The sequence below is a fragment of the Meles meles genome, chromosome 5, assembly GCF_922984935.1.
Source record: "Meles meles chromosome 5, mMelMel3.1 paternal haplotype, whole genome shotgun sequence".
Classification (NCBI taxonomy): domain Eukaryota; kingdom Metazoa; phylum Chordata; class Mammalia; order Carnivora; family Mustelidae; genus Meles; species Meles meles.
The window spans coordinates 112,176,419-112,320,597 of record NC_060070.1 but is presented as its reverse complement, the minus strand read 5'-3'; positions in this window follow the sequence as shown (position 1 = coordinate 112,320,597).

Below are 144,179 nucleotides of genomic sequence, written 5' to 3'. Positions count from 1 at the left end.
CGAAGAACCAATCTTGATTCTATTTGTCCTTGACATGCTTCAACATAATAAAGGCCATATATGAAAACCCACAGCTAACACAAGACTGAGAGTATAAACTGAAAACTTTTCCACTAAAATCAGATCAAGACAAATATGTAGACTTTCACTACTTTAATTCAACATACTATTAGAATTCCTAGTCACAAAAACCAGACAACAAAAAGAATACATATTGGTAGGGAAAAAGTTAAAGTCACTATTTGCAGGTGATATGATACTATTTATAGAAAACCCTAAAGACTTCACCAAAAACTACAAAAGAATTCAGTAAAGTTGCAGGATACAAACTTATTGTCCAGAAGTTGGTAGCATTTCTAACACAATGGCAAAGATGTAGAAAGAGAAATTAATATATAATTATATCCCAAAGAATAAAATACCTAGGAATAAAAAAATGAAAGGAAATTATTCTGAAAGCTACAAAGCACAGAGGAAAGAAATTGAAGATGACATAAACAAATGGAAAAATGCTCTATGCTTATGGATTAGAAGAACAAATATTGTTAAAATGTCCATATTTCCCCAAACAATCTGGACATTCAATGAAATTCATATGGAATACCAACATTTTTCACAGAATTAGAAAAAAAAATATCAAAACTTGTATGGAACCACAAAGACCCTGAATAGCCAAAATCATCTTGGAAAAGAGAACAAAGCTGGAGTTATTACAATTCCAATTTTCAAAGCTGGAAGTAATCAAAACAGTATGTTATTGGCACAGAAATAGATACAAAACTCTATGGGACAAAATAGAAAATCCAGAGATAAACTCATGTTTATACGGCCAATTTATCTAGGAAAAAGGAAGCAAGAATATACTATTGGGAAATGGAAGTCCTTTTGCTAAATATTGGTGGGAAAACTGGACAGCTACAGGGGAAAAATGAAACTGAAGCACGTTATAACAGCATACATAAAAATAAGCTCAAGATGGACTAAAGGTCTAAATGTGAAACCTGTAACCAAAAAATCCTAGAAGAGAACACAGGCAGTAACTTGACAGCTGAAGCAATGTTTTCCTAGATATATCTCCTCATGCAAGGGGAAAAATGGAACAATAAACTATTGGGACTATACCAAAATAAAAAGCTTTTACAAAGTTAAGGAAACCATCAACAAACCCAAAAGGTAACCTACTAAATGGGAGAAGATATTTGCAAATAACATATTTGCAAATATATATACAGAAAAAAATATATAACACACATGCATACACACACACACACCACACACACACATACACACACGTATGATTAAATTATGGACAGAGGACCTGAATAGACATTTTTCAAGGGAGGCCTACAGAGGACCAAAAAACTCATGAAAAGATGCTCAGCATCACTATCACCAGTGAAATACAAATCAAAACCACAATGTTCTATCACCTTACACTTTTCAGAGTGACTAGTATCAGACAAAAAATAAGTGTAAGGAGGTAGAGAAAAGAGAAAAAGAACTCTTGGGCACTGTTGTGGGAATGTAATTGATACAGGCACTGTGAAAAATAATATGAGAGATGAGAGTTCCTTAAAAAATTAAAAATGGAATTACCATATGATCCAATAATTCCACTATTGAGTATTTACCCAAAGAAAATTTAAAAAAACACACATTCATTTGAAAGACATATGCATCCCTATGTTTATTGCAGCATTATTTATAGTAGCCAAGATATGAAATAACCTAAGTACCCATCAATAGATGAATAAAGAGAATGTTTATCTCTACTGCATTTTTTTATAAATTGAAATTTATGGCAACCCTGTGTCAGGAAAGTCTATCCATCATTTTTCCAACAGCAGGTGCTCACTTCATTCATGTCTGTCATATTTTGGTAATTTTCACATTTCAAACTTTTTCATTATGGTTATATTCCTATGGTGATTTGTGATCAGTGATTTTTAATACTACTGTAATTGTTTTTGGGTGTCAAAAACTACACGCTTATAAGACAGCAAAACATAATCAATATATGTTCCACCGTCTCCTTCTCCTCAAGGCCCTTTTACCCTGAGACTACAATATTAAAATTAGGCCAATTAATAACACTACAGTGGTCTTTAAGTGCTTAAGTGAAAGGAAGAGTCACACATCTCTTATTTTAAATCTAGAAGTGACAAGGTTTAGTGAGGAACGTATGTCAAAAGGCAAGCTAGGCTGAAAGTTAGTCTTGTGTCCCCAAATTAGCCAAGTTGTTAATGTAAAGGAAAAGTTGTTAAAGGAAATTTCAAGTGCTACTCTAATGTTCACACACAAATGATAAAGTGAACAGCCCTATTGCTGATGTGGAGAAAGTTTTAGAGATCAGCACTGAAAAATCAAAGCAGTCACAACATTCCTTTAAGCAAAAGCCTAATTCAGAGCAAAGCTCTAACTCTCTTCAATTCCATGAAGGCCAAGAGAGGTGATGAAGAACTTGCAGAAGAACTTGCAGAAGTTCAAGCCTAGCAGGTGTTAGTTAATAAGGTTTAAGGAAAACCATCTACAGAACATCAAAGTACAAGATGAAAAAGCAAGTGCTGATGTAGAAGCTGCGATCTTTATCCGTCACCTAGCTAAGATCATTCATGAAGGAAACTACGCTAAACAACAATTTTTTAATGTCTTCTATTGGAAGAAGATACCATTGAGGATTTTCATAGTTAGGGAGGAGAAGTCAATGCTTGGCTTGAAAGATTCAAAGGACAGGCTAACTCTCTTGTTGGGGGCTAATGTAGCTGGTGACTTTAAATTGCAGTCAATGCTCATTTGACATTCTAAAAATCATAAGGTCCCTAAGAATCGGGCTAAATCTACTCTGCCTGTACCCTATAAATGGAACAACAAAGCCTGGATAACAGTATATCTATTTACAACATGAACATTTACTGAAATATTTACTGAATATATGCATATTTTTAAGATTTTATTTATTTGACAGACAGATCGCAAGTAGGCAGAGAGGCAGGCAAAGAGAGAGGAAGAGATGCAGGCTCCCCGCTGAGCAGAGAGTCCATGCGGGGCTCGATCCCAGAACCCTGGGATCATGACCTGAACCGAAGGCAGAGGCTTTAACCCACTGAGCCACGCAGGCACCAATTTACTGAATATTTTAAGCCTACTATTGACATCTCCTGCTCAGAAAAAAAAAAAAAAAGAAAGAAAAGAAAAGAAAAAAGATTTAAAAAAAATTTTTTTTAGAATAGGACTAGTCAGTGATAATACACCTGGCCTCCAAGATCTCTGATGGAGATATACAATGAGATTTCATACGTGTTAATACAGCATCCATTCTGCAGCCCATAAATCAAGGAGTAATTTCAATTTTCAAGTCTTGTAATTTAACGTATACATTTTATAAGGTTATGGTTGCCATAAGTAGTGATTTTTCTGATGGATCTGGATCAAATACATTTGGAAGCCTTCTGGAAAGTAGTCACCATTCCAGAAGCCATTTAGAATATTTGTGATTCATTAGAAGTCCAAGTGTCAACACTAATAGAAATTTGGGGAAAGCTGATTGAGTCATACGTAATGAATGAGTTTGAGGTGTTCAAGACTTCAGTGGAGGAAATAACATCAGATGTGGAAATAGAGAATTAGAAGTAAAAGCCTGAAGATAGGACTGAATTGCCACAATCTCATGATAAAACTTTAATTAATAAGGAGTTGCTTCTTATGGAAGAGCAAAGAAGGTGGTTGTTTGAGAGGAACCTATTCCTGGTGAAGATGCTTTCAAGATTATTGAATTGACAACAAAGGATTTAGAATATTTCATTAACTTAGTTGATAGTGGCAGAATTTGAGAAGACTGACTCTGGTATTGAAAGAAGTTCTATGGTGGATAAAATACTATTAAACAGCATCACATGTTACAGAGAAATTATTTGTGAAAGGAAGAATCTATCAGTGTAGCAAACTTCATTGTCTTTTTTTAAGAGATTGTCAGTCAGGGGCGCCTGGGTGGCTCAGTGGGTTAAAGCCTCTGCCTTTGGCTCAGGTCATGATCCCAGGGTTCTGGGATTGAGCCCTGTATCAGGCTCTCTGCTCAGCAGGGAGCCTGCCTCCCTGTCTCTCCCTGCCTGCCTCTCTGCCTACTTGTGATTTCTGTCTGTCAAATAAATAAATAAAATCTTTTTTAAAAAAAGAAAAACTCCCCCCAGCAACCCCCAGGGGGAGGTGGGATTGGGAGAGGGGGAGGGGGCTATGGACATTGGGGAGGGGAGGCGAACCATAGGAGACTATGGACTCTGAAAAACAACCTGAGGGTTTTGAAGGGTCAGGGGTGGGAGGTTGGGGGAACAGGTGGTGGGTGATGGGGAGGGCACGTTTTGCATGGAGCACTGGGTGTTGTGCAAAAAGAATGAATACTGTTACGCTGAAAAAAAATAAAAAAAAAAAAAGAAAAAAAAAAAAAAAGAAAAACTGTCAGTCACCCTAAACTTCAGCAACCACCCTGATCAGTCAAGCAGCCAGCAATATAGAGGTAAAACTTACCACCTGCAAAAAGATTATGACTCAACTCACTGAAAGCTCAGATGATTAATATTGTTTAGCACTAAAGAGTTTTTTAATTAAGTTATGTACATGTTTTTAAGACATGTCATATTTATTTATTTTTTAGATTATTTATTTATTTGACTGAGACACAGCAACAGATGGCATAAAAGCAGGGGGAGTGGGAGAGGGAGAAGCAGGCTTCCCTCTGAGCAGTGAGCCCAGTGTGGGGCTCAATCCTAGGACTGTGGGATCATGACCTGAGCTGTAGGCAGATGCTTAACGACTGAGCCACCCAGGCACCCCAAGACATGATATTTTTATAAAAGACTTAATGCTATTGTACACTTAAGAGACTGCAGTAATATAAACATAATTTTGATATGCACTAGGAAACAAAAAAAATTTATTTGGCTTGCTTTATTGCAATATTTGCCTTATTATGATGGTCTGGAAGCAAACCCAAATCTCTCTGTGGTACACTTGTAATCACTAGTATTATTGGCAATGTGATGCTAATCATACATTTTTTTCCTTATAAAGCACTGAGAAACAGTCTAAAGCACTAATCTTTAATGGTAACACTGATACTTTGAATTGATAGGGTGAGGAAACGGAAAATGGGATTGGACAGCTTGCAAAATTTGACATGTGAGAAAATAGCTAGACAGAAAATGTTCCAGATAAACTGAGTGCATATGTCCCATACAAGTTTTCTTCTATTTCCACTTGACTTCTTTGTTTACCTATATTTCAAAACCATGTGGGTTTTGCATGAATTCTGTATCTTCCATTAGTTTATCCCTTACTGATCACTTGCAAGGTAATATAATAAACACACTCTTCAATACATATACAACTTTTTCATGGCTTGAAATATGCCATGTTATACTTGGCTTAGAGATTATAGTGGGAGAATGAAAAGTAGGACTGTCCTTCCATGAACAGACAGTGCAGCCTGCATAGGAATCTGGATGAACAAGGGTAGGTTCACAGAAATGGATGGAGTTTCCAATAGGGGATATGGGACTAGTATCAAAAATAATGCTTTGCCGCCAAAACAAAAACTATGGAAACCCAAAATAAAGGTATGGTATCTAATTGGATTTTCTACCTTTCTTTCCATGTGTATTTAAGTATGAATTGTTCCTTTCAGGTAAGAAAGACAATAGAATTACTGGATAACTATGTGCATCCATGATTGTGTGTATCTGTCTGATATTTAAGGCAAAGGAGCAGTAAGTCGTCCCTTTGGATAATTCCTTCTGGTCTAGCATATGGGCACAGGCCAGGTTGAATTTGAAATGTGAGAAGCGTAATTGTGTATCACAGGCCAGCTGGCCAAACTAGTTACAATGAAAGGTCATCTTTACCACCATATTCTTTCATTATGAACAGATGACATGAATTTTAAAACAGGTTCTCTCTAATATCTTTTAGTGAAAAGAAATATCTATATTATCAAATACAAATATAAATAAATATAATTATATCTACTCTAATAATCATGTCACTTGGGGCAATATAATTCAAGGTCAATTTATCCTCAATATATGCAAGAAATATTTTAATTCATCCTCAATATATGCAAGAAATATTTTTTCTTATGTATTAGAACATTTAATAATTCTTTCATAGCTATTTACTTTTCCTAAAATGTTATTAGGTTTGTTTTGAAGAAAGGAAAAGCCACGTTTTAATATAAAGACATATGTAGAATATTGTTGAAAATAAGGGATATGAAAATATACATTTTATGTCAATACACAATATTCGGCAAATAAAAATGGTACTACCCTCTGTATAGCTTAATTTAATAGAAATAATATTTAAACATTACCGTGAAAGCAAAGCACTATTTAATGTGCCCCTTTTCTCCCTTCTTGCTACATCCTTGTGTCCATTCTCTGCCACAGTTGTAGCAGTACTCTCACATCTCAGCTCAAAAAGTCTTCATTAAAGTATCCCTGACATCTCAAAATAGAAGGGTCTCTTTCACGTATGCTCTCAGTGCAACTTTTTCTTTGCCTTCAGAAATTTTGAAACAGTTTTTACGCCAGAGCCCAGGCGAATCCTTTATCTGGGAAAAGTATTAACATCCTCCTGAGTCAATAGGCACCGGGGAACAAACCGTCAAGAATCAAAAAACAAACAAAAACCCATCAAGAATCATATATTCTGCATTGATGGTAGAGTGGTTTCTCAGCCAGGTTGGTGAAAATACACCAAATGAGCAGAGCAAGAGGCACTGTGGAAAGGAGAACAGTGATGAATGGAGAGATGCAACAAGATGTGGAGGCAGAGAAGATTCATACAGGATATCCTCCCAGAACTAACATACGGAACTTACCCTATTCTTCCTTTGACATAAATGTGTGACTTAGATGGTGTCCTCTGATTCCTTATTTTTGATTCCTCTGGAAGGAATCTTGGTTAAAAAATGAAAAAATGCAGAAACCTCCAGCAGTGCTTTTGGTGCTTATCTTTTTTGGAGGCAAGTAGGTATAATGGTACTTAGGAAAGTGGTTGTACTCGTGTCTTGGTCCGATGGAGATGCACAGTCGTAGTAGAGCTGTGTAGGGGCAACAGATCTACCTCAGGGAATTGTCCTTATTAGGAGAAAAAAAAATCAGATCTCACTTTTGTAGGATTTGCAGGGATATGAAAAGAGATGTATTTTATGGGCATCAAAAAACCCTCTGCACTGTATATTTTAATACACATTTACAGACCTGTTAGTGAAACCAATGAGCTCTGTAAATTTTTTTTTTTTTAATGTGTCCAAAGTTTCTGGAGTCACATGGGAATTAAATTTCCTTTTTTTTTTTTTTTTTGGTCTGTGAAAGTTTAAGCAGAGGAAGAGTTAAATTCTTTTAAATGTTTAATTGTCCCAAGCCTAGCCATCCATGTACCCTGTTGCTTTTTCCTATGATCTGTCATACCATGGTACCACTAAAGGTAATTACTAGAGGCACTAATGGCTTTGGAAAAGTCAAAACCAATAGTCTAAGAGAAACAGTTTATTTTTACCTGCTATCTCTAAGTATACATGCTCCAAATTCAAAGTTTTGTTTACACTGCTTCCCTCTCAATCCCTCTTTATCACCTTCTCCTTTGTCATGTCCCTTTTCCATTATGTGATTAAAGGCATATACAAAGAAAATTTGGGAAATAATTATGTCTCTATTAATTTATTATAGAGTCCATCAGTTTTAATCATATGAAAAGGTTTATATAGGTTAATTTTCTAAACTGACTTGAATTCCTTATCTCTACTGTGGTTATTGAGAATCTAAATAATTCAAGTGATGATTTTTTTTTTTTAAGATTTTATTTATTTGACAGAGAGAGATCACAAGTAGGCAGAGAGGCAGGCAGAAAGAGAGGAGGAATCAGGCTTCCATGTGGGGCTCAATCCCAGGACCCTGGGATCATGAACTGAGCCAAAGGCAGAGGCTTTAACCCACTGAGGCACCCCATCAGGTGATGATTCATTTTACCATGAACCACTCACTACCCTCTAAATTTAATCCTCTCTAAGTGTAATCAAGCAATTGAAGGCTGTTTGACATTATTTGTGGAGTCGTTTAGTTATTCCTATTAATGATTTTGAGTATACTTTAGAAAGAGAAATGTATGAATTTGATAGCTCAACCACAAAATCCTTTCTCCCCAGGATGAATATTATTCTTTGAAAGTAATAATGGTAGTTCTTTCAAGATCTATCTATGAAACAGATGATACAGAAGTAACTTGTTCATTCATATCACTAAAAGTTTTTTCAACAAGTATTTATAAAAAATTTAATATGTGTTAGCTCCAATTGGTTCACTGCAAAAGATTATAGTAAAATTCTATGTTCTGCCTATTTAATCTTTGTGTTGCCTTTGATGAGCTCTTTCGTGGGACTTTCCATGTGGACCACCTTATATATGCTCTTATCTGTGTTGGAGAAAGAAGGATAGCTAAGTAGACCCGGCCTTCTCAATGTTTATACCAACCAGATGCAACCTGGTCCTGACCACTTCTCAGCATGCCTGATATTTCTCCCTCATTGACTCCTTGGCTCATCACTCTCAAAATGTTCCAAATCTCTCCAGCCCATAAGATTCCAATTTTTCCTCTTTGGTCTCAGAGCAGTTCTTAATTCACTGAATGTTTTGTGACAATTAAGGAGGCCTTTCATTATCTTAGCATTCTTCCCCCCCCCCCCTTCATTTTTTCATATAGTCTCTGAAATGGAATAAGATGGAATGGTCTAAAACGCAGAACTGTATTTTTGATGCCATTTTCTCTCAGCTGGTAGACTCCTAAATGCATGTTAATCCCTTTGAGTTTAAACATTTTAAATGGCATTCTCCCAATTTTTTGAATTATCCATTCAATTAGCAAACATTTACTCAGGGGCTACTACATCAGACAATGGGCCTAAAGAAGAAAAACAAAGTAATTTTTGAAAATTAAAGAGTTAACAAACTTTATTTATATCATTTTATGATCTGTTAAGTAAAAGAAGTAAATAAGAAAATCAACAGATACTATATTGAATTCTGACTATAGCCAGGCATTGTATTAAAATCATCTAATTCTAAAAAAAAAAACATGATCAAAGTCTTCCAAGGATGTTTTATGCTTATATTTTTATCAACTAAGAAACTGAGGTCTTGAGAGGCTAAATAACTTTTAAACCCTACATAACTGGAGAGTAGAAGAGTTGACATTAGAACCTCTGACTCTGATTCCAAGGTTCATGTACTAAAAGTATATTTTCTCTACAATGATAAAAAGCTGTATAAAGTAATAGGAGAGAATGGTAATGTCTGATTCCAGATTGGTATATTGCAAAAGTTTCCATGAAGCAAGTTATACCACATTGTCTTACTAAGTGATAATTGGATTTAGGTAAAAGCACAGTGGTCTTCTCCTACAGGGCACTGCACATAGAAGAGACTACCTGCACAAAGTATGGTGATTGACAGTACCATTGGCAGGGAAATGTGATCTGGTACTAGAATATCATAGGGTAGAAAGACAGAAGTAGTTGAAGATTATGCTGAGAAGGCATCTGGGACCTTGTCCTTGAGGGCTTCATCTGGCACAATGAACAGTTTAGATTTTGTATAAGAAAGATTGGAAGCCAGTATAATTTATTATAAAGAAAGAAAAAAACCCTCCCAAGGTCAGATTTGTATTACTTATTTATAACCCTACCTGGAATGGGAGAAAGTTAAAGAAGAAAGCCAGACAAGAAGCAGAGACAGAAGCTAGACAATTGTTCCAATAATCCAGGTGAGAGGTGATTAATGAGGGTTTTGCTGAGCAGTGACATTGGCAACAAGCAGATCTGCACTATCATTCTGGCTCTGCCACCTAGCCACCTACCGGCTGTGTGGCTCAGGGCTAGTTTTTAACCTTTCTAACTTCCAAGTGCCTAAAATGGTAAATGAGGGTAATAACGTCTTCATAGAATTCTTGAAATAAATGTGATAATCCATGTAAACTGTTAACCATATTGTTTGGCATATTTTAAGTATTCAATAAATTAGTGCTATTGTTATATTTACTTGCAAAATCAAAGTCTTATAGCTTTCTTGTAAAGCAGGACACAGCATTACCTCAAGTTTTGGTTTTAGAACTCAAGATTAAATGTTGCAGTTGATGGAACAGGTCTAGTACACTAGGCTACAGAGATCTCTCCACACACATATGTAATTGGTGTCAGTCTTAGTGCACAGACCTAAGATATATTTCATAATAAATCAGTATCAAAGCCTCTCCTGATATAAAAATTTGAACTTCAGGAACCACTAGGACTCCCTCTCCCCCACAAGGTCCCCTAGGTCACCAAATATCCAAGACAAAAACCAGTCTCTTAATCCAAAGTGATATCATTATTTCCTTGGAGTCTTTTGTTCTCCAGTAGGAAGATGAGAGGTGGTCTTCAAATGCTGTTCAGCGACCATATTCACAGCCAACTCAAGAATATTCCATTGGTTAGATTATTCTGTCACAGCAACAAACCCCAGAAACTCAATAATTTTTCCTCTTGCTCATGCTGCATGTTCATTTCGTATCAGCTGGAGGGGTCTGCACTGCATTGTGAACACTCTAGGACCCAGGATAACAAAATGTTTCCGAGCACAAGCCCCGTAGCAAGGCGGGGGGTGGGGGTGGGCAGAGCACCACGTGTCCCTCGTTGACTCTTAAAGTTTCTACCAGAAAGTGAAATGCTACTTTCTTTCATATTGAACACTAGCCAAAGCAAGTCATAAGGACACCCCAAAACCGTAAAGGTCAACAAAATAAAATCTCACCATGTGCATAGGAAGAGAACCAGATATATTTGGCAAATAGCACTAAGGCCTCCCATAGTTGCAAGTGACACTCCACTCCCCACAAACTTGCCCAGATGATCTTTCAATCTGTTCCTTAGTTTGCAAAGTGTAGTATACAGTCTCTACTAATTTCCACAGCAAACTCCAATAGGAGGCACTGCTTATGGGTGGGGGCTTTCTCTCCATCATGCACAGAGAAAATCCCAGAGACCACCATCCTGAGGAATCTCAATCTTCCTAGAATGGTTCATTCCTGCTGCTCTCTACTCAAGCTTTCATTGCTCAAAGTCTTAAAGATAACTTCTACAAATTCTGCTTTCAGTCTATCAGTTTTTAAAAAACATTAAATCTGTATCATCCACCATCTCCACCTAATCTAATTCCCTAGGCAAAGGGCTCTGAAATGAGAACTAAGACATTCCATGAGACAGCAGAGGGTAAAATGCTTTCAGTCATGAGAAGAAGAAAAAAAAAAGTGTATTTTATACACACACACACACACACACACACACATTATATTACTTAAGTTTCAAAACTGGTACATCTTAAGCAAAAGCCTGTGAACTACTTAGACTTTGGGAATAGTGATTATCTGAGGTCAGGATATGCCTCCAAGTCAGGAGGCAGAATGTTTAAAGAGCCACTGAGACAAAGGTAAAGAAAAAGGAAGCTTAGCAGTAAAGCCTGGGTATGGGAGTGGCAGGAAGGGAGCCAAGGGCACAAAGTCTGTTCACGAGTCAAATCTGATAGTTTTAGTAAATGGAGGAATAAAGGATGATTTTCAAGTTTGAGTCTAGTTCCTTAGGTGATAGTATCATTTATTCAATTATTTAACACTGATAAGAATTAGGTGCTGTTTTTGTTTGTTTTAATTGAAGGAGGGGGGCTGATTTGGTTATGTTCAATTTGAGGCATCTGTGGAGTAACAAGAACAAAAAGACATCTAGTAAGTATCAAGATATGTGAGCCTGGATCTTAGGAAGGATATTTGGATTAAAATTAAAGACTCGGGTCCTGTTAGCGCATAGCTGGGTGGGTGCAGCTACAGAAGAGATAAAATCTCTTGGAGAGTGAGGAGATGAGGAAGACCTGAAATCTCATGTTGCCTTTGCTTTGGAAAGAAATCGTTTTTTAAGATGACTTCTGAATTTAAACCTTAAACCATCTTTTCTCTGCCAGATTATTCATATTATCTTTAATAATTGATTTCTGGTTTATTCCTATATGCTGATAAAATAAATAAAAAAAAACAAAAATATACATTTGTATATGTATATGTACAATAACTTAAATGATGCCACTACTTAACCTATCAGCTAAATAAGAATTGCAGTTACAAAAATTATAACCAGAGATTCAACTATGTGTCAGAGACTAGATTAAGCACACATACAATTGATTTCAATTTACAGGAAGACCTCATTCAAGTATGAAGCTCTATCTTCATTTGTTTGTGGAAGAAAATTAGAAGAGTTAGAGTGAAGGGAGAAAGTAATCCTGTATTTTTTGTAAACTACTAACAGGTTAGATGCTGGGTTATTTATTGGATGAAAGTATTGTCTAACAATTTAGAATTATTAGACATCAAATAGTGATTGTGTTTAGTTATTAGAGGTGAATTACAATGGAAGTCAAAGTTTAATTCTCTTTCAATCTTTCTATCAAACGATAGATGGACAAAGAAAGTACTTTAATCACACATGAACTAATAAGTGAATTTTCCCCAGTTTACTGGAGCTAATTAATACCCTCAGAATCTTATATTTACATTGGGGAATACATACAGGATGTTTTGGATAGCTCACTGAACATTTTTCCCTTCAGTAGAAACAGTGATGTTAGACACTTATGAGAGTTTAATAATGCTTTATCACATCTGTCACCTGGCAGTGTGTAGGAGTCTTGTTATGGAGATAAACAATTAATAAATGCCTAACATTATTTCTGTACATAGCTAACCAGGAGCTGGAAAATGGAAATGAGTCATGTTTGTTGAAAAAAATAAAATGGCAATACATAAGTAAATAATTGGTAAGAATTTAGCTCACATTATGCATGCTTTCCATATTAAGATGAGTAATTAAAAAGAACTGCCCATTTTGACACTGTCTGCATTTTTTTGTTTTAAGGTAAAGTTTCCTTTAGTTATATGCTACTTGACCCCACAAACCTATGATTTTATCTGCTATAATCTGACTGAAATATGTGGTGAACAATCTTTGGCAAAAGACTATCATAATACTGGTATATTTTGTAGCAGATCTTCTCCTACACTAGAATGGATTAAGATTACTAGAGATGAAACAGCAAGCACCTGAGAGTCAATGGTTAACTAGATAATCTAGTGAAATGGAGAACTGCTCTTGGTTTTTTAGCTCTGGCCTAAATCTGATAGGTCCGATGGAATCTATTTTGTTGATCTAAAAATTTAAGCGACAGCAAACAGTCTAAATAAGCTACAATCTACTAGCCCAAACTTTGTTATTGTTTCTTTCCATGCAGTACAAATAGACACTAATCCCCTCCCTTCCAATTTTACCACCTTTTGGTATTACGTAACTATTTTTACTGATAACTAAAAACCTGTGATATACTACCGTCTTCGCTGGGATTTTAGAAGTTAAATACCTAACATTCATTATTCACACATGCGACTTTAAGTGGCTTAAATGAGTATTTAAGAAAGTTTCACCTCATCTGTGTATAGCAACTCTTAACGAATTATTTCAGAACAGATGTTAATGTTTAACACATTTATTTCTTAGATGTTCATTTGAAAAGAAATCTCTTAGGCTGTAAATTATCAGAGTGACAGACCGGAAAGAAGGAAAATATCTATACTTTTCCTATCAATTAAACACATTTGATTTTAGAGTCAATGTCTTCAGTGAAGTTTTTCAGAGCTGTTAAACATTGTTCATGTCTATTCAATTACTTTCGCTAAGCATTTAAAAACTCCACAGGGAGAAATTGTGTTCCCAATGTCAGTGGTTACATAGTTACCAATGTTAATCCTTTTATTCTTTAAAAATATCTGCACAGCAAATATCTGCTCTGAAAAGGGATGGGATATGTAGAATGAGTGTATGTGGAATAAAGTAACAGATCTCAAGCTTCAGAGTGCATGAGAAGCAAGTGCTTCTAGGCATGTTAACAATACAGACTACTGCTCTCCCCCCCACCCAGAATTTCTGATTTAGTAAGTCTGAATGGGATCCAAGAATTTGCATTTCTTTTCTCTTTTTCTTTCTTTCTCTTTCTTTCTTTTTCTTTTTTTTTTTTTTTTTTTTAAGAATTTGCATTTCTAACAAATGCCCAGGAGATGGTGATGCTGAAGTTGTTGGTCTGGAAGGCACACTTTAAGAACCACTGTTTTTAAGTTTACCCCATTGTCTTCCTGTGTTAAAAAATGTTCAATAATTGAAAAAAATTATAGGAATCCTGCAGATCAGATGAACCTATTTCTCGGAGATTTTCAACAGAAGTTCTAAGAAGCTCTAACACTAAGAATTTTTTATTCCTTAATTTTCTTCAAGTAGGTATTTCTCCAAATCATTTGACCCAAAATCATTTTAAAACACGGATAATTAACATCTACTTCGATATTTCTTGAAACAGAGTTAAGAAAATTCCTTTTAGGACTTCATTCTGAAAACCTCATAGCACTCTGTCTTAAGGAAATGTACTTGTCACACTCTTTTTCTCTCCTCCTTTTTCCCAAGAAGATGTTCAGCTGTATTACATATTTAAAGTTCAAGGGAACACTAGTCTTCCTTAAGGTAGAAATTTGAACAGATTCCTGCAATAGAATAGTAGAGATGAGTGTGAAGGCAAAGAGGCCATTTCAGTGGTTTAGAAACTAGGCTTAGAGAACGTGAAATATAAAGAAACAAGTTTGGCTGAAGTATGGTGTTATATAGGATAGATGAAGTGACAAAATCTCAGACCAAATCAGCCTCTTGCATACGGTCATGGTCAGTATTTACCAAAGGCCATATAATACTTTCAGGAATCTTGAAAGCTCTGTCTTACTATATTCCCCAAATCCTGACTCTTCCCCCATGGTCAAGTTTCCCTCAAGAACAAAGTTATTGTTTCTATCCAAGGAATATGTAAAAGAAGTTTTTTGTTTTTGTTTTTGTTTTAAACAGACTTGTAAGACATCTAATCAAGTTGGTTGAAAGAAAAAAAAAAGCTTTCATGGATTTTTTGATTGAAAGGTGTGTATTAAGAGTTTGCAAAAGAATGAGCAGGTAGGATAAATTCAGGCTTAATTTAATTCATATTTTCATAAAGATAATAATAAATTAAAAAATGTTAGTGTTATATTCTACCTGTACTGGTTTATTTTCAAAACATTTATGCACCAATGTCACAATGGGAAATGATGGAAATGAATGGGAAATGGGAAATGAATGCCAAATGGCTGACTTTAATTTCAGAATAGAGAAAGAGGGCAAGTAACATCAAAGGCACTCTTTGAAAGTATAAATATTCTTTGGGAGACTGAAATAGAGTATACATGTTCATCACAGTACAGATTTTTTTTTTTTGCCAATTAATACAATTAGTTAAAATTATTTACTAGTCACCTACTATGTTCAATACTCTAGTCCCCTCCCCCCCCATCTTTAGATCCAAATAAAATCCATAACTTGAAACAAATGGAAATGGTGCCTGGCAACCAGAAAGATGTTGGCAACTCAATTAGTTTTGCATTGCTGCATAAAAAATAATCATACCAATAGCAGTTTAAAACAACATACATTTACTGTTTCACATTTATGTGGGTCAGGAATCTGGATAGAACATACCTGGGTTCTTGGTTCAGGATTTCATGAGGTTACAATCCAAGTGCCAGTCAGATGCATTCTTGTCTAGAGAATCAGCTGAGGAAAGATCATCTTCCAAGGTCCCTCTGGTTGTGGAAAAAAAATTACCTCCCTGCAATTGTAAGGCTGAAGTTACAGTTTTCTTCTCCCCTGTCAGGCAGGAGCCACCCACATCTCCTAGAATCTGCTCCATTCCTTGCTTTATTAACCTCTTCATTGGCCTTCTCCAACAGGCAGTTGGAGAGAAGGGGGTTGGAGAGAAAAGGGGAGAGGGGGAGAGAGGGGGAGAGAGGGGAAGAGAAGGGGAGAAGAGGGGAGGGGGGGAGTGAGGGGGGAAAGAGGGGAAGGATCTCATCAGCGACAACACTTTCTCTCCCCCCCGCCCCGTCTTCTTTTAAATGTTTTCAACTAATCAAATCAGGCCCACCTGAGATGACCTCCTGGCTTGAAAACTGGGTTACATATGCAAAATCCTTTCACCTCTGCTGCATTCTATTGGTTAGAAGCATGTTCCTCTCACACTCAAGGAGAGGAGAGTATATGGGTGGGGACATAAGGTGGGAGGAGAAGACCATAGGTTCTGTCTTAGTATTTGCTTCTCACAGTAGGATTAAGTCACGTTCTTGTAATGACAAGTAAATCTTTAGGAAAGAATAAAAAGTCATTTTAAATCAGTGGTGAATGGAAGAGAGAAATACATGGAGAGCTTTTAGAATATGCTCATGACTAGGCCTTACACCTGAGTTTGTGATTTAATTGTTTTGGAGTAGAACAAGTGCATCAGTGGTTTTAAATGTTCTCTAATACTTCCTTGTTAAACTAGGTGGACACAACTATTTTCAATACTCAGAAAACAAAGCTTACCCAGTAGTGCACCTCTTTATAATTTCATTGGATCTATGCACCCTGATGTTTATAGCAGTATTATCTACAATAGCGCAATTACAGAAACAGCCAATTGTCCATCAACTGATGAAAGAAGATGTGGTATATATACACATATATATTGGCATATTACATAGCCTTAAAAAAAGAATAAAACCATGACATTTGCAACAACATGGGTGGAGCTAGAGGGTGTTTTGCTAAGAGAAATAAATCAGTCAGAGAAGTAAAACAACCATGTGATTTCACTCACATAAGGAATTTAAGAAACAAAACACACGAGCAAAGGAAAGAAACAGAGGGACAAACCAAGAAACAGGCTCTTCACTATAGAGAACAAACTGATGGTTCCCAGAGGGAAAGTGGCTGGGGGGAAGGGTGAACTAAGTGATAGAGATTAAGGAGTGCACTTGTGATGAGCACTGGGTGTCGTATGGAAGTGATGAATCACTACATTGTATATCTGAAATATGGCACTGTGTGTTAACTAACCGGAATTCAAATAAAAACTTAAATATATAAATTCTATAAATAAATGAATATATATAATGAAGACAGATCTTTTCTTACAGTAGAAAGCTATGTAATGTATGAAGAGAGAATTAAAAATTCACCATGTGGTAAATATCATAATAATTGACAGAGCCTAGATTCATCTATGGATGTTAAAAATAGTGGGTGAAATTATAATGAGAACCAGTACACTTAAAAAATCTTACACGGGGCGCCTGGGTGGCTCAGTGGGTTAAGCCTCTGCCTTCAGCTCAGGTCGTGGTCTCAGGGTCCTGGGATCGAGCCCCATATCGGGCTCTCTGCTTGGCAGGGAGCGAGCCCCATATCGGGCTCTCTGCTTGGCAGGGAGCCTGCTTCCTCTCCTCTCTGGCTGCTGCTCTGCCTACTTGTAATCTCTCTCTCTCTCTCTCTCTCTCTCTCTGTAAAACAGAAAAAATAAAATAAAAAAAAATTAAAAAAAACTCAGTTAAAAAAAAAAAATCTTACACTATCTTCCCAAACAAGTAAAAACAATAACAACAAACTTAATTAATTTTAGAAGGAAAAAAGACTTTTTAAATCAAAAAATCACAGCCAACATGACCCCAATCAAGGTATCGAATTAACATCACCAGCATTGTGACAAAGTCCAAAACATCATTCAATGAAGTAAAGCACTGAATGCATTGACTAGATCTAATCATGAGGAAATATAAGACAAACTGAATGTCTTTATATAAAATTGCTCTGCAGGGGCGCCTGGGTGGCTCAGTTGGTTAAGTGACTGCCTTCGGCTCACGTCATGAACCTGGAATCACAGAATTGAATACCACATCAGGCTCCTGCTTGGCAGGGAGTCTGCTTCTCCCTCTAACCCTCTCCTTTCTCATGCTTTCTCCTTCTCATTCTCTCTCCCTCTCAAATAAAAGAGGGTTTTATAAATAAATAAATATTAAGTCCCAAAGGTTGGGACTTCAACATATGAATTTTGGGTGGATACAATTGAGCCCTTAACATTTGTTCATATAGTATGAACAAATCAGTGTTAAATTCCTCATTTTGATGGACATATTGTGGTTATGTTAGAGGATGTCCTTTTCAGGATTCACATACTAGTGCTCGCTTCGGCAGCACATATACTAAAAATAGGATTCACATACTATGAAGTTTAGAACAGAGAGGATATCAAGTTCTCAACATACTCTCAACTGGCTTGGGGAAAAACAAGTTATTTGTCCTATTTTTTTTCAAAAAGAAGTAGAATTAATAAGAAAAAAGCTTTATATAGAAGAGGTATCAATGTCATTGTGAGAGAAAGATGTAAGACAGTGACAATATTTACTAAGTGATCACTACATGTTTTTTTAGTTTTAGTTCATGCTGCAAACCATAGGAAAAGTGAATATGGATAGATTCACTTTACTGCTCTGTGAAAGATATCTCGGCAGATAAACAGAATCCTAAAGGACGGGGGGAACAAAACAAAAAAGAGAGATAAAGCTCTAGCTCAGTATAACCAAGAAAGATGAAATATTTTTGTTGCTCCAGGCATAAACCTTACATCAACTTTTGACATCTTAAGTGGAGAGCTCTGACAGGTAGAAGGAAATGCAATTTTGGTTGGCTGTGAGTAAACTGGAAGCATCAGAGTGAGGAGTAAGTTAAAGTAATTTCTGGAAAAGACAGAAGCTAACTTTAATATTAATTAATAATTAATAGCCATTGACAGTATATAAAGAAAAAACACCCTTTTTCCTTCACACTGATCCTTTCTCCTTTGACTGTATTATAATATTTAACTGCATTCAACACAATTAATTAATCACTGACCCTGTCTGTGTAAACAACATTATGGAGAATATAAGACAAATTCTCTCAAATAAAGGAATTAGCATCTCGTGGTGAAGATTGATTTTTAAAGATTTTATTTATTTATTTATTTGACAGAGAGAGAGAGAGAGAGAGCAAGCACAAGCAGGGGGAGCAGCAGGCAGAGGGAGAGCAGACTCCCCACTGAGCAAGGAGCCCAATGCAGACTCCATTCCAGGACCCTGGGATCATGACCTGAGCCGAAGGCAGATGTTTAATGACTGAGCCAGGCACCCCTTAACAACGAGTATTTAAATGGTAGAAGGTATTTATTGGGCTCACAAACAAAACATGAAATGATATATGTGGTATGAATTATATTGCTCCTTCCCCTTTTGTCACTGGTTCTAGAAGAGGAGGGGTTTGCTCTGTCTTCCTTAGTCTCTAGAGGATTGTGCCCTCTAGTGGAAGAGGCGTTAAAGGCTCCTTCCTGGAGTTTGCCTTATCTATGGAGGTTCCTATCTTTGTAAAAGCAGGGAGAGGGGACGCCTGGGTGGTCCAATTGGTTAAGTGAGGGACTCTTGATTTTGGCTCAGGTCGTGATCTCAGGTTCTGGGATCAAGACCTGTATTGAGCCCTGTCTTGTTTCTCCCTCTGTTTTCCCCTCTGCCCATCCTTAGCACATGCTCATCCTTCTCTCTCAAATAAATAAATTTTTTAAAAAGATTTTATTTATTTATTTGACAGACAGAGATCACAAGTAGGTAGAGAGGCAGGCAGAGAGAGAGAGAGGGGGAAGCAGGCTCCCCACCAAGCATAGAGCCCAGTGCGGGGCTGGATCCCAGGACCCTGGGATCATGACCTGAGCCGAAGGCAGAGGCTTTAACCCACTGAGCCACCAGGCCCACCAATAAGCAAAATCTTAAACAAAACAAAACAAAAAAGACTGGGATTTCTGGAGGCTTGTAAATGGATCTTAGGTTCTTCTTACAGGGAGATTCTAATTTCAGTAGTCTTGGTTTGTGACTGGGGTCAGTCATTTAAAAATAACCCCCCAGTTCTGACCCATCCAAGTAGGATCAACTTCCACTATTTCTTCTCTTCAAAGGCAGTGGTATCAAAGCAGAGCTTGCACTTCATTGGTCTCTTTTTCCTGAAGCCTCTGCCAAAGAAATGTGTGTGAGGTGGGGCAAGGTTAATTAATATTGATTCACTGATTTAACTGTATCTACTTTAACTTACTAAAAGAATCGTACCTAATATATTAGATTAGAGCATTTCTCTGGCCTCTTGGTTTTGCTGACCAGCATTAAAAAAAGCTTTGATTCATAATACATTTGGGGCTAAACATATTCACAGCCTGATACTAAACTTTACTTAAATTTTCAAGGAGAAAAAAACTATCAATATTCTGACCATGAAAATGTCCCATTGCTTTCCTTTTTACCCTAGCTCCCAAGAATGCCTTTTAAAACTCAAGACTTTAAGAATTATTGTCCATTTCTTTAGACTGACAAAACTGGCTTTGTATTGGGAGCCACCAGGATCTTAAGTGTAATGACTAGAAGAAGATAATGAGCTTCTAGGGTGACCACCTTGTCTTTCCTTCCTCATTGAAATGATGATGAATGTCCCAGAAAGTGTCAAATTAGTTGCCCCTTTCCTTTTCTTTTTTTTTTTTTTAATTCTATTGTAGGTCTAGGGGTCAACAATTGCCTTAGTGTCATGAAAAATCAGTTTTAGTTACCTTGGCATATTTCCATGTAACTGATGCATTCTTAAAACTCATTTTTAAGTATTTCTTAAATACAACAGTTACAGTTGAATATTATTAATGCCAATCATTGAAAACAGGTTTATTTTAAAAATATGTATGGGGGTAAAGGGATGGGCAATCCTGGTGGTGGGTATTAAGGAGGGCATGTATTGCATGGAGCACTGGGTGCTCATGAACAGTGAATAAACAATAATATAAATAAACAATATTCATAAACAATGAATCTTGGAACACTGAAAAAAATAAAATAAAATTAAGATGTTAAAAAAATAAAACAAAATACACGAAAATCTCAAAAAAAGTATATAGAAAAATATAGTATTGCATTTTGAGCAGTTTAACAATTTTCATTTTGAACAATTTTAAAGGTAATATACTGGGGGTAAGGTTTCAATTGTGTGTGTGTGCATGTGTGTGTGTGTGTGTGTGTGTGTGTGGTTGCAACCAAAATTCTTCAAAATCAGAAAATGTGGAAGCTGCTAGTTAAAAGAACAGTGAATTGAATAGTAAGACATTATGTCATATGGTTTTTTTGAATGCTGGTCTCATCTTTATTCTAATATATTGGTGATTTTTAAAAAGGATTTGTTTTAGAATAAACAAGAAGACTTGAAAAGCAGACTCAGGTTTCAATGAAATAGTTTGGCATTAATAAATTAATTGAAGCTTAATAATAAATCACAGATTGCATTTGCTGGGTACCTGCTAAGTGCCATGGACTAATCTCAATACTTTACATATAGAAACATATTTAATCTTCACAACAATCATATGACTAAGATACTATTATTATCCTGATTTTACAGATAAGGAAACTTGAAGCATGAGGATTTAAGTATCTTGCCCAAAGTCAAACACCCAGTAAGTGTCAGAGTAAAGATTTGAATCCTAGCAACCTGGCACTAGAACCTGTGTTCTTAACTACTGTGCATTTGCTGTGCTATGTGCATTTGCTCCTCTGAGCCTAGAAACAGTGGGGACCATGTTTGCCAGTGTGAGCTGCCAGCAGCCGGTAGCCAAGTGGCAAAGAGAGTATGGGAGCATCAGCTGTTGAGGGGCTCAGAGTACTCAAGCTGCTACTACTTTATAGTGCAAGGGAATAGAAATGAGAGACAGGAGGCAGATCTAAGAGGTCTCCGCCTCACTAGAGTTATATTACCAGAAAAATAAATAAAGGTGCAGAATTTAATGAAGTTGCACAAGTAAATTCATTTCTACTGAAATCAAAATAAGTTTTCTAATCTTGAGTGATGAAAACAAATCCTTCCACCAAAGTATGTCCACTGTTTCCTATTAGAGGATATCCTCACGTTAACAGTCATCTTTAAAGAAGTTGATCACCATCTTGGTGGCTCAGAATGGCAGAATGTGGGATGGGCTATGCTATGGTCTAAATAAACAATCATTTGTTTTTCCAAAATTCATATGTTAAAATTATAATGCCCAATGTGATGGTATCAGTAAGTGGGGCCTTTAGAAGATGTTTAAGTCATGAGGGTGAAAACATCATGAATAGGATTAGTGTCTTATAAAAGACTCCAGAGAGATTCCTTGTCCTTTCCAACATGTGGGGACACAGTGAGAAATCCCCCACCTGGAAGAGGGCCCTCCCTTTACCATGCTGGCACCCTGATCTTGGATTTCCAGCAACTAGTACTGTGAGAAATAGATTCTTATTATTTGTAAGCTACTCAGTCTATGGTATTCTGTTATAGCAGCCTAAACAGACTCAGACAGCCTGTGAGTCACAAAATATTCTTAAAGGACTAATAAGCCAGAGAATTTGGTATTTTTCCCTTCCAGACCTTATTGGTTTTAAACTTCTGGTTATTCTTAAAATGATTTGACATTAATTTTTGCTTATTTCTTCTTTCATCTTCCTTCCTGAAACTCTTGACCTTTCTTTCTTTTTTTTTTTTTTTATTAATTTATTTATTTGACAGACAAATCACAAGGAGGCAGAGAGGCAGGCAAAGAGAGAGAGGGGGAAGCAGGCTCCCCGCAGAGTATAGAGAGCCCGATACAGGGCTCGATCTCAGGACACTGAGATCATGACCTGAGCTGAAGGCAGAGGCATTAACCCATTGAGCCACCCTGGTGCCCCATTCTTGACCTTTCTTGATTCTCTAAGGATGTTCTACACTCAGGGCTCACATTCAACAGGAATACACCTGCATGCTTGACATGATAGCCCATGCTATTTGTATTGTTAATTATATTGATTATCATCTCTGCTTATGCCACTACCTTTGTCCATGTCTTATTCACTGATTGTCCTCTTCTTTTCAGGAATTCTCACCATCCAGCTGTGCCTGGGTGGTTCAGTCATTTAAGGTTCTGCCTTTGGCTCAGGTCATGATCTCAGGAGACTAAACTCTACATTGGGCTCCCTGCTCAATGGGGAGTCTGTTTCTCCTTCTCTCTCTGTCCCTCCCCTCCCACTCATGCTCTCTCACTCTCTCTCTTTCTCTCAAATAAATAAATAAATAAAACATTTACTAAAAAAAGAAAAAAAAAACAGAGGTGTGGGCAACATCATTCATTTATTCAGCAGATATTTACTAAATAGCTCCTCTACACCATGATCACTTCTAGGCACTGTACTGTCAAGGACAGAATGACAAAGATTCTTTTTACTGATCTTACAGGCCAGTGAGAGAAGACACTTAAAGAAAAACAATAAAAAGATAAAACATAGGTAATTTTATGTTTTGTTAGAAAGTGTTAAGTGCTCTGTTGAAAAGAAGGAAGTGTTGTGATTTGAGAGCATTGATGAGTTGGCCATTGCAATTTACATAGAGCAGTGAGATTCGATTTCCTTGAAAAGATGACATTTGAGTAAATACTTAAAGGTAGAGATGCAGATATATGGTGTAAAAAAGGGCAAGTAAGCAAGTATAAATCTCCATAAGAAGGGTGTGCTTTCTGGTAGTTCAAAGTACAGCAAGAAGCCCACTGTCCTTGTAGTGCAAGGAAAAGAGTGGTTGGAGTTAAGATCAGAGATGTAACAAGGAGACAAATCAAGCAAAGTTTTGTTGGACTTTTATTCTAAGAGCAAAGGGGAGCCATGTAGGTCAATTTACATTTTAAAAAGTCATGCTGACTTGTGCATTGAGAAAAATGTGGGAAGTTAGTGTGGAATTTGAGACAGCAATCAGGACACACTATTGCAACAATTCCAGTGAAAGCTCATGCTGAATTCTACTAGGGTAGGAACAGTAGAGGCAGGTCAGAAGTAGTCAACTTTTTTTTTTTTTTTTAACATTAGAGACCATAAAATTTCCTGATAAGTTTGTTATGGGGTCCAAGAGAATGATGGATCCAGTGTTTGTTTTGTTTTGTATTGTTTTGTTTTGTCTGTTTTTCTTAAGCAACTGAGTGAATTGATTTATTATCAACTAAGGGAGAAAAAATTCTAGTGGTGCAAGCTGTCGGGGAAAGATTATTATTTCACTTTTTATGGATAATATTTGAGATAGATATTAGACTTCCAAGTGGAGATTTAAAGTAGATGGTCTAAATTGGAGATACAATATTGGGTCATATAGGTGATATTTTAAGCCTTAACAATACCAAGAGAATGTGTATTGATGAAGAACAGAGAAGACCAAGATTCAGCCCTGAGCACACCAATGCAAAGGGTTGAAAAGAGGAGAAATCAGCAGAAGAACCTAAGAAGGAAAAACCAGAGTTATAAGTGACGTCTGGGGTGTATGGAGTTCTGGAAAATGAGAGACTAAAGAATATTGATGAAGAGGGAGTGTACGATGTTTGGAATTCTACTGATAGATCAAGTAAAATGAAGACAGAGCACTGACTTTTGGATTTAGCAAGATGAAGGATATTGGTGACATTTACTTAGTTTCATGAAGCTATGAGTGTAAAAGTTCGATTGGAGTGATTAAACAGAATGAGAGAAGGTCTGAAGAAAACAGTTGGAGCAGCGCTGGAGGAATTTTACTACAAAGGAGAATAGTGAAATGAAGTTTGGCTTTTGGGGGGAATATGTGTGTATATGTATATATGTATGTATATGTACATGTAAGCATATATGGAACATGTTTGTTTGCTGAAAGACATTATCCACTGGGTGAAAATTGAAGAGTGAGAAACTTGAACTGAAACTTAGGCAAATGGGAAATAGTTGCATTTTATGAGTGATAGAGAAAATGCAAACCAGACAAAAGAAAAAAGAGCTCTCAGAGCAGAGATTTTATAGATGTTAAAAAAAAATAAGAATTTCTTCTTCTTTCTCTGTATTATATTTCTTGTATGGGTTTTGAAATAACTAGGTTATAGTCTGAATATAACCATTAAATGGAGGGTATTGGACAGAGCCACATTCCTCAAGGGGTGGTGTGTTTGAGGACACTGCATGTCAGTGACTGAGAGAGAAATCACTTGAAGAAGAGCAGCTGGCCAATCAAACACATCCCAACAGGGTGGCGCTATTTTGGTGAATTCATTATGGCCTAACTGTCAGAGTTGGATTCATGCTAATGAAGCTCACAGAGAATACAAATTTATTTATTTAAATAAGGCACTTTCTCTTCTGACTAATGCAAGAGACATTACCACATTTTGTCTTTTAGTTCCTTCCTTTTTTAAGTCTATCTCCCTTCTCTTCATATATTCTTCAGGCTCTTTGAACACAGCTAAATATAATTATTCAATATGTGTTACCTTAGTTACAGTCAAATGCAGTCATGCCTCCCTAAGAACATTCTTAGGTCACTTTGATCAGCCTACAGGTGCATAGAAAATGTCTCAAATTAAATGATTTAGACAAATGTGGTGATGACAAATCTTTTCTACATTTTGAAGCTCCCTAATTAATGTATCATAGGGTAACATTTACTACCATAGAGGAGGAAGTTTGTGTATGCCTCATATGCTACTCATGGGTAGAGGATGGGTTCTTCTTTAAAAGCACAGTTATCTTGAATGCTAATCATCCAGGAGGCAAAGAGGAGCTTCAGAAAAAGCAGAGATGGATAATTTCCATCCCTCTAGGCTCCCATTTCACATATCTACAGCAGATACTTAGGCACATGCCCTCAGGGTAAGCACTAAACAGTACCTGTTAAATGATAGTTAGTCAAGAAGTAGCACTGTCTACCAATTTGGTATTGTATGTGGTTACCAGCATAGAAACAAGAAAAATGAACTTAGGAAGATCAAATAAAAAAATCCAAAAGTACATATTCTAGGGTAATCATGGTGACTTCATGATGCTATAACACCACAGAGGATCCTCGACACCATTCATTCTTCACAGGTGACTTTCATCCTGGAGGATAGTGACTTCAGCTCTAGTCACCATATCTCCATAAAGGGTAAAAGGACTATACAACCCTTCCCATTGAATTCAGGTTCCCAAAATCCTCACCTAAAACTTCTACTCACATCTCATTGGCCACAAATTGATCTTGCTAAAAAATGGGGGGCACCCGGTGGCTCAGTCATTGTGCATCTGCCTTTGGCTCTGGTCATGATTCCAGGGTCATGGGATCGAGGCCCACATCAGGAACCTGCTTCTCCCTCTCTCACTCCCTCTACTTGTGTTCCCTCTCTCACTGTGTCTCTCTCTGTCAAATAAATAGATAAAAAATCTTAAAAAAAACTTGGAAATATAAAGTTCTTTAACAGGACACAATGCTACCACAATAAAATCATGATTTTGTTACTAAGGAAGAAGAAAATTATGCTTTTGGCATAAGCATTAAACTTTTTCCACAGTTGAATTGGGTTGTAAACCCTCTTGGGGCTCCCCCCACCCCGAGAGAGATGGGGGTAGAGGGAGAGGAAGAAAGAGATCTTAAGTAGGCTCTAGGCCCAGTGCATGAGCTGGACATGGGACTTGAACTCACAACCCTGAGATCATGACCTGAGCCAAAATCAAGAACTAGATGCTTATCCACTAAGTCACCAAAGCACCCATCTACAAAGCTGTTTTTAAAGAATCTGGTAATCTGTGTATTAGTGCCTTAATTTTACTTCAATTTGTTATGCCTGAGATTTTTATTCTTACTTGAATGTTTCTGATTGGTTTCTACTATTGATATATTTAACTAGATTTTTAAGAGTGCTGCTCCAAGTATTGATGGGTGGTCTTCAGACACGTTGTTTACATATAGAGTCAATTTTCTTCTTTATTGCTTTGACAATTATTTTCCAGGCCAATTCTGTTAATAGCTTTTCCCTTAAAATTATACTTTGCTTTCAGCAAAATAAATCATTTATTTCATATGTACTCTTCCATATAGTGATTTTCGTCTCATTATGCTAAAGTTGAATACCACAATAGACTTGTTGAGCTTCTGTGTAATCTATCTTTCCAAAGCTCAAGTGATTTATAATATTTCAATAATTATTAATTTGGCCCTCTCAGGTTTTTCTTTACAATCTTTGCCCAAACATAAGAAGATAAAATTTCTATTTAAATAATTCCCCAAATGATGTTTTCTTTTTCATTTTCCTTTTTTAGATAATCTTATGTTCATAATGATAACAATTCTATGAGGATGTGTTTTTTTCACCTTTCTTATGTGAAGGCTAAATAATCAACATTATTAAAATTACAAAAATGTTCATCTCTATAAGAACTTAAAATCCAATTTTAAACCAACTTTTTAAGAAGATTTTAAAAATTTATTTTACTTGAGAGAGAAAGAGAGCAGAGGGAGGGACAGAGGGAGAGGGACAGAATGTCAAGCCGACATATACTGTATGCAGAGCCCAAGGAGGGACTCGATCCCAGAACCCCAAGATCATGACCTGAGCTGAGTTGGATGCTCAACCAACTGAGCCACCCAGGTACCTCTACACTATTTTTTAAAAAAATAATTAGTAATACATACTTCCAGACCACTTACCCTGTATCAGAGTAGTAATAATGAGTAGACATATAAACATCAATAACACTAATCCTGATTTAGTGTCAAAACATGTAAGAAAATGAACACCCTAGAGATTTGGAGACTTCTCAAATGATTCCAAAGAAAAGATAGGTAGGGAAAATATTGAGTTAAAGGTAAAGATACTTGAGATTTTTGAGAGTGTGGTGAGTGTATTTCTAAAAGCGAGCTCATTAGGCAAATATGCTAGCGGTTCTAACCACCAGTGGAGGTGCTATGTTTTGTTTTGGTTTTAGTCTCAGATTTTATTTATTTATTTATATTAACATATAATTTATTATTTGCCCCAGGGGTACAGGTCTGTGAGTCATCAGGCTTACACATTTCACAGCACTCACCATAGCACATACCCTCCCCAATGTCCATCACCCAGCCACCCCATCCTCCCCACCCACCTCCACTCCAGCAACCCTCAGTTTGTTTCCTGAGATTGAGTCTCTTATGGTTTGTCTCCCTCCTGATCCCTGTGTTTTACAGTGACAGGAATCACAGGGAAGAGCAGAGTTGATACGAACAGGTGTCAGAAACAGGCAGGATTAGAAGCACTCTTATATTGCCATACATGAGTCTGAAATTATTCCATAGGCCAACATTTATCAAATCGTGTTCATAAACATTTATATGCTTTCCTTCTCTGCCTCAGATTTGATGAACAAATAGGTTCAGGAAATACTGAATGCTGTTCTATGTTCTTGTACATCTAAAATGCGTATAACATCAAAATACTCTGAGAAGCCTATGGTAATAAAAACAGTTAACAACCACAATTTCCTAAGCTTATTTGTCCAAGTAACTTTTGTTTTTATCCCCCAGCCCTATTTTGGATTTCAATTGATATTCATGGAACACAATATGAAGCACAATGTTATGGGCTTTGTAGAAAGCTTTGAATATGGCATCACATCAATGTACTTTTCATGTTTCAAAATTTCATTTTCGTAGTCATATTAAATTGGGAACTTGGAGAGACCAGAGGCCAGAAAACAGTTATCAGGCTATTGTTGTAGTCCAAAAAGGGAATCGGGAAAAGCAATGTTAGTGGAGAAAAAGAGGAAATAATAGATTTGAGAGATATTTAAAATGTGGAATGAGAAAATTTATGGATAATTCAATAGAAATGCATTATTCGTGTATAGGTAATAAGACCCAGATCACTACCAAAGAGAATAAGGGATATTACATGGGAGTGGTTACATATATAAAAGAGATCATCAAAGCCTTATGAAAGATGCTTGATTTTGAAATGAAGAAAGACAAATGCCTATTAATAGTTTTCAAAGTCTCCTGACATGAAATAGTGATAATACAAAGCAAATATTTTAGCTTGAAATAAAATTATTTCGCTCATAAGAACATTTGATTATAATATAATTCAGTAAGAAAAGTTCAATTTTTGACATAAATGTGTTTTACAAATGTCTTAGGAACATATGCATTTTGTCAGTGGGGTAGCACCAGGATGAGATTGAGAAAATCATGTAAACTGTCAGTCTGAACAAGGAAAATATGGCAGAAATGTGATCTGAGAAATGTGCTGGTAATGCACTGGGAATTAGAAGATGATCGTGAGGAACATTTTTGCAACATGTGTGACAGGGAGTGAAGAAGCAAGTCTTTATTGGTTAGTTCTATTTTTAACACTTTGATGGACTATAGTGAGTCTACGTTTGCAGTATTTGAAAGACAAAGAATTTATAAACCTTAAAATTGTATTCTTGGTCACTCTCCCATTTCTTTTATTTATTTTTCTTAACCCCAAATTCTCTCAATATAGGTGACATTACCCAAAGTTTTTCATCAATCTTGATGACAATTAGATGTTTCTACCGCACTAAAGAGCTTAGCGTTTAGGGGGAGTAGTGGTTATCTTTATAAAACAATGTTTCATAATTTTTATTAGGATTATAATAAAGTAAAACTAACCATTTATATGTGGCGAGTACACCTTCGAGCTATCTTTTTTGTTGAGCTCTTTTATGTTTATTACAATATAGACTGCAAGAGTATATGTCACAAATGTAAGAAGATTAAACTAAGATTTCCAATATCTCCAAATTCTATAAGAATATCATAAAACTTAGGCAAAGCAAAATTTAGGTTAATATCTACCCCAAATAATTTAAGTGTAAAATACCCAACTTTAATTGAATATAAAAAAATTAAGCACTCAAACATGATGGTATGAGCACACTGAATGAGTGTTCTAATATGAATATATTTGGCTATCTAATGACTACATGGCAATGTGTAGCAATGTGTGTGAAATCTTGAGTATTCCATCCCGTTTCTCCTTTCTTGTGTTTCTGCTGATCATAAGGAGAAACAGACAGTTCTTCTCTAAAGAAGTATAGGCCCATCTGCTTCTCGCTTTGACTCTCTTTATGCTTGAAAGTTTTAAACTAATTTTCAGACCATTTGTAAAGCTGATCTAAAAGAACTTCAATCTTTACATTTGGCACTGAAGAAGACAGCCAAAATCCCGAGTTCAACTAATTTATTTTTGCTGAAATATTTGATATTGCATCACCCATTTGTTTCTTTTCCAGCTGAAGTTAATATTGACTTTAAAAATATTTATATATATCTTTCACTATTTACAAATATATTAGAAAATAGGTAAGTTCAAAATTTATATATCCTGAGTTCAGTGTACTGTTAAGTATATCTACCCTCATGGATTACTTAGTAACAGCATGAACCTTATTTTTTGTTCTAAATGAACATCACCATCCCTTATAAATCGACTCCATGAGCCCCAATTATAAGTCAGCTATATATTTATTTATATCTAGATACATATATTATATATGTATATATGTATATTCTCTCACTTTTCCTTAACCAACTGATTATCCAGGAATAAAAGTAGTATCTACTTATAAAAATAGATTAATTTACTTTATGCTGAGAAATTAGACTGTCAAAAACTAAAATTGCTATTATTAATTTAATAATTATGCTTAAGAACCTTACTTAAATCTGTTCAAATGACTAGTTATTTTTTTAATTTATTTATTTTTTCAGCCTAACAGTATTCATTGTTTTTGCACAACACCCAGTGCTCCATGCAAAACGTGCCCTCCCTATTACCCACCACCTGTTCCCCCAACCTCCCACCCCTGACCCTTCAAAACCCTCAGGTTGTTTTTCAGAGTCCATAGTCTCTTATGGTTCGCCTCCCCTTCCAATTTTTTTTTTATAAACATATAATGTATTTTTATCCCAAGGGGTACAGGTCTGTGAATCTCCAGGCAAATGACTAGTTATAATTGACATTAACAAAATACAAATAGCATTTGGTTCTTTCTATCATTCTTCTTGTCTGCTTCCCAGTTTATAAGATTTAAGTGCTATTTCATTTCAAATGGGGGAAAATCTGTGGGAGAAATTTTAGAAAACTATAAAAAATATGAGACTTTAATCATTCTCTGCTCCATTCAACCAAATAATAGCAGAAAGTGTAATATCAACAGAACATCTACTTATCCATTAACTGAATTAAGGGTCATTTGGGTTACAGGTAAAAACTTGCCATAGTTTATATCATTAAGAAGTGTGAGGACTGCAGTATGTTTCAAGGCAAGCACTTGTAAGGACTGGTCACTATCATCTACATATCATCTCCAGCTCTTAGAAAGATTTTATGCCGTAGGGCACCTGAGTGGCTGTCCATTAAGCTTCTGACTTGATTTCGACTCAGATCATGATTTCAGGGCTGAGGGACTGAGCATCACGTCAGACTCTACTCAGTAGGGGTCTCCTTCATATTTCTCTCTCTCTCCCTCTGCCCTTTCCCCTGTTTGCACTCTCTCTCTCTCTTTCTCAACAACGAAATAAATCTTTAGGGGTGCCTGGGTGGTTCAGTAAGTTAAGCATCTGTCTTCGGCTTGGGTCATGATCCCAGGGTCCTGGGATTGCGCCCCACATTGGACTCCCTGTTCAGTGAAGAATCTGCTTCTCCCTCTCCTTCTGGTACTCCCCCTTCCTTGGCACTCTCTCTCTGACATATAAGTAAAATCTTCAAAGAAAGAAAGAAAGAAAGAAAGAAAGAAAGAAAGAAAGAAAGAAAGAAAGAAAGAGAAAAGAAAGGGAAAGGAAAAAGAAAAGAAAGTTTCTATGCCCAGCTCCATGACTTGCTTCTTACTGTCTATTGGGGAATAGAGTGAGAAACATGCAGTGCGCAAGATGCTTGTGTGGGGGTTGAGAAGAGGAAATAAATTTGAGTTTGATTTCGTGGTATTGTGTAAAAGTGGGAGAAACTAGAGCCTGAACCATACAATATTCCTGCAGTTTTTCCATAAATACAGAGAGGTTTTGCATTCTACTCTCATTTAGAGATTCTCAGTGTCCCTATATTCTGTGTCTCTAATATTATATGAAAGCAATATGTTTCTTGGTCATTAAACTTCTTACTATAGCTATGTAGTAATGGTATTTCTTTTGCTTTTCAGATATTTCCAGAAGTACTGGAAGGGGAAAAATATACTGGTGTGCACACTTAAATAAAATAAGTCAATATTAAATGATCGTGTGGATTATATTGTTACTTACAGAATCTGTTGATATATTCCCAGGTAGGACTGTGCTAAGTATGCATGTCACTGTTGTCTGCATGTTTGGTCTTATTGTGGATAAAGCAAGTGGAACTCTCAAGTTGGGCCTGTTTTATTTATAGTCACAAGTACAAGGCAATTAGACCATTGCTAAGTATTTATTTTAATATTTCATGTTTTAGAGAATATTTATAGATCTGAAACCACTTATACAGAAGAAAATTATAAAGCACGACTGAATTATCTGATTCCTATCTTATTCTGGTGCATTCTAAAATTGTCTGAATTGACCAGAATGGGCCGAACATTCCCCACCTACCATGGAGCCAAAGAGATGATTGACTGTTCTCCAAACAAACTGTCATGCTCAAACTTACTGAAGGGTCAAGATAGAAGCACTATTAAGGGTTACAAAAGATCTGGCCATAGTCCCCATGTCCCAGCTGCCTATCAATTGCCCCACAGAGCCCCGGGTCAGACACAATTTATGGTGTGCCTGAGGAAGCATCAGTGAATTCTGTAGTTCCTTGTGGTCTGTACTATATGTGGCTCACAGAATGAGGGCAATCTACACAGATGTCTACATCCCAATAGAAGGAACCTGGTAATATATTTGTTACAAGGCAAAATGAGATTCAGGTTGCAGTTAGAATTAAAGTTGCTAGCCATTTTACCTTGACATAGGGAAGTTCTTCTGGATCATCTGGGTGAACTTAGTATGATCCCATGTATCCTTAAAAATAGAAAGGAGAACTAGAAGAGAGAATGAGAGAAAGAGAGTAGCATGAGAACAACTTGACCTGATATTGATGCCTTTGAAGATAACAGAAAGGTGCCACAAGCCAGCTGGAGAAATCGGTGGCCTTTTGAAGCCAGAGAAGACAAGGTAACTGTTCCTAGCCAGAGGCTGCAGAGAAGACAGCCATGCCAACACTTCATTTTAGCCTGGGGGAGACTTAGAAGTCTGACCTTCAGAACTGTAAAATCGTAAACTTGTGTTAGGCCACAGGTGTACTGTTTAGTATGACAGCAGTGGAAAACTGTATATATTTTGGTGCCTGAAACTGAGGCGCTGTTGTAATAAATACCTAAAAATCTGGAAGGGACTTTGTAACTGGGCAATGGGGAAAGGGTAGCAAAAAGAGAGATCATGATAGAAAAGGCCCTGATTGCTAGGGAAAACTCAGAAGGGAATAAAGAGAATGGTAGAGAAAGGATTTATAGCCTCAGAGAATCTCTAAATTGTCACTAATAGACTGATAGTAAATTATATTAAAGGTATTGCTGGCAAAGGCTCAAAAGGAAATGGGAACCTGTTATTGGAAACTGAAGAAAGGAGATCTGCATTGTACAGTGGTAGAATCTGAGCATATTTGGTCCTGCTACTATGTAGATAGAATTTATCAATGATGGAAATGAACATAAACTGAGAAATTTCCAAGTGTTGAAGAGGCCTCTTAGTTTCTTTTTGATGCTTAGAGTAAAATGCAAGATAGGAACTAAATTGAGGGAAGAATTGTTAAACAAAAAGGAAACTTATTGAATGAATGGTTTAGAGAAAGCTCAACATATTCAGACTGCAAAAGATGCTGAAATTAAGAGATTCACTTTTGGAAAAGTGGATTCTAGAAAAAAAAATCAAGGGTAAGACTGGGCAACTTTTTGATAATACCTCAAAAGTATAAAGTGTACTTTCACACATAAGCCTACAAAAACTTCAAGTGTGTGACTCAGATTCTCTCAGCTGTACCAGGAAAACCCCAAAAAAGAGATGGGCTTATCGATGAAAGATCAGTGGAGAAGCCTCTTACCTAATGGAGTGAATGCGATGGAATGCATAGTTACATGAAGGGTCATTGTCAGTCAGCAGCGCAGCCCTGGACTTGGCACCCCATCTTTCTCAGCAAGCATCAACACAGTGATAGACAAATTGTGCTGGAACCCTCCTAAGCCATGGAGCTCATTTTGAAGCTCAGTGATGATGCTGCCTCTGATCCTGGTTTGGTCTTTGGAGTTTCACATTTGAGAAATGAGTTACAATACCTATGGTCATTCTTATGTTTGTTTTATTCAAATATTGTACAAATCAATATGGCAGTAGTTAGCAAAGTTGTGCTGGGCAATCCAGCTCCTTATCATATATTTTAAGAGCAGGATAACTATCCTTCCTAAGCATGCATCATCCCTCTGAAGTTCTGGTAGGGGATGGTTTTCATGTTTGGGAACAAATGATGACTTTTACATGGTGATAAAATCATTCTCCAATTTCTGCTGTCTTATATTTTATCAATGAAAGAAGGGTGGAATTTTACATTTTGGAAGAATTAAGACTCCCTCTCATTTTTTCTCCTTGTTTACTTCTATCTTTTTTTTTTTTAAGATTTTATGCATTTGACAGAGAGAGAGAGAGTGCACAAGTAGGGGGAGCAGCAGGCAGGGGGAGAAGAAGAAAGTCTTCCATGGAGCAAGGAGTCCAGTGTGGGGCTCGATTCCAGATCCCAGGACTGGGATCATGACCAAAGCCAAAGGTAGCCACTTAACTGATTGAGCTACCCAGGCACCCCTGTTTTTTTGTTTCTTAAATAGATTCTTAACTATAGATGTATAGATTCTTAATCTATATATATGTAGATTAATATATATGTAGATTAATGTATAGATTCTTAACTATAGAGAACAAACTGATGGCTACCAGAGGGGAGGTGAGGGGGGATGGGTAAAATAGGTGATGGGATTAAGAAATGCATTTACTGTGATGAGCACCAAGTGTTGTATGGAAGTATAGGATCACTCTATTGTACACCTAAAGCTAATATTACACTGTATGTTAACTAACTGGGATTTTAAAAAATTAAGTAAAAAACTGTATCATCCTTAAAAAAAATAACTAAACATGTTGTCATCTGAAGGTTTTGTGAAACTAAATATATTCACAGCATAATTTTAGGTTTATGAGTTTGAATTCATACTCCTGAATATAAGATCTAGTCCTCGTGTCCAGTCTTTCTACTCATGAACTCTGAAGGCATATAATGTATTATAAATAATTTTTCAGTACAGACATGTCCCAGTTGCATTGCTTATGGTTTCCCTAGTCTTCTGGCAATATAATTTGACCTCGTGGTAGATAGAGAAGTATCTACAGAATAGTTAAAAATAGTAATCTAATATGGTTTAGATGATATAGCCACATGATATCTTGAATGTAAATAGCAATTCCTAAAGATAAAAAAGTCTTTGTTTATACACAAGAATTGAACACTTCTCTTGCATATTAATTTTCAGTAAATTATTATTTCACTATGAATAATTTAACTAATCTCAATATCTCATTGCAATGACAGATTATAGTTGCTATATCAAAGCAACATTTTTGAAATAGATTTTTTTACCTTTCTCTGATATTTGGGCTCCCATAAGGTTACATTTCCATTGTGAATTTTATGAAGGATAAATGATGTTGTAAATGCTCATTATATAATTTTTTCTTGATACATTATCATCAAATACACAAAGCTTAGAGGGTAATTTATATATTATCAATTTAAGAGAGCTACCATCTTCTATCTGATGCTTCTAGCATGTGTTGTCATTTGTTCCCAAATTGAAAATACAGCTTTCTTTCCCTTGGATATGAAAGGCTGCTGCTAGAAAAGGATGTTTTAGAAAGAAAGATCATGTCCCCCTGGTTTTCACAGAGTACTCAAACAGTGTGGCTGTTTTATGGAGGAGACAGTTTGAATGCACTAGACTTTTCAAGAACATGAAAAGCCCTGCTGGGTAATCATTTTCTACATCTGGAGATGACGGAAAATATTTCTTCTGGTCTTAGTACCTTCTGGTACCTATACACACAGATGGAATGGAGATCCTGTCACATTTAAACAACCCTCTCTCCCTGCACTCCAATCTCTTTGATACACATTTATTTTCTTGAGTTTATTCTTAAGCTCTCATGGGCTTGGAAACATTAACTAGGACTGAATTTCTTAAGTCCAGGAGACAAAAAAAGAGTAAAGACAAAGCACATTATATACCACGGTACCTATTCTTACCCCTTAATTTACTGATGTATAGTACATTAGTTTTTAACCTTTAGGATCAGACTCCAGCTAGGAGTATACAAATACCATTGTAAATATTGGGGTATTAGCTAGTTCTTGGTTCTTTTTACAGTGCAAATTATGAGAAATTTACTTCATAATGACAAAAGTTGAAATTAAAATGTTCCACATTATTTTACAAATGACAAGATACAGCACAATTTTTGTAATGTAATGAAGATTATTATATTAAAATACATCTTTTAAATGGCAATCCTCAGTTCTGTAAAGCAATCTGTATTTCTAGGGACCCTGGAGAATGTTGAAAGATAGTCTCCTAATAGAGGAAGAATATATTACACTCTAAGTTTCTTTGAAAGGCTAGTACAGTATAGAATGTGAACCAATATATTTAGTTAAAAATTTTTAATTTAAAGGAATATTTATGTACTTATTTGAGAGAGAGAGAGAGAGCATGGAAGGGAGGAATAGGAGGACAGGGGAAGTGGGTCTTATGCAGTCAGACTGTGCAGAGCACAAAGCCCAGTGCCAAGTTCTATCTCTGGACCCTGAGATCGTGACCTGAGCTGAAAACAAGAGTCAGACACTTAACCAGCTGAACCACCTAGGTGCTCCCAAAAGACTTAATTTAAGAATTTCATTAATTTTCTATTTTCATAGAAATAACACCTGAATATTACAGTGGTAAAACTATTATGTTAATTGCCATGACAATCAAACAGAGTAGTTATTGCTATTTTCTTTTTACAGTTTAGGAAACTAAGTTTCAGAGAGGCTAAATGCCACATAATCACATGCCTTGAACATACTGAATTCCAAAGACTACCAACTACCTTCTGCTATAACGGAGACCGTGGTAAGGAAAACCAAAAGGCTAGATACACGAATGGTGTTAGTAATAATTAATATCTTCAGATTTCTTTCACATAAAACATACATTTTAAAGGCTTCAAGTTCTGAATAGTGAAATTGCCTCTTTTAAAATCTTACTAAATTAGTTGACTGTTTATCTCACTCCAATCCTATGACAGTTCTACCCACCTAAGTGTCTGTAAAGATATTCATACACACACATGCATCGGGTGGTTTCCTCCAACTCTGAAAATGTACAAGAATTTGACCATTTTTCAGCAAAACTTGCATTTTAGTGATTCTGAATTTTAATCAATTTTAATTTTAATAATTTTTGGCATTGTCTACTATGTATGGCTTTATGTGATAAACTATAAACTTCAAAGTACTTTACCAAAACCCATTTATTTCTACAACAAGTTGCACTGAAATAAAACATTCTTATTTATAGAGAAAAAAAATCCAACAAAAGAATGACCATTTGTGCTTTGGCTTAAATTATTTGATTGATAAATGGAATAGTCCTGGGAGATCCTATGGCTTGCAACAGTCTCCATTCTCTTTCCCGAGCGTTAAGCTATTTATCCTATTTTTCTAAAATGGCACTTTCTGGTATGTTTTGAGTTGAGACCATGATGGGACTAATAAATGGCTTTCTGTTCTGTAGCCACAACATGGAGACACATCTTGGACTCTGGGACATCTTCATATATGAAGGCAATTTAAAGGGTACCTAATAAATACTTCTGCTTTAGTTTCAGGTTACGGATTACCAGGGGGCAAGACCAGCATGAGTATTAGAATCTCTGTTAATAATTTTGGAGCCTAGTTAAGTTTCTAAAAGTCTTGAGCAGCTGCAAGCAAAGTAAAGCAAATACATGTTAAGACATTGGCTAAGTCAAGTTTCAAATTCTGAAGATTACTTTCTAGTCACTGGTGCCCTACATTAAGCTAAATTTATAGAAATTGATAGCCTACAACATTCATTGCGGAATGTAATTCAGGAATAGAAACTCTTGAGGGACATATAGGTAATCCAATACATATATTCTAGTTGATTTTAGGGCAGAAAATATGGATATAGCATTTTCATTATTTACTACTGCTGCCACTTCTGATTCTAAGTTCTATTTCAAGAAAGAAATTAAACATTGATGGGTAATGAAGTGCAAACTATGAGACAGAATCAGAGAACATTTGTCCAGATGCATATTTAAAACCAAAGGGTTTAGAATATTTTCCTTCAGTAATTTTAATCACATGTTTATAAATTTTTTCATGCATTTGAGACTGTTAGATGTCTCCTTAATATTCAAATTCATTCATTTAAATCTTGAATCTTACTAATACTTAAAGCCCATAATGGATTAGAAATTGGTAGAAAAAGTGATAAGAAAATATACCTGAATTCTTGAGATGTTAATCAAATTTTAATTTTATCCCCATCTTAAGGTCCTATTTCTAAATAATATTTACAAATAAGATAAATAATGTTTCTCAGATGTAATAAACTTTTTATTTGCCAATTAAAGCATTACATCACATATAATTTAATTAGACAGGAAGAAGTTGTGTTTTTAGTACTCACAGTTTAAGAAAAAATATCAGTTTCCAGATTTTGACTTCTATCTCATGGTGATAAAATATACTTTTAAATTATATTTTATGCTAATAAATTAAAATGATAAAATCTCTGATGTTATACAACCATGAATTAAAAGGATTTGCATGAATGTCAAATTACATAATTAAATATAATTAGTTATTATATAATTATTCCATACTTGTTGTATGACTACTTATTACCCCAAAATTTGCATACTTCAAGTATCACTTTTTAAATGCTGCATTTGGTGAATAATAAATAATTATATATATATACATATATATATCTTTCTTTTGTCAACATGGTGTACATTACAACCCTAGAACTTATTTAGCTCATAACTGAACGTTTATTTATATTAATTCTACTTTCCTTTATTTGATCAATATCATAATATTCTGCAAATACACAATAAGAAGTTACTATCCAAGAGACCCATATATCTGAAGAAACAGTTTTAGATTTTAGAACCTTCTGCACAATTAAGAAGTCTTCTTATCTTACATTAAAGGATAATGTTGCAAACCTTTCATATTCACAGTGATAATTATGTGTTTTCTTTTTTCTGTACATAATAATTTAAGGGCTTCTTTTAGTAATGTAAAATTATATAATGCATTTCTTTTAATCATGCAACTCTACACTAAAGTTAATGAAGATTACATACATTGACACTTTTTTGTGTGTTTATTTTCCTTTAACTGCCCTATAACTGGAGAATGGTTAAATAAATTGCAGTGCATTGATCAATAGAAAAAATTATTTATCATTAAAATATTTTCTAAGGTTATTAATGAGCTAAGAAATGTTTATCAGATAATACTCATTGAGAAAAAAGTGGTGTACCATTATTCAGCTCTACAATATACTAAGGACAAGTGTTTTATCTGTACCTACAGATTTTCCTTTTGTTTAAGGGGTGTGTCACGTTCCATGTATCCCCCCCTTTTTAAAAAGTTTTTATTTATTTATTTGACAGAGAGAGAGAGCACAAGTAGGGGGAGCAGCAGACAGAGGGAGAGGGAGAAGCAGGCTCCTCAATGAGCTGGGAGCCCAATGTGGGGCTTAATTCCAGGCACCTGCAATCATGACCTGAGCTGAAGGCAGCCACTTAACCAACTAGCCACCCAGATGCTCCTCCATTGTATCCTGCTCTTTTTTGATGAACACTGAGTTGATTTCTAAATAGTCTACTATAAAAAGTTCTGAAAGATAACCCTTGTGTAGATGCCTTTACATACTTGTACAATTATTTCTTTTGGATATATTTCGTGAAATGGAGGTATAGGTAAAAGGAAGAGGTGCATTTGAATTTCCTGAATTGATTTGTAATTCAGATATTCAAAAGTCATTTTCCCATTGAAATCATAGTAAATTTTGAGGCCCTGTGTGCAGTTTTCTAAAATTTTAATTCCAGAATAGTTAATAGTGTTATATTAGTTTCAGATGTACAATATAGTGATTCAACAATTCCATATATTACTGAGTGCTCATCAAGATAAGTGCACTCTTAATCCCCTTCACCAATTTCACCCATCTCCCCACTCGTATAGTGACTGACACTATAATTATTTACAGCTTTTCATTATTACAAGTAATATTATAATGATGATGTTTGTGTAGAGAATTTGTCACATTTCGGATGTTTTCTTAGGGGCCATAAGACAGGGTTAAGCAGTATTTATACATTTAAAGCTCTTTGCAAAATTACAAACATCATTCCAACTAGGTAGTGCCAGGAAAACTTCCCAATGTAGTTTCTAGGAATGGAAATTTTACAACTGCTGTCCAAATACTTTAAATACATACAAGCCTTCATGTACCATTGGCATGTGTTGCCTGGGTCTAATAAATTGTTTGTTCTTACAGTAGTCACTCTTTTTCAGGAACAATTTTCACCTTTGTGAAAATCTTTTATCTTTAAGAACTTTCTTTTTATTGTTTTCATCTTTTCTTTGCTATTAATTCTTAGTCTTCTTTGCTGGTCCCTCTTCTTTTGACTGACCTAAATAGCAGAAGTTTGCACGGTTCAATTTTTGGCTGTCTCTCTGTCTCTCTCTCTTTTTTTTTTTTCCACTGAAGTGTTTTCTCTTTAGATGGAGTCCAATGTCTGGTGCTAGCATATCTCTTAAGCTTCAGATTTACTTGCATCATTCCCACTTAACCTTCCTTTGAGGATCCAAAACTGAGCATATTCAGAGCATACTGTTTAATAGTTAATTTACCCCATTTTAGGTAATGACAACACTACCTACCAAGTTGTTAATCCAAAAGATGGAAGTCATCCCTGATTTTCCACACATCAAATCCACTGGCAAATCCTGTTGGTTTTACTGTCATCATATATCTGATTATATTAATCATCTTCACTTCTAACATTTTAGTCCCATTCTTCAACAGACTCCTAGGAACTAATTTACTCATCTTTTTAGGTATTTCCATACAGCAGAAAATCTCAAGAGATTTTTTAAGACAAAAAAATCTAAAGCAATGACAAGCATATATGCAGATTTATAAACATGAGAGGGCACACACAGTGACCTAGAAAGCCTTCCATGATCCAATTTTGCCTACGTCTTTTAATTAATCTTGTGTTACTCTCACACATTAAAAATACCCCATGTATACCGGCCTTTTTTGTGCAATTCAACAAGCTAAGTTAATTTCTCACCTAAGAACTTTATATTTATTATTTTCTCTGCCTGAAATGCTCTTCACACAATTTCATTTGGCTTGATACTTTATCATTCAGGTCTCAGTTCAAATATCAGCTTCTCAAACATGGTATCCTGATAAAGTAATCTAAGTAGCATCATAGAGGCCATCCCTTTTATGCGGTGTTATTGTACCCATAGCACTTACTGTGTCTTGAATTTACGTAATGATGAATGTTTTTTGAAATATCTCAGAATATATCACCTTTATTAATAACATATATCCTGCATTGACTCTTATTCTACTTCTTTCCTAATCCAGTCTCTGAACTCAGAGGAAAACATTTCTGGTAAACGCTAGATACTCATGAAGCCAGTATGACTTCAGTCTCTAGTCTAGCATGATTTCTCAAGATAGCATTAGCTTCAGCATTACCGATGGGTTCCCTTTCTGGCTCAAACGTATGGAGTATTCTAACTTTGTGAAAAAAATAAAATGTATATGCATTCATGCATATATACATATATACACATATAATTTTCTGAGCTTTAATATTTACTACTTGTCATCTGGGATGACATTGCTAGTCATAAAGTCACTTGCATGCTTCCTTTTTTCTTCCTACTGATTACCTTGTATTTACCTTACATTTTTTGCCTTTCATGAGATTGCAACCCTGGCCTTAAGTGATCTGGCTCCTTAATTTCTGGTCTAAGAGTTTGTAATTGGCCCATGGAGTAGGTATATAAAGCACACAGCTCCTTAGTAATTGCAGACAGTTTCCTTCATATAGAGATATAGATGGGAACATAAAATAACTGAAATGTGAAACACTGTTGATTGTTAATTTCTGTCATTGATCTTCAATGAACCTTAATGTTTCTTTCCTTGTCATGGGGAAAAATATAAAATTGCAAGGAAGTTTTGTTCCTGTAATATTCCTTAAAAAATCTCATTTCCCTTTAATATACACTGAATTATAAACTTGGGTTCCTATCAGCAAGTTTTACATGTCCCCTACTTTTCTGCTACCACTACCTTGCCATCCTCGCCTAAATCTACTTTTCAACATCCTTTATGTCTACCTGACAATAAAGGAAAATGAAGAGCTCTTCTAAATTATTATTGACCATTCTGACTTTTATGTGCATGTATTGTATCTTTGGCCACAATTGTATGACAAGCCCATTTCTGAACCAATTCTGATGGTCCAGAGAAACTTTGTTGCAGATTGTCTTAAACTGTATAAAATTGCTCCTTGTACTGAGGGAGCTCCAAGTCCAGCCTATTTACATGGTTAAGAATAGAGGTGGGGTGGTTCACCAAGAGAAATTCAGAATGCTATTACCATGGAGGAGAGGGAGTGGGTTGCAGACAAAAAGAGGTATCCACTACAGGGATAAAGCATATCAAATTGGAGATTACCTCTGCTTGGCTTGCTGGAAAAGAACAGCATGGGCTGACGACATTAGTCTGGGAACAGAAAGCCTGAACTATTTTCTGAAACATTTTGCATATTTGCAGAAAGAATACCTCTAAGTTCTTCCTCCTAGCTCTCTTCAGCGTCTGCTTGTTTAGCTCTCTTCAAGTGTTCTTCCAGGGCCCACCCACTCTAAATGAAACAACCCAGAATAGCTGTGGCTTTGCTGATAACATTAATTTCAAAAAAGAAGCCACAGTGAGAAAGTGAGGAGCCATCAGGAAGACAGGGAAGAAAATTAGGCGAGAATTATGCCTTTTTCCTTTAGCAATTTGCCCATAATCTGATATATAACAAATATAGCATTTTTATACATTTGACACTATGGTGTCTTTTATTTGATTGAAAGAAAATAAGCTTAGAAATTTCAGAGACCGTAAGAACAAATTATCCAGATTTTAATTTACCTTTGGAACAAACTCCAACTTTACTAAGATATTGCTGGTGCCTACTTCTTCAGTCTCAGGGTTTTCCATTTTATCTCTCAGCTTACGTTCTCTAGCCACTCAGTAGTCTTTCAATTTCAATAATGCTTTAACAAGACAAACAAACTCCTTTATGCCTCGATCTATTTCTTGGGCTGTTGTCTTTGCTGTGCATGATCTTCTGACATTCTTCTCTCAATTTCTTCTTCACCTGAGTTACCTCTGCAGTTTGTAGATAACTACTTTCTTCCCTTTCCCCTTCCATCCTCTCTCTCTTTCTCTGTCTCTCTTATAGGAATCATTTAAAGAAACTTTTTGTTCCATAGCTGCTAGGGTAAGTTCCCTCAGGTCATGCTTCCAAACTATATATACATATATATGTATGTGTGTGTATATATATATATATATGTGTGTGTATATATATATATATATAATCTCCTATTATTGACCTTAAATGCAATTCTTAAAATGTTTTATGTGTATTTAACATACAATAAATGATACATACTAAAATTACAAAATTTGATACATTTTGACATGTTATAAACCTATGAAACCCCTAATGCAATTAACACAATGAATATATATATTTATGTTTATAAAGTATTTATAAGTATTTATACTTCCTGCCTCCCCTCCTCTACTCCATTTCATGCAAACACAAAGTTGATATGGCTTCTCTCACTATAGATGAGCTTGCATTTTATTTCTTTTTCCTAACTTTATTTTGAAATTATTCTTGATAGACAAGAAGTTAAAAAGGTAGTACTGAGCAGTCCCCCATATCCAATATCCTGCTTTCCCTAATGACAACTTACATAATTCCCTAATGACAAATTATCAGAACCAGGAAACATATTAGTAAAGTTCAGTGGACTATGTTACAGGCCTTACTTGGATGTCACAAGGATATCACCAGGATTTCCAGACGGTAGAGCTCATTTAGATTCATTTCTTCTTACCAAGTTTCACATATTTACATAAAAACAATAAAATAGTTTGTAACTAAGTAGTCTCATCTTGATGTTTGTTCTATGGCTTTTGGCCCAGACTGCATTCTGTAGTCACAGATCTCTCCTGGGGAGGGATGAGACTGGTGAAAATGTTCTTGAGACTAATGTCAATCCTATGCTTTCCTTGCTGTGGAGAATTCATGTAACATACAAAGAGGAAAAAAAAACCTGCAAAAGGAAATAGAGTAAGGATTTGTCTAGATAAAGAACTAAAGGAAAGAGAAATGAGAAAAACTTTAGAGACTGAATATAGGAGAGTGTTTAGTGAAAATCTTCAGATCCACCATCAAGTAAATGAAATTGGAGAGGCATGGAAAAGTCATTTTGAAAATGTTAGTTCTGGTAATGAATTAAATAATCTCTAAAATTCTTCAAGATAGACCAATAAAGATAGAAAGTCCTTTTTAATTACACATCATTTCACATCTGTGCATCTATGAAAATGATTCAGTACGAAAGCTTGACCATATGGAGTGCTAAAACTTATAGTGTATCACTGAATTCACCCACCACAAAAACCAAGATCTCAACCCCAACAGCACCACTGCCAAGGTACACACCCTCCCATGTTCCAAATGCTGGTGAAAATCATTAACACTGTCCCAGTTCTGGAGAAAGAAACCTTATTTTAATTTTTGTTTCTACCCTTACAGCCTAATATTTATATTTATTTCATACTTCTTTCTGTAGATTTTATTTCTTAAACTTCTTTCCAATTCATTTACATTGTCATCATCATAGTCCTAACTATGGATCCTAACTCAGGTCCCTGACCTCTTGAGTCATAGGTACCACAGCAAATTCTAAATGCTCTATTTCCCTTCTTTCTTTCTTGGTCTCCAGTTTGTTTTCCCACATTGAAGCCGATATGATTTCACTGTGATACATATCTCATTGTAGTATTCTATTTTTCCAAAAAATTTTAAGGATTTTTTGCTACTTGGAAGAAGTCCAAAGTCCTTTTGCTTTGGCCTCCTTGTCTCTGAAGCCTCATACCTGAGGTGTTTCCCACCTCAGACTCTTAACTCCTTGATATACCAACCGTTTACTTTTCTTCAACTTGACATGCTCTCTCAGCCTGTGAGACTGTCCTTTTTATGTAAGGCAAACTTTCACTTCTCTGCATCCTGTTTCTGGTGTACCTGGGCCTGCGCCTACACCTTTTGAGTTTCCACCTACAGCTCACTTCTTTCAAAAACATTTTCCCCTTCTCACAAGTCTTGATTAAGTGCCCATCTCTGTGTTCTGAGACCTTCCCTACTTCCCATGTTAGATCTTGTCAGAACATACAATAGTGGCAGTGTTTACTTGTCTTCTTCAATAAAGTGAAAGCGCTATACAAACACAAACCATGTATTTCTTACGTAGTGTTGTAAAAATCAAACAATCAAAAAAGCAAAGAAAAACCCACAAAAACAACAACAAAAAGCCCACTGTGACTGGCTTCTATAACATCCTGTAAACATTTGTTGAAGTAAAATTATACCTCACATATTCTTTCTATGCAATAGTAAATATGTTAAATATTAAATTAAATACATCTATCACTTTACTGCTATCATGATATTGGATGAAATCATGGTTATCTTATATTACCTTGTTGCTGTGTTTCAGAATATAAAACTACCAGACTCACTAATATGTGCTAGCAAAACATATATTTAGTACTGCCACATATAGGCACTAAATAATAATTGCTTTGAAATGAGTAGCACAAAGGAATATTTTTTCATAACTCATTATTAAGAGCACAAGAATTATCAAACATCTTCAAATGAATAATATTCTTAAGTAATTTTTAAGAATGCAATATCCCATCCTCCCCCCTCCCCCCCTGCCCAGTAAAGTTGCACTTGTCAGCTTTGGGCTTCTTTTATTTTAAGACCTCTTATAATTCTCCGAGAGAACAAATGGACTGTAATAATTGTAATGTAATTTTTATAATTGGTGTCATACATTTGCTTAGCAGACAATTAAGTATCAATTGGCTATTAAGTAAATGATATTGTCCAAATAGATTTTACATTTTAGAATTGTGAACACAACCTTAGTATTTTCACATATCAAGAATATGGTTTTTTGCCATAGAGACTTTACATAACTGTGTAACAGGCATCAAGCTTACTAAACATAATATTACCATCATAACATAAGACCCGTTGCTCCGAGGCTCATCCTAGTCACTATTTGCCTCCCACCAAATTAACCACATTCCTGACTTTAAACATAATAGATTATTTTTGCCTGTCCTTGAATTTCACATAAATGACATCATATAGTATATACTCTTTCATGTGTTTTTTATTCTATATTATGTTGAGACATCAATATTGTTGCATGTAGTTGTAGATTGTTGCTGTTGTTAATAGTCTATTATTTGCATATCATACAATTTTTTTCCATTTTATTGTCAATAGACATTTTGGGAATTTCTAATTTTTGGCTATTATAAATAGATCTATTATGAACATGCATGTATTTCTGTTAGGTTTCTACCTCAGAGTGGAATTTTGGGATTATAGGATACTCATATGTTTAATTTTAGTATTTACAATTAAGCACTTTCCAAAGAGTTTTGAGCAGGTTGCCAACCTACTATCAGTAAATGAGAGTTCTGGTTTCTCCATATCCTTGCTAACACTTGTTACTACATTATTATTATTATTATTATATTACTGTTATTTATTTATTTAAATTCTATTAGCCAACATATAGTACATTATTAGTTTTGGATGTATTGAGTTCAGTTATCCATCAGTTGCATATAACATCCAGTGTCCTCCTTAATGTCCATCACCCAGTTACCCCATCCCCAACCTATCTCCCCTCCAACAACCCTGTTTGTTTCCTATATTAAGAGTCTCTCATGGTTTGTCTCCCTCTCTGATTTCTTCCCACTCAATTTTCCTTCCCTTCTCCTCTGATCCTCTGTGCTTTTTCTTATATTACTATTACTTTATTTTTATTATTATTATTATATAGTTAAACCATCTTGCAGAGTATAGTGGAACAGGGATATATTGTTGTTCTAAGTTTCATTTCTCTGATGATTAATGAAGTTTAATAAAATGCTTTTTTGTATGTTTACTGGTCATTTGCATCTCCTTTCTTATGAAGTGTCTGTTCAGGCTTTCTGTCCATTTTTTATTAGCTTCAGTGTCCTTTTCACACATTATTTATAGAAGCTCTTTTTTATCTTGTGTTGAATTTATGTATGGCAAATATTAATTTTTTCACCCTTTGGTCCTTTTTTTCTCTCTTAATGGTTTACTTTGATAAACAAAATTTCTTAAATTTAAAGTAAATCAATTTGTTATTTTTTTTAGCATTATGGTTAGTGTGAACACTAATTTTAATAAGCTTCACCTTAAAGCTAAATATTTAGAAAGCTATCTTTATAAAGTAACAAGCATACACTCTAAGACCTACATTATTCCCTGGAGCTTGTGTATGGGACCTTAGGCAAAACAGTTAATTTCTTTCACCTCTATTTACTCACTGCAAAATAGAGATAAGGAAAATACTAATACTCATTTTCTAGACTAAATGCAAAAATAATATACTGATGATGGTGAAATTTTTTATAAACTGTGAAGCATAACACAGATATAAGACAACGGTAAAAAGAACTATATGATTTTCCTATCAAAGCCAAAATAGATTTTATAGGCCTTAATTTATATCACGACATGCAGGCAATGTTCACCTCACAAAAATAATTGATAGGTTGATAAATCAGGGTGCTTGTCATCGGTCCACAAGTATCTCTAATATTATTACTTTAAATGAAATCCCTTTAATAGTAATCAAATGATATGCATTACAATTAGTATATAGTACATTGATTTCTTTTCTATATAATCAAATACACTTAAATTTCATAACCGTTTTGTAATTCTTATTTGGGACCCACAACTTAAAAAGATGTCTCCTAAAGCATATCAATTCATGCATGGACTATAGCCATGTAAACTATAAAACAATTCAACCTACCATATTATCATTTTACACATTTTTCAGATATTTTAATATAACATTTATAGATACATAAGATGTCTGTTGGTTTATTTATATAGTTAATTAAAATGTATTGAGAATCTACCTTATTATTAGTTGAGATAGGCTGGATGATTTTTCATAAAAAGTAACTCCAGGGGTGCCTGGGTGGCTCAGTGGGTTAAAGCCTCTGCCTTCGGCTGAGGTCATGATCCCAGGGTCATAGGATCAAGCCCCACGTCGGGCTCTCCGCTCAGCAGGGAGCCTGCTTCCCCCTCTCTCTCTGCCTGCCTCTCTATTTGTGATCTCTGTCTGTCAAATAAATTAATAATTTTTTAAAAATCTTTTAAAAAAAAGGTAACTCCAAACTTTTAGTAGCTTAAAATATGTTATTCTTCATTCATGCTGTGTATCCATCTCAAGTGAGCTGCTGTTTTTTTTTTTTTAAAGATTTTATTTATTTATTTGACAGAGAGAGATCACAAGTAGGCAGAGAGGCAGGCAGAGAGAGTGAGAGGGAAGCAGGCTCCCTGACGAGCAGAGAGCCCGATGCGGGACTCGATCCCAGGACCCTGAGATCATGACCTGAGCCGAAGGCAGCGGCTTAAACCACTGAGCCACCCAGGCGCCGGAGCTGCTGTTTCTGATCCATGTTTTCCTCATTCTGAATCCAAGCTGAAGGATCAGCCACCATTTAGAGCATTGCTAGTTGTGGACATGATGATAGTGCTCTGAAGAATTTCTCTTCAGTTATGATCTTCCAAAGACACAATATAGGTAATTTTGTTTACAATTCATTGACCTTAACTGTAACATGTCCCCATCTAAACAAAAGATGGCCAAGAAATGCAAACTTAACATGTGACTGAGAGGTAAAGAGCTGGGATATCTGGTCAATAGCAGAAATGGTGATTTGTACTATGCTAACTATACCATATAGGTTTCTAGGGAACACAAATAAAAAGACGTGGCTTATGTCTCAATAGCAACAAATAAAAAAATACACTCCACTGAGATGTGTGTAATAATAGCTCAGTGGCTTTGCAAAGAAATGTATGGTAAGCTCTTTTAGATGAGTGTGGAAAGACATCAGAAAGAAGAATAATTCATCTGTGTTTTGAAGGATAAATAAGAGTACAACAGACAAAATGAAATAGGGATCAAAAGTTGTTTCAGCTAAAAGAAACAACGTGATTAAATTGTGAGAAATTTTCTTTAACAAAGAAGGTTTGTGATTTAGCATTGCAGGAGTATACCATAAATGAGAGAATGAAGTGGGAGAAAAATTCTGTAAACCATATATCTGATAAGGGGTATCTATTAAAAATATGAGGAACTCATACAACTCTGTAGCAATAAACAAACAAACAAATAACCCAATTAAAAATAGTCAAAGAGCATTAAAAAACAGTTAAAGACCTAAATAGACATTTCCCTCAAAGAAGCCATACAGGTGGCCAATAGGTACATGAAAAGATGCTCAACTTCATTAATCATCAGGGATTCAAAAATCAAAACTACAGGGTATCACCTCACATCTGTCAGGATGTCTATTATCAGAAAGACAAGAGCTAACTAGTGTTGGTGAGGATGTAGAGAAAAGGAAATCCATGAACAGTGTTGATGGGAATGTATATTGCTACAGCCATTATGGGAAACAGTATGAAGTTTCCTAAAAAAGTTAAAAACAGATCCAGCAATCTCAATTATGGCTAACAAAATCATTATCTTAAAGAGATATCTGTACTCCCATGTTCATTGTAGGATGATTCATCATATCCAAGGTATGGATGCAATCTAAGTGTCCATGGGCGAATAAATAGATTAAGAAAATGTTGTAGATATAGATAATGAAATATTATTCGGCCTCAAAAAAGAAGGAAATCTGGCCATTTGCAAAAATATGGATGGACTTGCAGGGCATAATGCTAAGTGAAATAAACTAGTTAGAGAAAGACAAATACTGTTTGGTATCACTTATATGTGGAAACTTAAAAAAAAAAAGTGCAACTCATAAAAACAGAGTAGAATTGTGGTTGCCAAGGGCTGGGAGGTAGGTTACATGGGAAGAGGTTGATCAAAGGCAGCAAACCTTTAGTTATACGAGGAATAATTTCTGGAGCTCTAATACAACATGGTGTCTATACTGAATGTTACTTTTTGTGTATTTGAAATTTGCTAAGAAAGATTATAAGCACTCTTACCAAAAACAAAACAAAACAGGAAAGTAACTATGTAAGACAATGGATATGTTGATTGACATGGTTATAGGAACCAGTCCACGATGTGTACATATATCAAATCATCATGCAGTACCCTTTAAATATATGATGATTTTACTTATCCAAAAAATTAAAAGAAACAAAGTTAACAACAACAACAAAAATGGAGCTGAAGAAATACAGAATGTATAGACAAATAGCCAAGGATTCTAAAGAGATGTAACATAGTTATATTAGAATGTGGCTCATTACTGTCATAGAGGAATAGAAATTTTTTGCCAATCTAAGACGTTAGTAATAAGTCTATTTGAGGATTTCACTTAAATTTGGGAGAGGGGATTTTTTTAATCTGTTTTGCTCATTAAAACAAATCAAGATTCTCATTATTATTAAAAACTGTAGTTTAGCACTTTAACTGCTTAAAGGATAGCCTCTTGGGAAGTATAATTAGTTTTAATTTAGAATAACTGGTATGATTCATCTTTGATTGAGTTTTCTATATTTTACATTGATTTTTGGAAGGGGAATGGCTGATTATCCACATTTTCTAAAGAGTATATGTAGCTAATAACTCTTCTCCCATCACTTTTTTCCCCAATCATTAGATATCACAGTTAAGAATTCATGGAGTAGAAAACAAAACTGATCCAGATATAAATCTTTCTCTTATATCATTTTTGTCTTGTGTGTGCCAGTGATGGCAAGTAATTGGACCATTTTTCTGTTTGATATAAAGTAATATTGATTTGTTTCTTCATTTCATTATTCTAATTCCAGCCTCTAGCAATTGATTAGCATCCACAAAGTCTTAGGATATAGGAAAAACAAAACAAAACAAAACAAGAAAACCTGAATATGAATAAACGTCCATCCTGTTTGCTGATGGGAAAATTACTAAACACAAAACAAACAATGCAACAATAACAACAACAAAAATAGCTCACATTTTAATATTTACAATATGTCTGGTACTATGCTAAGAACTTTCCACTTAATAAGTAAGGCATTCTATGAACCAGGTTTTTCGAGATGTTGTAATTCACATATCAGGATGTGGAGAATCAGAATATGTCACTGACACAAGACCTCACAGTTAAAAAGTTACAAGAGCAAGATTTGAATCCAGCTGAGTATATACTCTTAAAAAGAACACACTAATTCTTTCTTCTTATGAGCTCTAGATTGAAAAAATCCAAAAACACATTATCCTCAACACAAGCTCCCGCCTACACACATGCAAATTGATTGTTTATATTTCCATTACAAGAAGACTTTAGTCACAAAGAAGCATTCTCTGGTAATGATCATTTTCTCTCTCATAAGATGTGCTACAGCTAATGATGAAAAGCCAGTTTAAATATAGAGTAATTTTAAACTTCTGGAGTTGGAACTGAAATACTGGATTCATCCAGATTTTATCTCAGGGATCTTAAGTAACTTAACTGCTCTGAAGTTTATTTTTTCATCTGTAAATTGGGAATAATAACATTGCATTTCTCATTGTTGTGAAGACTCAGGGAGATAAAGAATGAGAAATGATTTATTAAGTGACCAGCACATAGTACACCCTCAAAAATATAACTGGTCTTTCCATCATCATCATTATCATCATCACTATTGATTTCATCATTTAGAATTGTGTAAACATATATTTTCAGGAAGATAGCTATTATGTATGTGAGGTTGTGCATAACTATATTTTTATATATACTATAATATGTAAAATACATATTAATATATAAAACTATATATGCATATATACTACATAGTGTGTATATTGTATATGTATACATATATACATATAATATGTATATTTATGTAAATATATATAACACAAAAACATTCTCCCTCATATTTTGGTATGTCTATATTATTGCAAAAACAATTGGATTGTGATCTTATTTTTTTTTTTAGATTGTGGCTTTTAATGTTTTGTATTAGAATGTGACCTCATGATATGTATTTGATTGGATGACTTCAAACCATGCATTTCATAAGCCAAGCACTGAGGGCATATGGCACTAAGCAATGTCAATCCTTTTTAGCAAGTTCTTTGACTAGGGAGATTTCATGAGCTTAAATGTTAAAATTAAATATTGGAAATAAAGATTATTCCTTCACATAGAAAATAGCAGTCCAAATTAAATAAATTATTATGTTGATTAAAACTTATTGGTGTTTAGCATCACTTGTATTGGATAGATGAAAAGCATTGTCAAAGCTCTCATCTATACATATTTTGTGTACTTTTAGATTGGTGTAGGTTAGTACTAGACAGAAATCCTATGCCTTCTTGACATGTTTAATTGAAGACAAGAAAACAGCAGAATTCAGTTGTTGGGTTCACGTTAAAGGTAGAAGAATTAGTGAATATAATTTAAAGATTAACTTGAATTCTATCATTTCAAGCTGTCTAGTGTCAGAAATTTGGAGTGCAATAAAATTTAATAAATATTTGGTGAATCAAAAACAAATTAAATGAACTTGAATAAAATTATTTGGCACTTAATTTTTTTAATTTGAAGATATGACATTCACTTCTTAAGAATACAAATAAAAGGAGATATCCAAGTTCTAAAATGTAAATTTGTGCAAACATGTTAGACAATTTTAGTAGCTTTTACATTAAAACTATTTAAAACATGAAGAGAGTGAAAAGATGGACACATATAAAAGTAACTCCTGTGTATTGTGTTTGATAATATATAGGCACATGGAGAAGCTGTAACTAGGTTAATTATGAATTAGATGATTGAAATGTCACTTTCTCCAAGGGTGAAAATATGGATTATATTGCCACAGGTTGTTTTTAATCCTTTGTCAAAACTGCTTAAGTTACTTTGTATCTACATGGTACCTGAAAACAAATGAAGTTCCCTTTCATCAGTTGTAACTTTTATATCCAGTAATTTCCATATCTATGAAAGAAAATTAGAATGAGAGATTTGGGAAAGATAAAACCATCATCTGTGACTGAGATTATCTTTCCCATAGAGGTTTTAGTATATTTCTGTGTGGTTTAACAGTTCTTCTAAATTCCATGGCTTTGTGCTGATAGGGGACAATGATACTTAGTTGCAATTTAATTCAAGAAGGGACAATATGTTCTGTTGAATTTGCCAACACTGATCTAGTTTTGCAATTGAAACGCCATTATCATTGTATTCAAAAGGAGTTTATAACTCCCTTCTGGCCTAGGTGTGAACAAGTTTTGGTTAATTAGTGGTGTTGGCTAAGGGCAACTGTGGGAGGAAATAGGAGTATACATGGCAGTCTATATTTGCTTTTTTGGATATTGACTGCTCAGATCACATAAGAATACTTTTCTCAAACAGGATAGAGCCCTAAGTCAAAGAAGGTTATAGAAATAATCATCTCTTTTTAAAAAGATTTTATTTATTTATTTGACGGGAGAGAGAGAGCACAAGCAGGGGGAGAGGGAGAGGCAGGCTCCCCACTGAGCAAGAAGCCTAATACAGGCCTTGATCTCAGAATGCCAGGATAATGACCTGAGCGGAACACAGATGGCCAACTGACTGAGCCACCCAAGCAGCCAATAATCATCTTTTTATACTATTCATGATCCATTTTGAACTACATAGGTGCTACATACATAATATTTTAGAAACCCAGGAATGATGTTTTAATTCATTCCCTTAGTATCTATGGGCTTTAGGCTGACTTATTTAAACAATTTAGCCATTATAATAACTTATTCCTGTGGTGGTTATGAGAATTTAATAATAAAATATATGAAACTGATTAACACAATATCTCACATAATAAAACCTCAATGAATGTTAGTAATTATTGTTTCCACTATATTGATTATATATCAATAATTTGTGTCTGTGGAAGATAATTACACTGGCCATTCTTTTATATATATATATATATATACATATGTACACTGGCCATTCTCTAATATATATATATATATATATATATATATAATACACACACACACACACACACACACACACACACACACATATGTACACTGGCCATTCTCTTAAATATATATAGACTCATCTTTTCCATTAATATTATGTATGTTAATGAAAACAACATACACACACACATACATATATATGAAATAGAATATGGCTCAGCTATTAAAGATAATTAAATTTTGCCATTTGCAATGATATGGATGGAACTAGAGTGTATTATGCTAAGCAAAATAAGTCAATCAGAGAAAGAAAAATATATGATTTCCCTCATATGTGGAATTTAAGAAATCAAACAGATGAACATAGGGGAAAGGAAGGAAAATACAATAAGATAAAAAACAAAGAGGGAGGCAAACCATAAGTGGCTCTTAACTATAGAGAACAAACTGAGTGTTACTGGAGGGGAAATTGGTAAGGGGTTAGACTAGATGGGTGATGGACACTGAGGAGGGCACTTGTTGTGATGAATACTGGTTGTTATAGGTAAGTGATAAATCAATAAATTCTACTCCTGAAACCAATACTACACATATTATGTTAAGTAATTTGAATTTAAATTAAAAAAAAGAAAAGAAAAAGAAAATTTGGAGTTGGATCTTGGCTCCAGTTGTTTCTAAATGTGTGGCCTTGGGGAAGTCCTCTCACTCTTAACTTCTTGTACTGCTTTTGTCATGTTTTGTTATGAAGATTAAGCTAATTTTATTAAATGAGTTGTGTAGTATTCCCTTTTCTCCTATGATCTGGAAGCTTTTGTTTATGAGGTTTGCCTCAAGTGATGAAGAAAATAAGTTCCAGAAAGGCACAAGACAAAAAATAAATAAATAATAAATAAATAAATAAATAAATCTTGCTATTTGCAACAACATGGATAAGCCTGGGAGAAATTATCTTTAGTGAAGTAAGCCAGACACAAAACAAAACAAAACAAAGAAAAAAAAAAAAAAGCCTACATTATCCCACTCATATGTGGAATCTCAAAAGGTTAAAGACATAGAAGCAAAAAGAATGGTGATTACCAGGGTAGGCAGGTGCAGGAAATGGGAAAATGTTGGTCAAATGACACAAAGTTGCTTATGTAGGATAAGTTAGCCTAAAGATGTAAGTTACAATATGTTAGCTATAGTGAATAATTTCATATTGAATACTGGAAATTTGCTAGAGAGTAGATTTCCATGTACTCTCATCACACACAAAAAGTGGTAACTATGTGAGAAGAGGATATGTTGATTAGCTTGACTGTGGTAATCACTTCATATGCGTATGTATATCAAATCACCATGTTTCACATCTTAACTATATACAATGTTTATTAAAAAAAAACAACAAACAAATTTGATTCCCTGGGAACAGCAGGGTTTGAGAGAGAAATATGAATTTACATTCAAATCTAGGCAAGGACTAGGTAAAGCAATTTTTTTTTTTTTTTTGCTCCAATTACCTTACATGTAATAGGATATTTAGTTTGTAAGAAACTGTGAGGACTAAAGAAAAGAGTATACATAGGGGCTGACTCCTATCAAGCAGTCATTACTCATTAGATTTCTTCATGTCTGTCCTTATATAAATACTCCAATAATTGGATTACAAATTGGTTTCTCTCATAATATATAAGGGGAAGATATAGTGAACTATTCAATCACCAGTTTTATATGTCCTAGAGTTATCTTTTAAAAGGTTAATCAGATTGTGCTAATGTTGGTGCTAATGCTGCCAAAAACCATGCAGAGTCTTCTTAAAATAAAAATAAAATATTTTGCTACTGCTGACATAGCTCAATATATTCATCTTCCAACCATTTCTTCAAAGACATCATATTTTGTATCCTCTATGTGTCAGACAGACAATTGGGTGTCTGTCCTCCATGATCTCCCCCTCCTCACCTATCTTTGAGTGTTTGCAGGATTGGTGACTTCCTTCTAGCCAATAGAAAATGACAAAAATGTTATGTTAAATAAGGATCCATTGTGCTAGTGATTCACTCTAAAGTCTTTTTATCCTTGGTGGTTTGAAAGAAGGAAGCTGCAGTAAATCTTATGGCTGCAAGAAAATGAATTCTGACAACAATCTGAGTGAGGTTGATCATAGGCTCTTCCCCAGTTGAGCTCTCAGATGAGAACTCAGCCACAGACAAAACAATTATTGCAGACTCACAAATGACTCAGATAAGTATTTCTCCCAATTTGTAGGAACTCTGAGTTATATAATATTTTAGTACATTAGGTTTATGGTACTTTATTCTGTAACACAGAGAATTAAAACAACTTGTTTACCGGCTTTCTGTTCCTTAACATAGAAAACCTTTGGGCTCATCATTTTTTTCACTCAAATATACTAAGCTCTGCTATTCTCAAACCTGCTAAGTCATTCTCTACTCATTATATTCTATCTTTTTTCATTGTACTGATAGATTTGAAATTAATTTACTTTAAAACTTTTTTTTTTGACCCCATCAGGAGATTGTAATCTCCACATTTATACTGAATTATGCTGTACCTCTAAAACCTTGCATAGAGCCAGGAAAGTGAAGAACTTAAATCACCTTTCTCAGAGTGCAGTTTATGTCTACACAATTCCAACCAACTGGCTCATACATCTCCTTAACATAATTGAACTTTTAGTTGAACATTTTCCAGCAAAATTATTTGCCTTATAATATCCATAAGTAACAAATTACTATGTAAAAAGGCAAAAAAAATGGTATTAATTAGCAGGGCATCTACTTGTAAAAAGTGCACACTCTTAAAGAAAATTATATTTTAAATACAAAAGATGACCAAATGCAGAGCTACAGAGAGATTTCATAATTAACTTTTTTTAATAAAAAATTCCTAATGATCAAGTTTCTGGAACATAAGTCTGTAAATAGATTTTTTTCAAAGACCATCATGCCTAAACTATATGCTACATACCAATATAAAACATAGATTATCTTCAAAAACTCCTGTTTTGCACCCAAATCTTGATACACTTGCTTTATTCATTTTGTGGTAATTCTTAAACTCTTTTACTTGTAGAAAGAAAAATATGGGCACCTGGATGGCTCAGTGGGTTAAGGCCTCTGCCTTTGGCTCGGTTCGTGATACCAGGGTCCTGGGATCAAGCCCCGTTTTGGGCTCTCTGCTTGGCGGGAGCCTGCTTCCTTTCCCCTCTCTCTGCCTGCCTTTCTGCCTACTGTGATCTCTGTCTGTCAAATGAATAAAATAAAAATCTTTAAAAACAAAAAAGAAAGAAAAACAGGCACATTCATTCACAAACAGCAAACCACGTAATCAAAGCACACTGGTTTTACAAAGATATACCCAGAATCTGGGGCTGAAATGAAAAGGAAGTTCTCTTAAGATTCAGTTAAAATTTTTCAAAACTTTGTAATAGATGAAATTAAACATGTTCAGGAAACAAAGGGACCACCTTAAATAACAACTTATAAGTGTGGAGCTAATGAGATTGAGGTTGAGTTTAAGGCATCCCTCAGATAACATCTATATGTTTGTAAATACCCTGTGCCTAGGACTACATGATGAGAATGTAAAGCAATGTGAAGGGAAACTAAATTCAGTATTCTGAAGTGAGACAATAAATATGAGAAATATAAGTTCTTAGTACATAGAAGTTCAATACATAGTTGTTAAATGAGTGATTCTCTATTGAACTGTTGGAGAAGGTCATTCAGAGGTCATGACTGCTGGTTGACCTGAGAGCTGGACTGAAAAAATCAAGGGTTCTCACTCCCTCCCTGTCCTTGGAATGTATGTTCTGCTCACTGTTCCCATAGTAGGAGCCATTCTTAAGGACGAAGCCTTGAGAGAGCAATGTGTTGTTGAAACCAGTGGGGTGGTATATATGAATGAGCCCAATTAGGGTCTCTATATAAATTTTTAAAATCCTGGCTGATTGGTGCAGATATCTCCTCTTCTGGTAACCACACAAGAGAAGCTTCATGTCTACATTCTCTTCGTTTATTAAAATATGCACCCTACCAATCTGGAGTGATCTGTCTCTTTTTCCAGTCTCTGCCCTCCTTGTATGGAGGCCACTTTCAGGTTTCATTTGGGAAGCTCCCAAGGTTGCAAACCCACATGAACTACTCCATTAATTTGTTCAAATTTTAAACATTTCAAGCCACATATAAATATTAGGAATTGACAAAATATTTAATAGATGTTTAATAAAGTTATTAGTAGTTTAATTTCCTGCATGTAGTTTTTTTTTTTAATAAAGACTTTATTTATTTGAGAGAATGAGCAAGAGAGAGCATGAGTGGGGGGGGAGGGGAAAAGGTAAGGGAGAAGCAGACTCCCTACTGAGCAGGGAGCCTGATGTGGGGCTCAATCCCAGGGCCTCAGGATCATGACCTGAGCTGAAGGCAGACACTTAACTGACTGAGCCACCCAGGCACACCCCCATGTAGTCATCAAGAGATACAAAGCACAAGCACTGGGAAGTTGGCATAAATATCCCGATTCTTTAGTTAGATAAGAGTATCACCATCAAACAGTAGTATGTTTGGTAGTATATCAAATTCCCATGATTTTGGTTAATGTGAATCAAGTCTAGTCATCTTTGACTCATCATCTCATCAGATCAAATGGGGGTACTCTGTCCAGGAAAATAATCCGACTGGCATTTGTGGCAGTTTTTGAAATGTAAATGTACTCATGTGTGTTCTTGTAAATACATGTCTCTGAGATGTCCTTTGAAGTGGGAGGGAATCAATCCGGGGATTATTTCAAATGGAATAGAGTATTTTGATATTGTTCATTCAGAGGGTGATGTGTACATATCTATATTGTATATATGTGATGAAAATGCATTGGCTTTTTGTGCAAACCCAATCTGCTCTCTGTACTGCTGTTGGACAGTCAGTGTTTTAATGTTTCTACCGTTTTGCTATTGCACGATTTCATATTTTGCCTCTATGATGAACGGCATCCATTCTTTGTAACTGTTTAGTGCTGTAAAGAAATACCCAGGTGTCATTAGGATCGTTGCTGCCAGAACTGATATGCATGAATGGCACTTAAAATAAATATATTATGTTAACTCTAAAAAAAAAAAAATTAGTATTAATGGTATTATTGACTCCCCCTCCCCCAAACACACACACACACTATGGCAAAATGAATAAAATCCTTACAGATCTGGTAAGAAATAACTATGATTGATCATAGAAGAATTTCGTAGTCTAGCTGAACTATCTGCTAGTACAATTCTGAAGGGAGATCAAGCCTTGTTTAGACAGTTGACAAACATAGAACTAAATTGAATTCCTCAAAAATGAAGCTATTTTAAGTCAACATTTTACTTTCCTTCAAGTTAAATGGAATATTTCCAGAACATTAAAATTTACTTTCCAAATACTTTTAATTCTGTTCTTTAAAATATTTGCCATACCTATCTTGCCAAAAATACAAGATGTTCCTTTTGATAGTGTGTTCATTTTATCTCCACCAACTTTAAAACATGATCATTGTAGAGAAAATGAAATTTGGGGATTAGCAAATAGACAATATGTCATGTAGTACTGTAAATGTTGGTATACATTTGTTTAATGTATTTGACACAAATACCGAAAATGTTTTATATAATTATTACATATATATCTTCTACATAATATATGCTGAGATCATGACTTTGACTTTGGCTCTTGGCTCCAGTGACTTTTATTGTGAGGAAGTTAATTTGCCTTACTAACCCTCAATCCCTTCATCTTTAAAATACAGAAACTAATACATCCCCTAGGTTGTCATAAGGATTAAATAACATAAATATTAAACGATTAGCAGAATAAGTGCTAGATATTTATATTATTAGTCCAGTGTCATCCGTTAACTGCATATATCTAAACATTACTTTTGTTTTTGTTTTAAATTTATGAACATTTAAATAGAACACATTATATAAAATTAAAATTTTTATTTCACTTAATTTCAAATGCCATATGTTGCATTGCTTACCTTTAAAAAAATAAATCCCTAGAACAAAAATGCATGCCACAAATTTAACTCTGTGTCAGTGCTACACAATTGTAAACATAGCCACATTTTTCCTCTGAAGAGTAACAACATTTTCCCAGTGGCAGAAAGCCTCTCCCTTACCTGCCAAACACTACTTCTCTGACCCCATTATTCCTCTAACTTCTAAATATAAGTTTGTAGACTCTGAGTTATTATGTGCTTCTCTTCTCCAAGTTACAACACATGCTTGCCTGAGGAGGTTTGCAAACCTTGGTTAATATTAATGAAACAATCGGGGCCTAAGCAGCCCAGAGAACAAACTTTGTCTTCATGGGCTGCGCTGCATCTCCTCATTAAACATGGGGAACATTCCTCTCACATTCAATTATAGATGCCTAAATAGTATTTTTTCCCTGGAAATCTACGATTTTTTAGCATTAAAGAGAGAAAAGTCATATTTTCTTTCCAAATAGCTTTTATTTCTCACACTCAGACACGAAGTGCTGTTAACAAGCTGTAAGTGTGTATGTGACTCACTCACTGGTCAGGGAGATGCCACATGCTCTTTTGAGAAATGATGAATGATTTAAAACTCATGATCTGAAATAGAACTTGGATCCCTAAGGGTTACTGGAGAGCCTCTCTGCAATAGCTCACAGAAAGCAATATACTGTTGGTTATGCACTCTTTGAGCAGATATATTCCTGGGTCTAGGCTACTCCTGGGTTTCATACATTATTAACTCTTCAGGAAACTGAGTATCTATTTAATGTAGTAAAGATGACATTAAAAAGACCATATCCAGGCTTGGTTTTCATAAGCAATGAAAATGTGAATTCTCAGTGAATTTACAAATTTTCTAATCTCAACTGAACTCTCATAAAATCTGGCCATTTATTATTTTTATTCATCTCTCTCTCTCTCTCTCTCTTTTTTTTTTTTTTGCCTTGCCACCACATTCTCCATGAAAGTTGTTCCGAGCCCAAACTTATCTTTATCAATAGCTATAGGTCATTTCTTAGCTTCTCTGGAGGATTAGAGAAGGAAGGGAAGGATTTGCTGAAAGTCTACCGTTAACACAGTGCTCAAAAGAGCTGTTAATGCCATCCTCCCGTCTTCTGGATGAGAATATTTTGCCAAGAGATTTCAAGTGGCTTGCTGAAGATATCACATATTGAGCTAATGACTGAGTATGGATTCTAACTCAGGTCTGTCTGATGCCAATGTCCATGCTGCTTCCAAGAAGTACACCACAGTTTTGCCAAGGCTAAGTGTCTTTCTGCCTGTATGCTCAGTCCTGCTTCTGCCTTCTCTAGGACCTACTTCCTCAAGTTTTAATCTTTCCTAACTACATTGAAAATCCTTTCTCAACTATTTATTTGTTTTTCATTTTTAAAAATTTTAATTCTAGTGTAGTTAACATACAGTGTTATATTAGTTTCAGATGTATAGTATGTGATTCAACAATTCCATACTCAGTGATCATTAAGATAAGTAGACTCTTTTTTTAAGTTTTTTTCTTTTTTTAAAATTAATTAATTTATTTTTTCAGCATAACAGTATTCATTATTTTTGCACAACACCCAGTGCTCCATGCAACATGTGCCCTCCTTATTACCCACCACCTGGTTCCCCCAATCTCCCACCCCCGCCCCTTCAAAACCCCCAGGTTGTTTCTCAGAGTCCATAGTCTCTCATGGTTCGCTTCCCCTTCCAATTAAGATAAGTAGACTCTTAATACCCTTCACCTATTTCACCTATCTCCCCCACCCATTTCCCCTCTGATAACCACCTGTTTGTTCTCTATAGTTGAATCTGCCTTTTGATTTCTCCCTCTTTTTTTCCAATTGTTCATTTGTTTTCTTTCTTAAACTCCACATAGGAGTGAAGTCATATGGTATTTGTCTTTTTCTGACTGGCTTGTTTCACTTGGCATAATACTCTCTAGCTCCATTCCTGTTGTTGCAAATGGCAAGATTCATTCTTTTTGTAGTTGACTAATATTCTATTCCATTCCATTCTCTCTATATATATCTCACTTCTTTATCTATTTATTTGTTGATGGATACTTGGGCTGCTTCCTTAGTTTGGCTATTGTAAATAATTCTGCAATAAACATAAAGGTACATATATCGTTTTGAATTTGTATTCTTTGGGCAAATAACCAGTTAGTGCAGTTACTGGATCATAAGGTAGTTCTATTATTTTTATTTTTGAGGAAACTTCATATTATCTTCCACAGTGTCTGCACCAATTTGTTTTCCCACCAATTGTGCACAAGTGTTCCTTTTCCTCCACATCCTCACTGCTATTTCTTGTTGAGTTTTTTATTTTAGTCATTCTGTGTGAGGTGATATCTCATTGTTGTTTTGATTTGTATTTCTCTGATATTGAGTGATGTTTAGCTTCTTTCCACATGTCTATTGTCTATCTATAAGTCTTGTTTGGAGAAATGTCTATTCATGTCTTCTATCCATTTTTATTGGATTATTTGTTTTCTGAGTGTTGTGCTTTATAAGTTCTTAATATATTCTGGACATTTAGCCTTTATCATAAATATCATTTGGAAATCTCTTCTCCCATTCAGTAGATTGTCTTTTCCTTTTGTAGATTGTTTTCTTTGATGTGCAGAAGCTTTTCATCTTGATGTAGTCACAGTAGCTTATTTTTGTTTTTATTTCCTTTACCTCAGGAGACATATCTAGAAAAATGTTGTTACAACCAATGTCAGCAACATTTGCTGTCTGTGTTCTCTTCTAGGATTTTTATGGTTTCAGGCCTCTAATCCATTTTGAGTTTATTTTTGTGTATGGTGTAACAAAATGTTCCATTTTCCTTCTTTTATATGTGCTGTCCAGTTTTCCCAACATCATTTGTTGAAAAGATTTTTTTCCCACTGCATATTCTTTTTCCTTTGTCAAAGATTAACTAACCCTGTAATAGTGAATTTATTTCAGGGATGTCTATCCAGTTCAATTGATCTATTGTAAATATTTATGCAGCCAACAGGGGAGCATCCAAATATATAAAACAATTAATAAAAATAATAAATGAACAAATTGATAGTAATAAAATAACAGTAGGAGACTTTAACACTCCATTTATATCAATAGCCAGATCATACACACAGAAAATTCACAAGGAAATAGTGGCTTTGAATGACATACTACAATGTATGTATTTAGCAGATATATTAAAAAAATTCATCCTAAAACAGAATACACATTTTTTTCAAGTGCACATCGTACTTTCTCCAGAATAGATCACATATTAGGCCAAAAAACAGCTCTTAACAAACTTAAAAAGATTGAAGTCATACCATACATCTTTTCCGGTGACAACACTATGAAACTAGAAATGAACCACAAGAAAAAATCTGGAAAGAGCAAAAATATATAGAGGTGAATAACATGGCACTAAACAATGAATGGGTCAACCAAGAAATCAAATAAGAAATAAAAAATTACATGAAGAGAAATGAAATTGAAAATGAAATGGTTCAAAATATTTGGGATGCAGTAAAAGTTGTTTTAAGATGGAAGTTTATAGCAATACAGGCCTACATCAAGAAGCAAGAAAAATCTTGGGGCGCCTGGGAGGCTCAGTGGTTTAAGCCTCTGCCTTCGGCTCAGGTCATGATCTCAGGGTCCTGGGATCGAGCCCTGCATCGGGCTCTCTGCTCAGTGGGCAGCCTGTTTCTCCCTCTCTCTGCCTGCTTCTCTGCCTACTTGTGACCTCTCTCTCTGTTAAATAAATAAATAATATATTAAAAAAAAAAGAAGCAAGAAAAATCTTAAACATACAACCTAACCTTACACCTAAAGGAGCTAGAAAATGAACAACAGCAAAAAACTCAAACAAAAACAAAGCTCCAACAAACAAAACTCCAAACCAGTAGAAGGAAGGAAATAATAAAGATTAGAGCAAAAATAAAAGACACAGAATTGAAGAAACAACAATACAGATAAAAGAAACCAGGCACTGGTTCTCTGGCAAGATCCACAAAATTGATAAACCTCTCACCAGAATCATTTAAAAAATGATTGAGAGAGAGCGAAAGAGAAAGAGAGAAAGAGGACTCAAATGAACGAAATCACAAATGAAAGAGAAGAAATAACAATGGATATTACAGAAATATAAATGATTATAAGAGATTATGAAAAATTGTATGCCAACAAATTGGACAACCTAGAATAAATGGATAAATTCCTACAAACATATAACCTATCAAAACTGAAGCAGAAAGAAATAGAAATGTTGCATAGACTGATTATCAACAATGAAATTGAATCAGTAGTCAAAAAGCTCCCGACAAAGAAAAGTCCAGGACCAGATGGCTTCACGGAGAATTCTAACAAATATTTAACGAGTTAAATTTTAAACTTCTCAAACTATTAAAAAAAATAGAAAAGAAAGAAGAACTTCCAAATTCCTTCTATGAGGTCAGAATTACTCTAATACCAAGCCAAACAAAGACAGTACAAAAAGGGCACACCACCAGGGCACTTGGATGGCTCAGTCAGTTGAGTGTCTGACTTCAGCTTAAGTCATGATTTTGGGGTCCTGAGATGCCCTGAGTTGGAAAACAAACAAACAAACAAAACAAAACAAAACAAAAAGAGCCCTGAGTTGGGCTCCACGCTCTGTGGAGAGTGTGCCTGCCTGTCTGCCCCTCCCCCCAATCATTCTCTGTCTCAAATAAATAAATAAATAAATAAATAAAATAGTTAAAAATATGTAAAAAAAAACAAAAAGAGAGAGAGACAGACAGACAGACAGACAGAACCACAGGCCAATATCCCTGATGAATACCGATGCAAAACCCCCCAAAAGGGCGCCTGGGTGGCTCAGGGGGTTAAAGCCTCTGCCTTCAGCTCAGGTCATGGAACCTGGGATCGAGCCCCGCATCGGGCTCTCTGCTTAGCTGGGAGCCTGCTTCCTCCTCTCTCTCTCTCTCTCTGCCTGCCTCTCTGCCTACTTGTAATCTCTATCTGTCAAATAAACAAATCTTAAAAAAAAAAAAAATCCCCAACAAAATACTAGCAATTCAAATCCAAAAACACATTAAAAAAGTCATTCATCATTATCGAGTGAGACTTTTTCCTAGGATGCAAGTATGGTTCAATATTTACTAGTGGGTCAACATGATTAATCACATCAAGAAAGGAGAAAAACCATACATATAACTTCAATGGATGCAGAAAAAGCATTTGACAAAGTACAACATCCATTCATAATAAAAACCCTAAGCAAAACACATTTAGAGGAAACATACCTCAGCATATTAACATATTAAAAGCCTTATATGAAAAACCCAAAGTGAATATTATACTCAGTGGGAGAAAACTGAATCCTTCACTAAGATCAGGAAGAAGTATGTTCCTTTTTTATTTTTTTTTTAAAGATTTTATTTATTTATTTGACAGAGAGAGAGATCACAAGTAGGCAGAGAGGCAGGCAGAGAGAGAGGAGGAAGCAGGCTCCCTGTGGAGCAGAGAGCCCGATGTGGGGCTCGATCCCAGGACCCTGAGATCATGACCTGAGCCGAAGGCAGCGGCTTAATCCACTGAGCCACCCAGGCGCCCCAAGAAGTATGTTCCTTATCACCAATTTTATTCAGCATGGTCCTGAAAGCCTAGTCATAGCAACCAGACAAGAAAAAGGAATAAAATGCATCCAAATTGGTAATGAAGAATTAAACTTTCACTATTTGCAGATGACATGATACCATGTATAGAAGACCCTAAAGAGGGGCCCCTGGGTGGCTAAGTGGTAAAGCCTCTGCCTTCGGCTCAGGTCATGATCCCAGGGTCCTGGGATCGAGCCCCGCATCGGGCTCTCTCTCTGCTCGGGAGGGAGCCTGCTTCCCTTCCTCTCTCTCTCTGCCTGCCTCTCTGCCTACTTGTGATCTTTGCCTGTCAAATAAATAAATAAAATCTTAGAAAAAAAAAAGAAGACCCTAAAGACTCCACCAAAAAACTATTAGAACTCATAAATGAATTCAGTAAGTTTACAGGATACATTTCAATATACAGAAACCCATTACCCTTTCTGTACACTAATAATGAAGCATAAGAAAAAGAAATTAAGAAAAAAAATCCACTTACAATTGCACAAAAATAATAAGATACCTAGGAATAAACTTAATCAAAGAGGGGAAAGACCTGAACTCTGAAACCATAAAACACTGATGAAAGAAATTAGAGATGACAAAAAGAAAGAGAAAGATATTCCATACTCATGAATCAGAAGAACAAACATTGTTAAAATGTCTACACTACACCAAATTATTTACATATTTAATGTAATCCCTATCACATACCAACAGCATTTTTCACAGAACTAGAACAAATAATCCTAAAATTTGTGGAACCAAAAAATACCTCAAATACCAAAGCAATCCTGAAAAAGAAAAACAGAACTGGAGATAACACAATTCCAGATTTCAAGTTATATTTGAGAGCTTGAGTGATCAAAATAGTATGGTAGTGACACAAAAATAAACTACATAAAAAGTAAACTTGTTCTTTTCATGCATAGTGAATAACCTAAACAAACAAACAAACAAAAAACTACCTTCCTTCAAAACTACTATATGCTTTCACCACAATTGAAACCCTTTCTTCCTTCACTGTCTACGTATCTTAGAGAATTTACGTTTATGGACTTCACTGTCTCAGAAATCACTTTCTTTTTATTCCCTTGCTGTCTGGCATCTATTTCTACCTGTATTATAAAATGTTCTTCACAAGGTAATTAATTCTTCCATATTTATGCATTTAAGTATACTTTTTATTTAAGTCACACATTTAGTCATACAATCCCCCGCAATTTCTTGAAGCATTCTTTTATTCTGGCTTCTGCTACAAATAATTTTTTTCTTCTTATGAAAACAATAACCATAAGACATTGTGTGCTAGTGATTCTGCTAGGATCTCTACATCTTTATTACATTTAGTCCTAATGACAATTTCTCAGTTTAGAAATTATTACCACAGATCAAGAAAGTGAGGCTCATAGAACCTAGGTCAGTTACCCAAGTTAACTGCTTCTTTGAAGACTTTGCTTTTTCTTATATTCCACATACTGTGGCATTTCCTATAATTTCATTATAGTGTCTTCTCTGTCCTCATTAAGGTCTATTCTCTGAAAACATCTTTTATTATATGAATTGCCACTACCAGATAGACTGACTTAAATCTGAACTCAATTGCATTATCTCCCTTACATCCTTTCCTCCTCCTATCCATATTTCCCCACCCCCAAGAGCTTCATTATCTTATTACTGACCTTTGTGCTCAACATTTCCAGCTACGTAGTCCTGAAAAATGAAGCATCCTGATTCTCCCACACCTCAGTTGTCCTGTTGTTTATTCTATTGATGACTATTTCTCCTAACCATTACATTCTTTCCATTGGCAATGCTATAAAGTTGATCAAGCCCTCACTGCTTTTGCCTAGGTTGCATCAATAACTCATTGCAAGATCATTGTTAGTCTTGTAGAGAATGTCAAATAAATCTTCCTAATATGTGTCTGCCTTCATATGAACCTCCATGAAGTTTCTGCTTAAGTCTAGCCAACAATTCCTTCCTTTATAGAGCCCCAATTTCTTTAACAGAAACAAAGCACCCAGAAGTAATCTGCATATAAGTCAAATGGAATTAAAGAAACGAGAATTTCTCACTTTTACACATTTGTTTGTTCTCTTAGGAGACAAAGTCAATTCTTTCCCACACATATCTTAAAAGTTTTATTTATTATTATATTAGATCATAAATAATTTGAAAGAACTATGGTGTATATGTATATTTATATTTATGTGTGGTGTGTGTGTGTGTACATTACACCACAACGTGTTGGTATTTGTTTTAAAAATACTAACTTCTTACATTTTAAAATGTGTTTCTTTTGGAAATTATGTACTTTCTAAAGAATTTAGAAGCTTAAAACATTTTCAGGAACATAGAAATCAGTCCTCTCTCTTTCTCCCCCACCCCCCATACACAAAGCTCCATATGCACCATATATATGTGTATATGCATATAAGTTTGGGAGTATTTTTTAAACTGAAGTCAATTTATTCACATCTAATTTATTTATTTATTTATTCATTTATTTATTTGAGTATCTTTTCCCATGTTTTAAAGTACCTTGATCACTTTAAACAGGCATTTATGTTTTACATGAAAAATCATGCTTTTTTTGTATGTCCAAGTTTTGATTTATACTGTATATAATTAGAAAAGAACAGACTGTGTGAAAATGAGGGGGAGGGAAAAAGAACCATCAAGCAAAGGTCTTCAGTTTTAAAATATTGCTTTTGATTTTTTTGTGTATATGTATTCCGAATTTATTAAGCTCCGTTCTTCTTGTCTGTTTTATTCCTGGTCTGTGATATATAGATATAGATATAGACATAGATATCATATATCTATATCTATATATCTAATGATATATAGATATAGATATAGACATAGATATCATATATCTATATCTATATATCTAAAATTATATAGCCAAAAAGGCATCCAGTTTAGGGGAAATCAATTTTGTTGGCTTTAAAAGTAAAAACAAAAAACAAAAAACACCACATGATAAAGGCAACATAAAATTGCCTGTGGCAGAGACAAAAATAGTCACCAAGTGCTCCATCTACTCCTCTATATTTCCCGTCTCTACTCACTGAGCCACCTGATTGTGTTAACCAACAAAACTTAAGAATGAGGCATGTCATTTCTAGGCTGAAGCAGTACCAAACTTATGTACAATTTTCCAGTCTTATTTTACTTATTTTGTGGCAACTGAAGAGGTTATATAGTGCAAGAAATACAGCCATAGATGATGGTGCTTCTATCAGTCTGAGATCTCAAGAAACTATAGAAAGCGCAGATTTTTCCTGCAAAACCACACAATCACCAGGTTAGCCTTTAGCCTAAGTAAAGACAAATGTTTGTTCTGATAAGCCAGAGAAATTATAGGGGTCAGTTTGTTAGTACAATATAACATTGTCTATACTAGCAATACAATGCCAATGCCAATTTCAGACAATTCTTTTATTGTGCATGTTGTTTTAAGACTAATATTGTTTCTTTATTATAGAACTACATATCATTTCTCACTGAGAAAAAAGGTCTTCTGTAAAAAGAACATCATCCTGAAGGTAATAAATCAGGCTCCAAAGAAAATTTTACCTCATTTTAGATAATTTCTGGTAGTTTTCAAAATTTAAATATTTTAATTCTTTAATACTGTCAATAACCAACATCATGGAACAGAATCTATTCAAAAACAATTTGTTGTATACTTTTCAACCTTTGCTGTCATGTAACTATTAAAATAAAGCAGAGAAACAATAATGAGTCCAAAAGGACCATTAAAATCTGTTTAATAAATGATCCAGGAACTGAAGTATCTACTCGACCTACAGCCCGTGAAATATAAAATACCCAAAGACATAGATACACATATGTTTTGGTACACTTTGTTATAAAGCTATGTATAAGTTGCAAAGAAAATTTTTATAAAGACAGCCTTATTAAGACATACAGTTGAAGAATAACATTCATTTTTTTTTAAGATTGTATTTGTTTGTTTGACACAGAGAGAGATCAAAAGTAGGCAGAGAGGCAGGCAGAGAGAGAAAGAGAGGGAAGCAGGCTCCCTGCTGAGCAGAGAGCCTGATGCAGGGCTCGATCCTAGACTCCAGGATTATGACCTGAGCTGAAGCAGAGGCTTAACCCACTGAGCTACCCAGGTGCCCTAACATTTATTTCTTTGTAAATGTTTAGTGTATATATATATGTTTGTGTATATACATATATTTGTAATTCACATTCATTAATAGTTTCAACCTTATATACTTCAGCAGCCATATTTCTTCTGGGGGACAATATGGCATCTGAGACCCTTTCCTAAGTTGGAACAGTAAGCTGTTCTATAAGTCTCATGACAGGCAAGAGTCAAACTTCCACTGTAGGCTAGAAATATATCTACTGGTTTTGTCTAACCCTTGGTACTTAGAGTGCTGGACAGTTAGTCAAACTGAGACAATTCAGTTCTACCACCTGGATCTTTAACTAGTTCAATGACACAAAGAATCAGGGAGTAGGTTAGAATTTATTACGGTTGTAGCCACAATTGTACTGTAGAAGTCTCAGTACAAGCAGAGTTCTCCAGTATTCTGGATGATTCTGTCTTCCTTCTGGTAGCTTTCCAATTATTTTCTTTCCTGGTCCCAGTAACCTACATCAGTTTTAGTTGTGTGAAACCAAGAACACTGACAAATTCATCTTTGCTGAAGCTTATAATGTACCTTCTATGTACTTATCTATCGATATATACTGCCAAAACATTTCCACAAAAATAAAATATATTGCCTTTTTTTTTTGCTATAATTCTTAGGAAAGATATGAAAAGCCTCATAATCACTCAACAGATGCTACTGAGCTTTAAAGAAACACTTTGTAAACATTATAACAGGATGAAGTGCAGTATGTTCTTTAGTTCTTAAATCAAGTTAGTCCATTGAATTTTAATGAATGTTTCATTCCAGATATTTTTCATCTCAGGTACGTGCATCCATTTAAATGAATACATTGTATGTTTGAGAATTTACATTTGAAAAAAGAATTTCAATTTATTTTATATGAAAAAAACGATAGCTAGAGGATCTATCACCTCAATCTATAAATAGAAGATATGACAAGGAAATCCTTTTTGAAGTTGATAAAGAGGAAAACAATGTTTTTTGTTCTATTTACCATAAATTACATTATTTAAACTATAATGAATTATTATCCATATTACACTGCAAAAACAAGGCTGAAAATTTTGATATAATCTGTTTTCTTTTTCACTTTGAACAAAAATTCCACTTTAAAGTCTATCTGCAAGATTCTGCAGTTCTCTCCTAACTACTAAGTAACATGTTTAACTTTTTTTTTCTTTTACTGATTATTTTTATTAACATATAATATGTTATTTGCCCCAGGGGTACAAGTTTGTGAATCATCAGGCTTACACACTTCAGAGCACTCACCATATCACGCACCCTCCCCAATGTTCATAACCCAGTCACCCTCTCCACACCACCCCACCCCACCCCCAGCAACCCTCAGTTTGTTTTGTAAGATTAGAAGTCTCTTATGGTTTGTCTCCCTCCTGATCCCATTTTGTTTCATTTTTTCCTTCCCTACCCCACCTTCCCTTCCCTGCCTCTCAAATTCCTCATATCAGGGAGGTCGTATGATAATTGTCTTTCTCTGACTTATTTCGCTCAGTCATAACACCCTCTAGTTCCATCCATGTCATTGCAAATGGCAAGATTTTGTTTCTTGTGAAACATAGTATATACTGCATAGTATTCCATTGTATATATATACCACATCTTCTTTATCCATTCCACCATTGATGGACATCTAGATTCTTTCCATAGTTTGGTTATTATGGACATTGCTGCTATAAACATGCGGGTGCATGTGCCCCTTCGGATCACTGCATTTGTATCTTTAGGGTAAATACCTAGTAGTGCGATTGCTGGGTCATAGGGTAGCTCTATTTTCAACTTTTTGAGGAACCTCCGTGCTGTTTTCCAGAGTGGGTGCACAGGCTCGCATTTCCACCCATAATATACAAATAAAAACTACAATGAGATACCACCTCATACCAGTCAGATTGGCTAAAATTAACAAGTCAGGAAATGACAGATGTTGGAAAGGATGCAGAGAAAAGGTAACACAATTAACTTTTACTGTAAACTCTCTACAATTTTAAAGCAATGTGTTTAAATAGTTTCTGGTTAACTATAATTAATTTGTAAGTACTTTTGGATGTATCTTTAGGATTCCCATATCTTGCTTTAAAAATAGTATACATAACAAAAGGCAAATAAGAAGATGGTATTGTTTCGTCAGTGTTGTTATTATAATTCTGAGCACTAGTGCCAATTGTATTAGACTATAGAAAGAGGATATGAAGACTTAGTCTAATGTTTCACTACAGTACTAAGACACAGTTATTTCAGAGAACTGGTGAAGATGTTTGAGATGAATTTCTTAATGTGAATCTGTGTCAGACTCTGCCTCCCCTTACGATTCTAAAGAACCACCTCTGTATGCCGCCTTGCCAAGTCCACCAATCACTGGAAACCCAGTGTAGACAAATATAGGAGTCCTTTACCAATAGGTAAGCCATGTGGTATTCTGTAAGAGTGGGCCTTTATCCCCTTTGAACAGCACCCATCTCTCCCATCTTATCTTAGGTTCTAAAATATAGGTTCAGGTCTTAATGTATGTCACTGTTCCTAAGATTGCCGTCATCCTTCAACTTCAGTTATCCATTTAGACTGGAAAGCGACTGAAAATCCCTTCCCTTAGCTCCCCTTAGTATCAGTCTGTATGAGCAGAGTTGACACTAAAAACTTTATCAGTTATTGAAACTTGGGCTATTTTGTCAGTGAGCTTTCTGTATTTAAGACTCCTTTAGAAGTGGTAATGTTTAACCTCATACCTGAGTATCATATGACAACTTTCTAAAGAGAGCTGGTCTTCCCTAATAGGTCAGACTCATTTCCCCTTACTTTATCTCTCCCACCAAATCGATTGATTTTTCTTGTTCAGGCAAATTGAACTCCTTTATTCTTCATTGTGAACATTTCCTTCTTGTTCTCTCAGTGTGGAATTTTTTCTTCAGTGAATTCTTTAAGAATGAGAATTAGCAAAGTAGTTGGAGAAATAAGTTGTAGAGGAAAAGTGTGCTTTCTTTGTTTCAGTTTGGTTAAAACTGTCAGTTTTTTGAACTTTTTCCCATTGGCCTTATTTTCCAAAAGTTATTCATTTTTGCAGCTTCCTGCTCAACGCTTTCAAGTTTTTCATACTTTTTATCCTGCGTTTGAATTCTCTATTTATACTTGAGCTATATTAACCTTATCATTTTCTTTTTTGGAAGTTAATATCATTTTTAAAATGGAGATTTTAAAAGTAAATAGTTTCCTTGTTAAATATTTTTCATGTATTTTAGAGTTATATGTGTCAAATCTAGCTTGGCAAAAGATGTCTGGAAAGAAAAATGAAAAAAAAATTAGTATGCTAAGCTCATATTAAGAAAGCATATCTCTTATCACTTAAGATTTTAACCCTCATAATTCTATGGACATGAGAGACACCAAGAAGGAACAACACAATGCTTACATTCAAAATTCTTCCATTTACTGGAGATTGTGTTTTTAATTTTTTACAGGAAAAATGTAATAAATGGCATAATCTAATGCTAGTTTTTCTTGTACATTATTGCATTTTATTTAGACTGCCATATTTTTATTTGTGAATTTGGTAATTTCTGTCTCTTTTAAACATACAGACTGAGAATTTTCTTTGCATTTGCATCATCACAATTAATAATGAAACTCCATTTCAGAATCTAGAAAAGTAAAAGAATTCATAGATCTTTTCTCAAGGTGTTTATAATTAATCTCTAAGGTCAATAACCATACTTAAGATGGATGGAAAACATTTTAACATCTGTCAATGTGAGGCTGACTTCTATGAAACATAACAATATTACTCTCTGACTGATACCAGGTAATCATTATTGTCTAGGTAAAATCTTCCAGTAATTTTCTAGTATTTAGATTGTCTTGATATTCTATGATCTGGGCTACTTGATTCCATATTAATGTCTGGAAATTTCTGTTTTTCTGTCACCAGAGCTTATGTTTAGGTCTAAGTTCAGTAAAGTTGAATGGCTTAAGTGGAACAAAGCAAATATAAAAATTAAGGCAATAGTACTACTGATAAATACTCTCAAACGAATCCAGGTGACTTATATGGATTACTAACATTTATTGCAATCTGAAGAAAGCATGGTGGAGGGATATTCAGTTGGTTACCTAGACAAGTCTCCACAGGATGGCAGCATATTGGTATTATCACTATGTAGCATGATCTGCCTCTGTAATAAGCATCTGTTAATCTTAGAAACTGGACTCCCTTAGTGCAGTCTGAGATGACAAACACAATGGTAGCTAGAAGACATGCATAAAAACCATAACATTAATTTATCATCTTAATAAATAGTTTATAATAAGTGTTTATTGCATTGATGGTTACTGACTGTCCTTTGTTCATAGACACCTCTACACAGTAATTCAAAGGAAAATTGTAAGATTTATGAGTGTGTGTGAAGTTTACCAAGGGAAAACATGAAATGCTCTTCATTTTTAGTACATTTTTCTCTACAAAAACACTGAAATGCCAATTTCCACCGACAGGTTTTACCAACACCATCAAGTAGATACCAGTAATGCTACTGCTGCCACCACCACCGTCACTACCACAACGACGACGACGACGACGACGACGACTACTCATATCTACCCTAATACTTCTACAAGCTGTTCTTGATGTTTCCATGAAAGGATGTTCATGGGCATACCCTTGAGGCCTTTCCTTGTCTTCTGTCTTCTCATTTATTCTATTGCTGTACTGGAGTGACTGAAGCGGATTGATGGGTTTAGAAGGAAAGATTGAACACACTCAGATCAACTCTGTCCTCTCTTCTCTCTTTTTCCTGGGAACTCTATATGTAAGCAACACAAATACTGTTATGTTTCTTGAGGATATCACTTTTACAGAAGTAAACCTCTCATGTGAAGAGGGCTTACTAGGTCTGGTGCTATTATTACTGGTTGCAAAATTCTGTCTAAATCTGAGTCCATATTTTTAAGTCTACTTATATAGATTTAAACCATAATGTTTCATAATCAGCTTTACCTATATTAAGACTTTCTTCCCCCCTACATCTGCCTTTTCCTGACCTATTTCTAAATTGTTTCAGAATTCAGTCAGAGAAGATATGTATTATTTATTGGGCCCTGCTATATTCCTTAAGACTTGCTACCATTCATAGGATATCTACTAAATACTGAAGAGCTTTTCATGGATGGGATGGTTACTCTTATCATCATTTTATAAATGTAAACACTGAAGTCTTGAGAAATAAAGAAATTTGTTAATGGTCACATTCCATATATCCATTATCTATTGCTATGTAACAAATTACTCCAAAACTTAGTGGTTTAACATAACACCAATTTATTAATAAACAATTTCTGTGGGTCAGGAGTCCAGCCACACCTTGGTTAGGTCCTCTGTTTCAGGGTCTCTCAAAAGCTGCACTGGAGGTTTGGCCTGAGGGCTGCAATGTCATTTGAAGGATCAAATGGAGAAATACCTACTTTTACATTCATTCGGTTGCTGATGGCAATATAGTCCCTTGCAGGCTGCAGTTGGCTAGAAGTCAGCTTCAGTTCCTTTCCACATGGGCCTCTTCCACATGGCAACTTGCTTCATGAAAGCATGCAAGTTGAGAAGGCAATAAACAAGGTCTGAAGGTCAAATTGAAATGATAATCTTTTGTAACCTAATCATGGCAATGACATCTCATCACCTTTGCTGTATTGTATTGGTTAGATGCAAGTCACTAGGTCCAGCCCATGCTCCAGTGAAAGGGCTTACATAGGCCATGACTACCAGAGATGGAGATCATTAGAGACCATCTTACAAGCCAGCCTACTGCACTGCAGTTCTGTGCAAGAGTCAGGATTTGAATCCAAGTATTCTGATACCTTCTCCTAGATATGTCAGTAATCCAAAGAAGTTTCTGCCCTGGAGCACATTACAATTGCTCAGCTATATGATTCTCCATTTCTAATTTTCTGTTTCTAGCAAGCCCGTATCTAATAGGCAGAATCTTTTTTAGAAGGTTTAGAATATTGATCAGGTTGTGGTTAAGTTTCCACTTAACCACTGAAGCTCCACTTCAGTTTGAGCTGAATTTATTCATATCTATTATAAGATCTATCTATCTATCTATATATCATCTATATCTCCTAGATGAAGATGAATATTTTTTCCTGTATTATTTAATTTCTAAAAATCAATTATTACATCATGATTATTTCTAAAATAAAACAGAGTTCTTATTTTAATATTAATTTTTAATACTAACTTTTAATACTAGCGAAGTGATTCTAGATTAAATATAGTGATCAAATTAAAATAATATTTTACTGATATATGGAATTACAAAACTGCCTTGTATATTTTAAAGTCAAGTATAATTCTCAGTTATTGTCTTCTCCAAATTACAATGACCTACATGATATCTATACCGTTCTGCAAGTTGAACTGAGCATATTGCTTGAGATGAGGAAATTACCAAGTCTTATGAGAGTATTTTTTAAGTTCTCTTTTCCACTTGTTTATTTTTCTTAAAGCACAACATTAACATTATCAGTAAGATTTATAAAATAATCAGAGTCCACATCCAGAGGTATCAGAATTTTGCCAGTGGACATGAATTAAATATTTCCCATTGAATTGTATTATAATACTTTAAATAGTTTCTCCATTTTCAAAACATTTTCAGTAAGTGGAGATTTCACATATTTCAGGTTTAGACTCTTCTTCCCCTCAGGCTCAGACTCTCATTCAAGTAGATACTGATTTATATACAAACACTTAACTAGACCTGTGAAGTATCTGTTTATAGAAACTTGCAGTACTTCCATAGTAATACAAAGTATTCTCACTTAATCTATTTGTCTATAAATGTAAATTTTTGTCTTTCACATTTTTTTTAAAGATTTTATTTATTTATTTGACAAGTAGAGAGATCACAAGTAGGCAGAGAGGCAGGCAGAGAGAGAGGAGGAAGCAGGCTCCCTGCGGAGCAGAAAGCCCAATGCAGGGTTCAATCCTAGGACCCTGGGATCATGACCTGAGCAGAAGGCAGCGGCTTAATCCACTGAGCCACCCAGGTGCCCCTGTCTTTCACATTTCTGAAAGCAGTATGGACCTAATGGTAAGAATAAGCTCTGAAACACAAAAGTGCTCTATTTGTCCAACACATGTTAATGGGTCAGTCCAGATTGTTATTACTTGTTTTTAAAAGGAAACCCTCAAATTTCCCCACATTTCTGAAAAATCCTTTTAGATTTTGTAACATTTTACAGTCAACACTTACACTATTTGTACATCTCCCCTTTGTTTGCTATTCTATCCCGTGAGCTTTCTCCATTCTCCTAATTTTCTTTGTAATAGCCACTAGAAAATCATAACATTTCATATGAAAAAATACCATGCTTGCCCTTTCATAAAAAATCAATATAAATTGTGGTTTCTTCCTCATTCTATTTAGACATTGTCAGATATAATTATGCCCTCACAAAGAACTTGTAACTCATCAATGTTATTTTTGTCTGTTAGCACAGTAAAAATCTACAATACTTTAGCTTGACAAAGAAGAAAATGTAGCACTTTATTATAGGTTACTTAATATGTGAATGCATAGGAAATGTAATCACTGTTGGTTTTTTTTTTAAACTGTTGTGTTTTCCCTATTGTATCATACAATATTAATTATGGTTATTAAAATTAGTTAAGAAAAATAATCCTTAGTAACTCAAAATCTTACCTGAACTGAAATATTATTGTCTGACTGACCTTTTAAAAATAAAATGTACTCTAAAAACCATTTATTTTGTAATTGCAAATAAAAATATACTTGAAATAATCCAGCTTTGAAACTCAACACTCCTTATAAAATATAGGTTATATGTAATACAACCACACAAGTTTTAGAAATGCAGCCTAAAGAAAATGTATTCCTCAATTCAGTCCAACAAAAGATTTAATTTGGGTCATGAGAACATTAAGTTCTTTCTACAATGACCATTTACGAGGTTTTCCCAACTGCTGCATTCAAAACCTGCCACATGGTAATGAAAAGCTATTCAGAAAACACATAATGAAAACACTCTTGATCCTACATTTTACTGTTGATATATACCAACCTTATTCTACACCAGATTGTATGATTATTTGTGGACTTTTAAGACTGTTTTGTTTATTGGCTTTTTATTAATTATCTTTTTAATATTTTTGGATATTTGAGTTAGGAGTGTTGGTGCTATTTATAAAAATCAGATTCATTTATTAAGTCTAAATATGAGATAGCATATTTGGAAATATGTAGAATCTACATATTATGATAGTGGGAAGTCTCTACACACACAAATCTTTGGTAAAATATCAATCAAGTGTGAGGAAGAGAAAAAAATCCAATTTGAAGATACATCTCCATAAATAATATAGCAATCTAGACCTTACTGCATAATAGAATTATATTTTGAACATTTAAAAAATTATCCAGGTTCCATCTCTAGATATTTTGATTCACTAAATCTTTTTTTTTAAGATTTTATTTATTTATCTGACAGACAGAGATCACAAGTAGGCAGAGAGGCAGGCAGAGAGAGATGGGGAAGCAGGCTCCCCACTGAGCAGAGAGCCTAATGCGGGGCTTGATCCCAGAACCCTGAGATCATGACCTGAGCCAAAGGCAGAGGCTTTAACCCACTGAACCACCCAGGCGCCCCTGATTCACTAAGTCTTGAACGGGACCAAAGCATCTTCATTTCTAAATATACCTCAGTAATTTTCCTAGGCAGCAAGCCTTGAAAACCATTTAAATTTTTTGATGGTAGAAATTGTATTATGCAACATGCTTTGTATATTATAAAAACATGTAATAAATATGATTATTTCTCATGAAAGATTGATTATTATGATTAGCATTATAGTATTAGATATTTGAGGAATTCTTTCTGTGGATTCTGATAGTAGAGAAAAATAGGGATATATAAGGATTTAACTGATTAAGCCACATAATTTGAGAAACAAAATATCTCTAATGCCAATAGGAAGAGTTCTAGGCTGAAGCTTGGTGAGTAGTATAACAAAAGAGAACATATCACAGAAGGTAAACATTGTAAGTGGAATAATAGCTCCTTCCCAAACAAAAATACTAAGGTACTAATCCCTGGTATATATGAATATATTACATTATATGACAAAAGGGCATTAAGATGCAGACAGAATTAAGGTTGCTAATCCCCTGACTTTATGATAAGGATATCATCCTAGATTATCTGACTGGACCAGTGAAATCACAATCAACCTTGGAAATGGAAAGGGAGGGCACTCCAGGGTGACTCAGTAGGTTGATCATCTGCATTTGTCTCAAGTCATGATCCTGGGGTCCTGGGATTAATTCCCACATTGCGATCTCTGCTCAGGGGGCAGCTGGGATTAATTCCCACATTGCGATCTCTGCTCAGGGGGCAGCCGGTTTCTCTGCTTCCTCTTCTACATGCTCATGGTCTCTCTCGCTATTTCTGTCTCTCTCTCATAAATAAATAAATAAATAAATAAAATCTTTAAAAAAATGGGAGAGGGAGAGTGATGCAGTATGAGATGGATTTAACCTGCTTTTGCTGATCTTGAAGATGGAAAATGGGGCATGAGCCAAACAATGTAGCAGTCTCTAGAAACTGGAAAAGACAAAGAAATATATTCTCCCCTAGAATGTCCAAAAGTAATGTAGACTTACAAGTACCTTGATTTTAGCCCAGTAAAACATATTTCAGACTGCTAATTTATAGAACTATAAAATAGTACACATATTTACACCACAGAATTTGTGATAAGTTGTTATAGCAGTAACAACAACAACAAAAAAAAAACAAAAAAAACCCAAAACTAAAACAGTGGGTAGAACACTAAAATGGGAACCAGGAAAACAAAAGTTGTCAGTATGCAGCACCCATTCTAAAGAAGAAAGTGGAATTAATCTGGGAGCATGTATAATCCAGGCACTGAGGCATGCCCTCTTGTTCAAGGTGGAGATAGACCAAATGGTTTCCAAGTATCACTTGAGACTATTTTTTTTTCTTCCCTTTCCTTTGGTTCTCTTTCTTTCCTTCATTCCTTCCTTCTTTTCTTCCTTCCTTCTTTCATTTACCTTTCATTCTTCCTTTTCTTCCTCCTTTTTCTCTATCATGGAAACTTTTAAGGGCAAATTAAAAATTAACAGTGAATTTAATGTTCTGCATAACTTATCTAAAACAAAACATATGCTGGATAGACAATACAAATAATTCTGGTCTTTAAAAGACCCTGTTGAACCCAAAGTTCCCTATTGAAAACTTGGCAAGTTTACCTTCACCTATACATTAATCTGTGTGAAGTTAGTGAAAGTCTCTTACTTTCATTCTTATAAATGTTCATTCATTATTGAAAGATCCCAACTCCTGAAAGGAGTAGGAATTTTATCATCAAAGCAGATGTGCAAACGTTTTTGTCTTGACACACAAAATCAATAAAATATCAGTAAATTTTTAGACATTTTGGTGTCTCATTAACTACCAGGATATTGACCATTAATGTATAAAACACTTTTACTATGCATTAAATATTTCTTACAACCACCCAAACAAATGTTTCTCTTTTTAACCCTTTTATTACTTTCAGTACATACACCTAGTCTGCTTAATTTTTCATTATAGTCTCACAGTTCTTTTTTACCATACATGTAAGCTCTAGCTTCATAAGATAGTAATATCTGCAAAAGCAGAGAACACATACTTCTTAGTATCTCCCAACATGCGGTGACAAAGGCCCAGTTTTCCTGTAAATACATTGTCTTTTAATGAAACAATTCCCATTAACTTATATATTAAAACATGTATTCCCATTGGCCCTTGTTAGAAGCAAGTCAACAGGATTACACTACATATAGAAAAAAAACTGAAATTTTAACTTAAAAAATGATTTGATAATTTTTGAATTAATTGAATAGTAGGAATAAAACAAAGTGCCTTTTTTTCCCCTTACTGCAAGTGCTTCGGTTTTTTTCACTCTAATGTTAAACCTCTTATTTTTGTGATTAAAATGAGCACAAATCTTCTCATTGTACGGTGATGAGAAACAGGAATTGCATGAATCAGATAAATTAGAATTAGTATGATATTGTACATTCTGATATTTACTTGGTCCAAAAACCCTCTCTATAATTACATGTTTGAATAAGCGCTTACTATTGGCCCTAATGACTGATTTAAGATTTGCTGGATTACCTCTTTCTATTTTTCCCTCTAGTGGAGTGACTTTGAATTGCAAAATGATCCAACAAGGGCAAAGTCCAAGTAGAAAATTAGGACATATGAAAGTCAGGACATAAGAGGACAGGTCAATCATGATTCATGGTGAGAATCATTGTCCTCCTCTTAGTTTTCCCTCAAACATATTTATTGCACACAGTACTGTTCATGCTGTACTAGGCTCTGGGCACTCAAGAGGCATGAAAATCAGTAATTATGCCGGTGTTGTCCACTTGCCAGAGAGGTTCCTGACCATCCACACAGTTTTCTGGACATGTCTCCCCACTTCTTCAGTATTGTTTCCCAGGATGATATTTCCTGAGGTTTTCAGATGTTTTGAGCAGAATTTGTTCATAAATTCTGTCAATGTACTTTTTATTTCTTCTTCTTTTTCTTTCTCTCCAAAATCACTTTTCACTCACATTTTAGTACTCTTTCCTTATTATTTATTCCATGAAGCCATTGGTACTTTCTCTAGAGTCCATTATACTCATCTTCTTCAATGGTTCCTTCTTATCAATGATAACTAAGTCCAGATATCCTCAGTTCCCTTCCTGCTCCCACAGCTGTTCATTGGGTCAAATAAAAATTTGTTTAGATAATTTTGTTAAAATTATCTAAAATTTTGTTAAAAAATAAAAATTTTATTAGATAATTGGTGATTAGGAGCTGAGGACTTTACTATGTTTATTACAAACAACTTCTCATATCAGGTATTTATTTTCATTCAATTATATTCTTTATATGTTCATTCTATATATATACACACACACATAAATGTATATGTATACATGCATATATATGTTAGAAATTAGTTGGACTTAAATATATATAGTAATATTAATTATTTGGCTTTAATACATAGAGTAATATTAATTATTATATTAAAAACCAAATAATTTCCAGGCATAGAGTTAAAGTTTTGTACTCCATCCTTTGGTATAAAAGGAAACTCTTTCTTCTCCTTCTTTTAACAGCTTAAATTAAGATATATATATATATTTTAGTCAAATGTACAAAAAGCTAAAATTTGATGCAAATTTCTTTAAAAATAAACATTTATTTGTCTTTGTTTGCTGTTTTGTAGATATGCCCAGAGGCATTGAGTACATTTTTGTAAATGAAAAGTAAATCTGTGGGAAGTTGATAACAGACAAGACTATTGCCAATTATATCACATGCATCTGGTAGGAGAGGTGCTTTATTTTAACTGTAGGCTTCTCCTAGTTTAGTTAAAAACAAAAGTGAACCTACTACTATTTCTACCTGAGAACTTGTATATTTGAATATTAAACTGAAGGTCATAATGTCAAATTTGTTTTGCCAGAACATTTTTGTATTCAAAGCATATTATATTGATTAATTAAATAAAAGACTGGGACTCAGTGAAGAACTATTTTAAAATATGTCTGAAATATTGTATTATCCACCCTGGAATCCTGGCAGGTAAAAACACCGGATAATGAGATTCATTTAATATTTCTATAAAGATCTTAAACATTTCCAGCTAAATGTCTTGAATTTCCAATCATATACAGGCTTATTTGACTTATAATGAGCAAACCTTAAGTCATTTGGCTTTTAAGTTTATTAGTAATTGGGAAAAATATAAGGCTATAAAAACTGTCATAGGTGGTGAGGCTGAACATTAAAGCAATCTACTTTATGGTGTCTATTTCTTTTTTTTTCCCTTTGGCCTTAATACCTTAAACCTTAGTCCAAAGTGTTTCTTAGTAGCTTTATTACATTGGTACAAACACTTTAAAAATCATTAAAACTATTTAGAACTATCTACTACTTAAAGCAGCAGTAGATTTAACATGACTGTCTTTAAACAACGCACTTGTACCATACTCTATTCACGTCTTACAGTGGAATCTTTGGAAATGTGCGCTCTCTGAAAAATGAGTAATATTCTGTTCCCGAAAGTATATCTTCAAGAACCATTCATAAGAACATTCAATGTTATCTCATGGTTAAAAACAGTAAAAGCTTCTGACAGGGCCAAAAGTATCTGGGTCCCTGCAGGATGACTTAAAGAATTCCTCCACTAAACTTAGATAATGAACAAGAAATTGTGATGTTAAAAGCAGTCAGGGATTCTCAATTTATCTATAGGTGTTATTTTTCACTTACTGTTGCTGAAAGTAGAAATTCTGAATTTTAATCTATGGAATAAAAATGGAGCAACACCTGGCCAAGATTTTGTGGGTATTTTTAAGGAATTGGAATCTTATGCTGATAAAAATGAGAGTGCAGGAACAGATAATTAGCAAAGGACTAATTTTGAAAACACAAAACCAATTTTCAAGGTAATTCTATGGGACTTGGTTCTTATGGGTAATGATTCTCATGATTCCCATGAAAAACATATATGGCATCTTGGGTGCAGAGATAATAATTAGGAAGATTTAGCAGTAAGAATGGATCTAGGTTTGATCTAAGAACTATAGCAAAAGATGACTGTTTACCTGTTATGTTCTTTAAACCAAGAATGTCAATAATACATATGCCATTCTGTGACAATATTCATATATACCAGTCCTCAATTATGTGAGAGAAAGGGCAAAATTTTTGTGTATGCCATACATTATTAGTAATATTTCTTCCTGTATAAAGTTGGTCATTGAAGAAATTCTTCTACTTATCTTTATTGTGACATGATTTGAAGTATTTTTTATTTTCTCAGATATAACATTTTCATGTAGAATCTCAAAAAAGTCAGCTTGAGACCAATGTTATAGATATCTTATTTTTCATGCTGTTTATAAAATACTGCAATAAATTCCAGTATTATTTCTCTTCTTATGCAGCTAACATTAGTTTCCTTGTCCTCCTTCTGCAAATCCTGTATTTAAAATGATCTGTAGTTTGAGAGTTATTCAAGTATGACACAATGGAAAGTATTCCAGTGAATGTGAGTTTACTACCTTTGGGAAAAGAGTTTACTACCGCTGTGTTTATATACAGAATTTATTTGTGGCTTTGGCATGAAAAGGGTATTATTTTCATCTTCTTTCCTTGCATTAGTAAATTTTCAATAATTTTGTCATGTAATTAGCAAATAGTAAATTTTTTTCTCATCATTTTATCATAAAAATTTTCAAATACATAAAAGTTGAAAGAAGTTCACAGTGAATATGCATGAATAGACCAACTAGACTCTATAATTTTTATCATATTTGGTTTATAGCCCTCTCTATCCTTTTATTGATCCATTAGTACATCTTGTTTTTTTTTCTTAATGCATCATAGATAAGTTGCAGACATCAGTATACTTTATACCAAATATATCAGCATATGTATCAGTCTTAAAATGTGTTTCTTTATATAAACCCAGTTCCTTTAGCAGATATTTAAAAATTATCTTTTGGGGGGGGTGGTTAGAGGAAGATGGCAACAGAGTAAGAGGATCCTAGGTTCACCCTATCCCATGAACACAACTAGACAACTATCAAAATATCCTAAAACTCCAGAAAAAACTCCAAAATTAAAGGTAGAGAAGAGACCATATTGAAGAAAGTAGGAAGTGTGGAGATACAGTTTGGGGAAGAAATGGATCATGGCTACAGATGTGGGAAGGGAACCACAATCATAGAGAAAGACAAAAGACAGAATAGCACACAGGAGATCACATGGGGAAAACAAATTCCCATAGCAATTGGCTTGGAAAATAAGAGGGGCTGGATTTCTTAAGTTTTTGCAACCAGTGAGGCTTAAAGCACAGAGTTTTAAAGGTCAGTGGGCTTGGCTCAGGGTTAGCCCGTAAGCATTAGGGCTGCTCTTTAAGAGAAGGCAGTGGGTTTGGCTCAAGATTAGTCCATAAGCATTAGGGCTGCTCTTTCAGAGAAGGCAGGGCAAACAGCCCATAGACATACAGTGTGAAAATAGAAACCAGAGTGCCTAGGGCACACAGTGGTGAGGTCATTCTCTCATCTCAGAGTGCATCCCAGAGAGGCAGCATCCATGGAAAGACCCCTCTAGGAACAAATGAACTAGAGGCTGTCTTTTCCCTTGCCTACTCCTCAGCATAAGCACAGAACCACCTCCAGGAAGCAACACAGTGCCAATACTCTCTACATAACCCAAAGGTTTTACAGTGCCTCAGTTCTGGCAGCATAGGCACAGGTCTCATGTCACAAGCAGACCAGAGCACACCTAGTTGAAATTTGCCATATTCAGGCCAGGGATGAAATGCTTCTTACAACAGGCAAAGATAGTCTCTGCAGATGACTGGCTTGAAGGATAAAGCATCCAACACACAATAGCAGAGCACATGTGGCACTCATAGGACACAGTCCCTGATGTAGCAGCTGCTGGGGAATAAGGGACACTACACCGAAGGGCACAAAAGAAACTCTTCTTCATAAGGGCATTATCCTTTAAAGTAGGAGATATAGCTGACTTTTCTAACACAGCTGACTTTTCTAACACAAGTAGGCACAGAGACTTAGAGAAAATGAAAAGACAGAGGAATTTGTCCTAAATGAAAGAATGAGATGAGGCCATGGCCAGAGATCTAAATAAAATGCATATACATAGTATGCATGATAGAGAATTTAAAGTAATGATTAAAAAGATACTTGCTGGACTTGAAATAAGAATAGAATGCTACAGTGAGATCATTAACACACAGGTAAGGAATAACATAGCAGAGATAAAGGGCTCAATAAAACAAATCAGAGACAAGCTTGATGGAATGAAGAGCAGATTGGAAGAAGCAGAGGAATGAATTAATGACCTAGAAAATGAAGTAAAGTAATCAAGCTGAACAAAAGAGAGAAAAAGGAATTAGGCAAAACAAGAATAGACTTAGTGGGGCACTTGGGTGGCTCAGTGGGTTAAGCCTCTGCCTTCAGCTCAGGTCATGATCTCAGGGTCCTGGGATCAAGCCCCACATCGGGCTCTCTGCTCAGCAGGGAGCCTGCTTCCCCCACCTCTCTTCCTGCCTCTGCCTACTTGTGATCTCTCTCTCTCTGTTAAATAAATAAATAAATTCTTAAAAATAAAATAATAAAAAAAAGAATAGACTTAGAACTCAGTGACTCCATCAAAGGTAATAACATTCATATTTTAGGAGTTCCAGAAGGAGAAGAGAGAAATGGGAGCAAAAAATATATTTGAATAAATAATAGCTGAAAACTTCCCAAATCTAGGGAAGTAAACAGATATTCAGATCTGGGATGCACAGAGAATTCCCAACAAAATCAACAAAAGCAAATCTGCACCCAGACATATTGTAATTAAAATGGCAAAATATAGTGATAAAGAAAAAAAAAATCTCAAAAGTAGCAAGACGAAGGAGAGACTTACATGTAAGGGAAATCCCAAAAGACTAATAAGGGACTTGATGGTAGGAACTTGCTAAGCCAGAGATGAGTCATATATTCAAAATGCTGAATGGGAAAAATCTGCAGCCAAGTTTATTCTATCCAGCAAGACAATCAATGGACATCAATGGACAGATCATCTAAAAAGAAAATTAACAAGGGAACAATGGCTTTGAATGACACCCTAGACTAGATGGATTTATCAGATATATTCAGAACACTCCCCCTTAAGATGGCAGAATATACATTCTTTTCAAGTGCACGAGGAACATTCTCCAGATTAGATCACATACTAGGTCATGAAACAGGGCTCCACAAATACAAAAAGACTGAAGTCATACCATGTAACTTTTCTGACTATAACACTATTAAACTAGAAACAAGTATCTGAAAAGACCAAAAATACATGGAGGTTAAATAACATGCTACTAAACAGTGAATGGGTCAACCAGGAATAAAAGAAGAAATAAAGAAACACATGGAAACAATTAAAAAGAAAACGTGGTGGTTCAGAATCTTTGAGATGCAGGAAAAGCAGACCTAAGAAGGAAATACATAGCAATACAGGCTTACCCCAAAAAGCAAAACAAAAAAACAAACCAAAAAAAAACCCCCTCAAATAAACAGCCTAATCTTATACCTAAAGGAGCTAGAAAAAGAACTACAAACAAAGCCTAAAGCCAAAGAAGAAAGGAAATAATAAAGATTAGAGCAGACATAAATTATATAAACACTAAAAAAAAATCCAATAGAATATATCAATAAAACCAGGCACTGGTTCTTTGAAAAATAATAAAATAAAATTGATAAAATTATAGCAGGACTTATCAAAAAAAAGGGCAAGGACTCAAATCAATAATATTACAAATGAGAAAGGAGAAATAACAACCAAGACCACAGAAATGTAAACAAATTTATGACCGTATTATAAAAATCTGTATGCCAACAAATTGAAAAACCTAGAAGAAATGGATCCTAGATCTAGAAAAGTTCCTAGAAACATATAATCTATGATAACTGAAACAGGAAGAAATAGAAAATTTGAACAGACTGATTACCAGCAAATGAATTGACTTAGTAACAACAACAACAACAACAACAACAAAACCTCCCAAAAAAACATAGGTCCAGGACTACATGATTCACAGGCAATTTCTACCAAATATTTAAAGAAGAGTTATACCTATTCTTCTCAAACTATACCAAGAACTAGAAAACGAAAGAAAACTTCCAAATTCATTCTATGAAGCCAGAATTATCCTGATACCCAAACCAGATAAAGACACCAGAGAAAAAGAAAGCTCAGGCTAATACCTCTGATGAACATAGATGTAAAAATCCTGAACAAAATACTAGTAAACCAAATCCAGCAATACATTAAAATTATTCACCATGATCAAGTGCCTTTATTCCTGAATTGCAAGGATGATTCAATATATTCAAATTAAACAATGTGATATATCAAATCAACAAGAGAAAGGATAAGAATCATATGGCCATACCATTCAATCGGTTAAAAAAAATTGACAAAGTACATCCATTCAGGATAAAAACCCTCAACAAAGTAGGGTCTTTAGACAGAACAAACTTCAACATTATAAGTACCATATATGAAAACCAACAGCTAACATCATCCTTAGTGGGGAAAAACGGAGTTTTTTCCTTAAAGTAAGGAACAAGAAAAGGATGTCTATGCTCATCAATTTTACACAACATGGTACTGAAATTCTTAACCATAGCAATCCAACAATAAGAAGGAAGGAAAGGCATCCAAATCGGCAAGGAAGAAGTCAAACTTTCACTATTTGTAGATGACATGATACTATATAAAGAAAACCCAAAAAACTAGACCAAAAAACTGCTAGACAGTTCTAAATATGTTCAGTAAAGTCACATGATACAAAATCAATGTACAGAAATCTCTTGCAATTCTTTATACCAATAATGAAGCAGCAGAAAGATAAATTATAGAATCAAATCCCACTTAAAATTGCACCCAAAATAATAAGATACCTAGGAATAAACATCACCAAAGAGGTGAAAGACCTATATTCTTAAAACTACAAAACACTGGTGAAAGATTTTGAGGACAACACAAAGAAATAAAGACATTACATGCTTATGGGTTGAAAGAACAAATACTGTTAAAATGTCTATAGTATCCAAAGCAATCTATATATTCAGTGAAATCTGTTCCAATATACTTTTCACAGAGCTAGAACAAACAATCCCCAAATCTGTATGGAACCACAAAAGTAATATTGAAAAAGAAAAGCCAAAGCAATATTGAAAAAGGAAAACACAGCTGGAGGCATCGCAATTCCGGACTTCAAGCTCTGTTACAAAGCTGCAGTCATCAAGACAGTATGGTACTGGGGCACCTGGGTGGCTCAGTGGGTTAAGCCGCTGCCTTCGGCTCAGGTCATGATCTCAGGGTCCTGGGATCGAGTCCCGCATCGGGCTCTCTGCTCAGCGGAGAGCCTGCTTCCCTCTCTCTCTCTGCCTGCCTCTCTGCCTACTTGTGATCTCTCTCTGTTAAATAAATAAATAAAATCTTAAAAAAAAAAAAAAGACAGTATGGTACTGGAACAAGATAGACATGTAAGTCAATGGAACAGAAGAGAAAACCCAAAAATAAACCCACAATTATATGGTCAACTAATATTTGACAAAGCAGTGGGAAAATATGCAGTGGGAAAAAGTCTCTTCAACAAATGGTGCTGGGAAAACTAGACAGCTACTTGCAAAATGATGAAAATGGACCACTTTCTTATACCACATACACAAAAATAAATTCAAATGGATTAATACCTAAATGTCAGACTTGAAACCAAAAAAAAAAAATCCCAGAAGAGAACAAAGTCAGTAACTCCTTTGATGTTGGCCTTACGAACATTTTTCTAGATAGGTCCCCCGAAACAAGGGAAACAAAAGCAAAAATAAACTATCAAGACTACATCAAAATAAAAAGCTTCTGCTCAGTAGAGGAAGTAATCAACAAAATTAAAGGCAGGGGCGCCTGGGTGGCTCAGTGGGTTAAGCCTCTGCCTTCGGCTCAGGTCATGATCTGAGGGTCCTGGGATCGAGTCCCGCATCGTACTCTCTGCTCTGCAGAGAGCCTGCTTCCTCCTCTCTCTCTCTGCCTGCCTCTCTGCCTCTCTGCCTCCTTGTGATCTCTGTCTGTCAAATAAATTTAAAATATTGTTTAAAAAAATTAAAGGCAACCTATAGAATGGGAAAACATAATTGCAAATGAGATAGATATCTAATAAAAGGTTAGTATCCAAAATATATAGAGAACTTGTAAAACTCAACCTCCCCCAAAAGAAATAATGCAATTAAAAAGTGGAGATGCAACATGGGGGGTTAGGGGGATAGGAGAAGAATAAATGAAACAAGATGGGATTGGGAGGGAAACAAACCATAAATGACTTTTAATCTCACAAAACAAACTGGGGGTTGCTGGGGGGAGGTGGGGTTGGGAGAGGGGGAAGGGGTTATGGACATTGGGGAGGGTATGTGCTATGGTGAGGGCTGTGAAGTTTGTAAACCTGGCGATTCACAGACCTGTACCCCGGGGATAAAAATACATTATATATTTATAAAAAAAAAAAAAGAAAGGATGAATACCCAACTTTTGTAGCAACATGGATGGACGGGACTGGAAGTGATTATGCTGAATGAAATAAGTCAAGCAGAGAGAGTCAAGTATCTTATGGTTTCACTTATTTGTGGAGCATAACAAAGGACATGGAGGACATTGGGAGATGGAGAGGAGAAGGAAGTTAAGGGAAATTGGAAGGGGAGGCTAACCATAAGAGACTATGGGCTCTGAAAAACAACCTGGGGGTTTTGAAGGAGCGGGAGTTTGGGGGAACCAGGTGGTGGGTAATAGGGAGGGCACGTATTGCATGGAGCACTGGGTGTTGTGCAAAAACAATGAATACTGTTATGCTGAAAAAAATAAATAAATAAAAATTTAAAAAAAATGGGCAGAAGGCATGAACACACATTTCTCCAAAGAAAATGTCCAGATGGCCAAGAGACACATAAAAAGATGTTCAATGACACTCACCACCAGGAAAATGTAAATCAAAACCACAATGAGATATCATCTCACACCTGTCAAAAGGGTTAAAAAAAAAAGACACAACAGGTATTGGTAGGGCTATAGACAAAAGGGGTCTTCCCACACTGTTGGTGGGAATGGAAATTAGTGCAGCCACTGTATAAACAATATACTGTATAGGGAGTAGAGAGTATAGATGTTCCTCAAAACTTAAAAAAATTATTAAATAGTATTAAATATTTATATCATTAAATATTTAATATTATTAAATATTATTCAGCCAAAAAAAGAATAAAATCTTGCTATCTATAACAACACGGATGAATATCTTGAGAATATAATGCTAAGTGAAATGAATCCGAGAAAGACAAATCTGCATGATTTCACTCATATGCGGAAATTAAGAAACAAAGTAAATAAGCAAGAGAAAAAGAGATAGAGATAAAAACCAAGCAACAAACCCTTAATTGAAGAGAATAAACTGGTTACGAGAGAAGTGGGTAGGGGGATGGGTCAAATAGGCAATGAGGTTTAAGGAGAACACTTGTGATGAGCACCAGCTCTTGTATGGAAGTGCTGAATCACTAGATTGTACATGTAAAACTAATATAACACTGCATTCTTCGCTAGAGTTAAAATTAAAACTCAAATAAAATAAAATAAAATAAAATAATAATTTTTTTTTGTTTTTTTTTAAACTGGTATTTTTCTCCCTTCAGAATGTTGCCATAATATCTTTAAAGAATTTTTTTAAAGATTTATTAATTCATTTGAGGTCGGGAGGGATAGAGGGAGGGGGAGAGAGAGAACATGAATTCAACTCCCTGCTGGATGTGGAGCCAGATGCAGGGCTCCATCCCAGGACCCTGAATGAGATCACCACCTGAGCCGAAAACAAAGAGCTCGCTGTTTAACTGACTGAGCCATGCCGGTGGCCCTATCTTTAAAGAATTTAAAGCTAGTTTTAAATTGCTTGATATGAAGTAATAAATCATTGATTTCCAATGCACATTCAAGCTTAAGCTTGAAAACGAGTCTTCTTTTAAGAATCTCTTAGACAATTCAAATAAAGGATAGAATATCACATTTTAAAGTCTGGTTATTAGCCTTCTCTGTGAGGATTCCACTTCCAACAGTTGTTTGCTTTGTACTCCATGCTGGGATTAAAATCAATGTGCAAAGGACCAAAGTAGACATGACTTCTGTGTCACCTTCTACAATAGTAGTTGCTCGGTCCTTCCAAGGAGCAGGAGATGTATTGGTTGATTTGTAGTGTAACTCTTTCTAAAACTTGAGGAGTTTTTGTTTTGCTTCATTTTAAATAAGAGTAGCAACTAAAAATTACAAAAATTTTATGTCAAAAATGTTTGATTTTATTGCTATATTCCAACATTTATTAATGTCTTCCAAGTATCACTAATCTTGGTGTTTGTATTATATTGCTATATTTAGTGAATAGATTTGTTTTGTGTGGAAACATTTTTTCATTTTTGTAATATGATTGTTTAGCTTCTTTTTCAAAGACCTTTTTTTTTGTCAGTGTTAAAATATAAACTAGACCTTAATACCTACCTAATTATATTGAATCTTGGAATGATGCATGTCTACTAAATAAATAGTGCTTTGTTATTTGTTAATTTGCAGTTTATCAACTTTATAATACAATGTTCTTTTTAAAAAAATATTTATTTACTTATTTGACAGAGAGAGGGATCACAAGCAGGCAGAGATGCAGGCAGAGAGAAGGGGAAAGCAGGCTTCCTGCTGAGCAGAAGCCCTATGTGGGGCTTGATCCCAGGACCCTGAGATCATGACCTGAGTTGAAGGCAGAGGCCTAACCCACTGAGCCACCCAGGTGCCCTTACAATGTTCTTTTTAAGAGGGATTTTATTTATTTATTTATTTATTTATTTATTTATTTGAGAGAGAAAAAGAGAGCAAGTGGGGAGAGGGGCAGAGGGAGGAGAAGCAGACTCCTCATTAAGCAGGGAACCTGACACAGGGCTCAACCCCAGGACCCTGAAATTATGACTAGACCTGAAGGCAGATGTTTAACCAACTGAGCCACCTGTGTTCCTATAATAGGATATTCTTTTAAGAAAAAATATTTTATTTATTTATTTGACAGAGAGAGACACAGCAAGACAGGGAACACAGACAGTGGAGTGGGAGAGGGAGAAGCAGGCTTTCTGCTAAGCAGGGAACCTGATGCGGGTCTCAATCCCAGGACCCTGGGATTATGACCTGAGCCAAAGGCAGATGTCTAATGACTGAGCCCTTGAGCCACTCAGGCATCCCTAATGGGATGCTCTTAATTTCATCCTAAGTACATTATATAAAACAGTGGCATCAAAGTTCATGTTTTCTTGAAGCAAAAAGGTAAATTGATATTTTATACTGCTCAAGTAATCTATACTGTTATTTGCTACAAATAATATAAAAACTGATCCAATGCTAAATTGAAACATTCACCAAAAACTGCAAATAAATTAGAATATTTCTTATTTAAAATTTTAAAAAATCTCATTTAATAAACTATCTTTAAAAAACACAAGTATAAGTACATATAGATACACATATGATGCTTTTAACAGAGAAGAAAACAATGTATTGTCTTTGGGTAATATTTCATTTTAAATAAATAAAAATATTCTCTGTACTCCATTTTATCAAGATTCCATTTTGTGTTATTATCTATATATTTTCTAGTTCTCTGTTGTTAGATCATATAATAAATCAAATAATTATTAGAGGCAGAATTAGTAAATAAAAAATAAAACAAAGTACTTTAGCCTATGTTGTCCAATTAACTACCCTTTTCCTCTCTTTCATATAACATTGCAAATACAGTTAAGTCACCAATCAATAATTTGTAGATGAAAAAATAAATTTATCCACATATGAAGTTGCTATTTTCGGAAAGACATAATCCTATATCCTCTGCATTATATCAAAACTGTTTTGGGGTGTCCGGGTGCCTCAATCTTGGTTTCAGCTCAGGTTATGATTTCACAGTCATGGGATCAAGCCCCACATCAGCCTCTGCACTGTGTGGAGTCTGCTTCAGGTTCTCTCTCCCTCTCTCTCTCAGATAAATAAAATAAATAAAATCTTTACAAGAAAAAACTGTTCTGGGAAAAATTATTCAGTAAGATTCAGAATTTTAGTGTATTTTCTAAAATTGTTATCTAAGAAAAATTTGAATAATGATTCCTATTTCCATATAATGGGAAAAATAAAACAAAATAGAATCAACCTCACTTGCCCACCTGCCAAACATATGGGAACATATGGAAATCTAAATAGAATTATAAGATGTAATCCTCATTATGCATATGTTTTCTTAAATCTCCAAAAGAGCAATCCTAGGGGGGAATATCCATAGTAAATAAGTCATTTTCTAACATTAGTTTCACAGACTTGCTTAAACTGCTAATAAATCCCATCCTCTCTTGAGCTCAAAAACATCCTGATTTTAATTCAAGGTTGAGCTATAAATCTACATTAGTCTTTGTCGGTAAAGATATTTTTATTTCTGTTTATTTCAAAGTTGACATCAGGAGTATTTGAGCCAGGTTTCCTTAGTATGGACCTGGAGTTGACTGAAATACATATAGGATGCAGGCAGATAACCAATGAGGGAAGCAGCTGATTGTAACAAACAAAACTGAGTAATTTCCATAAAAATAATAACTGATTCTTGGTTGGTGAATCTATGTTGTGAATATGAATAAAAATTGGAGGAATAAGAAAAACTGAAGAAATATCCTTTTTGAAGGGAGTAGCATAGCTGATTATATAACATGGTAATGTTGATTCAGTGTTGTTACATCTAAGTCAGAAATTAATTTTTTGTAGATATTACAAGAAACTGTCCAACTTTCAACTGTCAGCACCTAATTAAGTTTAAAATGCAGGGGGGGGAAAAAGAAAACCAACAACATAGCAACTCAATACCACCACCACCAATAGTCAATGAAACCCATCTGCTTGATCAATAACAACCTGAGGGCCAACAATGCTCAATTTACTCCAATTAACTAAAAATTCTGCTTCCTCTGAACCCTAAAATCCTTCTTCTAGATACAACTATCTTTCTAGGGAATGAGGTGTCGTTATGTGCTCCATCCCCTGAAGATGCTCATTAGAAGGAGATGAGAATAGCCAATGTCCAGCTCTCTGGGAGCGTTCTTCAAAATGAATCTAGATTAAGAGCAGAAACATTAGCACAATGGATATACGGAAACACTGGTGGTGGCTCCACCTGTACTGCTAATGTAACATGCTTTCTTCCCTTCCCTAAATCTTTGGGGATACTTTCTCTCTCTTCCACACTGATGTTGGGCGACAGCACTTCTTCCCTTTCAATACAGTTAGCCAATAAACTGACGGAAGAAGCCAGGCAAAGGCATGCTGGTAAATAAAAATGATTTAGTCTTAAGGTTTTGTAGAACTTAATTGAAAATATTTTCCAACAGAGTAGATAGCAAAACAGTTAAGCCCCTCAATAACTTCCTCTGATAGGAGTAATCTGTTTGTTTTAGATTTTGTTATGAGATTTATGTTTGCTTTTTTCATACAGGTTTTCCCTTATCTAGAGACACAGATCATGTGGGTCAATTTGGTGGGCTCTACAGACTATGAGCTAGTTTATTTGAAGCCTTTTCTGAAGAGAAAAGAAAATATACAAAATACCTCCTTCTCTGCCACTACTTAGAACCATGAATATTTTATACTTTATATAAAGTAATTTCAGATTTCAAGTCTGACTTTGTCTTAGTAACTCCCATTCAAAAGCATCTAAGTGTTTTATTTACATTAAATATTTAGTACATGACGTGAATATCTTTTTATGTCATTGCAGATACAAGAATAGCTTTGCTTTTCCAGGTGCCAGGTACCCTTAACTGCAGAATTATCATACCAGAGGTCTGTTCGATAAAATGTGCTGAAACATCTGAAAAATTGCTGATAGAATTCTGGGCCTTCTGGTTTTTTTGTTTTGTTTTGTTTTGTTTTGTTTTTTAATTTTTTTATTTAAGAGAGAGAAAGAGCACTCAAGAGTATAGGGTGGGGTGAGGATGGGCAGCCCTAGGAAGAGGGAGAGAGACTCTTAAGCAGGCTCCATGACCTGTGTGAACCCAATGTGGGGCTTGGTCTCAAGACCCTGAGATCATGGCCTGAGCTGAAATCAAGAGGCGAAGGCTTAACTGACTGAGCCACTCAGGCACTCCTGGCTTTTTTGCTATTTTGATTTGCTTTACATACTAAAGAACATGTATATCTTGCTGGTATACTAACTTCATGGCCTAAGAAACCATACGCTCCCAAAGGAATAAAATCCTAAATCCTAGTCTTCATACGAAATGTTCTTAGAAAATGAATCCACTATTCATCTACAGCAGTGCGATTTTTATGCCCTTAAGTCATGTTACGGGACTAGGTGCTCAGATTGCTAACCAAGGAATCAACAGGCTAACCAAGCTCTTTGGCTATCTCCCTGAACATATGTCTCTCAGAGGGAACATTTTTTCTGAGGTCTAAAATGCTCTGTTAGTTTCTGAATAACTGTATTAAAACCTCTATTATCTCCTGTTCCTCTGAGCATGGAAAACATATCCTGGAGGTCAAGCCCCCTGAAGGGTGACTTTTTTTTAAAGACAACTGCAGAATTAAATGCAGTTACAAGCAGTTTTAACATCTCCATTTAGATCATATTTGAACAACCCTTAATCCCACATCTTGGACCAAAGTAGCTGAATCCAGAGGAAGGTTAAACGGTCATTTAAAGTTACACATAGTAACTGATGTAGGCAAATCTACACGATTCTCCTCAAATGAATATCAAGTGTCTGCTTCAGATAGCTACGTGTAATACCATTTTTTATGACACCATATTTAAATCATTTTTATTAACATGCTTCTAAATGGAACATCATAATATTACTTACTCGTCATCTCAAAATTTTTATGAATACTCTATTATGTACATAAATTTTCCTGTACCCCAAAAAGATGCAATAAATATAGCAGCACATTCATTTTCTATTGAGCAGTTGAAGAAAATGTGCTAAGGCTATAGCTGAATTTATATTTTTTCAGAGTTAATATGTGAGGATATCACTCATACTTGGCTGACAATGGAATGCATATGAGAAAGGTGATTTGAATCAAAAGAGATCTGACTAATCTTTTAGAAATGTTACCAGTCTCTTCATTAAAAGGCATTAGAAATTGAAATTGGAACCATCTGTAATCTTGTGTGTAATACAGGTTCTAAAATTATGCTTACACCCCCTGAGGGAGGGTTTGTATGGTCTCTGCCCTGATCAAATCCCCTCTGCAGGACTGATGGACTTACTCACGGGGCTTCTAGACAGCTGCCCTTGCCTTGCCCCAGACCGTGCTTCCTTCCCAGATGCTGCTGCAACCGCCAACTGACTAACTGATGCACCAGAAGGCCAAGATTCTTCACCTGTCAGAGAGCTTAACCTCCTCCCCAGGGGCTTTCAAGTGATGCTGATCTGCAATGCCACTCTCTACCAAGAACCAAGCATGGAGCAAATATATGATGGGTGTTCAATGAACATTTGCTGAATGAAGTCTAATGAAGTTAAACTGTACGTGGAGTAGTCCTCAGGCTTTGGATTACTTTCATTTTGTTCTTAAAAAGTTTAAAAGATTTTGGATAGATAACAGAATATGGTGTAATAGGATTAATTTTAGTCAATATATTTCTATTATTTCTCTGGAAGTTTTTGGTAGAGAAAGATTTATCCATTGATAATGATGAAGTGAGAAAATCTGAACACCTCAGTCACACTCAGGAATAAAACAATCAAACATAAAAATGAGGTTAATTCTCATTCTAATACCATTAGAACTTAAGATCAAGTTATACTTAATTTAAAGAGAGAGAGAGAGAGCCTACATGCAAGTAATTCCAGATTTAAAGCTAGTGTATCAAAATCCTCATTCATTTTCTAATAACGATCTTTGAAAATTTTTGAAAGGATGACCAACTTCAGTTAATCATATTAACTTTGTGAAATTAAAGCATGTTTATTATTTTTTTAATGAAACAGTTTAAATTTGAGGTTGAACATTTGTTTTGTGAAATTACTGATGTCTCATAAAACTTCCTGTTCTGGAATGAAATTTTCTGAGAGTAAAAGATGAACCTCCAGGTGTAACATCTGTTACCATGAGTATAATAACAACCTCATTCAGCAAGAACAGCTGCAGCAACTGCCAGGTCTTCTCTCTGGAGGAAACCACCCTGGGGAAAAAAAAAAAAAAAGTCCTTGTAGAATTACCATGGGCTAACACTGAGCAGAAATGTTAACCTATTCAGTAAGTGAGGGTACGTGTGGCAAAAGTTAGAATTTTATTTTGTTTCTTGACATTTATAGATAACTTAAGTAATGTTAATTTTTCTGATTAAACATTAAAAACATAGGGAGAATTTTATATTAATAATGTGTGTGCTCTTATTGTATTTTTACTATTCTTAACTCTGTGCAATATCATTCCAAAAATTGTTCTCTATCATGCCTTTCAGATCCAGTAAATTACTACTAAGTTATATTTTAAATAATATAAAATGCAACATATTTAGTAATGCAAGTTTTGTATGTTATACAACATGGAAGAATTACAGGACAGGCTATGTATTGTAGGTTCTGCATGGATTTTTAGAGTTTTATAGGATGGAGTAGAGACATCTAATATTTGTGCACACCTCATTACCCTTTTCTTCTAGGTGAATGAAGGGATTACATTCCCATGCTCTTTTGTAAGTAGATCGAGACGTGTGACTATTGCTCATACTGTGTTTTGAGCAAAAATAACATATATCACCTGCAGACAATGCATTTAATTGATGGCTTGAGACCATACAGTGCTCCTTTTCCTGCTGCATTGACCAAAGATACCACGTGCTGCAGACAGTGCAGCAGCAGAATGGCAAAGCCTCTGCCAACCTAGAATTGTGAGAAGCCAAATGGAGGGTAAATCACCAGGGTAGACTTGAGGACCCACAAAAGACTTTGACAAGTGAGAAATCATTCTTCCTTGGGTTACATTAGTGGGAAATTGTGATTGGGTGTCACTACATCATAATCTATTCTATTCTGACTTTTGCATATAGCTAAGATATATTAGTGAGAGGCTTATTTAAATTTCACAAGATGTAACCATATCATTTTTTAAATATTCATGATTCAATAAATAACCCAAAGACACCTTTCCTAAGAACAGGGCTGTTTGGTTTTGAAAAAAACAAGATCATTGTAGTTGGCCCTACAGATTAAGTTAGACTTAATGTTACCTCTATCAAACAGTGCAGTTATTTCATGTGTTAAAAGTCAAATGTACATCATAAATGAACCAATTTATGGGAGTATCCTTTTAGATTTTCTCTTTGCATGTTATAGATAGACACACTTTACTACAATTAGTAATATTCTTGGTTTATCTGCTACTATTTCTTTGTTAATAGTGTCAAATAATTTTTGACAGCTGTCAGGATTGCACAATGTTGATAATTTTACCATTTTACAAATTCTCTCGGGAAATAACTAAACAGAAGTCATTATTAAATTCTATGTATAAGTTAATTAAATTCTATGTATGTTAAGTAGATCTCATGACCTCTTTTACCCTGTTTCCTACATTCTTTTTTTAATATTTTCTCAGTCAGCATACATTTTTATAATACATAATATATTAATATTATACAATATTACATAATATATTAATAAAATTTAAAAATAAAATAATACATAATATATTAATAAAATTAAAAAATAAAAAAAATAAAAATATATTTTCTCAGATTTAAGTACATTTTCTCGATAATCATTCTCAGGGCTTTTTTCTATTTCTCAGCTTTTTACATTATTGCATTTATTCCAATTTTAGAGGTTGAAAATTCCATTTGCACTTTTGTTTACAAAAGAAACAAGCAATAACAAATTTAGTTAGCCCGAGATTAGAATAAGCTGCTACCAGGTAAGAATTGGTGCTTTTTTCCCCACCTCCTCTTCCCTCTCCCCACAAATACATGAATGTAGTTAATGAGACAGAAATTAATGCCATATATATATTTTTAATAAATTGAAAAAGCCTCTGATATGGTCACTATAGACCTTATGATGGATTTTTAGAACTATAAATGGAAACTTGTGGTCTGAAGACTTTCTTATTGTTTGAGAAATTATTTATATAAAATATTGAAATTATATAAAAGTAAAATATACAATATAAATTTAAGAAAATATCCTAATTATAACAAAATAAAGTAACATGTAACTTTATTGTGTGATAAACCTTGTATTTATTGCAATAGTGTGTCAGGTACAAGTCAGGCATATAATACAGCCAAACAATCATTAAATGGAGGTAATCCATCTGATGGTTCCTTATTAATAGTATACCTGAAATAGATAACTACTAACTATGGTCATACTCAGATAAGAAAATAGGAATGTATGTGTTCTAGAGAACAAGGTAGTAATAATCGTCAAATTGGTCTTCATTGCTGAAGTAGGGTTACAGAAAGCATCATGTGGTCAGGACTACATTTCTTAAATTACCTCAAAACACGTGCATGTACTGAGATATTTTTTGAGTAATATTAGATGGTACATAGCCTGAGATTCAAAGACTACCTGAATCACATCTGCCAACTGTTTCCTTTTCTACGAGATTTCTGAGATAGGTCTACTAATAAGGATCTAACAGAATGAAAGAAAGTACCATCTTATTGTTAAATGGACCAGGGCCTGACACTGAAATGCAGGGTTCTGATAACATGGGATTTCAGCAAACTTGCAGGACATTCAGTTCAGCAAACAGGAGTTGATGTCTCAGTCTTGAGGCAGAATTTCTTTTCTTTTCCAGGAAAACTTAGTTATCCACATCCACAAGAGACCTTCACAGTACTACATAGAATAGTGTTAGATTAAATAACTAACTGGGTACTATAGCCTAGTCAAGCTGACACATAAAACTACCATTATATATCCCTCTGACACTAAATATAAGTCTTGGTAACTTATCCTCAGTAGGTTAAAAACTCAGTGTAAGGACCTAAAGCATTTGCTTAACTAGGAGTGTCTAAAAAGGAAGAGATAAATATTATTGAGCTGTTCCTGGACCTGAATCTAAAGCATGAATGAAGAATTTCAACAACTTTAAACACAAACACAATTTTTGCCAGCATGGGATTCTGTCTTTTCACAATTGTGACACATATTGAACTTTGCAAATTGACCAAGCAGAGTGCAACCCATCCTGCCTTAGAAGAAAGGAGGATGGAGTGACAGAGTTAGACAAGGTTGGAGCTTTTCTTTTCCCTCCACAAACTGTTGGGTAAATCTACTTAAAAAATGGCAGAAGCTGTTGGTACACTGTCCTAATCCCTTTGTCCTAATCACCATTCCTGAACACCCAGAAGTTGCCTACTAAGGAAGTGCCAGGCAGTTAACATAACTGGGAACAGTTCTCAAGCAGTGGTGGATAGTTGCTAGGATAAACGCCTCAGGTTCCGCTTCTCCAAGCAGGATATCTCAGTGGTATATTCTGCCCAATCTCAAAGTTCTCCAGTGATATTGAGCCCCAATCACCCACAGTGAGAATCCACTCATCATACAATCATAGTGATTGCCTATGTTTTGTGTGTCATTTATCTACTCTCCAACTGAATTCTACTGGGATTACCTCCCAAATAAACCATTCATAATAAAATCCTTGACTCAGACTCTGCTTCTGGGAGAAGGCAAGGATGGGATCTAAATCTAAGATAAATGCATATGAAATTCTTCATATCATCTTATTAAAAGCTTTGAAAAATGTTGCAATAAAAAATCTGTTATCTCTGTGTAATTCAATATACTTAAAATTTATTTAAACACAGATCACTTTTTTTTTACTACTACTACCCATGACCAAATAGAGTTCCATGCATTAAACTTCGAGAAATTCTAACCTAGAAAAAAAATTAAATGCATTTATCTTTTTTAATGTATTCTACACCCAATATGTGGCTTGGCACCTCAAGATCAAGAGTTGCATGATCTACTAACTGAGCCAGTCAGGTGTTCCATATTTATCTATAATGCTTAACTGTTGTGAATACTAATTTCTTTAAAAAATGATACATATGTAACACTTTTCCTATTTACTCATGTAATTTGTGAAATTGTATAGAACTTCTGGATTGATGGATTTGTTTATATTTTATATCCCTTTTGTTTTGGCAAGACACAACATGCAGAAGTCCTACAATTCATAATATTAACATAATATGTTTTAATGAATAAACATGAAACATTGTGTGTGGAAAAATGCTGTAAATAAGTCCAAAGACAAATCAGATATAGGTATTTACAAGTCATATCTCAAAGACATAATTTCCTTTATATAAAATTTTTATATTAAATCTGTAGAAAGAAAAGGTCAATACCAAAAAAAAAAAAAAAAACCCAAAAAACAAAGGATATGACAGACTATTAATAGGAAAGAAGTCATTTTAAAATGTGAAAAAAAATACTCATCCACATCTTATGACAATTACATAGATGTAAAGTATAACCAACACTTAGGTAACATTTTCTGCTATGTGAATAGTCAACGATTCATGACTTGATATATCACAGTATAACCATACAATCTTTATCAGAATTATTAACTGGCACAACTACCTTGGAAGATAATTTGGTAATACCTATAAAATTCCATTTTTAAGAATGCATTTACAAAGAAACTTACTTATGTAAAAAGTATATTTGTAGGAATATTCACTGAACCATTAATAGAGGATTTGATAAATTATAATAATTCTACACTTGAATATTATGTAGTTCTACAAATAATGAAATAGGACTTTATGGTTGTGATCATTATATGCAAGAGATATGTATCAATCATTGCTTCTTGAAAAAAGAACTAGAAGACTGAAAGGGATAGGATGAAAACATTTTTTAATTATATAATCATTGTGCCATTTGGGTTTTGTTCCCATCAGCATGCATTATTTTAGGGGAAAAATTCTACATTTGCAATCTCTTTCTCCCCATTGATTAACTATCTGAGAAAGAAACCCTACTTAATAAAAAAAGAAATGTATGTCTCCTTTGGTTTCCTTTTACTTTTTTTATTGCTATATTTCCTTGACCCCATTTTTATATATCAAATATACAAGAAAGAAGGAGGCAGAATGAGTGAGAAATGTGAAAATCACACGGTTGTATTTTTCCAGTTAGAACTCCTCATGGAATTGGCATGTTTTGAAAACTAGTTATAACTAGGTCCCAGACCCTGTGCTAGGCAGGGGAGAATCAGAGATAACTGACAGGGAATCTTGCCCTCAAGATCAAAGGTCAATGGTGACCCTTAGGCGTATAGAGGATCCCAGAAATTAAACAATTTTTCACACCCTTTAATTCACCTGTACAAAATACATTGAGCTCTTTCTATGGTGTGCTATGAGGATAGTAGTCTATGAAATGTACAGACTAAAATTTATTTCTCTGACAGAAATCTTTGTAACAAATGACTTGGGGTTAGCAGATTTCCAAATATCGCTATATTTCCTAGCTGGGGAGATTGTCCCTAGTGAACTGAATATTTAGAAACTATCTTTGAAGCAGATAGCTTAAACATAAGTGATTCCCAGAACCAATTCTAAAACTGTTTATATTCTAATCAGAACAAGGTTTTCTGTATCAAAAATACAATACATTTTAAGGGAGAAATTTAAAGCCTTTCAATTCCACAGATAATTCCTTCCTCTTGTTTGTCCCTAATATCCCCACAACCTTTTGCCATGTTTCCTTTCTTAGTCTCCACAGGAAACCAGAATGTTCTTTTCCTTCTTTTCTTTCATCTTTGTACTATCATCAAGACCTGCATAAAAAGAGAGTCACAGCACATAATATTTAATGCTCTAACTTTGAATTTTTCTTCTTACTGGTCATTGAGCATGATTGATTGTGACTGTGAATCCAATGGCCTCAGGTCTAATTACACTTTCTAGTACTTTCTTCCCCTTGCTCCTGTAGTTGGAGATTTAGCAGCCCTTATGACACTTTCCTACATGGAACTTCTATTCTCTGCATAATGATTCTGTTTCTCCTCTCAGCACTTCAGCCTGAAAATCACAAATTCCCTTCCCAGGATGATCTCCAGGATGGTGCCTCCTACCTCAATGTGTTCCCTTGTATGAGGCATTTTTTCTCTGACAACCAAAACTGAACACAGGGGGGCATTCACTGGGAATTTCTATAATGAGACTACACATCTTCTAATCCCAGTTCATATATTTGATTTTGAGAATGTATATAAAAGTACTTCTTTAATTTTTCTTGTCAAAAACATTGTTTACATGTCAGTTGTTACTTGGGGATTTGTTTGTACACAGTATATTTGACTATCAGTAAAGTTTTTTTTTTTTTAATTTATTTATTTGACAGAGAGAGAGAGAGAGAGAGAGATCCCAAGTAGGCAGAGAGGCAGGCAGAGAGAGACAGGGAAGCAGGCTCCCTGCCAAACAGAGAGCCTGAAGCGGGGCTCTATCTCAGGACCCTAAGATCATGAACTGAGCCGAAGGCAGAGAGTTAAGCCACTGAGCCACCCAGGCGCCCCGACCATCAGTAAAGTTATAAAAATTGTTAATTTATGTAAAACACATATACTATTGTTTATTTTACTGTAATACTTTTGTATTTGTAAAATAGGAATGCTAAGATATAGGTTCCTCTGTTTCTCCTCATGCAGTCTTCTACAAGGTATAGGAGTTTAATCCAAACTTGAGATTATTGATAGCAAAGTTATTAAATATTTTCTACTGGACATATTTTCAATTTTTATAATTACACAAATTTTGAGCAACCAGAAGAGGAAGTTACTAGGTACTAAGCTATATTGTTTGTGTTTGCATTAAAGACAACACAAGCAAGGGAAATTTTAAAAGTACACTGGAATGTTGAAATCATTATTCAAAATCATTATGGGTGAAACTAACAAAGAAGGATGTGCAAAGCTTTGGAGTTAATGAAACAATTCAGTGAGCAACATAAGTACTAGGCAGAAAGATTCCTCAGACTGTTAGAAGTTAAGCAACTGATTGGGAAGAGTAAGCAAATGCAAGGTAAGATCGAAAATAATGGAGCGAATTTACTGTGTCAAACTGAATAGAATATTTCAGCTAACAACATTGTATCCCTCAAATCTATTCATAGCAGACAGAAGACAAGAGAAAATTGGCTCTCTAAAGTGACAGGGGAGAATTGTATCTTGTGGATAAGGGAAAGAAGATTTGCTAAGCAGTTTATTTTTTGCTACCATCAGAACAGAGAGAGGCCCAGATTCCTGAGGCATATTTCTTTGTATATGTCACGGCCCAGAATCATTAGCACCACATCCAATCAGAGCTGCCTACCATGGCTCAGCCTGACCCTCATCTGCCATCTCAGAAAATATAAACAACTCAGGTAGTGGCCACTTCTCCTCCGGAGGTATCACCACTGTTTTCTGGATGAGATATGGAAGTAAAAATAGTGTGTTTCATTCTAGTTAGTAAACGTGCCAGAAGATTTAATAGACTGGCATGATACTCAAAACCGCTGACCTATCTGGGCATTATCATCCCAGACTATAGTGTCAGGGAAAAGGGAGAGGAAGAAGATGAAATTTATTTGACCATAAACTTATTTAATAACTTATTGATATAAATGTTAAAATGCAGATGCCTGGACCTACCCTCGGATATTCTGCATCTGTATGTTTCGGTTGGCATCAGAATTTTCCTTTCTAAAAGCTCTCAGGTTTTATCAATGTTAACAATCTAAGAACCACACAGACTAGAGCTAGAGAGCTTTCTTCCTTTTGTATGTTCCTGATATAACAGATGATTGCCAGTTTGTTTCCGGCTCCATCCCTCATGTTACCCCAACTCTGCTCTGGATCATGGGGACCATATTTTCCAGGCTCCCCTGCCTTCTCATTTCTGGGTAAGATCAGTCAACCAAAGGTACTCTGATTGCATAATCATTTCTTTTCTTATTTCTCTAGACCTGGGGAGGATAGCGGCTTTCTCCTGTTGTGAATCTTTAAATTACTTCTCCACCCTCTGTTTGATTTCACAGCTATTCCATCACGAATGTAACCAATTATCTGTGTTTCTTAAATATATTTATGAAAAATCTAAATTTGCTTGTCTTTCTTGGATGGGCCCTGATTGCAAAAAAGGTATTGCAATATGCCATGAACCTAGCATATTCATAAATAATTCAGGATAAGAAGTAAAAAAATTGGCAAAGCTAAACCTTGGGCTTTAGGATAAACAAAATCATGGAAACTTTATTATGTATCTATTTCCTAAAGATAGATGGCAAAATATTTCCTGTGTTAAATATCCTTAAAATATCCCTAAAATCTAAGAAATTTCAATCATCTGGGGAGATATGTTTAAATATTGATAAATAGTTTATAAATTCAAAAAAGCAGTTAACTCCATTGAGAAGAAGGAAAGAATTGGAAAGGTTTCATTTCCTCATCTGGGGCAGGAATGTAACTCTGACAAATCACTCTGTGTGAGACTCGGGAAGTCATAATATTGACCTTGGTCATGCCAAATGTCATCAGGCCAAGAGTCCTTTAAATTTAAGTCAGATAAAGTCCTAGAAAAAAGAGACCATTTGGAGGCTCCCACAGGACCTTCTTATGCGTTGTTTCTGGTGGCAAAGTGTTTAGGTCAGGGTCAAGTACACTGCATAGATTCTTAATATTTAGTGATACAGATGATTACTCTTTAATTTTCTTTTTTTGTCGTTTTAGGAATCAGAGTCACCATAGTATAAGGATACTTAAGATAACCCGAATTCAAGGAAGTTGATTTGTTAAACCACTGATTTAAATCATTACTAAGTGGTTTCCTGTGAGGAAGTAATTTTCCTGCCTCTGACAATTTTTATGCTTGGTTGGGGAATGGAAGGTGAAGGAAGAATATAAGAGAAGCTCTTTTTGTATCAGGCCCTGAAACTATTCCAATTATATTTTGGAATAAAAATTTTCTACTAAACATGTTAAATTTATGCTTCAAAAGAATAATAAAGTGGAATAAGACTAAGGAACAATTACAATCATCTTTGAAGTGTTACATTTGGAACCTGTGAGTTGCACAGAAAAAAAAATATTGATTTTGTTTTGATACTTATAAAGATTTGGTACTGAAAATAATGTTTATTTCTTTTAAATGCTTTATATATACTGGCAGTGTTCTAAGTGTATTACATATTTTAGCTTATTTAAGAATCAAAGTAACCCTACATGACATGTGCTATTATTATCTGTTTTGTTTTTTTTTAAGATTTTATTTATTAGAGAGAGAGAGAGAGAGAGAGAGAGAGAAAGAGAGAGAGCACAAGCAGGGGGAGTGGCAGGCAGAGGGTGAGGGGAAGCAGACTTCCTGTTGAGCAGGGAGGCTGATGATGTGGGGTTTGATCCCAGGATCCTGGGATCATTACCTGAGCCAAAGTCAGTTGCTTAACTTACTGAGCCACCCAGGCACACTATTATCTCTGTTTTGAAGATGAGGAAGCTGAGACCAGAGAGATTCAATAATTGCCCAAGTGATACAGCTCATACATGGCAGAGCCAGGATTTGGGCACAGGCAGTCTGCCTCCAGAGACCATGTTCTTAGCCACTAGCAGGTGCCCCCTCCTCTTGTACCATGATACCATGACACCCATTATATATTCTATGCAGAGAAAAATCAAGGCTCAAAAAAAACTTAACAGTTTTAAGTTGAGTGGGAATAAAATTCTGAAGGAAATAAAACTTGCCTATTTCTAATCCCGTGATTGCTAAATGAGGACATAATGGTTACTTAAGAACTGGAGAGGTGTTTTCAAACGGGGATGTGGAAATCTGCTTCTATTCCTTTCTGGTGGGTAAAATTTGAAATGGGTATTGTGGGATCTGCTGCTTACATGCCTATTAGATAGAGGGGGCCAGCTCACAGTAAGAAAAACTGAACCCAACAAGGTAGAAAAAGGAATAATGAGAGTGGTTTGCACGTGTTGGCAAAGGGGATTGAGGTGGAATGGTAATTTTAGAAGTGTTCCACTCTCTAGGTCCTGTTGCTACAGAAATCCTTGTTCTTCCCATAGTTAGTTACATGAGCTTTAGTGCGAATGATTTTTTTGTTTTTTTACCAAACCTGGTTTGAGTGTTTTGTTTCATTTGCAATAAAAAATACCTATTGGTGATATAAACATGACATTAATATTATGCATAAATGATTTTCATTGAGGACAGGGCACATTTGTATCAGAGATTATGACATTAAATAACCTTGGACATCCTTAAAAAATCAGGGAAGGATGAGTGAATCCCTGAAAACAGGAGAAAGAAAACAAGAGAGATGAGAATTCCTCTCTCTACAGAGAGAATTCTCTAACCACCTTTTGCTAGGTTTGAGCTCAGAAGGGAAACAGTTTTACCAATCAGGTAAAATCAGGTCCTGGAGACACAGCACTAGCCCATAAACAATGGGGTAAATTATATCCAATATTCAATGTTCTTGTACTATTTTAGCAAAGTTTTTAAAAATCAGCAACCTTGTTTATCCTTGTTTTGGCAAGCAAAAGGAGGGACTACTATCTATATTTGCAATGAATTGAGGGAAGAGATGACAGAAACAGAGGTGGAGGTGAATTCCTCACAAGTCCAACGCAAAAAAAGACAAGCCACAAATAAGATGTTTCTCAACCTCTACTTTCTTTAATTGTCCTCAGAAAGTAGATTATTTCCTATCATTCATTCCCTCTGTAGCTACATTTTTCCTTTCCTGCCCCGTGTGTCATTCCCTTTCTCATCCAGGATGTGAGCTCCAGCCATTGAGAAGTTCGTTTCTTGACTATATCATGCCTTCTCACCTAAGCCTGCTCATGCTTTTCCTTCTCCCTAAACACTCTTTTGACCTCAGTCTGATGATTTCCTACTTGAGCTTCTAGGCACAGTTTTTAACATAATTTCTCAAGCATTTCTTTCCTGATAGCCGTTAGATTATATTAGGTATTTGTTCTTTGTGTCCATTAGGTTACTTGGCTCATTAGATTAACAATAAACGCTTGACAAAGGATTGCTCTCTTAACCCTTGTACTTTCTTTCTTTATCAAACCATTTTACACGGTTGTTATGACATATTTACCTACATCTCTAAGTTATCCTCAATGATTTTGTCTCATTGTCTGATTGTCTGATCCTGTCTCCTGATTCGTTTTATTGTCTGATCCTGTCTCCAAGATCATGACCTGAGTATTTTAAATAAGTCATTCTGCATGTAAGTGTATTGTGACACTGTAGGCAAGAAAACACATAAAACGGAAACTTGAATTTAAAAAAAAAACTAAAAACAACCTGAGGGTTTTGAAGGGTCAGGGGTGGGAGGTTGGGGGAACAGGTGGTGGGTAATAGGGAGGGCACGTATTGCATGGAGCACTGGGTGTTGTGCAAAAGCAATGAATACTGTTACGCTGAAAAAATAAATAAAATGGAAGGAAAAAAAAACCTAAAATCTTAAAAAAAATGTAGATAAAAGTGAATGATTACCTTCAAAATATGAAAATTAAATCCACAGAAAACTTCTTTATTTTAAAGATTTTTTATTTATTTATTTGACAGATAGAGATCACAAGTAGGCAGAGAGGCAGGCAGAGAGAGAAAGAGAGAGGAGGAAGAAGGCTCCTCGCTGAGCAAAGAGCCCGATGCGGGGCTTGATCCTAGGACCCCAGAATCATGACCCGAGCCGAATGCAGAGGCTTTAACCCCCTGAGCCACCCAGTCGCCCCCACAGAAAACTTCTTAACAATACATTCCTTAAGACAGCACTGAGGCAGAGTACTTGGTCACCTATATAGCGTCATCAACTAAAGCTTCATCAAAGAGGAGCAATAAAAACAAATTTAGATAAAGACAAAGAGAGTTTATATTTTACATATCATCAGTAAAATAATTTCTAAGGGATTATATTATGGCAAAAAGAAATGTGAACCAGAGAAATGCAGTAAGTTAAAGAAATAACAAAATAAAACAAAATCTTGCAGTGGGTGAATAATGGGTATATTTGTAATATATATGCGTGTAATTAAACATAGACCATCCAGATAAACATTTCTTACATATGAAAATCTGGAACTAAATTTAAAAAGAAAAAGGAAAAAAAAGGGTAATAGTGAGGGGGGGATTCAGTGAGTTTTAATATGTTAAGGTTTTTATCATGTTCAAGAAGATGATCAAGATTCTAAATAGCTAAACTTATTTACTTTAAAAAAATACATTCTATACTGAATAATTTTCTTTAAACTCTCATGTCACGTCTACTTACCAACTCTTGTTTCCTTGTTCCTCAGAATATTAAAGAATTACCTTCATTGTTTCCTTTAAGTTCTACTGGTAAAAAAGATCAACAGAGGAAGACAAAAATTGTTGCGTAACTAGAACATATAAAGCGCGGTACTATGCTTGTTACCGGTCGGATGAAGCTTTCTTAATATTTTAAATAACGTGATGCGTCTAGTTGACTTCTCCAGAGTTTAAAAAGCCAGTCCGCGTACTCCTCCATTCACAAATGATCCAGCTACTCCAGTGTTTGTGGTTGTAGGGCAGAACATAACAATCACTCATTCTCCAGTCTGCTTAGAAATCTCTCCTTTCTGCTTAGAAATGCTGCTTCTATTTATTTTAAATACAGTAAACTGGCAGAGTCAGTTGGCTTTGGATTAGATGGTTTTGACGGCACACTTCTAAGAGTAATTCCGAGTACATTTGTGCCTGTGTGCCAAGACAGCAGGTGGACAGAAGAAAGTAAGCAGAGTTTGAAGAGACTTAAGAAGATGGGGAAGCCCTGTCCTCAGTTGGTTCTGAAATCATTAACGTTCATGAAAAACACCTGAGGGAAAATTACTGTTTCTTTTGAAAAGGTAATTTAATTTTTAATAAAAGTTTGATATCTTAGGGGCACCTGGGTGGCTCAGTGGGTTAAAGCCTCTGCTTTCGGCTCAGGTCATGATCCCAGGGTCCTGGGATCGAGCCCCACGTCGGGCTCTTTGCTCCGTGGAGAGCCTGCTTCCTCCTCTCTCTCTGCCTGCCTCTCTGCCTAGTTGTGATTTCTGTCGAATAAATAAAATATAAAAAAAAAATTAAAAAAATATTTGATATCTTATTAAATACTAACCTTGGAAATATAATTATATTTCAAAAGAAATGGATCATAACTACTGAGAAGACATAATCTATAACAAGGTATTGAGTTTAATAAGGCTGTGAGTTCAAATGCCTCAATAATAGGTATGATAATGTGTACCATTAGAGACAAAATATAGTTTCTCTGTATTAATGTCTTTGGCTATTCAAACATTCTCACATATAGTAAGGAATTATATTTTTGTCATAAGTTTATTTAAAATGTATTCCTTACAAACTCCCCAAGGAAATGGTCCCTTCTGGATAGCTATTCATATGGCTCTTCCCTCCTGGTTCTTATTGTGCTTTTCTTTTAATCCAGTCTTCCGGGGGGGGGGCATTTTTGCAGTTAATCCAAATTATTAAAGCCTTTTTTCCCCGTGCTATAAATACTTAAAAGGTAGCTTTTCATTTATTTGAGCAGTCCCACGCAGATTTTCTTTGTAATTTATACTTCAGAGACAATGTTTTCTGCTCTACCCAGAGTTGGAGCCATAAAAGGAGACCAGGATAATTGTATATCGCTACTTGCTCGGCTCATTTAGGGTCAAGAAACTTTAACTTCCAAGAAGAAAGACTGAGTATGACATGCCTGAATTTCAACATTGTAAAAATAAAATACTTTTAGCAGATACTGTCCTAAAAGTGCTTCACTGGAATGTCCTGTTTTGTTTACCATTAAATTGAGAGAGTTTTGAGAGTTTTTATTCAAGCCCTTCACTTTATATCTTTAGATTAATATACTGTGTCAGAAGTAAGCGAGTCCTGGGTCTGTGGAAATTACATGAGCACTCAAGTGGATCCTAAGGGGACCCGGGCAAAATTATGTTAGTTCAAGTTGCCTTCTGTGTCCCCTTGGCGATGTCCTCTTTCCCTCCTTCCAGCAATCTTTCCTCTTTCTCTCATTATCCCTTCCTGATCATGAAGATATTAGTTACATCTTACTGGCATTGAAACGTTTCATGTCTTTATTTAAGGAATGACATTATATATAATTCCCTGCTTAATGATTTTAAAATGTTATCACACAAATAGGTGATTTGAATGATGGCCATTGCCATGCAGCACGGAGAGGACCCCTGCTCTTTGCAGGTAGATTGGAGCCAGAATTTTTCCTTTACACTGTTTATAAGTTATGTGGCCTTTATCAAATACAGTAACATTTCTTTTTTTTTTTAAGATTTTATTTATTTATTTAACAGACAGAGATCACAAGTAGGCAGAGAGGCAGGCAGAGAGAGAATGGAAGGGAAGCAGGCTCCCTGCTGAGCAGAGAGCCCGATGTGGGGCTCGATCCCAGGACCCTGAGATCATGACCTGAGCCGAAGGCAGAGGCTTTAACCCACTGAGCCACCCAGGCGCCCCTACAGTAACATTTCTGAGACTCACTTTCCTCATCTGTGAGGTAGGATTCATAAAAATACCTCAGAGAAGTGTGCTGGTTGGAGATAATAAAACACCTAGTGCATGACAAGTACTTGGTCCATGTTAGTTTCTTTCCTTTCTCCCTTTTTCCATCATTCCTTTTTAAATGGAATCAAAACAGTGTGACTTCTCTTTAAACAAAACATATTTAAATAGATAAAAATTAAGACTATCCCTAGAAAAACATCTTATGAAAATGTTATGGCTTTAGAGCCCTCACATCTTAGGAACTTTGATTTCAAGCCTCTTCCTTAATGCAGGTCCCAGGAAGCCTCCTGCTTACTCCTCTTTTTCTCCTATCTAAACAATGTTTTTAAGAAATGATCTGCTAATTTCATATACTATAGTTGAAAATGACTCATACGATTAAATGCTCCCAGGAAAATTTGCATTTTAACAGAGCTTAAAATTTTACTGTGAGTGCATGTTCCCTGGTAGTAAAAGTTGGGGAAACTAGTAATAGGCAGCAGATGAGAATCTATTTGCTTTTTAATCTGGGTTCTCTATGGCTGTCATTCATATTAAACAAAATAAACCTCTGCCCTTTGTACCTTTCCCATGCTGACTGAGACTGTGAACATTTTACTCTGAGAAGAAAGATGGCAGTGGTTATGTTCATGGCCTCACGAAACAACAAAGCCACATAATAAGGTGTCTGACTAATTTGGGAATTAAGCATTACAGAGACACACTTGTGGGAGGGCACTTTGACTTACTGTCCTGAATCATTCACATATCTTCAAGGAAGCTGACTTGTTTAAAATTCTCTGTGACTTTAACCTCTGATTCATCACATTTCAATATATTCTATCCTATATTCTAATTTATTTCAAAATTTCTTCATACTTTTTCTCTATCTTTAACATTTAAGTCTGCCATCTGCTTAATTTGTTTTGCTGCACAGGATTTAGCTAGAAGCACAGTGGAAATAAAGCACTTATGGTGAATAGCTTTTATTTTGCAAGTAACAAAAAAAGGGGGTGGTCCATGTAGCACATAGTTAAACACACTTAAACAGCAAATGCAAGAGGAGGGTCAGAAACACTATTTGCTTAAATGTGCTGAGGGCAGTGTTTATGTGCATATTTGGGAAACAGGATATGAAAACAGAAGAACAGGTGAAACAGAAAATAAAGGTAATTCCACTCTTCCTGATACAGAGGTAGAACTTGTATAAACATGGCCAGTGCACACTCATTCATTTTCTAGGTGCAAACTGCATGCCCTTCTTTGTAGCATGACTTACAAAGCGGCATGAGCCCTTTCCACTAAAACTGTCCTTCCTCTATAACCAGGCTCAGTGTTAGTCTGACCCAAAATGGGCTTGAGTCAATTCACTCATTCACTCCTCAATGCCTTACTCATGTCTATCACGAGTAAGTGGATTTATAAAAGGATTATATCTAGGATTCATATCTAGGCTATCTAGGCTATCTAGGCTTCATATCTAGGCTATCTAGATATGAATTCCAACTCTGCCATTTAATTGCTATATAGCTTGAACAAAACATAAACACTCCATGCTTATTTAATGCTATTGCTAAGATAATGAAGATTATAGTAGTTCCTATATCATAGTTCCTGGAACTAAATAGTTAAGAGCTGCTTATGTCAAGTATAAGAAGCCACTGAAGCTATTTTCCTCTATTTCTTTGTATGATTATTCCTTTTTTTTTTCTGATAAATTTACTTCTTATTTTTTTCTTTTTTTAGTTAGAGAATTGTCTGTTATGATCACTGTGAAAGTGGAGATTTATTTTTTGTAAGACTGTGATAGGTACAAGGAATATATCTCATTAGTTTTTTTTTTAAGAGTTGATTATATTACATTAATCATTTGCCTCATGAGGAAGCCAACAAAGACGGTAGATAATATGATATGGGTGTGCTAGTCAGGAACAAAATACAACTTAAACTGGAGGATTAGGGGGTTGGGAGAAATGTAGCAAGGGGATGGAATAATTTGATTATTCAGGCTTGGTTCTGGGGAAAGAGTAGACTAAAGAAAGCATGAGGTTTGTGAGGTTTGGCCTCACAAAAACACCTGGATAGAGTAGAATTATTATATAATGTAGGAAATTCATTCTTGTTGGAAAGGAACAGAGATAGAAAAGTAAATGCGCATTAGTATTACCTTAGAGCAGTCCACATACTTCTCATACTTCTCGTTTCATACATACACTTTTAAAAAATGCCAATTCTGACATAAGGCGAGTACTTCCACATAATACTGAAAATGTGTTTACCTTTTCCTCAAAGGTTGACAGTCTAAAGTTTTATTCAGTTTTTGCCCCCAGTTCCAAGGTCAGGATCTTTGGGTAATCAAGGTGCTCTTGTTCAATCTGGATATTACCCTACATAAATTTGTAGTATGATTCTTCGTGATAAATCTAAAAAGCCCCAAGTATTAAGTCCAAAATGAAGTGGATGGAATGGGGTAAACACAGTGAATAAATACTTTCATTTGAAAAAGGACAGAAGAGTAAATAACATACAGAGGAGCTGGGTCACGTCTCACTCCTGCTGGACAGAAACCAGAAGCCATAGTTCTTTGACAGTTAAAGGAACCTAGATCTCTCTTTCCTCTTCCAAGATGTCCCCTGTCCATTTTCCTCCATCGCTGCAGCTGAGAAGATTATTGGAGTGGTCCATTTTGGATACAGTGCTGCTTTGGCAGACAACGTCCTAAACTCAGAGATACTTGAATTGTTGTAGACATTGAAAAGTTGCCAGGGTTAAAATTTCTCAACAAAATACTACCCTTAAAACCTTAGCTGCCTTTGTTGGACTGTTCCCTGCTTCCTCCCTGGACTGGTAACCAGTACCCATACCTGATGAGTCGCCTTCTTAAATCTAAATTTTATTCTGATGTTTTCCAGAGGTTATTTATTTATTTATTTTTAATTGGAGTACACTTGACACACAGTGTTACATTAGTTTCAGGTGTACAACATAGTTTTCACCTTCTCTGTATATTAGTTTCTGTCTCTTAGCAACCCATTTCAGTGTTTCTGCCATGAACAATGAGACTGCTAATCTGTCCTGGCTGCATGAAGAGTATATAATTCTTAACAGCAAGGTTCCTATTTTCTTCTTCACTCTGGAAGTACTTAATGGGTATTTGGGTCTGACCCTGTCTTTACGTTTTGAAATTTGTTCAATATATAATTTTGATATTTTGTATTACTTTTGATTTATTCAAATATTTGTCTTCACTGCCAAGGTTTTTTTTTTTTTTTTTTTTTTTGGTTTTTTTAATGCCCTTTTATGTGACCCAAATATATCCAGAGCCCATTGAATGGAAATATTTCTCCTAAGAGTGACAAAATTATGGGAGAAACTCTGGTTGACATGGTCTGGATCACGTGCCCTCTGAAATGATAACTATGTCTAAGAAGACAGTGTAAACCAATGGTGTACTCTGATTGGCCAGATCATCTACTTATGGCCAGAGAGTTTGAAAAGGGTGAGGCCTGTTATAAACACAAGGACTGAGCAGCATTACTGTGATGTAAAACTGGTTCCTCAAAGATGTGGAGAAGACAAAAAGAAAGATCCATTTTAATAAGACACATACACCTGGATGAGGGAGAGGCAGTAACGTCATCTTGAAACTCTGAGAGAGGGGGACTGAGGATCAGGTTAATAACCAAATGAGGGAATAGATACAGCATTCACAGTTTATGCTAGACTGCTCCCAGGGATGGCTCTGGTCTTCCTGGGGAAAACAATGACACTATCTTTCAAAACATCCTTTTCCTCACCTTGGTTGGCTCAGTTCAGAGAAATGCCAGGGCTTCCTTTTTGAGAATGGCGATTATCTCCCTGAATCTAAGCAATCCCAACAGTGTGCGAAATGTGTGCTATTTGCATTAAGGAGGGCGGAGGAGATGGGAGCATGAAAGAAGCTTCTTTCCTTTCCTGTGCAGAAATTAGGAGATATAGCATAAAGATATGCACTGCACAGAATATGTTTTTATATACCAAATTGTCCTTTACAATCTTCATTGATCAAATACAGTGACCTAGGACACATTCTTAGTATCACCTTAAAATTTTAAACAATCTTCTTGCTGTACAAAATACTTTGCCTACAAATAAAATAAATCAATAAATTTGAATCATGAGCTAGAGAAAATTCTGGGCAAGTACTGAATAAAACTGTTTTAAATGAATATTCTTTAGCAGATTTCAGTTGAGTACTTTAAAGTCTTTCAACATGTATGAGTACATTTAGTACGGAAATGAAGCAAATGTTTAAGTGATTACATAAGCTGGCCTCTTCTTCTGCATGTGGGGGAACAAGCTGTCTCAAGGGCACATGAGGCATCTGAATCCCCCAGACAACTCCAGTGAGGGCTGTTTCTTCTCCAGGCTCCAGAAACACACCTCAGAAAGGCCCTTGCATTGGGGAAAAGGAACTTACTTGAGATTTCATTATCTTAGGGTCTTTTTAACATATAACTCCCACAGTGAGTGATTGTGGGTTTAATTTCTCATTCATGTCAACACCTTTGCTCCTTGGTAAATCTCGAGTTCATGGACACCTAGAAACTACATGTTTGAGGTACCTGGGTGGCTCAGTTGGTTAAGCAACTGCCTTTGGCTCAAGTCATGAACCTGGAGTCCTGGGATAGAGTCCCACATTGGACTCCCTGCTCGGCAGGGAGTCTCTTTCTCCCTCTGACCTCTCCCTTCTTATCCTCTCTCTCTCACTCTCTCTCCCTCTCAAATAAATAAATAAAATCTTTAAAAAAAAGAAATTACTTGATTGTTTCTGGAACCCTTTGACATGGAAGTAATGTTATTAATATGTCTTTGTATGTACATTTGTCTCATGAAAGAGCTTATGCAATTTTATAGAAAATTGTGGAATGAATCCAAAAAGGGATAAGAACCACTGATTTAGAGGAAATCTGTTCTGAGTAAGATATTTATGTAACACATTAGGGAAGATGCTTGAGTCCCCACTCTTTGATGCAGTAAATGAAAATGTGAGGAGACCATGCCCGTATTTCCTCACAAGATAACACACCTCATCTGCTTTAATATTTCTCTATGCACCTTCAGAGTGTTGTGATCAGGAAATGGATATCTCCTTATCTGTAATTCCACTATGAGAAAATGAGCCCAACTATCAATAAAGAAATATAGAATTGTGACAAGTTTCCAGTTTCCTAATGATATTTCCACAGTGCTGTGGAAGGTTGTAGCTGTTGAAGGGATTCCAGCTCTCATATATCACAATAACTACACTGCGGTTTCTCCCTTCATTCAGAAGAATAGGAACTGATTATTTTCACAGCCACGTTCTCTCTCTTCCCCAAAGGAGGGTGGGCAACTTAAGCTAGCCTCTGGTCGAAGAGTTGCTGACGACATTGGCATTTTAGAGTGTTAGGAAATTTCTTCACCGGATATCTGGCATATGGTGTATGTTACTAGGTGTGAAATGATTGAGATGTTTAACGAACAGTTTATAGTTGAGTTTCCAAGGACCCCAGGCATTTAGTGATGGCTAGTCTGTGAAGTACCCAGGAATGAAAATGACCCCAGGTAAATGAACATGATTCACTCTACAGATGTGTGTATTATACAGTCAAATAATGAAATGAAAGTTTCACAGAATGCTGATTGTATTTGACATGCAGTTCCTTGTAATTATTGCTGAAATAAAGAAAGTGACATAAGGAATTTGTCCACAGCTTCATTATAAATGTGGTTAGATTTGGTATTTGGGAAGAAAACATGATATTATTAAAAGTGAGACTGAACTCTGTAGACATACCCTGAATGTCACTGCCTCAACTCTTCTGAACAAAAATACAGCTTTGGCCAATGTATATAATAGCAACTGATTGGTTTCAGGGGTAAGAAATCAACAATCATGGCAGCTTAATTGATATGAAAATCTTAAAAAGTTCATATTCTCAGAAATGCAATCAGATATGTTATGCCCTCCATCTTATCTACTATATAAACAATTTCTGTAGACTAGATGCTTAATTTGTACAGCATCAAAAATATTTCCATGAGTATATTAAAAATGAATGAAAAGAAGTGGTAAGTCCAGGACCAATAGGTTTAATACAGAAGTTACATTTTTATAACCATCTGTTAATTCTCCTTGGTCATACAACTCCTCAGCTAACTAGAATCTGCAATTAACCAAGCCCTCCCAATTCTTAACCATGCTGTATAAACAGGTGTTTATTGTGTTTTTTATACAAAGAAATTATTCTGTGGGAGTTAGTCCAGTGTTTCCACACCTGTCAATCACCTACAACCACTTCCAATGAAGAAGCAAGCTCCAGCTCCTTGATATGACAGAAAATTAAAAGTCACATTAAAGAGTTTGGCTTCATAAACATACTGACAGTTTGTAAAGTCAATGAACTTAATCAAGGATAAAAATAAATATTTAGGGGAGTTTAAGCTCACTGAGGCAGGTAAGTTGTTTTTCTTATTTGATTGTTTTTCACGAGAAGGCTCAGTGGATGGCAGATAACACATTCCCTAACTTCAAGAACTGTTTGGTAATATCCTAAGGCCAGTTTACATGACCCAAATTTACTCCCCCACAGACTGCTTTTTATAACCTTTCACTGTGACTGTGATCATAATCATCATTATTATGAATGATTTTAGAAGCATTTTCTACATGTGTATAAGTAATAATTGGTTACTTATTTCATCATTTTTTCTTAAGAGGTCTTTCTTCTTCTTTTCTCCCTTTCTTTTGCTACTCTCTCTCCCACCTCTTTCTTTCTCTTTCTTTCTTTCATTCATAATCAGAAGAATTCTTATATTATCCTAAACATGCAGATTTTTGCCAGAGAAAACTTGTTGTCACTACCTCTATTTTTGCCTTTGTTACTTATTTGCATTATTGATTTCCCTGTACTTTGAGGTCCTAATCTATAATATGAGGATTATAATCTCTGATATATGCAGTGGTTGAGAATAATGGATGATGTGTGGGGACCCCAGTGGGTGCTTCTTTTTTTCCTTTTCCCTGAAGTGTTTTTGTGAAGTGTTTTATGCTCATCCTTTCATATCAAGGCCCTCCCCTGCAGAATATGCATTGTTTTACTCTGGGCAATGTCCCCTATCTCAACATTTGCCTAATATCAAACTTTATCTGTCACTGACCCTGTTCCCTTAAGACTCTTTTCACTTCTAAGAGATAGGGTCTATTGGGGTAAAACTAATATAAATCAGCAGCTGTTTGGATGTATAACTTTCATAGATAAGAAATTTTAACACTCAACTTCAACAAGCTGTGTCTTACTCTAGAGAAATAAATCTGATGGGAGATGTTTCAGATGACCCAGAGGTCAAGATAATTTTGCTTTTATTGGGTCTTTCCATACCTATTAAATGCTGTAAATGTGCATTGTAAATTCTGTCCACTGTATGGTATGTGCACAACAACCAAAGAGAACTCTATTACTTCTCTTTGATTAAATAATTACATGATTAAATGAATATTACACCTATCTTATTATTGGCTTCATATGAATTTTTTAACAACTTATGACAAGAATTTATTTAATGTGATATTTACTATTTAATGTAATTTGCTTATCTATTGGGAACTCACTAGTTTTTTACAAAATAATTGCAAGTATTTGTTCTTCTTTGTTTTAAATGTGCTATGAGCATCTAAGAAAATGGGGAAGGGACAGTGACTCAGAAAGACAGCTGGGTTAGGAGAATGGTACAAAGTACAAATGCACAAATATGAAAATGCTTACAGAAATACAACAGCCATGTTTTTTTCCTGCTTAACCACACAGTTGGCTGGGGTTCTCTGGAACCTGATGGTAAGTGAGGCAGAGTCGTCCAATATAATCCTCTAAAGGAGAGGAGAAATAATAAAAATGGATTTTTAAGTCTCTGCTTGAAGATAAAGCCAACAAAACATAAATCTCCTTAATAATGTCCTTCCTGCCTGTGCTCACCTACTCCTTCTCTATTCGATCTCAAATGTGTGATAATGAGACACAGATTTTTACCTTCCCAAATGTTAATGATATGAGGATCTTTAAATTTGGAAACTGTTATCTTTTCCTTACATGAGCAGTTTGGGGATGTACCCCTTCTACTGCTGTCCCAACAAAAGATCCAACACAATGATGGTATTAGTACTCAGAATGTGTGGTGAGTAGAACAGGTGACAAGAACATAAATTCAGGAAGTACTATAGAACCACTGAAAATATATGAAACAAAATCTGTTTCAGATTCTTTGCGTCAATTTAAAAATATAAAACGTTGTCTCAGATAGTAAATACAACGTGAAAAGAACTGTAAGTGCTATGTTATAAAGTGACCGACCATCGCTGCATCTGAGTTATCTGCCTATGCCTGCACCATTTGTTTTCATTACTTTTGTTTTGTTTGTCTAGACACCCTAAATTTCAATCCAGCACCCTCTGTTTTACTTAACTTTTAGCCCTAAGGCCTAGTTAACATGACCCTGCCTTAAATACTTTGGCAAATTGCATACGTATTATTTTGAACACAAGTACTCTTTATTCTTTAGTTTGTGGAAAAAGAAGGTATTCAATAATTGATCTTGGATGTTTTCCCAACAGATAAGGTACACTGTTTTTATTACATTGGTCAGCATTTATGTAATAATTTTTGAAATATATAGATAGCAGTTTGATCCAGTGTATCTGATATTTGACCAATGCCCAGTGGCTCACCAGTATTGATTGTTTACAGCTGATATCCATTCTTCTTTGTCAGCATCCACACGGGCTCAATTAAATTTTTTACTGTATCTCTTGCTTACAGACTGGAAAATATGGAAGTGATCTTATTCTTTTTTTTTATTTAAATAAATATGTTCTTCCAAGTTCTCTGTAATTAACCTTTGACCATACGAATATCTCCAGAAAATGAAAGTGCTAACTTTAACCTAATCTACAATAGTCTGCACACATTCAGACATTGTAGTCTTAAGGGATCCATGGCATTATACATAGCATAGGTTTAAGCAGCACAGTGCAGCTCGTTAACTGACATAATAAAATGTAAATATGATAATAGGTAATTATATTTTTATCAGTTCCTATGAACTTTTCCAAATGTGAACAGTTTATTAACTAATGGGCTTGTTTTCTCTGATATAGACCTATATTCATCCATGTGTATCACTGTTAAAGAGGTATTTTTAATTTTTCCCCACTCTAAGAAAGTAGTATATTCTAAATTACCCGTGATAATCTATATGGATACTAAGGAAATTTTCCATATTAAATAAAACATAATTTTGGTTTTTTATTCTCCACAGGAACATTTTCATTTCACAGAAGAAAAGTTTGTTGAGCAAAACTAAGCACATGACTTTTATGTTATTATTACTGTTACTGTATTACATGTATATTTCTAGCACATGGATTTTCCTAATTCCAGATATTAGAGTATCTGTCTATCTCCTTCACTATATACCTTGAAAGGTCTGCTAATTATTGCATCTGCAGCACTTAACTCTCTGACAAGTTCATAGCAGGTTTAAGGTAAACACTTGCTGGGTGATTGAGTGAATGAATGAATAATCGAATGAATGAATGGTTTTAGTTACTGAAGACTCACAATTTTCAGGGTGTGATTTGTGGTCTCTCTCTACATATCTATTCAGAGCTGCCAGTGTGGACACTGTTGTTAAATTGGTTGATTCCAACAGGTGCTTGATGTTTAACTAGAACGTAACAACTTGGACAACAATCTGTGACCATAAAGGTGGTATATTTAAAAATGTATAATCTTCCGTGTGGTTCAGTCAGTTAAGCATCTGCCTTTGGCTCAGGTCATGATCTCAGGGTCCTGAAATCAAGCTCTCTATCAGGCTCCCTGCTCAGTGGGCAGCCTGCTTCTCCCTCTCTCTCTGCCTGCTGCTACGCCCTGCTTGTACTCTCTCTCTCTTTCTCTAACAAATAAATAAATAAAGTTTTTTAGAAAAGAAAAATAAGTAAATAAATAAAAAATAAAATTTATAATCTTCCAATTAATAAGAACAAAGAACTACTATGTCCTAATGAACCTTTAAAATGATTTAAAAAATTAGATACTCAAAAAAAATTCTTTGGGGCACAAAAAATTTGCATTAACTTTGCTCAAATTTATGTTTAACATGACTGATCAATGAACTCATCCAAAGGATTTAGAACATCTTCTGATTCCTTAAATGCTGCATGGACCTCCTTGGTTATATCATAAATTTGGATGTAGCAAGATTGAAGAGGATTCAAAAAATAAATTTAAAAAAAGCACAAAGGAAGGACTGGCAGGAAACTACAAAATTGCAGTACTAAAATTAATGTAAACAACAAAGAAAGCAATTAGCAATGATTAAACTCAGGGGAAAATAATGATAAATAGCAGCCCTTCTTATTGGATGAAATTTTTTTGCATTATCCATATTTATAAACCTCTATCATATGTCACTGATTTGTTGAGGCTTAATTCTCCTGTTTCCTCTCTTTTATTGCTCCTAATTATAATCATTTCTACCTTGTCATAACCACTGCAATCTTCCATTCCTCAGACCACTGAAAAATAGTAGTAAATGTCCTGCAACAGAACTTAACATACCACAGAGAAATGGTAATGCTTATCATGGTGAAGCTATACAACTGATCACCAGATCTACTTCTTAAGTAGTTTCTCAGCAGACAGTTCTGTATTGCTGCTAAGACTGTATGCGTTATAAAACACAACTGGGTTAAATCCCAGTTCTGTCACTTAGAAGCTTGAGATGGCCAAATCACTTAAATTGTAGAGACCTTCCTTGGTCTACTTGTCTATGAAATGAGACAAAACTATCTATTGCTTAGATTCTTAAAAATAAAAGTTTAACAGATTTGGGAAAAGTTAATTGGTTAGTATTCAAGATTCTGCCTTGTACTATTCTGGCCATCCTAGAGATGTGTTAATAACTGGCCTGACCCAAAACCTGAAGGTCCTTTGGAAAATCCTGGAGAGACTAACTTCTCACCTCAGTCAACAGGCCACAGTCATTACTCAGGTTCCAAAGAGAAGGTGGGTAATCATTGATAGTGTTATAGAGGAACTACAACCCAGTGATATCTATAAATGTCAAATTATACCTCCTTCCGTTATAACACAATTGAATGTCTAAACTAATTCTTCTGAATTTGGTTTTCTCTCTGTTGTTTTTGTCAACACTTCCCTTAAAGTTATCCACTTTCTTTCACATATAAGGGGTTTCTGAAAAAAAATCCATCAGGAGGTCAAGCATATTTTTAGGAAAAAAAAATCCTGAGGCAAGTTGGGGCCAGTGCTGCCAAGTAATAGATTAAAATCAACATTAGTGAGGGAGGAGTCAAGATGGCAGAGAAGTAGCAGGCTGAGACTACATCAGGTAGCAGGAGATCAGCAGGAGATCAGCTTATCTAATGTTTAGCTTATCTAAACATTGCAAACACCTACAAACCCAATGGGAGATCAAAGAGAAGAAGAACAGCAACTCTAGAAACAGAAAATCAACCACTTTCTGAAAGGTAGGACTGGCGGAGAAGTGAATCTAAAACGACGGGAAGATAGACCGTGGGGAGAGGGGCTGGCTCCCGGCAAGCGGTGGAGGAATGGAGCACAAAATCAGGACTTTTAAAAGTCTGTTCCACTAAGGGACATTGCTCCAGAGGCTAAACCAGGGTGAAGCCCACGCGGGATCAGCGTGGCCCCAGGTCCCGCAGGGTCACAGAAGGATTGGGGGTGTCAGAGTGTCGCAGAGCTCGCAGGTATTAGAATGGAGAAGCCAGCTGCAGAGACAGAGCCGAGGACTGAACTCTCAGCTCGGGGTTACCTTGAACTGGTCGCGGGCTGGGTGAGCTCGGAGCGCTGCTAGAGGCTGGGGATATGGGACTGATTGGGTGCTGTTCGGGGGGCGCACTGAGGAGTGGGGCCCCAGGCTCTCGGCTCCTCCGGGCCGGAGACTAGGAGGCCGCCATTTTCATTCCTGTCCTCCGGAACTCTACGGAAAGTGCTCAGGGAACAGAAGCTCCCAAAAGCGAACCCGAGCTGATTACTTAGTCCAGCCGCCGGTAAGGGCGGTGCAATCCTGCCTCGGGCAAAGACACTTGAGAGTCACTACAACAGGCCCCTCCCCCAGAAGATCAACAAAATATCCAGCCAGGACGAAGTTCATCTATCAAGGAAAGTAGGTTCAATTCCTAAGACAGCAGCGCAATTCCAGAGGAGGAGAAAGCAAAGCACGGAACTCATGGCTTTCTCCCCATGATTCTTTAGTCTTGTGGCTACTTCAATTTTTTTTTTTCTTTTTTCAATTTTTTTTCTTTTTTCTTCTTCTGCTAAATTTTTTAAAACTTTTACCCTTTTCTTTTTTAATGTTTTTTGACTAGTTTATCTAAATATATATATTTTTCTTTCTTTTTTATATTTTTTCTTTTTGTTTTATTTTTTAAATTTTTTTCTTTTTTTTTTCTGAACCTCTTTTTATCCCCTTTCTCCCCCACCACAATTTGGGGTCTCTTCTCATTTGGTTACAGCGCATTTTTCTGGGGTCTTTGCCACCCTTTTAGTATTTTATTTGCTCCTTCATATCCTCTTATCTGGACAAAATGACAAGGCTGAAAAAATCACCACAAACAAAAGAACAAGAGACAGTACTGAAGGCTAGGGATCTAATCAACACAGACATTGGTAATATGTCAGATCAAGAGTTCAGATTGACGATTCTGAACATTCTAGCCAGGCTCAAAAAAGGCATGGAAGATATTAGAGAAACTTTCTCTGGAGATATAAAAGCCCTTTCTGGAGAAATTAAAGAACTAAAATCTAACCAAGTTGAAATCAAAAAAGCTATTAATGAGGTGCAATCAAAAATGGAGGCTCTCACTGCTAGGATAAATGAGGCAGAAGAAAGAATTAGTGATATAGAAGACCAAATGACAGAGAATAAAGAAGCCGAGCAAAAGAGGGACAAACAGCTACTGGACCACGAGGGGAGAATTTGAGAGATAAGTGACACCATAAGACGAAACAACATTAGAATAATTGGGATTCCAGAAGAAGAAGAAACAGAGAGGGGAGCAGAAGGTCTATTGGAGAGAATTTCCCTAATGTGGCAAAGGGAAGAAGCATCAAAATCCAGGAGATGCAGAGAACCCCCCTCAAGGTCAACAAGAATAGGTCCACACCCCGTCACCTAATAGTAAAATTTACAAGTCTTAGTGACAAAGAGAAAATCCTGAAAGCAGCCTGAGAAAAGAAGTCTGTAACATACAATGGTAAAAATATTAGATTGGCAGCAGACTTATCCACAGAGACCTGGCAGGCCAGAAAGAGCTGGCAGGATATATTCAGAGCACTCAACGAGAAAAACATGCAGCCAAGAATACTCTATCCAGCTAGGCTATCATTGAAAATAGAAGGAGAGATCAAAAGCTTCCAGGACAAACAAAAACTGAAAGAATTTGCAAACACCAAACCAGCTCTCCAGGAAATATTGAAAGGGGTCCTCTAAGCAAAGAGAGAGCCTAAAAGTAGTAGATCAGAAAGGTACAGAGACAATATACAGTAACAGTCACCTTACAGGCTAATAATGGCACTAAATTCATATCTCTCAATAGTTACCCTGAATGTTAATGGGCTAAATGCCCCAATCAAAAGACACAGGGTATCAGAATGGATAAAAAAACAAAACCCATCAGTATGTTGCCTACAAGAAACTCATTTTAGACGCGAAGACACCTCCAGATTTAAAGTGAGGGGGTGGAAAACAATTTACCATGCTAATGGGCATCAGAAGAAAGCTGGGGTGGCAATCCTTATATCAGATCAATTAGATTTTAAGCCAAAGACTATTATAAGAGATGAGGAAGGACACTATATCCTACTCAAAGGGTCTGTCCAACAAGAAGATCTAACAATTTTAAATATCTATGCCCCTAACGTGGGAGCACCCAACTATATCAACCAATTAATAACAAAATCAAAGAAACACATCAATAATAATACAATAATAGTAGGGGACTTTAACACTCCCCTCACTGAAATGGACAGATCATCCAAGCAAAAGATCAACAAGGAAATAAAGGCCTTAAATGACACACTGGACCAGATGGACATCACAGATATATTCAGAACATTTCATCCCAAAGCAACAGAATACACATTCTTCTCTAGTGCACATGGAACCTTCTCCAGAATAGATCACATTCTGGGTCACAAATCAGGTCTCAACCGGTATCAAAAGATTGGGATCATTCCCTGCATATTTTCAGACCACAATGCTCTGAAGCTAGAACTCAATCACAAGAGGAAATTTGGAAAGAACCCAAATACATGGAGACTAAACAGCATCCTTCTAAAGAATGAATGGGTCAACCAGGAAATTAAAGAAGAACTGAAAAAATTCATGGAAACAAATGATAATGAAAACAAAACAGTTCAAAATCTGTGGGACACAGCAAAGGCAGTCCTGAGAGGAAAACATATAGTGGTACAAGCCTTTCTCAAGAAACAAGAAAGGTCTCAAGTACACAACCAAACCCTACATGTAAAGGAGCTGGAGAAAGAACAAGAAAGAAACCCTAAACCCAGCAGGAGAAGAGAAATCATAAAGATCAGAGCAGAAATCAATGAAATAGAAAACAAAAAAAAACAATAGAAAAAATCAATGAAACTAGGAGCTGGTTCTTTGAAAGAATCAACAAGATTGATAAACCCCTGGCCAGACTCATCAAAAAGAAAAGAGAAAGGACCCAAATAAATAAAATCATGAATGAAAGAGGAGAGATCACAACTAACACCAAAGAAATACAGACAATTATAAGAACATACTATGAGCAACTCTATGCCAACAAATTTGAAAATCTGGAAGAAATGGATGCATTCCTAGAGACATATAAACTACCACAACTGAACCAGGAAGAAATAGAAAACCTGAACAGGCCCATAACCAGTAAGGAGATTGAAACAGTCATCAAAAATCTCCAAACAAACAAAAGCCCAGGGCCAGACGGCTTCCCAGGGGAATTCTACCAAACATTTAAAGAAGAAATCATTCCTATTCTCCTGAAACTGTTCCAAAAAATAGAAATGGAAGGAAAACTTCCAAACTCATTTTATGAGGCCAGCATCACCTTGATCCCAAAACCAGACAAGGATCCCACCAAAAAAGAGAACTACAGACCAATATCCTTGATGAACACAGACGCAAAAATTCTCGCCAAAATACTAGCCAATAGGATTCAACAGTACAGTAAAAGGATTATTCACCACGATCAAGTGGGATTCATTCCAGAGCTGCAGGGTTGGTTCAACATCCGCAAATCAATCAATGTGATACAACACATTAATAAAAGAAAGAACAAGAACCATATGATACTCTCAATAGATGCTGAAAAAGCATTTGACAAAGTACAGCATCCCTTCCTGATCAAAACTCTTCAAAGTGTTGGGATAGAGGGCACATACCTCAATATTATCAAAGCCATCTATGAAAAACCCACTGCAAATATCATTCTCAATGGAGAAAAACTGAAAGCTTTTCCGCTAAGGTCAGGAACATGGCAGGGATGCCCATTATCACCACTGCTATTCAACATAGTACTAGAAGTCCTAGCCTCAGCAATCAGACAACAAAAAGAAATTAAAGGCATCCAAATCGGCAAAGAAGAAGTCAAACTATCACTCTTCGCAGATGATATGATACTATATGTGGAAAACCCAAAAGACTCCACTCCAAAACTGCTAGAACTTGTACAGGAATTCAGTAAAGTGTCAGGATATAAAATCAATGCACAGAAATCAGTTGCATTTCTGTACACCAACAACAAGACAGAAGAAAGAGAAATTAAGGAGTCAATCCCATTTACAATTGTACCCAAAACTATAAGATACCTAGGAATAAACCTAACCAAAGAGGCTAAGAATCTATACACAGAAAATTATAAAGTACTCATGAAAGAAATTGAGGAAGACACAAAGAAATGGAAAAATGTTCCATGCTCCTGGATTGGAAGAATAAATATTGTGAAAATGCCCATGCTACCTAAAGCAATCTACACATTTAATGCAATCCCTATCAAAATACCATCCATTTTTTTCAAAGAAATGGAACAAATAATCCTAAAATTTATATGGAACCAGAAAAGACCTCGAATAGCCAAAGGAATATTGAAAAAGAAAGCCAAAGTTGGTGGCATCACAATTCCGGACTTCAAGCTCTATTACAAAGCTGTCATCATCAAGACAACATGGTACTGGCACAAAAACAGACACATAGATCCCTGGAACAGAATAGAGAGCCTAGAAATCGACCCTCAAATTGATGGTCAACTAATCTTCGACAAAGCAGGAAAGAATGTCCAATGGAAAAAAGACAGCCTCTTCAATAAATGGTGCTGGGAAAATTAGACAGCCACATGCAGCAAAATGAAATTGGACCACTTCCTTACACCACACCTGAAAATAGACCCCAAATGGATGAAGGACCTCAATGTGAGAAAGGAATCCATCAAAATCCTTGAGGAGAATGCAGGCAACAACCTCTTCGACCTCAGCCACAGCAACATTTTCCTAGGAACAACGGCAAATGCAAGGGAAGCAAGGGCAAAAATGAACTATTGGGATTTCATCAAGATCAAAAGCTTTTGCACAGCAAAGGAAACAGTTAACAAAACCAAAAGACAACTGACAGAATGGGAGAAGATATTTGCAAACGACATATCAGATAAAGGGCTAGTATCCAAAATCTATAAGGAACTTAGCAAACTCAACACCCAAAGAACAAACAATCCAATCAAGAAATGGGCAGAGGACATGAACAGACATTTCTGCAAAGAAGACATCCAGATGGCCAACAGACACATGAAAAAGTTCTCCACGTCACTCGGCATCAGGGAAATACAAATCAAAACTACAATGAGATATCACCTCTCACCAGTCAGAATGGCTAAAATTAACAAGTCAGGAAATGACAGATGCTGGCAAGGATGCGGAGAAAGGGGAACCCTCCTCCACTGTTGGTGGGAATGCAAGCTGGTGCAACCACTCTGGAAAACAGCATGGAGGTTCCTCAAAATGTTGAAAATAGAACTACCCTATGACCCAGCAATTGCACTACTGGGTATTTACCCTAAAGATATAAACATAGTGATCCGAAGGGGCACGTGTACCCGAATGTTTATAGCAGCAATGTCTACAATAGCCAAGCTATGGAAAGAACCTAGATGTCCATCAACAGATGAATGGATAAAGAAGATGTGGTATATATACACAATGGAATACTATGCAGCCATCAAAAGAAATGAAATCTTGCCATTTGCGACGATGTGGATGGAACTAGAGCGTATCGTGCTTAGTGAAATAAGTCAATTGGAGAAAGACAACTATCATATGATCTCCCTGATATGAGGACATGGAGAAGCAACATGGGGGGGGGTAGGGGGATAGGAGAAGAATAAATGAAACAAGATGGGATTGGGAGGGAGACAAACCATAAATGACTCTTAATCTCACAAAACAAACTGGGGGTTGCTGGGGGGAGGTGGGATTGGGAGAGGGGGAGGGGGCTATGGACATTGGGGAGGGGAGGCGAACCATAAGAGACTATGGACTCTGAAAAACAACCTGAGGGTTTTGAAGGGTCAGGGGTGGGAGGTTGGGGGAAGAGGTGGTGGGTAATAGGGAGGGCACGTTTTGCATGGAGCACTGGGTGTTGTGCAAAAACAATGAATACTGTTACACTGAAAAAAATAAATAAAATGGAAAAAAAACTCAACATTAGTTAACTGAGGAATGAAAAATAGAATTTAGATTAAAAAAACAGATAAGGGATGTGATGTATTGAGTGTTGTGTGAAAGACAATTTCTTGATAGATGCAGATCTCCATATTCTTATATTTGCAGGACTTTATGAGTCCCAATTTATTTTTGACCAGGTCCCATATTAATGGTGCCCAGCCTTGCACTGGTTGAGGATGTCTCATTTGGTTGTTAATACCTTTTCTGTTCTTCTTAGTTTGGGTTCTTCTTAGTTTGAGATGACAGGAGAGCTACACTAATCAAGAACCTCTTACTTGGTACTAAAGTACTTGCAACTAAAGGAGATTCTTTTTTCTTTTTCTTTTTCTTTTCGTTTCTTTCTTCTTTCCTTCTCCTTCTTCTTTAATTCTGCTTTCCTCCCTGAGAGGCAGTATAACATGCATTTGAGGGCCGAGACCTTGGTATAAAAAATATCTGGGTTTGCATATTGGTTTTGTATATTGGTATGGGATCTTGGGTAAATTGATTAAGCTGACTTAGTCTCAGATTCTTCCCAGATTTACTTCTTATAATTAACATCTTTTGCCTTGAAACATCAGCTCTTGGATAATGGATTGTCCACTTTTATAAAAGTGTACCTTAATGCTTTCAACCTTCAAAAATTAATCAAAAAGAGAAAAGAAAAGATGGAAGGAAGGAAGGAAGGAAGGAAGGAAGGAGCTTCTCCTTTGATTTCACAACTCTCCTTCAGTCTCTTCCCCATTTCTCTGCTCCTCCTTATAGACATCTTGAAAAAGTTATTTGTGCTTGTCTCCATTCCTTTGCCTCCTATCTCTTTGTGTAGCATTCCAACTGGGCTTCCTGCCCCACCTGTATGTGAACACTGCTTTTATCCTCCTAACCAATTCCCAACATTCTGTCTTAGCTGATATCTCTCCACCCCTACTTTCCCTTCTCTAGGTCTTCCCATCTGTCTCCTGAAGTAATATCTGTACATTGATGCCTGCAGAACCAGAATTCCACACCAAGCAAATTGTTTGCTCATCATTTTTAATTACATTTGTTATTCCAAACTTTGTATGTCCAAAGGAATCTTTACTTTTAACCCTTGGAAAATTGGAGGCCTTTTCATTTCAATACATATTACCACCACTCACTTATTAGCCCCAGCACAGCATAAAACAAAATAAAACAAAGCAAAAAAAAAAGTAATTCTTAATTCCTCTCTTCATATTTTCCCCAACATCTGATCTCTTTGGTGGAATTCAGTCTAGTGGACTTTTGCTTCCAAAATATATACCTGTAGTATCTCCACTTAGGTCCACTACCATGACCCTGTCCATACCACCATCTGTTTCCTAATGAATTCTATAAACAGTCCCTTACTTGGTTTCCTTGCATCTACTCTTGCCCCTCTACAGCCCAGCCCATTATCTACAGAACAGAATGATTTTCTTTAAAGCAATGGCATGGCCTGAATGTTTGTGCCCTTCCAAAATTCTTGTTAAAATCCTAATCCTCAAAGGTGGTGATATCAATAAGTGGGACGTTTGGGAGGTGATTAGGTCAGGAACCTGTAGCCATCATGAATGGGATTAGCACTTTGTATATTTGTTTATTTATTTATTTATCTGCGAGAGAGAGAGAGAGAGAGAGAGAGAGAGAGAGAGCGCCCACAAGCAGGGGAAGTGGGGCAGGCTGAGGAAGCAGACTCCTCGCTGAGCAGGGAGCCTGATGTGGGACTCAATTCCAGGAACCTGGGATAAATGACCTGAGCTGAAGGCAGCTGCTTAACCCACTGAGGCATGCAGTTGGTTAATCCCTTGTTAAGCCCCAAGGGATTAACACTTTCATAAAAGATATTCCACAGAGCTCCCTAGTTCCTCCTGTGCCATATGAGGGTACAACTAGAAGTGTGCAACCTGAAAGAGAGTCTTAACCCATCCATGCAACAGCTATGATATTGGACTTTCAGCTTCCAGAAGTATAAGAAATAAATTTCTGTTGTGTATAAGGTACCTATTTGTGATTTTGTGATATTTTGGTATGGCAGCTTGAATGGACTAAAATAAGCAGGGGCCATATCATGTCCATCTCCTGCTTAAAATCTTCCAGTGACCTTCCACAGTAATTGGAATATGGTCTAAATTTATTGCCACTGCCTAGAAGGCCCTATTTAATCTATATATTATCTCTCCCTTCAAATTATCCTTGATCTATTCCTTTCTTTAGACACCTTTCAGAGACACTGGCCTTTTTCAGTCTGTTGAACTGCATGGTCCAATATGGTAGTTATTAGTCATAAGTAACCACTGATCACTTAAAATACTCAATTTTTGCCATTTCTAATATAATTTGTTCTATAAGTATAAAATAGATCTCACATTCCAAAGACAGTATACAAATTAATGTAAAATATCTCATTAATTTTTTCATCAGTAACACATACAGAAGCTATTATTTGGATATATTAGGTAAAATAAAGCAAAATTAAATATTCATGTAATTTAATCATTTTATTTTTTGCTTTTTAAATGTGACTCCTAGAAACTTTTAAATTTTTTATGTCTGCAATTATATTTCTAGTAGAGGCACATTTCTACAACAGATTAAACTTACTTCCATTTGAGAAACTTTTATTTTTTCTTCTCTCTTGACTATTCTCCCACCATATTTTCACTTGATTATTTCATCACCTATCAGAACTCAGTTCTAATTATGGCTCCTCAAAATGCTTTTCTTAGACATCATAAATAAAATCTACCAGCTTCTTGATTCTACCTTATTTATCTTTATAATACTTCTTATTCACTTAATTCTTTGTCCTTACAATTCTTTGAAATACTAATAATTATTATCATCACATATAAGTTAATTGAAGAGAGGGTCATTGTCTCTACTGTTATTTCCTATGTCCTGGGATTCTATCATAGTGACTCATAAATTATAGATATTCAATTTATATTCATTGGTTGATTGAAATACTAAATTATGTCCTGCTTGACTATCTACAATTTTATTCTTTTACTATGATTTTCACCTACTCCAAACTTAGCAGTTTCCTGAAACTGGAGAAAGTCATTCCAGTTGGGGTGGTGGTAGAGAGTATGTGAATAGAGGCATGGAAAAAATAAACTAAGGTATTCATGTTTTTCACCTTAATGAACACGAGTTTGGCTTTATTTCCTACTGCCACGAGGGAACACAGACAAGAGTTTCCTTGGCTTTTTAATTTTCAAAGATGTTTTGCATAATCTTGGGTACATATTAATCGTTTGATAAATTCAAGTTGATTATTTTTCATGAGCCTCGAGGAGCAGATGCAGCAATGCTTTAATTGAAACTGATTCAGTTAGAGCACATATAGATTCAGCTGTAGTCAGTTGCTCTACAAAGATTCCCATGGAAACCCACAGAAAAGGAGGCAAAGAAAAAACAAAGATATTAAATCATTTTTTGGCTTGCCACATGATACCCATTCAAATGCCTTACTTTCTTTTTCTTTAGGAGAAATAGATTTTTATCTTTTTTCGTTAACATTTTGATCAATATTATATTTCTAGTGCTAAATTTTCACAAATGCATTTGTTGTGAAAACCCCTAATAAGAACAGTAGAGACAGAAAAAATATAGTGCCGAGGCTAATGAATGGCTAGGTACCTCAGCTGGTGTCCTCCTTTCCACACAAATAACTTTTTTCCCTTGTTTGGTGCTGGCAATTTGATAGGAAGAAGTTGACTTTTTTCTTAGGTTGCTTTCTGGAGTGAAAGAAATTAGTTCTTACCTTACGCAGATGATATAGACATGTATTTCCAGATTTTCCTTCAAGAAAGGACATGCTAGCTTTTAGGAGGGTGTTTATCCAACAGCCTCTACTCTTTTTTTTTTTTTTAAGATTTTTTATTTTATTTATTTGACAGTGAGAGAGAGAGATCATAAGTAGGCAGAGAGGCAGGCAGAGAGAGAGGAGGAAGCAGGCTCCCTGCGGAGCAGAGAGCCCGATGTGGGGCTCGATCTCAGGACCCTGAGATCATGACCTGAGCCGAAGGCAGCGGCTTAATCCACTGAGCCACCCAGGCGCCCCAACAGCCTCTACTCTTTAGCTTCTTCATGGTTAGTCGCAGATTTCAAGCTGAGGTAACACTCTCCTTGGAATGGTTGTCAACCATTGATTGAACAAAGTGGTGATCCAAGAGCCTAGCAATTTGCACCAAAATGGCACTCTAACAGACAACCTTTATTCTGGAGCTTCCTGTTGGGTGGAGAGAGACTTTTTCAGAGCTAGTCATTCCTTCTTCTTCCTTTTTCTTTCACTGCTGTTACTTCCCAGTAAAAGAGTTACATAGCTAACTGACTCAAAGCCTGCTTCTTGGAACACAGCATGTTGTCTGTAGTGGAGATTCTAACACTTGATCTGTAGTTGCCGCCATGTATTATCTACCAATAAATCATCTAGAAACAACAAAGACAAAAATAGCTAACACATTTTTCCCTCCCTCTGCTTCCAAATCACCTTCCCTCTCTTCCTTATTTTCTTCCTTTCTCCTTTATTTCTTCAAAAAAGAAAAAATTTACTCAACACTCAGGCCTGTTGTGCCTGAGTTTTTGGGTCCGAGAGACCACCAAGGAGCCAAGTACCAATGCAATCACATGAGGGTTTATTTGACAAGCTTAAGCTTGGGCCCAAGTATACCTGACACAGTGGAGTAGGGACTTAGACCCTGAACCGGATTACAGTCAGAGTTTTTAAAGGCAGAGTGGGGGTGGACGTGGCAGTAGATAATTGGGCCATGACTGCTGGCTCAGCAGTAAGTGAGGACAAAGGGGATGTTCAGAAGGGCTATCAGGGTAAAAAAGACTGTCAGGATATTGGAGTCCTGGTTATTATCAAATCAAGGCCATTTCTCCCTCTGATGAGGGACATGACGACATGATGAGGACATGACGACAACTGGGAGTCTCCTGGTTGAATGTCACATTCCTGCTATCAAGTGTTCTTGTTAGTGAGATTTAGGTTTAGAAGAAATGTAACTTTATTTAGGGCTTGAGGAACTGAGTTATGTGTGCCTCTGGAAATTGGGCTATTGATAAGGTAACTTCTTTGTTGTAAATCTCAAGGACATTTGTAAACCAAGGGAGATTCCTGCCTTGCAGGATTGTGATCTCTGCAAGTTAACTGTTTGGTTTTCTTTTAGTGCAGTCAGGGATGCCTGAGGAATGTCACACATACTGCCGAGGGGAGGGGAGTGGGTGGAGAGGGGGTGCAAGGTGCCAGCTTTTGCTTTGCCAAGATGGCTGTACTTATGCTAAAGCTAAACCTGAGGTGGATGGCCTTAATTTTCTCGGCCTCCACATTTCCCCCTGAACAATTCTAATCCTTAAATCTTTAAGGTTGTTGAAGGTGGAAGGTCTCATCTTCTGTAACTTCTTCCTGCTGAATAGGCACGTAGAGTTGTCCCTACCTACTTGGGTCAGCATTGATCAGTTGGGAAATGTATTGGGGAGTTATGAAAGACTGAGGTAGCTGAGTCCAGGGGTTTAAATCAATCATTAAAGGAGAGAGGGACTGTTTAAAGTGTTAACCTGAGTAGGTCAGAGCCCAAGAGATATTTTGTAATAATCTGGAACATCAAGATGGCTGCATTTATTTCAGGGCTAGACTCAAGGTGAGTACAGCCTTGTTTTTCTTGGCCTCCACAGGGCCCAAGATATACAATAGTAAAAAAGATGATAATACATGATCTGTGCTCTAATAGATGTCTACTCACTGAAGCTCAGGCACGTTAAAGAAGCCTGGGAAGTGGGTTGTTCCTTGCTTAGATTTCCATTCAATTTCTACTTAAATCCAGTACCTTAGATTTGTTATTTCCTCACGCCTGCCTGAAGATCAGAATCACCTTCTAAAATATACATATCTATCTAAGTCTTGATTTGCTAAGTTAGAGAAATCTGGAATCTGGGGGGAAATGTTTTTGGTAATTTTTATGGATTTAAAAATTGTTAGAAGACACTACATAATCTAGACACCCACCATTACTTAGACATAGCACATTGTAGTCGTAGCTCCAGTCTGTGTGCGATTTAAAAAAAAAAAAAAAAAAAAGTTCCTCAGTGTGAGAACATAAATATCTAAGCTGAAGAAATATTTCTCCTTATAGATATGCATGCATACAGCAAAAGAACAATATTTTAGTGTGCTATATTATACAAATATTTCAGAAAACAAATTAACTCTTTTAATTTGTTATTATGCATTTGCTCATTCAACATGAACTTTAAGTATAATAGAACTTTGCAAAAGTAAAGCCGCTGCAGCTGAATTTTGTTTCTTAGAAAGGGAAGTTGGAGAGAAGAAATTGGTTGGATGTTTTAAGTGGTTGTTGATTTCCCTAGGAGTTAAAGTAGGTCAAGGAAACACACACACACACACACACACTCACACACACACACTCACACACACACAGACACACACCACTCACAAATACACAAGGGAACAGGCTGTCTCTTAAGAAATTTCAAGTATAGGCACTGCAGTTATGTGTTGAGAAGGTAAATTGGGCTTGTTGCTAGCAGCAATAAAAAACAATTCTATAAGCAAGCCTGCTTTCCAACAGCAGCTGAAAGATTTCTTTGAGAATGATTAGACATGGCACTTGGCAAAGTAAACAACATTACAATTAGGTATGTTTTCCACAAAATAAAAACAATTCCCCCAACCCAAGGTTCCTTTGTGTGTGTGTGTGAGTGTACTTAAAGTCATTCTAAAGCACAGAAACATTCACTTTGTAGCACTTTTTTTCATAAAATAATTGAGGACTGAGGGATGCAGATGCTTCCCAGCCAAGAGAGCTGAGGTGTTTTGGAAGACCTGAACAAAAGAAAGGAAGTGGTGATAAATTTTTGTTGTTTTTAGGAGATTGTTGCATTTGGGTAGAGATCTCTTTCCCTCCAATTCATAGGATTCAAATTTTAGTCAACATATGAATTCAAAATTATAAAATTTTTAGCTTGCAAAAAACTGTATATCTTATTTGTGGCAATATGTATAAAGCCTGAGATGTTGAACTATATATAATTACAATTTTTTTTTTTTTTTTTTTTGCTGTGGAAAGTAAACTTGCTCTCAAATTTTGCCTCTGTCCCCAGTATCCTCTTGACATACAAGGGGTTGAAAGCATCACACAGCTCAATATCACCAACAAAATACTTTCTGTGCAAAGAGGAACAGACTTCAATTTATTTATTTATTTATTTATTTACTTGACAGAGAGAGAGGTCACAAGTAGGCAGAGAAGCAGGCAGAGAGAGAAGGAGAAACAGGCTCCCCACTGAGCAGAGAGCCCAATGTGGGGCTTGATCCCAGGACCCTGAGATCATGACCTGAGCTGAAGGCAGAGGCTTAAACCACTGAGCCACCCAGGCGCCCACAGACTTCAATTTTTGACACAAAGACATATAGTATGCAACACAAAAGACTTAGAATCCAGTTACTTACAAATTGATTTTGTTAATACTAAAATATTTAAATATATAAATTTACAAATGTCATAAATATGCAAATTTATAAATACTTTCACTGCACCTATTAGGTTCAATTTGGAACTAGTCTCCACAGTAGCTTCAGAAAATTAGTGATCTTTGTCCCTTCCCTCATGAAAACCTCTCCACAAAACTGCTTTTTTATGAAAGCAGTATTTAGTAAGTGCTTATTATATGCCAGACATTGTGGTAGGGAAATGTAACAGGGAGAGATATTAGTTTAGAAGTACACGTGTGTATTTTTTGCATATTTCAAAGTCAGAAGGTAAGGCAATAAGGCTAAATGGAAAAATTAACATGAATGTTGGGAAGAATTCTTTGGGTAGCAACAAAAGTCTTTTTCAGGGAATTTGAAAGTTTGTCTCTAGGGGAACATACATGTTCACTTAGTGGGGAGAAAAAGACATCATATTTTAATGAGGCCAGTTTTTAGGAAGGCCCTTTGCTTATGCCAAGGAAAATTGACACAAACCTTCACAAAGAAGCCTAACACTGATTAACATTCCTAAAACAGTATCATTTAGTGGTTGAACAATCACTGAAGTTAGATTGGCTGAATTTGAATCTCTGATCTGACACATATAAGCTATGTGAGCTTGAGCAACATATTCTAATCTTTTTGTTCCTTAGTTGTTTATTTCATTTGTACAAATTGAAACAATAGTATTTATTTCATGGAACTGTTTGAGAGTCTTTTATGGCACAGTAAGCATACAGTGCATGTTATTGTAAAAAAAGGATCCTTTGAGAAAATTCTTCAGTCCTTTGCCTGCAGAGGGCATCTTTTATGTTTGTAGAGAGTTTGTTGCTCTAATTTTACAAGGAAAATTTAGAGTGAATAGAGTTGGGGAAGTACACAGAGAGAAATGGTTCTTATTTTAAAATTAGAATGTATTACTGGACTATACAGCTTAGAGCTATAAAGAAAACACATGTCAGATGAAACTCAGTGGAGAAAGTGGGTCACTGAAACTAAATGCCCAGCTGGACATGGCAAAGATCAAGAAAGCAAGAGAATGTCAGTGGCACAGGATGTAGCAGACATTTGTAGAAAAGTTACAAACTCGTAAAGAGGGTTGAGGTATAGCAGACAATGCAGTGGAGACACTGAAAAGTACAGGCTAACTTTGTTTGTTTGTTTTTTAAAAGAGAGAGAGCCTTGGGGTGCCTGGGTGGCTCAGTGGGTTAAAGCCTCTGCCTTCGGCTCAGGTCATGATCACAGGGTGTTGGGATTGAGCCCCGCATAGGGCTCTCTGCTCAGCAGGGAGCCTGCTTCCTCCTCTCTCTATGACTGCCTCTCTGCCTACTTGTGATCTCTGTCTGTTAAATAAATAAAATATTTTTAAAAAATGAAAGAGAGAGAGCCTTGAAAAAAAGCAATAATATGAATAATACATTTTATAGGCCATGCTCAGTATTTTAACTACAATCAGAAGTGCCAACTTTATTTCAGATATGAATTTCTTCATTGGAACTCATTAGTCCTATGAGAAAACCTTAGGGTAGAAGAAGAGAGAACTATATTAATGGTTCTTGATGAGGAAAATGTGAGAAAATTCAGTAAGCTATTAATGAAAAATAATTTTAACCTTAGTTGAATTATTATAGTAAGTGACTTCTTTACCTATAGGTTCAGCCTTCTCTTTATTTTTGTAAGAAAGTAAGAAGCAACTCCTCCATGGTTTAGTGGGAAGATCTCATCAAGAAATCATGCTTGCCCAGCTAGAAAATGATGAAGTTATGGAATACAACTGAACTTCTTGATATATAGTAATCCTTGGGAGAAAAAAAAAAAAAAGAAAGAAGTTATCTGCCTTTACAAGAACTTTGAGTCTGTGGCACAGAAAAGCAAGGTGAGTGAGTCTGGATTATTTACCGTTCCATAGGTTTTTTAGGTGCTATGATTCAAGGAACAGAGCAAGACCCTTTTAACCCTTTTATCTAATGGTATATAAGCCACTTTCTAAGCCTAATATGGCTAATATGACCTCTCTAACTCTACTCCTTCAATCAATGTTTGATATGTACAGCACAGGGCACCATGGAAACAACATAGGATTTGGATCTCTAAGGCCTCAGCTGGAACTCCAGTACTTACAAGCCATGTGAATTTGAGCCATTAAACTCTTCATTTCTAAAATATGAGTAATACTTATCTTGCAGAGTTGTTGAGAGGATCAAATAAGACCTTATTTTAAGTTTCTGGTTTATAACATTTATTCAATTTTGATAACTGCTATTTGTAGCATAGCTATTATATTCTAGGCACAGATTGCCTGTGCCTGGGAAGGGCAAATAAGGGTAGGCATGTTGCTTTGGGGTGATAGAAGGAGCAATGAGAAAGTTCATACTAGAGAATGGCTCAGTGAAGTTGACCACAGACAATGAGACTCATGAAGGAATTTGAAACTTTGCATGTGAGGTGAATATATTTATTCAAATCATTAAACCAACAAATACTCATTAAGTGAGTACATTGCACTAGAGAAGTGAGACACTTTGAAATGGTGGTAGTAATATCATTGGGTTGGTGGTCCTGGTGAAATGTAATGATTTGGGGAGACAAGATTATAGAGTGAGTAAACAGGAAGTATTACAAGTGGGGACCAAAGCATGACTTCTTTGAAATTGAGACTATGGAGGGACTATTGTTTTTGGAAAGAGTAAGGTCTAGAGTAGGAACAACTTTGCTTAAAGGGGTAGGTAAATATTTTAAACTTTGTGGGCCAACAAGCAAAAGTGAAGATATAATGTTGGAACTTATATAACCATATTAAATATAACTATTTAAAATATAAAATCCACCATCTCATGGGCTCTACAAAAACAAAGTACATGCTGGATTTGGCCCATGGGTCATACTTTGTTGACCCCTGGTTTAAAATATGACTATGTGACTCTATGCTTGCAGTAGCATGAAGATCATATGGATGAAAGAGTAGAGTTCAAGGATTTGAGAAGCCAGGACATCAGAGGCAGGGGTAAATCATTCTTTCCTAATACAGATTCTGAGGTGGCCAATACACTTTTGGTATCTTGCCAAGGACAATTTATTGTCATGAATGCCAGTTACCTCAACCTGGTAAGGGCCAAGGAGGATGGAGAATGAGAACCATCAGTCAGAGAAGAGACCAAGAAAAGGTTCTTACACAAGGAAGGTCCAAGAAGGACTGAAGGAACAGGGGCTGGATGTGTGGGTTATGCACTGACTTTTTCTAGCAGATGAGTTTGACTCTGTGGGAAGACCTAAGGTAGTAGCTTTTCCCACAGTGCGCTAAAATGTTTCTGAAGATGGAACATGAAAAAGTCTATCTGCATTACAGGAATAAAGGATTTGGTTAAATTACTGAAGAGGAGTAAGTATAAATTAGAAGTGTTATCCTCAGGTTTTCTTCATGTAGGCTGGGTGAAAATTAGGAGTCTAGTGACTATTCTTTGCCTTTGTCCATCACATTTTGGAACAAAAATATGATGGAGGATTCAGTGTTCTGTACTTCTATCTCCTATCTTCCCTAATGGCTTCCTTATTCCTGGGTTGTGGTAGTGGAAATCACTTGCTAACAGCAGTTAGCAAGTATCTTGGTATAATCCCCATGATCAAGGATTAATCTTCATTACTATTTTTGCACATGACTCAGGGCTGCTCCACTGTAGCACTCCTTCAGCTGTGAGTGGGATCCAGTCATTGGTCAGGAGCATGGGAAGCTGCTTTAGCCTCTGTAGTCTGAAGCACGATGCCTCAGCATCAGTGTGCAGTGTGTAATCTCTTAAAATGTGCCACATGGCCTCTCTTCTTTTGCTCATCCCCAGCCATGTCCTCCCTCCTTGTAACATGGCAGATGTGGTTCCCGTCACTGTGTCACATTCTTTAGACTTTGTGAATTTTTTTCCTATTATACTAACTGCTAGAAACAACTTCCTTGCTTTTCTTATCAGGAAAGTGACTCTTTTCTTAGGCATTGTTTCTTTCCATTGAGCATGCACCCAGCATTAAAACCACCCTCATCCTGTTTTTCCCCAGAAAGGTGATGTTCTTATCACTGATCTATACCTCAATGTCTGGCTCTCTAGATCTGAATTGGAGGTCAAGAGTAGTATTTAATGGAGATATAAAGAGTAATGTGTGGATAAGAGTAGATTTTTCACTTTATATTAGCATCGGGAAGAGATGATCCATTTTTCTGCATGGAAGTTTTTCATTTAAAAAAATTGGAAGTATCATAGGAAATTACTTCAAATAAAACTTCTATTTTTGTGATGTTAAAACATACACGTGTATTTGTGTGTATATTCATAAAATTCATTAGCTATTTTATTAAATCAAAGAATGTAAATGAAAAACTGATGCCACTTTTTAGCAAGTAATAATATCTGGGCAATATTTGAAAAGTAACATCATAGAGTGAGCTTTCTAAACTTTATCCTTAAATTGAATATTGGGCCCTATTATGAGTTACCTGTATTTGGTTAGTCATTACTGGAATTTGCAAGCAAGGGAGAATCTACTTCTTTTTTAAAGATTTTATTTATTTATTTGAGAGAAAGAGAAATATAGAGAGGAGACAAGCAGGGTAAGGGGCAGAAATAGAAGCAGGCTCCCTGTTACACAGGGATCCCAATGTGGGACTCCATCTCAGGATCCTGAGATCATGACCCGAGCTAAAGGCAGACACTTAACCAACTGAGCCACCCAGGTGCCCCAAGAATCCAATTTTTACTTTCTCTTTACTGTGACTCTTTTTGGAGGAAGAAAGTACAAGTTTATAAAGTAGATCCCAAAGTCTCTTTAAGAAATGTTCTGACACAGAAAACAACACTCACTTTTCTCAAAGTATAGCCTCTTTCATCTCATTACAGCAGAAGATTTAGAATAATACCATTTTCTTTGACTCTTTGTAGCCAGCATTCTTATTTGTTTTAGGGGAGCTCTGTCTGAGCTTTCATTTTGGGAATAGATCTGGTTTAGAGAGATGAAGAACACTTTGATTTGCCTTTGTATGTTGCAGTCCTGATAAATATTGATTTTAGAACAAGAAAATTATGAATAAACAATGGAAACTATTGTGTTAATATATTACTATGTAAGAATATAGACAGCAGTCCAGAAATGTGTGTGGATTTCTAATAGGAAAAAATGACTGTGCTTGAAGTGACCTACTTAGGAGAAGATTTTACCCCATAGTCCATCAATGCTCCATGTAATTTTCCCACTTATAGTGCTCAAGAAGATAAATGGCATAAATAGCTCTTTATTAGTAGCCCACAATAAAATAAATTATCCTGTTTTATTTATTTTATATATTTATTTTCATTTTTTTGGTGAAAAGCCTCAGTGTAAGTATTTAAAAACATGTAACAGAGGAGGAAGGCCCAAGATGGCTGAGGAGTGGGAGACTCCTTTTCAACCGGCCTCTGAATTTAGCTAGAAATCTGCCAAGCCACTCTGAATACCCATGAAATCAGCCTGAGATGTAAGATTATACACATCTAGATATCTATGGGAGCAGTGGATCATCAGTCAGGAAGGAGGGTGAACCTTGCCTGGATTGTGGTTGTTTTTGGCTGTACATGTCCTCAACCATAACTCAAAAGAATGACTAGTAGGAAGAATTCCCAACAAAGAGAAGACCTAGAGACAATTGCTTCTCCCGAAGGACTAATGGTGTGATCTAGGCAACATGTCAGAAGTAGACTTCAGAGTAGCAGTTGTGAAGACAATAGTCAGACTGGAGAAAGCTATTAATAGCAACATAGATCCTCTAAGGGCAGAAATGAGAGTGGATTTGGCAGAACTTAAAAATGTTATCAGTGAGACACAATCTAACCTAGATACTGTAATAGTTGGGGTGCCAGGGTGGCTCAGTGGGTTAAGGCCTCTGCCTTCGGCTCAGGTCATGATCCCGGGTTCTGGGATCAAGCCCCACATTGGGCTTTCTGCTCTGTGGGGAGCCTGCTTCCTCTTCTCTCTCTCTCTTCCTGCCTCTCTGCCTACTGTGATCTCTGTCTGTCAAATAAATAAATAAAATATTAAAAAAATATATTTAGGGGCACCTGGGTGGCTCAGTGGATTAAGCTGCTGCCTTCGGCTCAGGTCATGATCTCAGGGTCCTGGGATCGAGCCCCACATCGGGCTCTCTGCTCCGCAGGGAGCCTGTTTCCTCCTCTCTCTCTGCCTGCCACTCTGCCTACTTGTGATCTCTCTCTCTGTCAAATAAATAAATAAAATTAAAAAAATATATATTTAGAAACTCTAATAGCTAGGATAAATGAGGCAGAAGAACAAATTAGTGATCTTGAAGACAAACTGATAGAAAAGAAGGATCAGGAAGAGGCATGGAACAAATAACTTAAAATCCATGAAAACAGAATTAGAGAAATAAATGATACCATGAAACATTCCAGTGTCAGAATTATTGGGATCCTTGAGGGGGTGGAGAGAGAGAGAAGACTAAAAGACACAAT